The sequence below is a fragment of the Achroia grisella genome, unplaced genomic scaffold (assembly GCF_030625045.1).
Source record: "Achroia grisella isolate CSIRO2021 unplaced genomic scaffold, CSIRO_AGI_Agris_v1 utg848, whole genome shotgun sequence".
In the NCBI taxonomy this organism is placed as follows: domain Eukaryota; kingdom Metazoa; phylum Arthropoda; class Insecta; order Lepidoptera; family Pyralidae; genus Achroia; species Achroia grisella.
In genome coordinates this window covers 214,990-325,622 of record NW_026713041.1, presented here as the reverse complement: position 1 = coordinate 325,622, position 110,633 = coordinate 214,990, and the positions used below count along the sequence as shown (strand labels likewise).

The following is a 110,633-nucleotide window of genomic DNA, read 5'->3' as shown; positions in this document are numbered from 1 at the left end:
TTTGTTTCATTTATTTTCACATGGGAACTCCATTGCAGTCTTTTGTATGGGTATGTCAACTAGCATACAATCTAACTGATCACAATAAGTTGGCCTAGGCTTAAGGCATACAGGGAATGTAGATTCTATTGTAAGCATTATTCTCTAATAGCAGAAATTCCTCTATCTACTGTTATATATTTTCAAAGGTCTATGATTTATTTGAGCATTTGACCATGTAACTTTTTGTCTTCAGCCACAGATTAGTCAGACAGACGTCCTACTTTTGGCGGGATAATACTACTTTTAAGCTGTCTGTACTGTTATCTCCAGGTAGATCAAAAATGTATAATTTTAGCAACTGGGTTCAGGTGGCAATCTGTGGTATGTTTACAGACATTTACGAAAGTCGTAGACGTTGTTATAAGTTATAAAAACTACTATTTTTACATATATCTATTACAATCACTGGCTACGTACGTACGTAGTTTTATCTCAGGGTCTTAGACGCGTGTTAGAACTTTTCATTTAACAAAGTGGTCGAATATTTAAAAAGATTGAACCATTATAAAGTACTGCTTTCATGTTTCCATTTAAAAAAGCCCACTTTGACAAGAAAAATAATGATTTCGTGAGTCATATGTCTATGAATAAATGATTTAAGACGACTAATGAATTAAACTATTTATGTTACAATTATAATTAAATATCTCGGCCAGACACCCTATTCAGGGTCACTAGTTTCGTTGGCAACATATAGAGTTCGTGGTAAATATAGACGTTCACAAAACCAGAGAATTAACGGCTAATGGCTGGTGGAAAGAGATTATTAGTAATGGACGCTAGTGACCCAATTGATTGCAATATACGTCATGAAGTCAATCTCCAAGAGGTTTTTCTGGAAACCTTGTATATTTTTCGGCGAATTCGCCGCGATGGACTAGCTGACTTAAGTTCATGCTCCAATGATATGAACTCGTGTCAGCTAGCCCATACGCAGCGTACCGTTAGTGTAGGCGGCTACACTATTCCACTATCACCCATTCGACTCTATTTTACTATTCCCAAAATTGATTTCTACCCCGAATTTTCAATGTGCTTAAATTAATTTAGTAGCAGAAATAACATAATTTTGTGCTAAATTTTACAGGTGTTATAGCTAGATAAATTGTGTCAATTTTAAATGTAACGATATGGTTGTGTTGCGTGTGATGCGCCTGCGCACGTGGGAGCAGGCCGCTGGCTGGAGGACCCCCCGCGCGGATGTTGGCACGGAAATCTTTATTTAGTGGTATCGCGATCAATCCGCGACTCCCCTCTGTCGCTCACACGCACTCACTGATGGCCTAGTGCCTACCTACACATACAATCATACCTGTCTTATGATGATTTCAAAGTAACCTTGTTGGATAGTGTATGTGTTGGAAACAATTTTAAATATCTTATACTTTAAATCATATTTATTGAGGAAAGCTTGTTACTAAAAGATTACTTAAATTACAAACGTGCATGGCAATAGCTGTTTATACACGGGATTTTCATTTAATGTTAGACATAATAGAAATAAACTGGCTATAGAAAAAATCTGTTGAGTTTCATGCCAGTTCTTCTCAATTGAAAAATATTTATTACAAAAAACTTGACGTTCATAAGCGGCTAAACTATCTCACATGAATAAATGATTTATGATTTAATTTAATTTGATATATTTTGATGTTATTTATAATAATTATTTTGTTTACATTGACATTCAGTAACTAAAATATTTGCGACTATATTAGTGCCGTTTTTGCTTTTTGCTCTCGTCTCTCGTTTCAGTGCCGGTAAGACATCCACTAAGTTTTAATTATTATCACTTGCACTTATTACTTTATCCTTATTTTTTATGTCATTTTTTAAGTAACAATATATTTACAATATAGATTATTTATTAATTTAATATTCCTATAATATAATAAATATTACATATATTTTGTAACACAAATAATTTGTACGTACTGAAAGCAAGAATAACGATGTTGTTTTAGTCTTTCAGTTGAGAATTTAAATGTAGAACAAATTAGACTCTGTAGTTTAGTAGGCAAAATACGAGGACTATTATACTGAGCTGAGATAAAACGAAATTAGAATATGTCCTAAAATACTAATGAGTATAAAAATTAAGACATCCGATTAACATCCATAAAAAAGCTACCTTTTTTTTTTCGGTCTACTCTAATGCTGTTGGCCGTAGCTGGCCTTTACAGCTTCACCGGACGTTAGGGGCGAGTGCAGATGGCACTCCAAACCCGCGGAAGGACTTATGGAGCGGCTGAAGGCTAACTCTTGCCTGACGGATACGACTTTAGTCTGAGGGCACCACTAGGGGTTCGAACCTCGGCTTAGGCCGTCGTAATTTCGATCCCCGTTTGAATTGGACGGGGGATCGATCGGAGGGGGAAAAAGCTACTGAGAGAAACTGGCATATAGGCAATACCACTGTATTGCCTATACTTCTATACATTAAAATACCTTTAGACTGTATAATTAAAACTTAAAAAATCTATGACCTTGATTATCCCCGAAAATTGGTAAATCTAAATAGATTTACATGTTTTCCCTGAATACATAAATATCACTGTGAAACTACCGCATACTTTCGTAATGTAGGTACTTTAGAAAATACCCATTAATTTATGTACCTAGTTATTTATAATCCTTTATTGCACTAACATTAAAAGCAATTCCATTGAAAAATATAACAATTGATTAAAAAAAGAAGAAGGTACGGAAGGCGGTCTTACTGCTAACGCAATATCTTGTAGACAACATTAGAAAAAAGAGTATTACTAAAAATAAAGTACGTAATCTAGTCTAATCAATGTTGTTGAATGGTTATCAAATTACTTAAAAAAAGGTTCTCAATGTGCTGTATATTCTATGTGTGTTAACTTAAAATTTGTTTATGTTCCCATATGGAGATATGGGAATGTCACAACTGCCCAATAGTTTTTGTGTTATTCTTAATAATTATTCAATATAAATAAAGTAATTGGCATCGCTTATTATAATCAGCAAATCTTATATTAGTAACTAAATGATTACTTAAAGGACAAACGTGCATGGTAATAGTTATTCATGCACGCGATTTTAATTTATAATATAGGTTATTGGCACAAACTGGCTTTTAAAAAGAGAAATTCAGTTGGATTTCCTGGCAGTTCTCAATTGAATCTACTCGTATTTATTAAAATAAATTGACGTTCATAAAGTGTCCTAAATTAAATTAAATATTTTTTATTTTGAATTCATTTAAAGTCTGGTTTTTCGTGGGTTAAACGGTATATTAATTTCAGTTGCTTACCATTAAAATAAAAAGATACAAATTCATTACATATTCACTAAATTAAAGACTGACTGAGCATTACTCATTCACTACAAAATATTAGTTTAATGACATAAATACAACTGATACACCTTTCCTTTTGCGACCAATTTAATCCACAACGATGAAAAAAGAAATAATCTACTTCGAGGAAGGAAGAAAGAGAAAGTAGATTGTAATGAAAAAAATATTGATTGAAAATTTCAACGACAAAGCGTCTGTTTCCCCTTTACTTACACCAAAACTTTTACTAAATATCATAGGTTTATCAAATTCAATAACTTGCCGTAACTGACCATCGGTTGATCAATTATGACTACCCACATGTGCAAACCAAAATTACTAATACAAAATTATTGGTTCCCATTACAATATTATTTCCATATTAGGCAATATTTAGTAATTTGTGTCATAAATATATGGTTATGAATAAGGATAAGGATTCCAAAAAAATCTGTATTGAAAAAAAAATATAAGTGTTGATCTTCACTTCGTGGAGACATAATAAAATCTGTTTATTATTAATAATAATAATGACAATAACCATTATTAATAATAATAAATTTATTTATTTCACACAATAATTATACTAAATTAATTATGAATAAGTATTTGCATTAACTATTTAGGGTATGTATGTATTATATTGCGTTGTAACATATACAGTATATAATTACAGTTAATTGTTACTTTTATGTAACGTAATAGCATATTATACTAGCAGGGAATTGGCATGATGTATAATAAGTAATGATTGTTGGTCACTCAATTGGTTGTAATTTGAATGGACTGATTTAAAGGAGTGACAATCGAGTTCTTGTCAGTTCTTATTGGCAAAAACGGCATTTTAATGGTAGGTAGAGAAAGGATTCTGATCAATGTTCACAAAACTAGTCTACAACTTTTTTCCAAATAGAAAAAGACCAGCGATTAAAAAGTGCAGAATGCAAAATAGCCAAGGTTAGTTTTGCCCATAATAGATCCAGACAGACAGGCATTCAATTTATTTCGCAGCTCTGTTGCGTACTAGGTTGTTTTTTTTAGTTCTTTCGCTCCTGATTCAAAGAGCAATGGCTTCAAGTATACGCGTAGTATGTTTTGTTTTTTAGGACACCCACTTCTATGTTCTAAGTTAAGTCTGTTTTTCAGAAAAAAGCCAATATATAATAATATTATTGTAAATCAAACGAAATAAAAAAGGTAAGATTCTGCGAACTAGTTCTTGTAGGAAGTCTTTGGGAGCGCTCTTCCAAACTCAATTGAGAATCGACTTTGCTACTTACGTCCATGGACAATAAATATTACTTTCTTTTTTTATTAAACTTGAATACACAGATATACATAGAAGTAAAGGTGGAAAAGCACATGTTGGATTAGCACCTTGCCTTTTTTTGCCTCCCCGTCCTCACGTAAAATTGCATAAGACTGCGTCTACCCTGTCTCCCACTCCAAATATCTCACGTAATTAATAAATGCACACATTTTTTGTTACTATTGTTTGAATTTCAGCTCCTGTTGATCATGCACTGTAAGCTTGGTCTCCAATTATTTATTTATTAACGACATTCACACTACTTCCCTTATTGAGGCCTTATTTGCCTGAATAATGCTATACTAGAATGATTTTGTAGTAATTGCACAATCTTGTAATGTTACATAGCTTCAAATATATGCCGCCTTAAGCTCTACAGTTCATGAATATTACATGGTAGCTGCTTATCCCTACTTACCCTGGTTCCAGTCTTTCATGAAAGCGCACAAAGGGCGGAGTTGGTAATCGACCTATATACTGAGAGATTATACACCTAATAACGCGTGAAGCGAGCTTTTATGTTATGCAATTCAACTCATGTATAAGTAGTATTACATTGAATGTAAAATTAAAATAATTAATTGGTTATTGAACCTCTCTTATGATGAAACGGAAAATCTAATACTTTAATTGCTGTATTTATAGTATATATTCACATAAAACTGACACAAAGTTATGCACGCGAATACAAAATACATACACAAAAACAAACTCGCATACACACATACACACACACAATTACACACTCACATACACATACACACACACACACATGATCTAATGCTCATAAATTATAAGTATCATTTGTTTTATTTTAATATACATTGTCTTTCTCTAAATGTTCTTAAGGAGTAATATTCATAAATTTTCATTTGTTTTTATTTAAATTGTAAACAATGCTCTGGAGATGGGCGCAAATAACTGTGCAACACAGTTTTTGTAAACTAATGTAGTTGTTTACGTTTAACATTAATATGTAAAACGTAAACAACTATATATACAACAACAACAACTATATAACTTATAACAAAAATTTGTTATAACTTTGTTTTTGTTTTAAATAAATTCTTTAATTACATTTTTTGTTACAAAATATCGATTAATTTTAAAATTTGCACAATATAATTCTGCACTTCTCTTATTTCAAAGTTTGTTTTTAATGATGTTGTTGTGTGGCTTATTATATAAAGTTAACATCTAATAGTTTATGATAACAAGTCCCACGAGAAACAATACTACATCATTCGGTGACTACGGATTATCTTTGACTAGTTAATAATATTATTTTAATAATGATACAACTATTACAAAATGTAAAAAAAGAAACTTTGTTAGTTTTTGCTTCGCTAAAACCACAGATAACATAATGTACATACTAATATCTTTTCAGACTTGCATATCTAAATGAAATTATTCAAATTGTTATTATAGTAAATATTGAATTAGTAAATTTTAAATACAGATTTAGTATTTAATACTTTAAAAAAATAGAGTCTTAAGTCAATGCTTTTTATTTACTGAATCTCACCCCGCACTCCTATGTAGTTACACTACTATCTACGGCCCGCCCGCCCACTCCACTACGAATTACTATAAGGCGGGCGCGGGATAAATATTACTGTACTTTGGCATAACTGCTGTACTTTATATTAATGCTGTACTTTATATTAATATATCTGTCTCTTCAATGGAAATTTAAATAAATATGACAATTTGTTCTATAATCACTAATAAAACTTTAAATGTTAAGAGATAGTAGCTGCATCAATTAACTGAAATTGTATTCACATTAGTACAAATAGTAGATTTAAATGTTAAGTTTGTTTTTGTTTATATGAATACTAGCTGTGCCCGCGTGAGCCTGCATGAAATTTATAGCTTATGTGTTATGCTATGTTACTGTAAAAATTTAATTAAATCAGTTCAGTAGTTTTTGCGTGAAATAGTAATAAATCTCCATCCGTCCATCTATCATGTCTAAATACTTAAATGAAGTTATAATAATGTCGTCAATGTAAATTAAATAGCTTTTTCTTTTACCTTCATTATTATTGTACATAAATAATAACTCGAAAATAGGTAATGTGTAGTAATGTGTATTGAAACCGTATGTTTATGTCTAAAATTAAATTACTACCAGCAACCCTTTTTAGTAGTATAGTCTATTTGTTTATTATGAAATAATTTTAATTTAGAATATGCTTAAAAAAAGTGTCTCAACATGTTTGAAACACAGATAACGAAGCATTATCTGAATAGTGAGTTACATTGCTCAACTACCATTAAGTTCACTTTAGTATGACATCAGGTCCATGTATACCTATATAACAATAGCTGTATTTGTGTATGAATTACCCTCGATGATTTCCAAGGAGACATCCCAAGTAGGGCTACAAGGAGGAGGTCTTGATAGGATATGGAATTTAAATGAAATGGGTACTGGGACCATTTTTAGTAATGCCCTTCTCTAAAACAATCTATTTAAATCTGTTAATGATATTATCAGGGCTAATAAACGGTGTATACGTAGTAAGTCACATTTAAAACCTCTTACTTACATGTATCTACTTTACACCTATACAGGTGCAGTGCAGGTCCAGTTACTAAAGGAAAACGATGTAAAAAGAACTCATTTATTTGTTTTCGATTATATTGTTTTTTTTTCAAAATAGCATAAATAAAGAAGATTGGCTAGATAACATTAATGTGGAGGCTTATCTTTACTTATCTTTGCCACGTTATGTCAAATAATGTGGGAAAGGTAAGCTCCCGTATCATAACGTGGCAGAGGTAATCCTCCGTCGTAATATAAACAAAAGAAAATCTTTCGCGCACCTGTTATTGCTCTATGGTGTACCTATACAGAAAAGTGAATTAGCAATCGTAATGAATTACTGTGTCCAATGCAATTGTGCCAACGAGCGTATCCGGCCACTGTCAAGGCGAAGCAAGCGACAGAATAACATAGATATGCCTACACGTTAATAGTAATACGAAGATTTAAAAATATTTATTTAAAAATATCTTTACATTAAATGCATTGGACAATCTTAGATTTGTTTGGATAGGAAGAGCAAAACGAGTAGTGACAATGAATAATGACCACTTAAACGTACGGTTTAAAGGCTCGAGAGTTGATGTGCATAAGAAATGGGCTCCCACATCAACCATTACGTGTGAACCCAAGACTTGTAATTTGGGTGTAGACTGTAGACTCATATTACAAATCTTGGCTTCTGCACGATGTTGGCTTAGCACTAACACGACGAATGTATGAATGCTAATAAGTACGTCGCCCAATACTTCATAACAGTTTTAGAAATAATCATTAGAGACCAACTTACTACTGATCAAGTAAGGATTATGGTTAATCATCTTGTATCACTTCACATCGTGATGCAAAACTAACGTTACTTAACATTGTTATTTGTCATATTTAAAAGGTCTACTCATACATCTTAAAATACTCTTGAAACTCGGATACCATGCTGATAAGGTCGTTTATCATTCAAATGTGAGATGTTCCAGGAATAGTTTGTAACGGATACTGCTGCCCCCTTGCTAGCAACATACGATGTCAAAGTGGCTTTCAGGCAGTCCCCTCTAGAAATCATCGCAGATAATTGGTGAATTCGTCAGGATAAGTTAACAGGCTTGACTGGGTCACTAAAAATTAACTTTTAATTGACTTATAGATTGAAGATATTAGAATGTGAATATACCACCACGTTTTGAATACCAAAATCCATGTAATCTCTATACGATTGTTGGTAAGTAAGTGGATTCATTGATCTGATTTCATGTCTATCTTTTCATTTTTCAATTCCCCGATTTTCATGAACTAGAAAACCAATATCTTGAAGCAAACCGGAGTTGTTTCCAAGCTTTATCCTATCTTCAATGCCTGATGATGCCTCGAGACAAAACACGTGTCGTAACTTGGGTGTACATTCAGTAGCAGTCGGAAAGTAATTGGGTTCATTGATCTGATTTCATGTCTATCTTTTCATTTTTCACTGGACCATAACGGTTTAACCATTAGCACAGGCGGTAGCTTATTATCATCATGATCAAAAACAAAACCTATGAATAGAGGAAGGTTGTTTTCAGTAATAAGTCCTTTGCGTTCCACTTTCTATCAGGTGTCTCAATTACTAAATCAGAAATTAGACAGAAAGGTTTCCATTATTACAATTTTAATCTTTATGATTACCTAAATCCAAATATCTGAATACGTAATAATAATATGCCATCACTACTTTTATACCAGATGAGGTGATGTAACGTTGCGTCGAACGGTCGAAAGTCGAACTCTTGACATGCCCATATTTCGCCGGATATATGTAATCCAACATATCAGTTAACCGGTAGGTGATTCTCGAAACTTTGGGGTCTATTTTTTTATTGCGTGGTTTGGGTTATTTTCAGGTACATGTGACCTGTGGCATTGTGACTTACATAGCTCTATCGTGCTAGCCCTTTTTCAAAGTTCGCTACCTAGAGTCGTGAGGGAGAAGAATTGAAGGATATTCTTAGGAGCGATGGTTTTTATCTCCTCAGGATAGAGAATAATAGAGATACTTTCCAAAGGAGATATTTCGTTTATGAATTAATGGGTTACAATCTAATAGGATGTGTAGTGACGCTTTCTCTACAGCTTCGAATGTTCCAAAATGATGATAGAAGTGTCAGTAATAGAGCTAAAAAAATATTTGCTTTGATGAATTTACTAAAATGGACGAATAACATCTTTTTCTAGATAAATACCTTGGTTAGTACCAAATAAGTGCTTATCAATGCCCCGATTTTCATTAATCAGAAAACCAATATCTTGAAGCAAAAGCGGATAAAAAACACCGGAGTGTTTTCCAAGCTATATCCGATCGCCAATGCTTGATGATGCCTCGAGACAAAACACGTGTCGCAACATGGGTATAGATTCAGTAACAGTCGGAATTTGATCACCAATAGAGAAGGTATCGTTTGTAGCGATGGTCAGGTTTCTTCACTGAAAATTTATGCTCCCACAAATGCTTATAGCAGAATTACAGAAAACTAATCCTAGTAAGTAATAAATATAAAATTAAAACAGTTGAATTGGACAACAAAATTATCTCGCTTTTACGAACCATCACTGCTTACTCCGCAAACCACTGGCCGAGTCCAAAAGCAATCCGAAAACCTACAATTTAAAATAAATTAAAAAAAACCACCACTACATGGAAAAATAGCCAACATGGTCTCCAATCCAAACAAAAATCATATAGCTTAATAATCAAAACCGCCCAAATATTGTAGAACCAGATAGCAGTTAATAGTACACACATGTTTGTAGTTCATTATTAAAGAATAAATACATTTATTAGAGAAATGAGGAAATAAATAAAACGCGGTAAGCTTTCCCATAATTTTCTTTTGTCGACATTTTCTAATTTCTCTTCTGTTAATAGCATTTCAAGCACTGGTTTAGCGGACGCTTGTTAAGTGCGCCATCACAATTAATCTGACATTTCGTAATAATAACATAGAAATGCTTTTCTACCGTATATTTAAAAATAAATAAAGCTCAACAAGTGGACTGCGCAGTATAAATCTAATTAATTTTAATAATTAACAAATAGTTCGATTAAATAACAATAAATCATGATTAGACTTACCGTATTTACTAACAGATGTATTTGTCACCAATGAACACAAGTACTATTTACTTCTCAAGTGATAAACACTGCATAACTGAAATCGTGAATACGATGGCACGCCGGCGTGGGCGGGGCGTCCGTTACGATGTGCTCGCCGAAGCTAACTGATCAAAAGCCACTCTGTCTGGACTTCCTCTGGTCCTGCGGCTGTGAGGAGGGCCTGAGAGGGTCGGGAGAGGGGGAGCCGATTGATCTGCGACACGACTTCCGCCGTTTCATGTCCTGAATGAAAGCCGCCCGAGTCTCATGCGCCCTACGCGCGTAGTAGATATCTCGTGAAACCGATGCGTAAACTACGTACGTAGGCGTTCGTTTTTGTTTTCCTTACATATATTATATGTATGTTAGTCTATAAGGTATTTATAATATGGGCCTAATTGCCTGAAATAAATGAATAAATAAAGAAATAAAATATAATAGCTGCGACTTCGTCAGCACAAAATTTCATACCTTATATCGTTTTTCTAGATTGTTAAATCGTCTGGTATATGTCCGTCCTTGTGATACAATTTATCTTTATATTAAATTTCATAAATATTCGTTCAGTCGCTTAATCGTGACAAAGTAACAAATAAACATATTTTCGCAAAAAAAAATATTGGTATGTATTTCTATTTCAATTGCTAATATCAGTAGATATTACATTTCTCAGCATTCAATGAGATTAAACCACTTTAACATGGATAGCTCTATTTACTTTGTCTTAAAAAACTGAACTGACTTGTCTGAAACATGGGATAAAGGGAATAAGATATAAAGATTATTAGAGTATTTTTTATAGCTGTAAAGTCACGCGAATGACAACAAGGGCAAAAATTAGTATGATTCCTTTTTGCTTTGAGGTAACAATAAAAGTAAAAGTAGAAGTAGCTTAATAATCAAAAATCCTATTTAAAAAAAGCGAAACTAATTTAGTTTCATTTATATGAAAATATAAAGCATTCATTGAAATGATCCAGTACTTACCTCATTATCAGTTTAACAACAAAAGTATTGCTATGAAAGTGGCAACTCATTTTTTGATAACTTTTTTAATGATTATCTATTTTATATTACAACTAGCTGTACCCGCGACTTCGTCCGCGTGGAATTTTATTTTATTTTTCTAAAATAATAAAAAAATCTAAAATAAAAGTAGCCTAAGTTACTCCTTATTACATCAGCTATCTGGCAATAAAAGTCCCATCAAAATCGGTCCAGCCATTTCAGTGATTAGCCGGAACAAATAGACAGACAAAAAATGTAAAAAATGTTATTTTGGTGTTGTACCGAATTTATATTCGTATGTATGTAGTACTACAATATTACAAAACGGACACTCCAATGTTATTTATATATATATATAGATGTATAGTTTAACTTCAACTAAGTGGTAACACATAAATCTGACTGACATTTTTCGCCACCACCACCACCTTACATTACTCACAATAAAATTACACAAATACTCCGCCGTCAGCTTGTTACTACTAGTTGTTGTTCGTATTAGTTACATACTGGTAAAAACGATAATATGTTATTAATACTGTAGTTCGCTACAGGTGCACTGTTATGTATAGTGACTCAGAAATACAAGAATACTCAATTTTGTAATTTGCCTGATTGAGTCATAACTCAATCAGTCAAATTACGGCTGAACTACACTATTACAAATTAAATAAGAACATTGTATCACTTGTCATAATTTGCAAAAAATAATAGTTACAATAATAATCATTTATTCAGTATCATAGTACAGAATAAAAAAACAAAACTTAATAACTAATATTTCGCTATAACCTGAAAGGGCCTCCACTCAGATGGTGCCGCAGTGTATCACTACAGCGCTGATTTTCAGTGGAGCCACTTGAAAAAAAGAAATAGCATTCTTGATGAATTTAAATATATAAAATGAAGACTGAGTTAAATGGATAAATTATAAGTATGTGTAATAAATACCTAATTCCAATACTGAAGTAGGTAATGAAAACTCATAAGACGGACTACGAACTGTACAATAGACGTAGCATCATATAATCTAAGAAACTCTACAATGCCTACGAAGTATCCGCAGATAGCTACGAAATGAAAGGGTTTATGATTGGCGTCATCTGTAACAACTTGAATTGGGAGCTTAATTAATACAGAATTATGACGACTGATGGGACGAGATCCATTCGAGAATAGGTCTCTATGAGGATGGTATGCCTGGACTCTTACTACAAAACCTGATAGGTTTTTTTAAATTAATTTTGTTTGTTTTCCTATTGTGTTTATTATAACATTTTATTTTTAGATGATGATTGAATTAACTAGTACTTCAGCCGCGATTTGATAATGTGTTCCTCTGGAGGGGATGCTAAATTACGAAATAAATACATATATTTTATATTATATTTTATATACATTAGTTAGCAGTTAAAACCTGGTGGGTTGGTTAGGTATATATATATATATACCTTTCAACTCAAGACGGACGAGATCACGGGAACAACTATTCTTCTCCCCCCCCCCCCTCTCTCCCCCTAGAGCACGGTACAAAGAAAAGTGCAAACTACTAACAACTAACTATAGTTTAAAATAGTGTTTATTTCGATATTATATACCAGACCTCGACATAAATATACTATTAACGGAATAGATGCCTAGCGATTAATAAACATTAACACTAATTTGCGCGACCTTAACCACACCACAGGCTATAATTGTTTGCATCCTTAGTAATATTCTGTGTCGTGTAATTCATACGCAAATATTTGCACCAATTTCCAGTATTTGCACAATATTGATAGTAGTAATTAACATACTATATGTTAAAATAAAAGAAATGGATAATGCGTTTTTTTATGTAATTGGAAACATGCTGGTTGGGATTTTTTTTATGAATGATAATGGAATGGTGCACCCGCATGGGCTAATGGTTTACGCTTGCGGGGCACCAGGGGAGGATGATAAGATGAGTATGAGGTCAGGTCAGTTAGCCCTTCGTGCCAAATTCACCAAGAATGTATCACGATGGTTTCCAGGGGAAACCGCATGGAGGCCAAGCTGACAACCGCATGGAGGTACATTGTTAGTAATGAGATTTTCAGTCCACATTACAAACAATCCCCTTTCCCCCCACATGATGGGATTTGGTAACCATCGTTAACATACATGATTCGGATACGTACGGATATCGCGTTATCTTGTGACCGTGGGCATAGCCAGCCATAGGCTCAAGGTGGGGCAGCAGTCTAAAATATTTTGTAACTAGCAAACTATACCTGCGCTATATAATATATAGCTAAAATTTTGTAATGCAAAGAAAAAACCAAAGGTGGAAAAAACATATGGATTACGGTTTTCGAAAACAAAAACATGAGTATGAGTATTAGTAACTAACCAAAGAGGAGATATTTGAGATCAAAGGGGCCAGTACAACAAAACACCAATTTCATTTGTAAGGACCTAATAAGTTAATATGAAATATATAGAAGCAAAGAGACAGCGGCCGCAACTTCATTTTATACTACGAGTATGTAAAGTATGGGTTTATTTTCATCACGAACATTCATTTTGGTACCTTTGAACATGATATACGTGTATATACGTATCTGTATACATATACTATATGCATGTACTTCTATCGAAATGCAACACCGAGCTGCATTGGAATGTTCCATATGTGCCTGTTAGCAGTAATGTGTGCAAAATGATGACTAATATCACTCATAGTATATTGAAAACTGAGTATATTGAAAAATTAATAATAAATAAACTTCCTTCGGATCACTGTGGTCAAGTTGTTAAGTTTAGTAATCAGACTAAAAAAAATACCAATAATAAAAGATCAAAAAGACAAATAAATGCTTACAATATTAATAAATACAAAAGCACGGTTAAATATAAATTAGACTTAGAGTTACAATCTGTCAGTCTTAATAATCCTGATATTCTTTACACCAAGTTAATTAGTCTTTTGTCAAAAGAATACCAGAATATTTTCAAGAAAAGAGAATATTGTGTTAAATCTAAATTTACAGAATGGGCAACAGTAGGAATACTTAAAAGTAGAAACATTTTATTTGATTTATATGATCAAAAAAAATAATTTGATGACAAATTTACGACTTATGTGAGAAATTACTCTAAAATTTTCAAACAAGTTTGTATTGCAGCTAAATCTAATTTTATAAATAAACAAATTAATCAGTCCTCTGACAAAATTAAGACCATCTGGGGAATTATAAACAAAGAAACTGGACGGTCTGAAAAAGCCTGCAATCAATTCTCATTAAATTATGACAATAAGTTAATAACAGCAACAAAAGATATAGTTCATATTTTTCAAGATTTTTTTGCTAATATTCCGATTGATATTACATCTTCTCTAGACTCATCTCCAATTCGAGCAAAAACATTACTGGAGGCTAATGTCAGCCCTTGCTCTTTAACATTTAAATTTTCACATGTCAGCCCTTTTCATGTCATAAAAATATTCAAACAGTTAAATTTAAAAAATACGGAAGATCTCTGGGACATGTCAGTTAAAGTAGTTAGTTCATTCATAGATATTGTTGCTCCTTATCTGGCTACTATTTTCAATAAATGTGTTGATAATGGCGTGTTTCCTCAATTAATGAAATTTAGCAAATTAATTCCACTTTTAAATCTGGAGATAGATTTGAGCTAGGCAACTATAGACCAATTTCTATTTTGCCAGTTCTAAGTAAAGTATTTGAAAAGATTATGTTTAACCAAATGTTAAAATACTTCAGGGATAACGGACTGCTTCACAGTCAGCAATATGGTTTCACTGCCGGCAAGTCTACTACTGATGCAGGTGTAGCGCTTATTACACATATATTCGAATCATGGGAAAACTCACAGGATGCTCTCGGCGTTTTTTGTGACTTGTCGAAGGCGTTTGATTGCGTAGATCATGAAACACTTTTGTACAAGCTCAAATATTATGGTATTAGAGATAATGACCTAAGTCTAATGAAAACTTATCTAGAGGATAGGGTGCAAACTGTAGATATTGATGGTGTAAAGTCTAAGGGAACTAATATAAAAATGGGCGTTCCTCAAGGTTCAATATTAGGCCCATTTCTCTTTTTAATTTATATAAATGACCTTCCCTACATGGTAGAGAAAGTTGCAGATATAGTGTTATTTGCGGATGATACTTCGTTAGTGTTTAAAATTGGTCGCCAATGTAATCAATTAGACGATGTAAATTATGCTATCTCTGCTATACTAAATTGGTTCACATGTATAATCTATTATTGAACTCCAACAAAACTAAGTGCATTAAATTCACGCTGCCTAATGTAAAACAAGTAAATACGCAGCTATTGCTTAATGATGAAATAGTAGATTTTGTTAATGATACAGTTTTTTTAGGAATAACAGTGGACTCGAAGTTACAATGGGGGCCCCATATTTCAAAATTAGCCAGTAGACTTAGTTCTGCTGCTTATGCAATTAAAGGATAAGGCAATTAACAGACGTGGCGACGGCAAAACTTGTATATTTTAGTTATTTCCATAGCATTATGTCATATGGCATACTGCTATGGGGTAAAGCTGCCGATATAAATACTATATTTATTTTACAAAAGAGAGCCATACGTTCTATTTATGGTATGGGTTCTAGAGAGTCATTACGTCAATGCTTTAAACAATCAAATATCCTCACCGTTGCCTCTCAGTACATTTATGAAAATATTATGTATACAAGGAAAAACTTAGATAGTTTCAAGAAACTTAAAGACTGTACAAGTAGAAACTTACGCAATAAAAATAAGCTAATACCTAAATGCCGTCTACACAAAGTTAGTAATTCATTTTATGGTAATTGCGTAAGATTCTATAATAAACTGCCAGAGTCTACGCTAAATCTTACAGAGAGGCAATTCAAATCTTATATTAAACAAATGCTATGTAAAAAAGCCTATTATAAGATAGATGAATTTATAGATGATAGCAATATATAGCAAGAATAAGTTTATTTGCGGACAACGTTATAATTTTAATTTTCATACTGCTTTCGATATATGATAGCGTAGCGGCTTCATTGATTGCCGCATGCATCCTTATGTAAAGTGCGAATACTGTAACTACCATATAGTAATTTTTGTATACGTGGTCGTGTGATAGTCATGCTAATAAAATGTCCAGACATGTGGCGGCGTGGTGGGCCGGGTCAATGGGCTCCCTAAAATATGGTCGAGCGCAGTGATGGCTGGCTCATCCGTCATACTCGTGAACGAGTGCTGCTTGTAGGGACTGGTCTGCTCTTATCACTACGACTGATTTAATCTTATTGTATGATTATATTAGACCCAAAAAATTTGTGCTTGTTGGTAGTTTGTATTCACACGTTTCGACTTGTAAATGTAAACTTACAAGGATTATTTAAAAGAGCAACACACAAGTTTCTTGCTCGTTCTTCTTGTGATGAGACAGCTTTCCGAACGAGTGGTAGATAAAAAACAAATTGTTATGACTATTCAAAAGTGCTTAAATTAAGTTTATTTGAATAAATGATTTTCTATTCTATTCTATTCATAGGACAAGTAATATAAACTATCAAAGCGTCTGAACGGCACGATCAGTACAGAACAAAATAAGCTGACGAGTTTAATTAAGATTATTCTTTGGTCCCCGAAATAATTAAAACATTAATGGAGGCCATTACATGTTTTATTTAATAAATATATAATAGTTTCCAGTGTGACCGCGTGGAAGTCGGCGTAATAAAGTCTGTACATTGCTGTCAACTGTGTATACTGGCAATTCAAAATTATGACGAAACTTGAATAAAATAATAGAGAGCAGGACGGTGGCGTGGATGTAATATATAAACTATTAGTGATCATACCATAAACTATATAAAGACGTTACGTATATTGAAGATACCGATTTATGTCGAATTTAATAAATTAACGATAATTAATTTATAATCTATTAATAAGTTACACATATTAGAAGATAGACACACGACGTACATACACACCTGAATATAGCACTTACTTGCATTCGCTCATCTCAAATCCAAATGATATATTGTCATTCTTTCTTGCACTATATATTACATAAAATTACTAGTAACAAAAATCATAGTCACACTATGATAGATATTATTTACTTGTTTCAATAAATGTTAATAACTAATCATTTCTCCATAAAATTTACTCAGTGTTATTAAAGCACTGGCTAACATAGTAATTTTATTTATAATACTGGCAAACTGTGTGAAGGTGATAGAATATTTAAACTAAAGATCTCAAGCAAGAGTTTGATCTCTTAATATGTAAAAAAAATGTAGTTATTCAAAATAAATTTTATATCACTTTTACTTGCATTTAAATTGTAACTACTTTTCGTTTACAAATGCATTTTCGAAGTTCCATATGACATTAACGTTCTTCTGGTCTCCACAAACTAGAGTCCAGAGCCATAAATTTTCTACCAGTAAAAAAATACATTCAAATTTTCATTTTTCAATGAAATGTAACGTACAGTCCATATTGTCCGTGATTTTTTAAATATTTAATTTTATATACTTTATTAATATTGCGTTGCAGTTAAATCATTACCAATTTTGTTTTATAGTTTGTATTCAAAAAAAGCTACGACAATAAGTAATCAACATCATGTCTGGAAGAGATATTTATTATTCCGATAAATATTATGATGAGGAACATGAATACAGGTTACCTATCTAAACTAATATTATTACATACTACCTAATATTAATTAATTAGCCTAACATTAAAAGTTTATAACCTAATACTTTATCAACTTTTTCAAAATATGTGTGTTGTGGTGAGGTTCCTTTTGTGTTGAGATGATATGTTAACCAGTATATAATATGTACGTTTGCAGATTTGCAAAGAAAAGCCTTTTAATATTTTTTTACTATAGTGTCAATCTATATTTGACAACTAAACTATTTATTTAACTTAATCGATGAGGAGGTCGTATAGACACCTAACAATGTGTATTATTTATTTATAAAATTTATGTTTTCAGGCATGTAGTGTTATCGAAGGATATGCTTAAACTAGTACCCAAGAACCATTTGATGTCTGAAAAAGAATGGCGCAGTATCGGGGTCCAACAAAGTCATGGATGGGTGCACTATATGACCCATCAACCTGGTATGTATAATCAATAATTTATCACACATATTATTGCCTTTGCATTATATCTGAGGCACCAGTATTTGCCCTCAGATATAATGTCTATTTGAAGCTTAAAACAATAGATGTGTACAAAGTATTACACACAGAATACAAAGATAGGTATTATAGATAGTTTCATATTTAGGTACTTAAAAAAATTAAAAGTTTCTCTTCTCTGTTTGTCTGCTATGTTTCTGACTTTTTTCACACAATATCAGGTTACTATACACATACATTCTCACATTTATTTGTACCAGTTTCAATGTATAAATTTATTTGTATTAAATTTTATGAGATGCTAATTATAAGCTGTATGCTAATAATATATTACAAAATATATAAAACTCTTTTCAGAACCTCACATTCTTCTATTTCGACGAAAGAAGACATCGGAACCAGAAAAGAAATGAGAGTGTAATTTACAAATATTTTATAACATTAGTTGTGAAGTAGTTAATTTCTACATGACAAATATGTATTACCACAAACAATGTAATGAATCAGTTAATTTTACCGCCATTGTACAAACAGTTACAAGTATGTGATCCGATGACATTTCAAACTGGTGATATTAGTTTCTTTTTTAGTTATGGGGTGTCATGTACAATAAACTTCTATAACCATGGGAGTCGGAAATAGTGTTTAAGAAAATATAGAAAAGGTTGTCTCTTTCTTAAACATCTGTAACATTATATAACTACAGGAATCAATTTGTTTTATAGATGTTTAATTTTTTTTGTAATAATTTCATACATTTATTTAATATTATAGAAAAAAATTGTTACAATTTACAGACTGCCAAAAACTTGAAACTTTTCATAAAGTGTTTTATTATAATTTGACAAAAGATTTCATTTAATGTTAAATCACTTGCAATGTTAGTGTAGATTTTCATTCAACTCTTAATTATTCAGGATTTGAGAGGTGTACTGTTAATAAACAATTATGAAATCCATTTTTTTAATACACCATAAAATGTTTAATGTTACTGTGCACTAAATCTTAATATTATTACAATGTCATACATGTAAAAATATCAAAATATTAATACCCACTTACATATTATATAACAAACCATTTTACTAATTGCTACTTATATTTTAAATAAATCTCTAAGTATATAATAATAATAATATGAAAAGTATATTTTTAAGTTTTGTAAATATTAATTATAATCACATATCAATTAAGAATATTGTACAAGAATTATTGGCTGGACCGTACAATAAAGAAATGCGCACGAAAAATATTTTGCTGTTTAACAACAGCAAAATATTTTTTAATAATGTTAACATATTACTTGCAATTATTGATCAATATTAATTCAGTTTTGTAATAATCCATATATCTCTTCTGAAGCTGTACTTTTATTATTGTTGGTTTAGCTAAATTAATAACTTTTTTAACCAGAGAAAGAAGCTGAACTTATTGCTGGTATACAGACTATTAATTGTTATACTTAAATTAAGAAATTCAAGGATTTTTCTTACTGTTTAAGATTAAGTTTAAAACACCCATTTAGGTTAACATTACTATATACTTAATAAATTATGTCATTATTTTATATTTAATTTTATTAGAATTTTTATTAATGTCAAATTATTACATGTCATTTTATAATTATGCTTATTTAATGATTTCTCTTATTTACTTATATATTTTATTGTAGTAGGTAGTCATGATTACATTCCATAAGTGAGAAAAATAAAACATGCAATATGTTTTGTTTTTACTAATACAGAAGTTACCTACATTTGTTTATAAAATCAAATCTGCACCTTGAAGGATACCTAATTTGTTATATCTTTGAGCATTAAGAATATATTTAAACCAAATCTGATATACTATAATAGAAAGTTAATAAATTGTCTACAAAACAACTCTTCTGTTACATGATGAAATTTGTTGTTATTTATAAGGTTGTTAATTATGTACATATAAATCACTAGCATTGGCCTTTAAAAATAAATTGAACCATTGTAAACAGGTTGGAATTGTAAACCACTAGACTACAGAGATTGTTTAAATTATTACAAACTTTTTAAAGTATGCTGCTATTCAGGTTCTGTAACATAAAATAACTATATTGTATGCTATGTTGAATGAGACGCCGATAGTACCTTTTTATGCAAGATGCCTTATTTTATAATTGTTAATTTTCCTTCATAATCATTATTTTTAATATTGTAAATAATCTAAGCATCAATTTCATTAATTGGATTTAATTAATTATTAAAAATTTGGTGCTAAATATGTTTTTTTTATTTCTTAAATGAATAACAAATTCTAATGTACTGTTTTGCAATCGCCTCTAAAATGTATTGTTTTCCAATGTCTTATTATTTTATTCAAGATCTTTGGATGAAGTAGCATTAATTTGTACTACAATGAATCATAGTAGCAATGTTGCTTGGTGAGAGAACAAAAAAAACAATGTTTTATATTTTGTTTTCGAATTTTATTTTCTTTTTTTCTTAGCACTAGGTGACAAAGTGGGCAATTTGGCTGTAGGCTCTGAATGTGAGAATTCCATTGGCTCTAGTTTTATATCATCTGTTACAACTGCATCCAAGAGCTCCAATCCTTGTAACTGTTCTTGTTCTAAACTATGTAACATCTGGAAACCTGGTTCCAGTGATGGTGTGAATGCTCCATCTAAAGCAGCAGGAAAGTGCAATTCTGGTACTTCTTCAAGTTTCAATTGAGGTGCTATATCACCTATAGCCAATGCTTCACACTGACAGTGCAAATCTTCACATTTCTTCTTTATTTTTGCATGATACCTGACTACTCTATTATTATAAAATTCATGTAAATCTCCAACATTGAGGTCTGCAAATACTTTTGAAATAACATCAGGGAATCCAGATTTGAGACCACTCGCTTCTTTGTCTACAGCAATGCGTAGCAGTTTACACATGTTAGTCATATAAATATCTAGTGCATCAGATACAGCACTGAGGGCCGTGTTTGTGCAAGTCGAAATACCAACATGACCTATAGCTATGGCAGCACACTGCCGCAGAGCTCTTTTATGACTTTCTGGTGTAAATGGCAAAATAATAGGACCTTTACCAAGTGAAAAGTCACAGTACTTTTTAGGTAGGAAGTTTATGGGTGGCGTTGTCTCGTGTTCCAAATGTATATGAGGTTCCGATGGCATAGATGGCAAACTCATTGGATCTAATCTTGCACCTTCAAAAACTGCATTTTCGGTTTGTTCCAAAATAGCGGTGAGCTGTCTAGAATAAGCATGCAACTGTATCGTGTGCGTAATTAAATTCGGCTTCGGTAATTCAATCGGTGAACTTTTCACAGTGATCGGTATCTCAGGAATATTCTGCATGCCCAGTTCGATTATTGGGTTGAAGTTCACATTTTGTGCTATACTTTCGTCTCTATCATCATTATCAAATTCACCCCATAAATTCCTTGTTGTCATATTTATAATTTGCACTTAAGATTTATTAGATACATAACATTAATTAAAATCTAATTGATTCGTAAAAAAATGCTCAAAAATAGTAAATACAACAAAAAATCTAACAGCACAGACTTTAGAACATGAGTAAAATTATAATCTGTGCAAACCGTAAGATAAGATGAACTGACTTTGGCAGTTCTAGAATTGCCATCTTAAAAAATCTGTTTAAATCAAATTTAAAACGTTTGCAATTAACCAACTAGATACTTTACACAATCAAGTGTCGAATACGTATACATAATCTACAATATGCAATATTTTAGTCGATCAATACTGCTAATTAAATGAGAGGGAAAAGGCGATTCACATGTTAATTGACAATGTACCATTTTAGAACGACCCCCAAGAGGTCTCTCTATCGCCAGCTTTAATCCCATCATCAACTGAATATCGGTAGCGTACGTCCACCCAAGTCCCAAATTGTACGATATATTACAAATAAATGGGTACTATGTTTTGCTTTAGATAGCTCATTTTTTACAGTTGATGTTCATTAATGTGCATATAACTAGGAACACTATAATTAATTATATAAGATACTAGCTATTGCCTGCGATTTCGTCTGCGTTTCCATAGTTTTTCTTAAAATAAGTAGCCTATGTCCTTCCTCACGGTTCAGTGGTTTGGATGTGTTTTCCTAACATTTCCCTTCACTGCTTGCTCCTATTGATCTTAGCGTGATGAAAAGTATACTATACCCTGCCCAGAAATATGAAGAATAATTGTACCAAATTTCGTTAAAATTCCTCTAGTAGTTTTTGTTTCTATAATGAACATACAGAGAAAACATTTTATTGATTGAATTTTTGGCATCAGTATCGATTACTAATCACCCCCCGATAGTTATTTTAAAAATATATTTCATGTACAGAATTGACCTCTCTACAGATTTATTATAAGTATAGAAGATAGATGAATTTATAATGCAGCGGAAAAAGTTTAATTAAAATAATATGATTACGTTTAAAATAATATGATTTACTGTTGCTATTCCGAGGTAGTCAGAGGAAGACCGTCGACCGCTAGACTACTGGCTAACATTTCGCTTCACGGGATATATTGACATTTCAATTCCATCATATAACTATATGTACTATGTTTATTTCATTTATTATTGACTATAAATGAAACAGACATATTACGCCGGCCCCACATAAATGGGATAAGGAAGAAGCAGATGATGAGGATGACATAAATGAAACAAACATATATGCAGCACCAAACATTCATAAACCAAATAATTTATTTCAATACCTACCTACTTAAAAATACAATTGTCAAAATTATTCTACGTTTATCTTGATACTTATAGGTACCTAACACCTATTCAAATACTACTATAGGAATACAGATCTATATATGTAGACAAAAAGCTTATTACATTAAAAGTTTAAAACAATGATTTAACTATTAACTGGTATCCCAGCATAGCTGCCTAATTATCTATTTAAAAATAGATAACTTCAATTCTGCAGTAGAGACCAGACTAATAAAAAATTCAAGAACAACACATGCAAATTATATATAATAGCTATTACATTAAAAATATGCTTAATATGACAACAGTTGTCCAAACATTTTAATATTTTTTTGGAATTCCAAATAAAAATGGTGTGCCCATGTGCCATATTTACGTGAAAAGAAAAAAACAAAGATTTTTTATATCCTTTGTTTTCTGATTCATGTGCCTTTTTTAATCAAAGTTAGATCAACACATTAAAAACACGTCCACATTTTTATCTGAAGTTCAGAATAAGTTGATTCAAAATGATCAGTTTTCATACATCCATTGTATCCATGTGCAGATTTGTACTTCATCACATTATGCATTAACCTGGGTTTTATCACATATCAAATTACAGCCATTTCATTTAAAATCTAGAAATAACAGATTTTTTCTCAAAGGCACTTGCAAATTTTAACGTATAATTAGAAAAGTACTCATTTCTAATAAACTACTATCTGATGTGATTATAAAACATCAAGATCATTATATAATAGAAAGCAATATATATAAACAACATTATCTAATAAGAATTTGGTTCACCACCAGTGATGAAATGGCACCATTTGAATAACATGTCTGTAACATGCTGTCACAACCTTAATAGTAATTGTGGTATTAAGTACACCTTTGTCATTTTAATTAACCCTTTTGCACTCGTAATTTTGCTTTAAAAAGTTAGCAAATAATTCGGAATTGTAATGGTTGAGATGCGATGTCCCTTGTATGGGGACATATGATTGCAATGATAAATCGAATGATGTCCTGCCTACGGAGATATACGAGAGCAATTATAAATCGAATGATGTCCCGCCTACGGAGATATATGAGAGCAACGATAAAACGAGTGATGTCCCCCGTACAGGGACATACGTGGGTAACGATAAAACGAGTGATTTCCCCAGTACGGGGACATACGAGCGCAACGATGAAATGAGTAATGTCCCCCACATGGGGACATACGAGTGAAAAGGGTTAATGAGTAATAAAATAAAAAAACTTAAGTTTAGAATGAAGATCAATTGAGTAAAAAATACATCAATATTTTTTAGTTTAAACATTTTCACCCAACTGTTATAAATCAATACAATTATTATTTTGAGTTCCATATACGATGTTAACTTCGGCTAAAAGTTGGTAGGTTAGTTGACCTATACATCATCAAGGGTGTGGGCAAGTCAATGATTATTTATATTATCAGTAAAAAATATATTATAGTTTATTATTTATGCAATATAAGCACGTATCTAATAACAGTGTACGATATAAATTTGATTAACACCTTCACGCCGGGGCCGGCTTTAATGCTTTTTGTTGCGGGCAGCGCTCTAATTGATGCTACGCTTCATCTGGCGGCGCGGAGCCACCGATGGTACGCGCCGCCAGATAAGACAATCTAGTACGTACCGCCGGTGCTACGTGCCGTCCAATGAGACAGTCTAGCGCGGGCCACCGATGGTACGCGCCGCCAGATAAGACAATCTAGTACGTACCGCCGGTGCTACGTGCCGTCCAATGAGACAGTCTAGCGCGGGCCACCGATGGTACGCGCCGCCAGATAAGACAATCTAGTACGTACCGCCGGTGCTAGGTGCCGTCCAATGAGACAGTCTAGCGCGGGCCACCGATGTTACACGCCGCCAGATAAGACAATCTAGTACGTACCGCCGGTGCTACGTGCCGTCCAATGAGACAGTCTAGCGCGGGCCACCGATGGTACGCGTCGCCAGATAAGACAATCTAGTACGTATCTACCGGTGCTACGTGTCGTCCAATGAGACAGTCTAGCGCGGGCCACCGATGATACGCGTCGCCAGATAAGACAATCTAGTACGTATCGCCGGTGCTACGTGCCGTCCAATGAGACCGTCTAGCGTGGGCCACCGATGGTACGGGCCGCCAGATAAGACAATCTAGTACGTACCGCCGGTGCTACGTGCCGTTCAATGAGACAGTCTAGCGCGGGCCACCGATGGTACGCGCCGCCAGATAAGAGACCTCCGGTGCTAGTGCCGTCCAATGATACAGGGGCCACCGATGGTACGGGCCGCCAGATAAGACAATCTAGTACGTACCGCCGGTGCTACGTGCCGTTCAATGAGACAGTCTAGCGCGGGCCACCGATGGTACGCGCCGCCAGATAAGACAATCTAGTACGTACCGCCGGTGCTACGTGCCGTCCAAGGAGACAGTCTAGCGCGGGCCACCGATGGTACACGTCGCCAGATAAGACAATCTAGTACGTATCGTCGGTGCTACGTGCCGTCCAATGAGACAGTCTAGCGCGGGCCCCCGGTGGCCCGCGCCGGCGTGAACGTGTTTGAATAGAAGTTATTATAAAAATAATGGCGTTTTTGTATCGACAGCGAAGTGGCAGTTAATTTCTTATGAATATGTATATATTCTCTACAGTTATAAACTTATCACACTCTAATTATACAGAAACTAAACTGACCTGATCCTAATATTACAGTTTTCATATTATAACATGTTATAAATTTTATTTATTTATTTTATGATTTTATTATATGAATTTTTTTTTTTATATGAAGATTCTGAATTTATTTACTGCTTTTACTAGATAATTAGAAAAATTAATAACTTCAAAGCAAGAATTTACGAGTCTGTTTCAGAAAATATTTAATTTTAGTGTGAATGCAGTTTATTACTTCATTTAATTAACAATTGGACATAACAAGAGTAAAAATTAAAATCGCAATTTTATTATATAAACATGGATGCCTAAGAGACAGACAAATAATTGAGTATAATAAATTCAATGTCAAATAAAAATAATAATATGGATTTATAACTCTGGGCTGCCATTAGTCAAATTAAAAATAAAACTAAAACTAAGTCACTATGAATATAATGTAAGATCTAGTTTTCATATAATACCCCAGCACAATCATAAACCACCAGCTTACTTTTTTTCTGGTTCTGTAGTCTTTTTACGTCGAAACAGTAGAATATGTGGCTCTGAAAATAGAGGGGTTAACGTTTATAATAGTAAGTATATAAAAATACTACCTGTTAACCATGACAATCACTGCAATTAAAAAAAAAACGAAGATAGTCTATGTTCATTATCACATTTTAATTATCTTTAAATAATAATAATAGCCTGGACAATTCACAAAGCACATCTATACATATAAATAAAATTGGGAGTGTCTGTTTGTAATATTGAAATAACCATTTTTACTGCATGTTATATTAATATGTCTGTTTCTTCTGGCTAATGTCTGAAATGGCTGGACCGATTTCGACGGGACTTTTTTTGGCAGATAGCTGATGTAATAAGGAGTAACTTAAGCTACTTTTATTGTAGAAAAATTAAAGTAAATGTGGATGAAGTGACGTGAACAGTTAGTTTTTAATAAAAACATCTAATATACAAAGGAAATACCCAGGCTAATATAAACAATTATACACATAAGTATAAATATTTATGTTGTGCAAGGAATTAAACTCAAAACCACCAGTAGTAAAGTGGTGTGTCACACCACTTTACCTGTATGTTTTTTTTTATAGCATAGGGGATAATCTATGTTGCAGCGAACCTGATGGTAAGTGATTACTACCACCAATAAGCACCCACAACACCAGGACTTTTGAAAATGTGTTACCAACCTTTTAAGTGAGAATAAGCTTCTCTTGAAGGTTTTAATATTGTATTGGTTCGGAAATACCAATTTTTATTATTTATATAAATAAATAAATAAAATCAATAAATACCATTGCTGTAACAATATTCCACAATGTGGTTGCACATGGCAAGAAGTTTACATGACATCATATCATGTGTCTGATTGTTTCTGATGTATTCACAACCAAACATATCAATGGTTTACTATGAAATTTAATTTGAAGATAGATTCCATCACAAAGATTTTTGTTTAATTTCAATAAAGCACAGGAATTCAGTGCTCAGCTTTCCTTTAAGTAATTATTGAAAACCATTACAATAATAAGTACATACCAGGTTGATGGGTCATATAGTGCACCCAACCCTGACTTTGTTGAACCCCGATACTGCGCCATTCTTTCTCAGACATCAGATGGTTCTTGGGCACCAGTTTAACCATATCCTTTGATAACACTACATGCCTGAAAGTAGAAATCAGATAATCATCAATTATGAATCTTTGGTGAAATACATGAGTCAAGCACACTGGAATGGTGTAGTAAGTCTGTAAATATAAATAAGTCTGTCTGTATATAAAAATCAATGTCAAATAAATATACTATACCTGTATTCGTGTTCTTCATCGTAATATTTATCAGAATAATAAATATCTCGACCAGACATGATAGGGCACTTGTTCGTAATTTTCAATCGTTCCACACACAAATAAAACACCTAGTCAATTATATAATGTTGTGAACAACAAAAATTAAATAGTGATATATACACAAATGATGTTATTCCTTTCTTTAATTCAGATATTCAAACAAAGTACGTAAAAAATGTAATAAGGATAACGTATTACGAAATTTAAAATTACTCTTCCATTGGTTGAAAATATTTTTTTTAACGGCTCTGGATACAAGTTGGATTAAAAAAAATGAATCTTGTGAAAAATTATACCTAATAGTTTAAATTAATAATTACTTTTTTCTATTTTCTTCACTTTTGCTAATAAAAATATGTGTTAGCATCTATTATAAAGTCTCTTTAGTTGCATAAGTAGTAATAATTACCATTCTTACTCGGTATTTTGATGTGTCTATGGTTTTGTTACCATCAGAAAATCTGACAAACAGCACAGATTACTTTTTATATAATGTAGAATTGTAGAGTAGAAACTTCCACCAATTTTAACAATAATAAATTCGAAAAGGCCACAATAATAGTGGTAAAACAATTGTGATATAATTTATCTGCTAGATGCAATAAGGAAAGTTATAAGTTAAAAGTTTTAGTCATCTATATATTAGGATTTAAGTAAAACTATCTCCAATGGCTAGAGAGAAGTGTAGGATATGTTTACAGGAAAATGTAATATTAAACAATATTTTTCTTTTATCTGGAACATTTACAATTGCCAATAAGATAATGCGCTTGGCTAATATTGAAGTGAGTATTTAATTTGAGTCGTCTGTTACCACCGATTTTGACATTACAATTTGAATGATTATTCTAGCTATTATATTCTACTTATTACTACATATATATGGTACTTCACCAAGAATAATTTTAATTTTTTTTGTTTGTGTTGTTCTTGCTAATCTCTGAAACGACTGCACTGATTTTGACATAACATTCATTCTCTGATAGCTAATGTTATAAGGAGTAAGTTATACTACATTTTTTTATAAATTTTATTTATTTTAATAATAAGGAAAAAAATAGTTAAATCCCATGTGGTAAACGAATTTGCTGGTAAAATCTCGTCTCCTATAAACTTTTAACAAAACAAATTATTGTATACTCATTATAGATATCTTTATCTTTATTACAGATATGTCCTAATGATGGTCTGCCTGACACTATATGTTTAAAATGTATTAAAATATTGGATGAATGTCTCCAGTTTGTAGAGCTTTGTGAAACCTCAGATCTTAAACTTAGATCTTTATTAAATATACAAAACAATGATCAGGAAAAATGTAGCAACAGTTTAGAATCACTGAAATATGAAAGCTTGAATGAAACTAGCCATGCAAATTATACAATAAAATCTGATGACGGTGGAGATGTATTGTTGATGGGAAATAATATAACTCATGGCTCTGATGGTAGCAGAATAATAAAACCTGAAGTATCACCTGAAATAAATATCAATAAGGAAAACTTGAATATTGTTGATGGAAAGAAAGCCCAAAAGCAACAGTGTTTTACTTGTGGTAAAGTGATGTCATCCAGGTAGACTAAGTCAGTAATTAAGAAATACCTTGAGTATAATACAATGTGTTTTATTTTGCAGTAGTATGGTTTATAGTTATCATATTGAACTGTTAGTAAACTACAGTACTTTTGTACTATCTGAGTCCAATGTTTTGATATATCCTCAAAATCTTCAAATTTTAATATTTGACTAAATAATATTATCAAATGCATTATCTATATTGATTATTAAATAAAATAATATATATATAGCTATCAATTTTAATGGCATTAATATTTTAAAACTGATTTCTTTAATTTCCAGATTTCGTCTGAAAACTCATTTAAGAACACATACAGGAGAACGTCCATATTCATGTCTGCATTGCGGCAAAAATTTCTCTCTGGCACAGAACCTCAAAGTACATATACGAATACATACAGTATGTTTCATTTCATTACATAAAATAGCAATTTTTATTGCTAAATTGTGCTAAAATATTATTGTCCAAACTAATGTTTCACAAATTAAGTATCTCCTAAAAATACACTCTTATTTATGTAGGAAAACTCCTAAAATAATTAATATCTCTCACTGCTTATATATTATATAGCAATATTTATAACATAATGAGTGCAGCAGAATTGTAGTGATGTACACATATAGAGAAATAAGAATTTCTGCAAAGATGGCTGCAACATAAACAATAGTCATGTACATTGATAATTGTATGTGTCAATATAGATCTACATAGGTTGCTGTGCCATAAATCTATTTCACTAATAGCAGCTCTTAATAGAATAATAAAAATACGATAATTGATATTTCACTGATACTTCAATGTTTTCAGGGCGAAAAACCACTAAAATGTTCTATCTGTGGTGAATGCTTCGCACAGTCGGCGGGCTTGGCGGCACACAGACGAAAGCATACTGGACAATTACCATATAAATGTTTGTTGTGTCCACGAAGTTTCAGAACAGTTGGTCACCTACAGTATCATGTGAGGTAAGGCAGAGTTATTATGAAAAAAAAAACAATTGAGAGCCATACTTCATCACTAAGCTGCTTAAAATTTATAGAACATTACTAATTTTAATGTATAATTGCAATGGACAAAAAAGTTATTATGTCTCCCCTGCCCTTCTACATGTGTAATTGTAGCTATATTTTTTTTCTTTTATTTTCAGGCGTCACACTGGAGAGAAAAATTATGAATGTGATTTGTGTGGTAGAGCTTTTATAACTCGAAGTGATTTGAAGCAACATCTGCTCACGCATTCCGGCGATAGACCTCACGTTTGCTGCGTCTGTGGACTGCGACTGACACGCGCTTCTCATCTTAAACGGCATATGCAACTTACACACAGTAGTATAAAAGTATTGACTTGTTCTCAATGCTCACAAAAATTTACAGAAGCAACGGCATTTGAGAAACATATAAAGAAACATACAAATGCAAAAGATAACTCTGAAATATCATCATGAAATTGGCTAGAAAGAAATATTTATTGCAATATTTTATACATTAATTTTTATTTTAATATATTTTCTAATAATAGTTGGGTGATATTATTTCTAATTGTTCCCTATTCAATTATAATAGAAAATGGATGAAAATAATAATCGGCATGAATTTATTATAAACTAACTGTGCCCGCAACTTCGTCCGCGTGGAATAGTGAGAGTGACCTTTACCAAATAGGAAAAATATTTAGTAATCTAACACAAAAAAAGCTAAATAAAAAAATCATCGTTGTAGCATGTAATATTATATTATCTGTGGTTGTAGCTTCAAAATGACGAACTTACATACAAACTTTCATCCACTGTTTTATTAAACCTCCTTAAGGGTAACATTTTTACAAACTGAAAATCATATTTATTTATATATAATCAACGTTTTTAGCTTTAAAAATGACAATACTTCCATACATTTCTCTGCTCTTTAACGCCTTACATGTTTTTGCATTAAAGAATAACCTGTCTTTTCTCAGGATCTCGACTATCTGTGTACCAAATTTCATTGAAATCTGTTCAGTAGTTTTGGCGTAAAAGCGAGATAGACAACGAGACTTATTCCAATTGAAACTGTCAAATGATTAATGAACATTCAATTCCACGCTATTATTTCGCCAAAATTGCATTGCAACAAAGTCACGTAATCAACATACGACAAATAATTTTAATCGAAATATAAATTTTCTGTTGCAATCGTAGTTGACAGCGTCAGTGACAGATGACGTCATTTTTACTACGTATCATGTGAAAGTCGTTACGAAGTTATATACCTAAATATAGTGTGGTCTGTGGTTAATTTAAAAACTTTTGAACTTATTAACTAATGAATTAATATTAATTTTTTAGCTTGTATTTATTTTTAATTATTTTCTATAACTATGTCTCCGATAAAACTGTATCATTTTCCTGTTAGTGGTCCATCAAGAGGAGCTTTGTTTGCTGCTAGATTCATCGGAGTCCCAGTAGAAGTGGAATTAATTGATTTATTTAAAAAAGAACAACTTAAAGACAGTTTTGTGCAAATAAATCCACAACACACAGTGCCTACACTTGACGATGATGGTTTTATACTATGGGAAAGTCGTGCCATTGCTTGCTATTTAGCCGATAAATATGGAAAAGATGACCTACTTTACCCTAAGGACTTAAAGCGCCGTGCTTTGATAAATCAGAGATTATACTTCGATAGTTCCTTCTTGTATGTGAAAATAAGAGCCATTTGTGTAAGTAATGCTACATTATTTTCTTAAAATATTGTAATAATACCTATTGCTATTCAAATAAGTTATTTCTTTGATATAGTACTTATCATTATATTATTATTAAAGTTATAAAATACAAATAATAATAATAATAAAATTACCTAATAAAATATACATGTATAATAATTAAAATAAAATAAGCATTTAACAAGTAAATTTGTAAAATTACTTTTATATTATTATAAGTAATTTTCCAAATGTAACAGTTTTATGTATGTTAATATATTTATTTTTCAATTGTGTTTGACACAAATCATAATGTGGATTACTAAACAGAACACTTGACATGTAGTGTAGTGACATATGCAAGGCTGTGAGATATGTTTGTAATTAATAGTAATAAAATTATATTATTTATCACATGTGCATTGTTCCAGCATCCCATATTATATCTAGGTGAAACTGAAATAAGGAAACCCTTAAAAGATGATCTCAATGCGACTCTAAAATTCCTTAATGGCTTCTTGAATGACAGTAAATGGGTGGCAGGAGATCACCCAACCATTGCAGATACTTCTATATATGCTTCAGTATCCAGTATTCTTGTAAGTTATTTTTTTTGTTCTAAAACACCAAGAGCAATAATTTAATTAGTCTGTATAAATAAGTAAAATAATTAATAGTTAGTATAATAAATCAATTATACTGTTTCATATAATATATATCATATATATATATATACATATATATGATATATGTGATGATATGATTTTTCAGATATATATATCTGGAATATCCTAAATAAAACCTTGCTTTGTGAATCTTGAAGACAAAAAGGATAAGACAGAAGTAGTTAAGAATGGTAATAAAATATTTTAATGTTTACAGGCTGTAGGATGGGAAATCTCCGAATTCCCTAATATACAGCGATGGATAAAAGACTGTGCTACATTGCCTGGTGCTGCAGAAAATGATGAAGGTGCCAGAATATATGGAGAAGCTGTGAAGCAGAAACTTAAGCAGTAAAACTTTTTTACAAAATATAATATTTGTATATAATGTTAAACCTTACAATATACTCTTTAATAAAAGTTAGTTCAAATTAACAATCTTTCATTTATAAAATTTCAACACTAACTGGTGCTCATTTCTAACTATTCTCCTTATAACCAATTCCGATTTAAACCCATGCATTCTCATAATTTCAATAACTTCATTTGGAATGTTATCTTGAATCAGCAAGAGGTAGAAGGTCCCATCCTCAGCTAACTTCTTTGGTATCATGTGTAGTAGTCTGTCGGTAATTTCTCGTCCCTTTATGCCACCTGCCCAACTTGCTGTAATATCTTTCCCCCCACATTCCTGTGACTCAGTTACCACATATGGTGGATTAAATATTATAACATCAAACTTGTTATCAACAAAGAAATTTACAAGATCCATATTCACAGGTTCCAACAATACTTTGTTGTACTTAGCTGTACTTATTGACATTTCACAGGCTTTCCAATTAATATCTGTGCTTACACAAAAAGTATTTGGAAATACCATGCCAAAAGCTGTAATGACAACTCCACTGCCCGAACCAACTTCTAAGCAGAATGTGGGGTTCTTAGCTTTTAAATATTGTAGGTCCTTTTCTAAAGCATCAATCAGCAAGAAGCTGTCTTCAGCTGGTTCATATACATGGTCAAAATCAGCCTTATCTATGTGGTTCTGGTATGGAGTTTCTAACTTAGTTGATGCTGTCATCTTGTGGCACCAGACCACTGGTACTTTGTTCTGGTTCTTGGGGTTCTTGGGTTTCTGGTAAAACAGCTGTGCGAACGCCTTTGTCTTTATTGATTGAGCGTCTTATTTCATTTAGTCTATCCTAAAATTGAAATAAAAACAGAAATATATTAAGTGAGTTCTGTGATAAAATTGACAATTTACATGATGTCTAACAGTAGTTTAGTTTTTATGATGAATTCAGTGAAGATTTCAGACACCCAGCAAAGTTATTTTTTTATTGAGGGGTATGGGCTATTGTAAGACTTGTAACATTGCAATCTGTGTAGATCTATTATGCTTGCCCTTATTAAAAGTTTGCTACCTAGACCCTTCTCAACATATTCCCTTACCCTGACTACCAATATTAAGTAAATTATAAATCATATATTAACCTGTAATTACAATCATTAAGTGTTACCATTTGTCAATTACTAACCTGTGAGGCTTGTAATACATTAAGGACTACAGTCACTTTGTGCTTGCATGCAATCAATTTCTTCACATAAGGATCTAAATCAGGGTGATTGTTCACTGCCTCACGCACTTTCTGCAACTCCTCATTCAGTGAGTCTATCTGCTGTTTCAATTCTAATTGAGATATTCTAAAAATATAATATAATAAAATTCACTATTAGAAATTGTATTTTCTTTAAGAGGGTAAAAGTTTTAATGAATTATATAATGATAGTTAATTAAATCAAAATATCCTTATTCATGTAAATAAAAATATGATATGTCAAATTTACTGCCATTTCTGAGTACTTTGAAGCTAAGAAAAACTGACAAGAAACTCAACTCATTTTCTTTTCAAATGTACTTGTACCTAATTACAATAATACAGATTAATTTTGAAAGAAAATGACTAAGAATGTATCTTATATATTCAGTCAAGATTTGTGAATCTCATACTTTTGAAACTCTGTCCAGAATTCTATAAAAACTGTAAAGTTACAGCAGTACATGGTATTATAGAGTACATCAATTAAGTTATATACTATATTAACGAACATCTAGTACATATGCAATTCAAGGCTTATATATTTATTAAGACTTTAATGCACATAATTTTAAAGTACACATGGCGGACTTAACACCATGCGGCTTAATATAATTCAACCGACCCCATCCTCGTGGCCTTGCATGATTAATGGATGACCTAATAAGCTGTATTGTTTTTGTGAAATTATTTTTAACTAAGTAACAGAAAGCATGACAGCCCTGCTTTGTTTTTCTAAGATTATACAAATGAAATTTTTCATGAATACTGAAAATGTTAAACTAAAAATATAATAAGTTTCATTCTCAGAGTCTTTGACGAATTATAATGATTAAATTTATTTTTACAACTGAAACGATTAACAATTATTACCTTTTTTTCAAACTACCTGCTAGAGGAACATTTGCAAAATAAAACATAGAAATTATAATACTTTCCCTTACAAAAAAGGAAGTTAATTACCTGGTGGCCCTTACTCTGTCGTCAAGCTGATCAACAGTAGGTTTTAGCAAGCCCAATAAACCTTCAGCAAGGGTGTCTCGAGTTGGATTGTCACATAAATTGCCTGTATTCTCATCGGCAGAAGTTGTGCTCTCAGTATCGTCCATAGTGTTAACTGAGGTTGCATTCATACCAACGAGTGCTTCATTTTTATAATAAGATTTTATAACATATTAATTAATTAATTACAGAATACGAAAATGAAAACAATATGAAATAGAAAATAATCTATTTTTACATTGACAGTGCCTGTCACTTTTGACAGATACTAAGATAGAAATTTTTTGTTACTCTGTGTACTAAAATCGAAGTATAATATAATATATACTAAAATAAAATGTATTAACATTTTTTTACTATGCCAGTGAAAAAATTACTTTTAATTTCCGTAGTCAATATTTCTATAATATTGTACAAAGGTGATAAAACTACACAAAGAGTAAAAACCTTTTTCTCAGACGTATTTTTATATCATAAATAAGAAGGCAAACTTGCTATATCTACACAAAAATCCTAGCAAATTTGGAAGCTCTGCTTCTCAACTAATGGTCTGACCTAATGTTCATCAGGTTATCAATTGCCACGATGGGCTAACTCCACTTATCATCCTCCACTGGTGCCCCGCCAGCGTAAACCGTTAGTGCGGGTGCACCATTCCATTATCATCCGTAAAAAAAAACTCGCCCAATAGATTAATATTCTGCACTTGGCATTAATAAAATGTTATTAATGGTTGTAAAAACTCACGTGTTATTAAGCGGAGTAAACTCCGCTTACTTTTTAAAATATATTAATAACTAATCAAAATAAAAAACGCAACACATTTTAAAAACACTATTTATCAACTACACAATGCGATTTACATAAATCTTATTTCGCTTATAAGTAGGTACCTATTATAAAGTAGACACCTATTCATTTATTATATTATACGCTGTCCTATTGTGTGATTCTTTTCAAAACAACTATGTACCTATGTTGAGCAATATATCTACAGTACTTTAATGTTTATCAGTCCACAGAATTCAATTTTAAACTAATACCTAAAAACATCTGATTTAAATATCATGTAAAATATTCAATATAAAATGGGAACATTAATAATTGTTCACGAAAAGAATACTATAGATTACATTAAATCTGTTTACCAAATTGGGAATGCAATCAGCCCTAGATAGATAGCTATCTGGATTTGTTTACTATCATATCTTAATGTTGGAAGATTAAGTATTTCATAAATTGTCACATTTAGAATATGCGAATGTAGTATTACGTATTTAGAAATACGAAATGTATTTAAAACCTCTCAAGAATGGCATCATAATTATAATCTATGCATCTACTTAAATTAACATCTCAAAACGTAGTAAGTATTATTAAATATAAGTATATAGTTTTGGTGGCATAAATAATTGTGTATATCTATTAGGTAATTAATGTTTTAAATAGCTAAAATACTGTTGGGATTAGTTAGGTACTATTAAATTTATTTTAAGTTGAATCCATGAGCAGTCGCATTTGATCCTTTACATGTGATTCCATGTCAGAGAAATCTCTTAAAATGTCTTCAATCATCTCGACTAAGATTGTCGGCCACTGGAGCTCAAGTGCTCGTAATCTTTGTGCCGCTCCGCAAGCTAAGTCGATAGCATGTGACAATTGACCTCTACCACGCACTCGCCAACTCATGTCCTCCTGTAAAATGCCAAGTACTTATAAGCTTTTATTTTTTTTATGATATATTTATGACTTAGTTCCAAAATAACTTCATGCATTTATATATAAATAATTACGCCTAAAGTATTTTTTTTTAAAGGATGATAATGGAATGGTGCACCCGCCTGCGCTAACGATTTACGCTGGCGGGGCACCAGTGGAGGATGATAAGATGAACATGAAGTCAGGTCAGTTAGCCCAACGCGACAAATTCACTGGGAATGTATCACGATGGTTTTCAGTGGGAACCGCGTGGAGGGCGATCTGACATGGTACATTGCTAGCCCCCCCCGTCTAAAGTATTCCCATGCTCGTAATTACAATAATTATAACACATATATCTTTATGGCTTAACTCTGATGGATCATCCGGTGAAGCTGTAAAGGCCAGCAGCGGCCAACGGTATTAGAGTATTCCGAAAAAAAGTCTCTGATGTAAAGTCGAGAGGCATTGTCGTAGTAGTGTACGTAATACTCACATGCACATCTAACGACGCTAGCCTACGCCGTCTTTAGTAACAGAATAATTGAAACCTACGATCTTTGAATCTAAGTAGAAATAACTGCTACTTACTTGTGAAACGTGTCCCTTTTTGTATTGTAAAGCTTCTTTAGCTATTACATCTCTCAGTGCGGGGTCAGCGGCTCTTAACCAAGCTTTAGCACTAACGGAACTGTTGCCACTTCTGCCGAGCCGTGAGAGTAGAGGTTGCAAAGGAGCATCGGGAAGAGCTCTCAGAACTATATCACTGAGTCCATTGTATGTTTTATTTGCTAATTTTACTTCGTCATCTGTCACCTACACAAAACACAGTATTTGTAGACTTAATCCAAAGTAATATAAAAAATGCGGAGGATTCGCTGACTGTCCCTTTTGTTATTGGATTATACGGTTGGAAATTTGATATAAAATTGATTGTTTTACTACCAAATAATTTGATTAATAATTGTATTAGCAATTTTGTTTCGCTATAAGAAAAATACCTATATATAACTAGCTGACCAAACAACGCTATGATGTGTTCAGTAATTCTAATATTAATAAAAATACTAATACTAATAATATGGTGCATTAAAACTATTATATTTAAGTTGAACCAAATTATACACAGTAAGCAAAATTTCATAAAAATTGGCTCAAGTTTTGTAGCACAATACGGACAAAGGTTGCCGCGAGATATTATAATGAAAATCTCGGGGCATACAGAAGTATTAATTATATTTACCGCTTCGTCGTTTATTTCTTTTAAACCCCAGTGAGCCAATCTATAGACTGCATATTCTCGCCAACATTTTCCATGTATTGGGTTACCTTCTGGTAAAACTGTTAATCCGGTAAGACCACGTAATTCAGCTAGGGCATGTAACTGTCCCAACCACTGAAGGCCAGTCGCCCGAAAAGATATATGCGTAACATTTGGAAACCTAAAAAAATATAATAACTATTTATCGCTATTAATTCATGAATGATTCGTATAAAACTCTATAAATTTTTATTTGTTTTCTTAAAATATTAATTCTGGTATGCACTCACTTTGATTTCAATTCTGGAAGAGATTGTGCCACTGCGTTGAAATGCACATAATGGAAAGCTGCTTTTAATACAGAGCGTGCTTTTTCCCAATCCCAGTCCCTGGCAAGACGTCTAACTGCTCCAGCTCCCCACGCACTCACCACTCCATCACAAACTTCAACAAGGTAATCTACACCTATAATTACAATGTTATTATTATTAAACCATTTCTCGTACACTCACATAATTTTTTTTATTAAATTACTATAATATTTTACCTTGTTCTCGATCTTTCGATGAAGGGACGGCTTTGAGTACTGGTTCTGATGATTTTAAGCTAGCTAAACTCTTTCCGGACTTCACTCTAGCAGTGGATGCTCGACTGGCCGAAGAAGCTCTTTCGTTTCTTCGTGTTATGGTAGCGCTTCTGATATTCCTATTACTGATCCGACTATTAATTGAGCCCTCTCTTTTAAAAACTTTAGTACTGTGATCGCTACCAGATGTAGATGAATTTGCAACAGAGCCAAAGTTTGTGCTAGTAGATATATTACTAGCATTTTCACTGTGATCAGAATTCTTATTACCTTTCATTCTACGACATTCTGGATCACAGACGGATTTAGAACGCATAGTGCTGAAATGTTCTCGTCGCCTTAAAGCTGTAGGCATACGTCTAACTTGTCTCTTATTTGTTTCGTCTTCACTTTCACTAGTTGAAGACGGCAATGAACTAAACGATGAGTCCACGATTGGATCTACACTAGAAATGCTTTCCCATCTCTTTAAAATTGGTTCATTACTATCTGCTAATTTAACATTTTCCAAAGATGAAATAATTGGCAGCAATATAGGTGGTAATCTCAGATCGCTACTAGTGGAAGTTGAATGTGAAGCGTCTGTATCTTGAGAAACGCTTCTATCTGAAAAGTTTACGCGTCTATCGGAACACTTCCGAGTTGTCGCACTCCTTTGTAATTTTCTCATAGGAGATGCTTTCGTACCGTTCATCATGTTTGCTTTGATATTATTATCGCTGCTGTTATTTTTTCCATCGGAATCTTCAGCTTCAATATGCTGTAAAGACACAACTACATCGGGAAGATTTGACGGTTCAATTGTCTGCGTTCCATCGTGCGCGAGTGTTACAGTTGAAGCATCTATTGCAAATTCTTTTTCCGTTTCATGAGTTTTGTTTGAAGCTGTAAGATTCATGAAACATTTGTTTTCCGACCTAAATATAAAAAAAAAAACATTTTAGCATATGAAGTGATACAATATCATAGAAATAACAATCGAGTAACTACTAAAATTTTATTATTGATCTAAAAATAGAGGAAACCTAAGTAATTCCCAATTGGTGCGTGCATTATTGATAATTTGATCACGTCGTGCAGCTTGTTGTGCTGTACCACCTAGTGCACAGTACGCAGCATGAGCTGCTTCTTTATTTTCCCGCCATGCCATGGCAGCTCTTCTAACCTGTAAAATTTAATTGAAATATTGATCCATATTTAAAATATCTTTGATTTGTTTATTATTATGTAAAAAAACCATTACAAATTTTACCTGATCAGTCACATGCATATTTGTTAAAGTAAGTAAACTTGGCAAGTATGATACGAGAAAAGGCGTACAATCTCCTCCTAAAGCCACAGGATTCCCATCTAGGGAAACATCAATTAATGATGTAGCTTCAGCCAGCGAAGATACATCTTCTACACTAAAAGTAAAACAACCAAATCAAATAATAAATAAATTTGAAAATTATTTACTAATGCATTTTCAATACAGATTAAAATATCGTTCTTATTAAAACTTAATTCATATTTTCAAGAATATTAAAATAATTCACTGATACTTTATTACTGTCATCATGCCCTATATAAAAAACAAATCATATATTATGAATTTTTTATTTACCTTTGCAAATCATTATTTCCAAGGTATAGTTTTTGTAATTTTGGCGCATTTTGAAATCCGAGTAATTTTCTCAGACGATTTCTTTTTAAATTTAATTCTCTTAAAGACACCAGTCCCTGTAGATCAGTTGGGCCAATGCATTTTATCTGGTTACCAGCCAAATTAAGTACTTTTAGATCATTTAAGTTGGACAGTCCACCTACTTTACTTATTCTGTTTCCATGTAAATCTAAAACTTCCAATTTTATGAGATTTGTTAATCCTTCTATTCTTTTGATCCTGTAAAGATAATTATGTAATTATTTATATTTTTGTATATTATTATTATTATATAGACAAAAATAAGTAGGTGTGTTTATGAAAAAAATATAAATTAATTATCTACCTGTTTTTCCCAAGTAAAAGTACTCTTAAACTAAATAGTCTTTCTAAAGAATGGATCTTGTCTATTTGATTGTCGTAAACATCCAGAAACACTAGTTTACCCAAATCGAGAGGTGATAATCCAGACAGGCTGTTTATTAAATTATGTTGTAGTGATAATAGTCTCAAGCCTGGTTCTCCAACGATATGAGGAATAGATGACAATCCTCTCCTGAAAGGTTCGAACATATCACAATTAAGAGAACATAATTAATATGTTTCTTCTGTAATTAAAGAAGGTAATCCTCTGAAACCAATAATTTTGATTAATATTTTGTTAGAATAATATAAAAATAATAATATACAATTACTTTGTCATAATAAGTTCCAGCTCATACTAATCATTAATATTTTAAAGAAACGTAACGTAACATCTAGATATCTTATTATCAAATCTTCTACTGAGTAACTACCACCACACTGCGATCGCCAACCAGCAAACCAACCGTGGCGATTATGGTAATATGAATATAATCCCAAGGGCCCGGTCTCCAGTTCCCGGCGGTCCTGCTAGTCTTGACCATAGCAGGGGTTGCGAAGAATCCTCACCCGACCAGGCTACCACAAACAACGACCATTGGCCTTTTTTTAGTGGAAGATTTGGTCAACATCGCTCGAAAGCATTGGTTGCAAGCAGCGCAGAACCGATCGTCGTGGAGATTTTTGGGGGAGGCCTTTATTCAGCTTGTTTTCCTACCTGTCTAAAGTTATTCTATCCGGTAGTCGATCCTTTTCTTGTGGTGTCCGTGATAGTTGCACCTTTCCCTCTCCCACCGCTTGTAAGTTAACCATATCATCTCTGACGTCATCTTTATGAAGAAAGTCATTTCTGAGAGGACATGAAAAAATATACCACATGATTATTATCGAACAATTCTACCTGAATATCGGCTTCGTAACAAGAACATTGAGTAATTGAAGTAATAGTCAAGTGACCTTATTACTCCAGAGAAACAAAAATACCTACAGAATGAGATTCAGAATATAAGTAGAGAGTAACCTAAATACCAAAATACCAAATTTTTAAGAAATAAACTCCGAGTCTCTCATTGAAAAAGAAAATCGATCCAGTAGCTATGTCTTGGAACATATAGGTACTGCAATATTAACGTATATCTGTATTTTATATATCTTTTTCTTTTATTAAGTAGCAAAATCGGACGACTTCAGACAAATTTAAAGCTAAAAATAATTAGGAATCAAACTGCAGTTTCGTTTACTTTCGCCGTATCTAATATTTGAAAGTAGGTAGGTATGTAATATTGGTAGTCGTGCAAATTATGATTACTCAAATACCCTGTTAGTGTTGTATGTGATCGCGTAAGCGCAGTCCTTGGATCGGCAATCGCAGGTTTAATTTGTAGGAAAAGTCGATTATCTCCAGCAGCCCCTTGATCTATAGGAGTATTTGTATCGAGGGATTGAGCAGATCGTCCTCTTGTGCGAAACGATATTTTTCTAATCTGTAGAGATAAAATATTATATCAATGCACTTGCAGGTAACTTACCTAATCTATGTAGTAGTCATGAGAATATAAAACAATTTGCATATTATAATATTGCATAGACAGAAAAAAAAAACCCAAAATCATATTAGAGACTTACATTTCCGCGATTGTATGTATGCATTACAAATATACACTATTATCTACGTGTAGAAACATATATAATTGGCCCCGGTTTATACAATTTTATTTTAGTAAAATAAATTCGTACAAAAGGCAGTTTTGGTCCATTTTATTTGTGACAAGCCGTCGCTTAGTTACAAACAAAATATCATTCAATAAGGTCATCACAGATATTGAACTTCGTTCTTATGTAGTATTATATATTACAATTCTATGCACAAAGCAGTATAATTTTATAGCTCGTTTCAACTACGACATTCCCTGAAATATTTCAGTAACTACTAAAACTTATATAAAATGTAGGTGCATGTATATGTAAGTTACTGTTTTATGATCTTGGCATTTCATTTTAATGAATAAGACCATATAATATCTATCTGGATCCGTTTAACATCGTCTACGTCACATTTTCCCTGATTTTGCAACATTTTTCTTTCCAGCTACGCTCCTATTAAAAAGAGGGTGATGTTATAAAGCGTATAGTATTCCTCGATAAACGGGATATCCCAACACTAAAACAATTTATAAATGCCGGAGACTTGTGCCGTTTAGAAAAATAATCACAAAACTTTACATCTTTATAATGTTAGTAAATGATGTGTAGAAGATCGTATTTTAATGTACTGTTTTTTTTGTGTATGACAATGGAATGGTGCACCCGCCTTCGCTAACGGTTTACGCTGGCAGGGCACCAGTGGAGGATGACAAGATGAGCATGAGGTCAGGTCAGTTAGCCCATCGTGGCAAATTCACCAAGAATTCATCACGATGGTTTCCAGGAGGAACCACGTGGAGGTCGACTTAATATGGTACATTGTTAGCAATGGGAGTTACTAGTTCCCATTGCTAACAATCCCCTTCCCCCCTCTTAATGTATTTACTGGTACAAACACTTACACTGATCCTCTTGGAATTATGGGGAATTCGAATTTCTGATCCTAAGACGGACCTATTGCGAGGGAGTACAAATTACAATCCCTGAATGGTAGGCATCTGGGATGATAATCATAATAATAATAAAAGAGCTTTTATCGTAGCGCTGATGTACATAATTCCGTGGTTGAGAGTATCTAAGAATAACGAGACTGGTAGGATTGGTTTGTTGCATTTGTGTTACTTAAAATTTCACGGAGGTGTCTGGAGGTGCTTTTATGCTTTTTATAAGACATTGCGTGTAGGTTTAGAAATCTGTGACTATTTTACACAGCAAATTTACACAGTGGTCACGGCGCAGTTTGATAGTTGCGATCCTTTGATTTTCTTTTAGAACAGAAGAAACTTGAATGTTTTACTATTATCTGAGAATCATGAGACAGTGTCAAATCGAAATCTTTATGTATACACAGAATTCGATTTGTATTTGGAACAGTCAAATGATTAATAGATAATCACATATTGATATCAAAATAATTAATTATTGCAATTATCTTATTAGTGCAGTCACGAGAGTGGGTTGAGGAGTAGGACATTCACAAATATTTTTTAATGAAAAATAGACCTTATGCTTCTTAACTTTAAAATTCATTTCAGTTCCTACTTAGGAAATATACTTTACATTTTGTACAACGCCATCTAGTTAACAATACATGTTAATAATATTGTATATAATAAGTTTTATATTCAGTCAATCCGTCATTAACTCTGTCTGATTTTCTTCAAAAGCCGTCAATCAATCAGTCAACAAATCAAAACAAAATAACATCGCAAGACAAAAATAAATATTATTGAAAATTCCTGCAAATATATATTTTTTAAAGAGTTTTATGTATAAATGTTCGTATAATATAATAAAAAAATTGTTCTATAGTATAAGTCCTTCCGATTATAAAATGGTTCGACATTTTCCAAATCCATACGAGGATTACAAGCCTGGTGCCGATTTAGCTATCAAAAAAGAAGAGATCATAAACCTTATTAATGAACACGTAAATAATATTCGCAGACGTCTGCAACCTATACGGACAAATGTCGATGGTGGACTGTACGTCGGGATTACCGGAGTATCTTTTATGTTTTATTATCTGTCTAAAAATTCTCTCTTGTCAGAGCTAAAACGTAATTATCTGGAGAAAAGTCTAGAGTATATAAAGCCAGCTTTAGAAGTATCGGCTGGAGACAAAACATCGTTTTTACTGGGTGATGCTGGTACATATGCTTTGGCTACCGTATTGTATAAAGAATTGGGAAATGACCAATATTCAGAGATGTTGGGAGCATATAAGTCTCTTTATAGTTTATATTTGAATCCAAAGTTTCTAAAATGTGGTGGAGACGAATTCTTTGTTGGCCGAGCCGGATACTTGGCTGGGGCTCTGTGGTTAACCCGTGAAATACAAACACAAGTCTTTAGTAATGAAGAACTGTACAAAATTTGTGATATAATAGTGGCATCAGGTAGGGAATATTCAACAAAACACAGGAGTCCTTCCCCTTTGATGTACCATTATTATAAAACTGAATATCTTGGTGCAGCCCATGGTATCAGTTTCATCTTACAGATGCTGTTGACTGTGCCTGGGTACTTGGATTACAATAACTCGGCAGCTAAAGATATTAGAGCTAGTGTTGACTTTATAGCTTCATTGCAGACCGAAGAGGGTAACTGGCCATGCTGTATGGAAGAGATAGGACTAAGTGACTACAAATTAATTCATTGGTGCCATGGTGCGCCTGGCACTGTATATTTGATGGCAAAGGCTTATCTTGTTTATAAAGATGACCGCTTCTATCATGCTTGTGTCAAAGCAGGTGATGTTGTGTGGCGAAAAGGATTACTGCGCAAAGGTCCTGGCATCTGCCATGGAGTGGCTGGCAATGGATATGTATTCTTGTTGCTATATAGAATAACAGGTGATGAAAAATACCTACATAGAGCTAAACTATTTGCTAATTTTATGAATACAGATGAGTTCTTGAGAGATGCAAGGCAACCTGATAATCCTGAGAGCTTGTATGAAGGCACAGCTGGTACTGTCTGTTTCCTGGCAGACCTCTTGATTCCTGAAAAAGCAGAATTTCCATTCCAGGATGTCTTCTCGATCTATTAAACTGTTTAGATTTGTACTTTATACATGTTTTGTTAATTATTTATTACATAATTTTGGTTAAAATAGATTTAATGCTAATAATTGCTGTAATTTTATTGTCAATACCCTCATTTTTTATTCCAATATGTTGTTGACAGTAATGAAGCCCATTTAACCATTACCATGCTTACCTTGATGTGTGTAGGTACTAGTTTATTCTACCTAGAACTTCCAATCATGCATTTCGGTTACTTTATATTACATTTGTTTTCTATTGCAAACAAAAATATTATAATAGATTTTCTCACATACAAACATTTAAATAATATAGTCATTTTGCATTGTAATCGGCCAAGTGATATAATATACATTCAGAAATTGTTTTATAAGAAGAATATTCAAGTAAAAACATTAGAAATTAGGAGCAATAATACATCATACCAAATTAGTAGTAATAAATCTAAAGTTGGAATAGTGCTGGATACATCATGTGATGGCTGGTCACAAATTTTTACTAGTTTTGTGACTGAAAATATATTTAAAACTTTTATTTGGACAATAATGACTGATAATCTATCAGCAACTGCTCATGTACTAAATCAGCAACCAATAGATATTGATTCAGATGTGATAATTGCTTGTAGAAATGGGGAAATATATCGTCTTTATGAAGTGTACAATACGGGATATTATTCTAATGGGACCTATAAATTAAATGAAGTAGGATTTTGGGACAATGAAATTATCATTAATAAATCATTCAGACGTGATTTGAGCGGTGTTATCTTGAAGTGCCCAGTGGTAATAACGGAGAAGGTGGAGAATGAAACTTATGTTGATTACTTAGTGAAGTCAAGGAAACCACACATTGATAGTTTGCACAAGCTGAAGTTTTTTACTATGCTGTTGTATTTGCAAGATATGTATAGTTACAGGTACAATAATGTTTTGTTCACAACACAACACTGTATACTAATAGAGTTTTGTGGTGCTGCTCGCGTGGAATAAAGCTTTTTACTGTTGATAATCTAGCATCTTAAAGAATTTTAAATCTTTTAAGTATTTACTTGGTGTATACATTAGGTACAAACAAGCAATGACATATGTGTAGAAAAAGTACTAATTTTTTCTTGTAAATAAATCGTTATCAATGTTTTAGATTTATTTCCAAGGTAGACTATAAAGTCACATGCAGTCCCGCATATTATATTGCTATATGTATGTATACTAACCAGCTTACTTTGTAAAATATTTCATTTCGGGTGTCAGCTTGTTTCATAAATAAAATCTAAAATTGTATGTGTAAGGTTGTCTTGAAATTGTTTCCAGCAAAAGGCCGCCTTGTCCTGTATTCTAAATAATTGTACCTATATTATGTCATTGTATAAGGTAAATAAAGCATATTCTATATATTTATTAATTTATTTTTAGTTACGATTTCAAACGCGTTCTTTCCTGGGGTTACAACCGTAACGGTAGTTTTGACGGTCTGGTTGGAGCGCTACAGCGTCAGGAAGCAGATCTGAGCGGTAGTAGTCTGTTCTTCAGATCTGACCGAGCTGCTTTCATAGATTACATCATAGAGACGTGGACATCCAGGTATAGTAGGGATTTTTGTATGAATGATTACCGTCAGCGCAGGAGGGCGCAGTGAAGGATGATAGGTTGAGAAAGAAGTGTAGTCGGCTATTCGTCCGTCGTATTTTTTTTATTCCCCAGGAATTAACCACAGCTGTGGAAATGAGAACAATCATCATCGTATCACAACTTAGATTCCGGGGTGCGGAGGTAGTAATTTGGTACATTGCTAAAAACGAGTGCCACTAATTCCTGTTATTACTCTTCTTACTCCCTTAAAACTGTTTTTGACCATTTTGAAAGCTGCTCTCTGTTTGTTATATAGGTTATGTCGTGATGTATACCAATGTACCATGTCAAGTTGACTTCCACGCGGTTTCCCCTGGAAACCATCAAGATAAATTCCTGGTGAATTTGCCTAACTGACCTGACCTCATGCTCATCTTATCATACTCTACTGGTGCCCCGCCAGCTTATACCGTTAGTGTTATCATTCCTAAAAAAAGTCATGATGTTTAAATATTGTATAATTGGGTTAAAATAAAATAGTCATTATTTTTTATTATATGCATTGAATTATTATTTATTTGTTATTTAAATGATAACCAGAAAAAATACTCTGGACTGCAATGGTAATAAAAACCATCAAGAATAAAATAAACAGACACGTGGGGAGGTTGGTACTTTCGTATTTTCTTACGAAAGGCTACAATCGAATAATAGCTCTAACTATCCCATCAGTCATTATCGTCGTGACGAGTCAAGAGATGAAAAGTTCTATTAACCTTTCCTCACTTTCTATGCAGAGTCGATAGAGTTCTTCTATGTAGAGTTGTATTGATAGAAAATGCTTCAGTTTTACTCGGTAGAAATCTGTCGTTCATTGTTTTTTTTTTAAATTTAGGAGTACAAATAATAATAATAGTAATAATCTCAGGACAATTCACACAGAGCCATCTAGACCCAAGTTAAGCTAGCTAAAGCTTATGGTATGTGTACTAGATAACTGATACATATACATAGATATTTTTTTTTGTAAATACATACATATTATACATAGAAAACACCCAGACCGATACAAACAATCATACTCATGAATACAAATGTTTGTGCCATGCGAGGAATCGAACTCGCGACCATCGGTCGTAAAGCGGTGTGCTTGACCGCTAGACCACCGAGGTCGTCAATGTGTACTTGTTACTGTTTCACGAAATAAATTCTTGACAGGTTTGAATGAAATTTGCTACACTAATAAATCATACCCTTTATTACCGAATATATTTATTTATGAGTTCAGGATCACAATAGTGAGCATGTGTGTAGCTCCGTGTTGGCTTCTTAATTAATTTCACACTTCCATATTTACATTACATCTAAAATTAAATTTACTGTAAAGATAAATATTACCAATTTAAACTTTTATCTACAAATTTATAAATTGGTACCGAATTTTACCAGATATGAAGTGAATACAGTCAGGAATATAGTAGCGTAAACACAACATTCGTTATACAAATAAATTAAATTAAACACTTATAGATATAGGTATCAGGGTATATAGCTAGCAATAAATTTAACATTACTTCCTGCAGGCAATGTTTTATATTTCGTCATCCAAAACATCCAGGAGCCTTTTATACAATTTACACGAGACCGTTGACTCCTGAAGTATGGTATTGTATACTAGGCATGCTGGTTGTATCGGCTACCATTTTGGGCCTGATGTTTAAGTTAAAAACGCAAAGAACAAACGATGCAGAATCCTCATTCAGTCTCGCCATCTTGTTTTCGTGGAGTGCTATATGTCAACAAGGTAAATAATAAATAAAATTAATGTTAAAAAAGAATAAATTTTCTTAAACTTACACAGAGACCTTTAGTTCCAAAATAAGCAAAGCTTGCAGTTGCAACTTTATAGTGCTTGTATCTACTTAGGTGCGTTAACAAATGTGGACTAATGACCCCATTACTAGCAATGCACCATGTCAGGTTGACCTCCCCTGGAAACCATCGTGATAAATTCTTGGTGAATTTGTCACGACTGGGCTAACTGACCTGACTTCATGTTCATCTTATCATCCTCCACTGGTGCCCCGCTAGTGTAAACCGTTAGCGCAGGCGGGTGCACCATTTCATTATTATCCATAAAAAAAAACAAGGTCAGTGGTCTAAGGATTTAGCACATTACATTTCGATAGTTGCGGGTTTGACTCCTCGAACAATACAAACATTTACATTCACGAGTATGATTGTTTGAATTGGTCTGGGTGTTTCCTATGTACTGGCCAGTAAGGTATCATAAGTTCACGTATTTATTCTAGGTACAAACTAAAATAAAATATTTCACAGGCATGGGCATACAAAGCCGTACCATGATGGTGTCGATGAAGATAACGATACTGGTTATATTCGTGTATGCTTTGACTTTATACCAATATTACAATGCGATCGTCGTCTCGACGCTGCTACACGAGTCTCCCAAGAACATTAGAACGCTGGAGGATCTTTTGAAGAGTAACATTAAGGCCGGCGTTGAAGATGTTCTATACACTAAGGATTATTTTACGGTTGATTTATTTATATATTTTTTATTATGATATTTATTTTTTTTTGCTCCAAATACAGAAAACATTTTTATAGTATAGGCGACAAACAAACCTGCGGTTTACCTGAAGTATCATTATCATCATCACCAGATAAATTGCACGTTAATGAATTTTCTTAAGAAGGTATAAGCTCTCTTTTTGATGTTTATCAAAAAGCAAACGAAGTCGGGGATTACACCTAAAGTAAATACCTGATAAACTGTTAGTACTATGGACCCCATTGTACCTTGTGAGGTTGATCTTCACGTGGTATTCCCCCTGGAAACCGTCGTCATGAATACCTTGTGAATTTACCACGATGTAGGTCATCGTGGAGGAGGATGGTAAGGTCAGGTCAATGACCTGACCTCATGCTCATCTTATCATCCTCCACTGGTGCCCCGCCGGCGCAAACCGTTAGCATAGCCGGCTGCACCATTCCATTAATATACATAAGTAAAAATACCTAATAAACTTATCCACAGCGTACAACAGACCCCATAGCATTAGAAATGTATAGCAAGAAAATTGCTACCAAGAATCACTACAACTTTTTCGAGCCATCGTACGGCATGGCACTCGTTAAACAGGGTGGCTTCGCTTTGCACGTGGACAGCGTGGTGGCTTACAGGATAATGAGAGAAACATTCACAGAAAGAGAGAACTGCGAGCTTCAGGAGATAGAAATGTACCCGCCGCAGAAAATGGGCGTGGCCGTTAAGAAATGGTCCCCATATAAAGAACAGATCACTTATGGGTATGTACATATTTGTGGCTAATATAATTATTTTGGAATTGTAATGTCATATCATTATTAAATAAAATCATCACAATTATGACTAAATTTCTCTGCACGTAAATAGGTTGTTATTTAGGTATTCAAATTAATGATTTCTTAGGGGATCGGCATGGAGGTCGGCCAATATGATAAATCAAATAAAAGATATTTCTTCTCTTGGAGGACATTATAGCCGCTTATGAACGTCAATCTTTGAGAAGACCTGGCAAGAAAATCAATTTATTTATTTTTAAAACCAGTTTATTTACATTGTGACCTTATATAGGTGTATATGTCTAATATTCACAGAAAATCCCTTGCATGAACTACTATTGCCATGCCCATCTATCATTCGTTATCAGTTCACAATTCTAAAAATCCCCTTCTTCACAATTCAGATAATTTGGTAATACCCTATTTATAATCTAATTATAGATAGGGTATCTATAATTGCTATTCTAATTATGCAGTATTCGCAAGATGTTTGAATCTGGTATCCTCCGCCGTCTGAAGTCCGTGTGGGACGTACCGAAGCCCCCATGCGTGAGTACCCCAGACAGCAGCGTGTTCTCCGTGTCCTTGCGAGAAGTCTCCATAGCCTTCATCTGTCTCATCGTGGGAGTTATATTATCTGTGTTTGTACTTATGTGCGAAATACTTGTACATAGAGTTAATGGGAAACGCGTGGAATTCAGAAATTGATTATTTTTCATATAAATTGTAGTGGCATATTGGCAGTAGTATGTAATATTATATTATCTGTGGCAGTAGCATAACAAGCCTCAGTAATGAGCAGCTTCGGATCTTAATTTTTTTCGAGGGCCGAAAACTAAAGCTCCCCAGCCCTACTCCTTCGTCCACGTTTGTACAATATACATATATATATTAACATACAATTTGTCCAATTTGTATTGCTGTTAATTATTGAGCAATTTTCAAATATATTCAACACAAATAATTTACTTGGCGTCTCAGTGGTCAAGTTCTCAAAGATGCATTAACGATGATTTGTGTATTCACCTGCCAAGTTCGAATTTACCGCCCCCAGAACATGCCACCCAGGGCATGGGCCCCGTGTTGCCCCCCCCCCCCCCCTTGGTTCCGAGGCTGTTAATTACAAAAAGATTGTTAGTTTAAAAATAAAATCCATCAACCCATCTCTCGGTTTATTTATTGTATTGTTTATCTGGATACATATTTTGTAGCAAGGAACTGTTACAAACTTATTCGGTCGTGTGCAAAATTACAAAAGATCACAAAATCAATCTTTTCTCTATTTCAATTAATAATTGTGGGTAGTGACAACACTACACTTTTGCGGAGTAATTAAAGAAATCTGTATATATAAAGTATGTTCTGACTTGCAGTATAAATTACATTTTACATTGTGTAAAAAAATTCAAAAGTAGTTTTTTTTACACAATGTAATTGTTCTGTTTTTTTTTCAAATTGCAATGAAATTTGTACCTAATTTTAGAAAAAAAATAGGTACGGGTTTAATAAAGATAACAGATTTTCAGATGGCATGCAAAAGAAGGTCGTAATTCTTAATAATTTAGCTATTACAAAAGACAAATGCTCCACTGTAATAGCTACTCGGTAACTCTATGGCATTTTCTCGGCTTAATACAAGCTGTTGTAATTTATTTTCTTAATAACATAAGTGTATCATTACATGATGTTTTGTATAAACCGTAACTTGCGATAATTGCCTGTGACTGGCAACATTACAACAACAACAAAAAAAAAAGTGGCATAATATATCTATGGGAATTCTGTCAGTCAAGAATGATGAGTTACTATTAAACTATAACTATAGTATCAGTTGTAAAGAGATACCAATCCGAATTGCCGTGATTGTAATAGCAGAAATACGAATGCAACCATAGCAAAAGTATTACAGTAGTAATAATTTTCTGTTTTTAAACTCAGAGACTGATATTAAATGCTGTATGCATATATAGCAATACCCCGCGTATTGCTGTATCGTAAATCTTTCTTTTAGATGATTAGTTTAACGTTTTCTACGAAGTATCATCAACATTTTAAGAATCGCAAAAAGCTGGAAACTTACGGAATACCAAATTTGTCTCTTGAGAACAAAAATAGATTCTGTAAATTTTTACCTACGAAATGGGGAAATTTCAGGCATCTCATTCTGACTTATATGTATATCTATTAAAAATATACATGGATTTTACATATTAAAATAATCACGTGACAGCAATCTGTTACATTCAGAAATAATTGTCAATTTACAATCCATATAGGTATGGGAAATTATTGACAGTTTCGTGAATACTATCTCAGTTTCGGAACCTATAGTTTGGACTATTCGTGTACTGTGCGACCAACTTATTTGAACATAACGTTGTTTTGCGATATAATTAAATTAGTTATCCACGACCGAGCGAAGATCAGAAGTAGGAGATGTTAGAAGACTGAAATTTAGGTTTGCAAAAATTTAAAGTAAATAAAAAAATGTATTAGGGTGGAGCAACCTTATCACATAAGGATTTAAAAAATAGTTTACATCCTATTCTGATACCTACTGAATTTCACAAAACTTCATAAGAATCGGTCATGCTGTTTCGGAGAATTTTGTATATTATACAACTATATATGTACACATAACTACTTCATTACCGAATATACAATATATTGTGTTCTGCGGAATTATTTAACATTATCTCTATAACTACATTCTACCATCGATACGGAATCATCTTTCATTTTAAGACCTAAGTGGTCACGGACAGTGCTTTCAGACGAGTTTCCTCTGACTACTTAATGGACTATTTTTCTCTATAGACTACATTTCAAAATTATATTAAGGTTTGTTAAGGCACCGCGCCTTTTGGTGTCCAGGAAAATAAATAAGTTACGCTAATATTAAAATAAACATCCGCTAATTTAAGGGTTTAATTGAAAGGATAAGTTGGCCGCATTGTATATTTAATATATATATATATATATATATATATGGGATGACACTATAATACAACTCTCATGTAAGGCCAAGCAATCAAACTTGCTCTAGTAGTTTTCTATTGTATATTCTTTATATATTTATAATGCAGCATCTGGAATATTCTGACCGGCGCCGCATACCAAGCGAACCATTAAAACAACCAAGTTGCAGCGAAAGAAACATAAAATACCTAAAATATATTTATAATACAAGTACTAATAACTAGACGTGTGCAATATAATGAATTCTAGTTTTGTTATATTTTATATTGTATGTAATTAGTGTTATATTGAAAATGTCAATAAACTAATTGAGCGTTCTCTAGTGTTACTGATTCAACAAATGTTAATTTTTAACATGCTTGACACTTTAGTTGTCGACTTAATGTACAGTATTTGTTCAAACAGTTACAGCAGTTTCGTACTTGGTTGATTATAGTCCGGCCGCTCATGGTCGGGATCGAATGGCCGATGTTCGGGATCTGGGCGATGTGATTTTGAACTGACGTACAATTTATATCAACTGATACGACCCAATAAACAGCGCAGTTTGATGTGGTTTGACTTTTAAAAACTATTGTTTTATATTTGTTAAGTAGTTAATAGTTTTAGCCCAAAATATATGTTTATTGTTATTGTTGTTGGAATAATTATTAATGTCTCTTGTAAATAAGGCAAATAAAAGTTAATTAGAATTTTGCCGTAAATTGTACGTCAGGTAAAGTTACATCGCACAGTCGACCTGTCTGAAACGCAAACTCTGAGCGGCCGGACTGTAATTTTTATTTCTTCATTGAACACTTGAATAAAATTCTAAAGCTAGCGACAGACCAAATTATTACCGAATCTCTGGCAAGTATCATTTATGTCTAAGTCTACCCTCTAATATTACAATCAATGATAGGTCAGTCGTCAGTATAAAATCCACTAATTGTTGTATGTAGATTACATTATTATGCATATACAATCATGGCAAAATGACTTAATAATAAAATGTCTAAAAGTTTGTAAATAAAGTAATGAATAAATTGCACTTTCAATAAAAACAGTTTCGTATTTATTGTAATAATTAAGTGTTAACTAAATATAGTAAATCATCGAGGCTACGACGGAAATAAATGTAGCAAACAATGAAGTTAGCTGATCTAACTTCACACTGCTGTGTATATTTCTTGCAGCAATAAATAAAAGTATTGGTTTTGTGATGCATAATAAACCTTATATACAATAAAATAGGGACCAATTTATATTACGGTAAGTATTTCAAATTTGAACACAAACCGTCACAATAATAAAGTAAAACTTGCCTTTATTAGACGTTGAACACATACTTAAGGAAGGTTACATAGTATCTGTTTATAGACAGCTTAAATTGAAACACTGCTGAATAAAAATTTAACGCGCAACTAAATTCCGTTTTCGAGATTTCTTACTGTTATTATATTATATTTATTCTGATTATTTTCTGTGTTACCATATTACAAGAACTTCGACATCACTCATACAGAGTCACTATCTCATATAATATTAAATATGTTTGTGGTTGCGATAATTATGTACTAAAAAATGTTACCTTTTACACGTGTGCTATGAGAACGTTTTAAATATATTTTGTATAAGACCATAAAGGTACGTAACTTGGAGATTATAAGATATAGGGTCATAGAATATTGAATGGTATGTTTGTGGAGTAAGGCTTGGTTTCGGTTGGCCGCGACGAGGGCGGTGGGGGCGCGGGGGGCGGGCGGGCGACGGCCAGCGACGCCTTTCACCGCTCTTCCAGCATCACTGTCTCTTGAGGGTATAACTTGAGTGCCTGCAGTGTACTGCTATGAGATTCTGTTGTTAACTGCAAACACATATTACACTTAAAACCAATACTACTGAACAAATATAATGTTACTAATACATATTATAAATAAATATGACATTCAAAGTTAAAATAAAATAGGGAATGAAAGAATGTGTGGAAATATGTAATTTTTTAAGTTCTAGCCTCAAGAATTATGTATGAAAAATTACGATGGAACTGTTTTCTTTGGCTTTTTTGGGTTAGGTTAGATTATGACAGTAAATCAAATAGTTTGAAACTTACGTCTCTTCTAGGCCAGCTAGATATAACTTTATAATTTTCTTGTGGGTATCCTTTTGATGCGAGAAAATCTAACAGCGCCTGTAAAAAGAATAGGACATACTTATATTGAGATTAATACATTAATGACTAAATAGAATAGAATAGAAAATAATTTATTAAAATAAACTTAATTTAAGCACATTTGAACAGTCATAAATTTTTTTTAATCTACCGTTCATTAGGAAAGCTGTCTCATGGCAAGAAGAACGAGCAAGAAACTTGTGTTTGGTTCTTTTAAATAAATTTTATATAAACTTGAAGGTATAGATACTACCTATTCATTTAGTTTAAACGTCCCGCGGGCCGTGTGTGGTGTGTGGTGTGTGGTGTGTCAGTGAGTGCGTGGTACCTGCAGCGTGTCGTGGGGCTGGAACCGCCGCTCGAGCAGGTCGTGGTGCGGGGGCGGCAGGCGCACCCTGATCCGCGCCACGTCCCGCGGGCCGTGTGTGGTGTGTGGTGTGTCAGTGAGTGCGTGGTACCTGCAGCGTGTCGTGGGGCTGGAACCGCCGCTCGAGCAGGTCGTGGTGCGGGGGCGGCAGGCGCACCCTGATCCGCGCCACGTCCCGCGGGCCGTGTGTGGTGTGTGGTGTGTGGTGTGTCAGTGAGTGCGTGGTACCTGCAGCGTGTCGTGGGGCTGGAACCGCCGCTCGAGCAGGTCGTGGTGCGGGGGCGGCAGGCGCACCCTGATCCGCGCCACGTCCCGCGGGCCGTGTGTGGTGTGTGGTGTGTCAGTGAGTGCGTGGTACCTGCAGCGTGTCGTGGGGCTGGAACCGCCGCTCGAGCAGGTCGTGGTGCGGGGGCGGCAGGCGCACCCTGATCCGCGCCACGTCCCGCGGGCCGTGTGTGGTGTGTGGTGTGTCAGTGAGTGCGTGGTACCTGCAGCGTGTCGTGGGGCTGGAACCGCCGCTCGAGCAGGTCGTGGTGCGGGGGCGGCAGGCGCACCGATCCGCGCCACGTCCCGCGGGCCGTGTGTGGTGTGTGGTGTGTCAGTGAGTGCGTGGTGGTACCTGCAGCGTGTCGTGCCGCTCGAGCAGGTCGTGGTGCGGGGGCGGCAGGCGCACCCTGATCCGCGCCACGTCCCGCGGGCCGTGTGTGGTGTGTGGTGTGTCAGTGAGTGCGTGGTACCTGCAGCGTGTCGTGGGGCTGGAACCGCCGCTCGAGCAGGTCGTGGTGCGGGGGCGGCAGGCGCACACCCTGATCGCACGTCCCGCGGGCCGTGTGTGGTGTGTGGTGTGTCAGTGAGTGCGTGGTACCTGCAGCGTGTCGTGGGGCTGGAACCGCCGCTCGAGCAGGTCGTGGTGCGGGGGCGGCAGGCGCACCCTGATCCGCGCGCCCCGCGGGCCGTGTGTGGTGTGTGGTGTGTCAGTGAGTGTGGTACCTGCAGCGTGTCGTGGGGCTGGAACCGCCGCTCGAGTGTGTGCGTGTGTGTGTGTGTGTGTGTCAGTGAGTGCGTGGTACCTGCAGCGTGTCGTGGGGCTGGAACCGCCGCTCGAGCAGGTCGTGGTGCGGGGGCGGCAGGCGCACCCTGATCCGCGCCACGTCCCGCGGGCCGTGTGTGGTGTGTGGTGTGTCAGTGAGTGCGTGGTACCTGCAGCGTGTCGTGGGGCTGGAACCGCCGCTCGAGCAGGTCGTGGTGCGGGGGCGGCAGGCGCACCCTGATCCGCGCCACGTCCCGCGGGCCGTGTGTGGTGTGTGGTGTGTCAGTGAGTGCGTGGTACCTGCAGCGTGTCGTGGGGCTGGAACCGCCGCTCGAGCAGGTCGTGGTGCGGGGGCGGCAGGCGCACCCTGATCCGCGCGCCACGTCCCGCGGGCCGTGTGTGGTGTGTGGTGTGTCAGTGAGTGCGTGGTACCTGCAGCGTGTCGTGGGGCTGGAACCGCCGCTCGAGCAGGTCGTGGTGCGGGGGCGGCAGGCGCACCCTGATCCGCGCCACGTCCCGCGGGCCGTGTGTGGTGTGTGGTGTGTCAGTGAGTGCGTGGTACCTGCAGCGTGTCGTGGGGCTGGAACCGCCGCTCGAGCAGGTCGTGGTGCGGGGGCGGCAGGCGCACCCTGATCCGCGCCACGTCCCGCGGGCCGTGTGTGGTGTGTGGTGTGTCAGTGAGTGCGTGGTACCTGCAGCGTGTCGTGGGGCTGGAACCGCCGCTCGAGCAGGTCGTGGTGCGGGGGCGGCAGGCGCACCCTGTGTGTGTGTGGTGTGTGGTGTGTCAGTGAGTGCGTGGTACCTGCAGCGTGTCGTGGGGCTGGAACCGCCGCTCGAGCAGGTCGTGGTGCGGGGGCGGCAGGCGCACCCTGATCCGCGCCACGTCCCGCGGGCCGTGTGTGGTGTGTGGTGTGTCAGTGAGTGCGTGGTACCTGCAGCGTGTCGTGGGGCTGGAACCGCCGCTCGAGCAGGTCGTGGTGCGGGGGCGGCAGGCGCACCCTGATCCGCGCCACGTCCCGCGGGCCGTGTGTGGTGTGTGGTGTGTCAGTGAGTGCGTGGTACCTGCAGCGTGTCGTGGGGCTGGAACCGCCGCTCGAGCAGGTCGTGGTGCGGGGGCGGCAGGCGCACCCTGATCCGCGCCACGTCCCGCGGGCCGTGTGTGGTGTGTGGTGTGTCAGTGAGTGCGTGGTACCTGCAGCGTGTCGTGGGGCTGGAACCGCCGCTCGAGCAGGTCGTGGTGCGGGGGCGGCAGGCGCACCCTGATCCGCGCCACGTCCCGCGGGCCGTGTGTGGTGTGTGGTGTGTCAGTGAGTGCGTGGTACCTGCAGCGTGTCGTGGGGCTGGAACCGCCGCTCGAGCAGGTCGTGGTGCGGGGGCGGCAGGCGCACCCTGATCCGCGCCACGTCCCGCGCCGCCGCCGCCGGCTCCGCGGGCACTCGGGCTGCAGCTTCGCTCCGCGCCGCCTGACCGACGTGATCACGATAACATTTCGTATCAATTGCACGCATCATATATAAATGAGATAGCTTAACAAACGTACACGATCAATGATCACATCAAACATATTTCGAATCAGTTGCACGCATCATACAAACTAGAACATTTACCATGAGCTCCTAGATTGTCCGAACTCTGGGAGCTCATTAACATCATATTTTATCATTATCAAAAATATTTCATTTAAGTGATGTGAGTAGTTTAAAACAATTGCACGCCATAATATTAATATTAAGTTGTTACACTTAACTGAGTAAGATAATATCCATAATAAACAGAATTAAATGTTTTACCTCTTTCCTCGCCTCTTCTAATTGTCGTTCTGATTCAGCTCTTTCTAATTCTTGATTTCTTTCTAGTTCCTGTTGTTTTTTTATTTCTTCTTTTGCTCTGAAATATTAAAAATTAACTGTCAATACAATAAGAACCTAAAATATTTATAATTGTAATGGAATTTGTTTTTTTTCATTAGAACACTTTTTAAGTAATCATAGCCTGTGATCAAAGTGATAATGGTATGTTACATTCATAATAATAATAACTCTGGATAATGCACACAGCGCCATCTAGTTCCAAATAACCAGAGCTTGTGTTACAGGTACTAGACAAGTGATATAAATACTAGAAATATTTTTATTTTAGAAACCACCTAGACCGATATAAACCACACATTCATGATTTCACAGTGCAAGAAATTCCTGCTTGTCCCTCTGCCGCGCGTCTCGCTCCTTCACGCGTGCACAGGTAATATTACACACATTACTGTGGTAGATACCTGTCGGCCTCTAGACTGCGCTGGTAGGCCTCGTCCTGCTCGCGCTTGACCCGCTGCCGCGCGTCTCGCTCCTTCACGCGTGCACAGGTAATATTACACACATTACTGTGGTAGATACCTGTCGGCCTCTAGACTGCGCTGGTAGGCCTCGTCCTGCTCGCGCTTGTCCCGCTGCCGCGCGTCTCGCTCCTTCACGCGTGCACAGGTAATATTACACACATTACTGTGGTAGATACCTGTCGGCCTCTAGACTGCGCTGGTAGGCCTCGTCCTGCTCGCGCTTGTCCCGCTGCCGCGCGTCTCGCTCCTTCACGCGTGCACAGGTAATATTACACACATTACTGTGGTAGATACCTGTCGGCCTCTAGACTGCGCTGGTAGGCCTCGTCCTGCTCGCGCTTGTCCCGCTGCCGCGCGTCTCGCTCCTTCACGCGTGCACAGGTAATATTACACACATTACTGTGGTAGATACCTGTCTGCCTCTAGACTGCGCTGGTAGGCCTCGTCCTGCTCGCGCTTGTCCCGCTGCCGCGCGTCTCGCTCCTTCACGCGTGCACAGGTAATATTACACACATTACTGTGGTAGATACCTGTCGGCCTCTAGACTGCGCTGGTAGGCCTCGTCCTGCTCGCGCTTGTCCCGCTGCCGCGCGTCTCGCTCCTTCACGCGTGCACAGGTAATATTACACACATTACTGTGGTAGATACCTGTCGGCCTCTAGACTGCGCTGGTAGGCCTCGTCCTGCTCGCGCTTGTCCCGCTGCCGCGCGTCTCGCTCCTTCACGCGTGCACAGGTAATATTACACACATTACTGTGGTAGATACCTGTCGGCCTCTAGACTGCGCTGGTAGGCCTCGTCCTGCTCGCGCTTGTCCCGCTGCCGCGCGTCTCGCTCCTTCACGCGTGCACAGGTAATATTACACACATTACTGTGGTAGATACCTGTCGGCCTCTAGACTGCGCTGGTAGGCCTCGTCCTGCTCGCGCTTGTCCCGCTGCCGCGCGTCTCGCTCCTTCACGCGTGCACAGGTAATATTACACACATTACTGTGGTAGATACCTGTCGGCCTCTAGACTGCGCTGGTAGGCCTCGTCCTGCTCGCGCTTGTCCCTCTGCCGCGCGTCTCGCTCCTTCACGCGTGCACAGGTAATATTACACACATTACTGTGGTAGATACCTGTCGGCCTCTAGACTGCGCTGGTAGGCCTCGTCCTGCTCGCGCTTGACCCGCTGCCGCGCGTCTCGCTCGCGCTCCGCCTTCGCGTCCATGTCTCGTAACGAAGCGAACCGCTCCAGACCCTCCATCAGCCCGCCCAGCAACTCCGACACGCCCACGTTTCCTGACACATTCGTACTCATTATTGACCATACTATTTATTTTGTATGAATAAGTATTAAGTAGTTACTTATATAATCCGTAAATTTAATATCAAAGCATATTAATAATAACTCTGTAAAAATCAGCACCAATCCAATAAAGTAAACAGAATATGTTATTAAAGGTACATAAGTAACTTGTAAGTTTTACGACTCCACGAGACGCAGCATATCTATATTACGTGCCATTGACCGTTGAACTCCATATGGTTTCTCCCTGGAATCCATCGTGATGAATACGTGGTGAATTTGGCACGATGGACTAACTGACCTGATCTCATGTCATCGTACCAAATTGTATCATTCTCCATTAGTGCCCTCCCAGCGTAAACCGTCAGTGCAGGCGGGTGCACTATATACCATTATTACATATTTAAAAAAATGTAACCACTCGTTGCCATTCTAGAGGACTAAGACACTCCGATTATTCTTTAATTTCAATCCCTAATCACACCATACAATCAAAGTAGATATATGCAATATAATATTCATATACTTTATATATGCAAAATAATATGTGAATAACTTACCATTAATAACTGAATATATTTCAGTGTTAGACCGAACTCTCATAATAATGACTAGGGCCGGCAACCGGTCCATCGGGATGCTCCGTATCGTCATACTCGCAACCGGTCCTAATGCATTCGTCATTGAATTTAATAACCTGCAACAAGGGGTAAGGATATCATACGATATAGTATACTAAATAAAAGATAGTAATGGGATCCCAAGTAAGTAAATACAATTAGTTACAAAACATGCTAAAGTGACGTCAATGGTGCTGTTCATATACATAGGCAATGGTTACCACTTACCATCAGGTTGGTAGTTAGAATCCTTGCCAGTTTCTTTACGTAACAAAAAATACTCAATTACATAATAATAATATCTCAGGACAATTTACACAGCGCTATCGAGTTCCAAGCTAAGCAGAGCTTGTGTTATGAGTACTAGAGAACTTATATAAATACTTAAGATACTTTTTTTTGTACATACAGACCACTACTATATCTAGAAACAACTAATGAATAGAAACATTTGCACTATACGAGGAACACGCAACCGTTAAATTAAAATATATTTTTTAAGTTACTAATAAAAAAATCATGTATGTATATACAGTGATATGTACCTTCTATGATCATACATACATGTTATTATTGTCTGGGTGTGTGAGGTCCCAGCCGTAGACAACAAAATTTGTGGCGAGCGTTTGTAGCACAGCTTCGCAGCCTAACAGCTGCGCGCAGAACACATTCGATAGCACCGACTGCTCATGATGCAGGTACAACCCTAGCAGCTTCCTCTGAAGTGTTACAAATCTTATTTTAATGTTATAAACGCGAAAGTTTGTGAGTATGGATGGATGTTTGTTACTCTATCACGCAAAAACTATTGAACGGATTTTGATGAAACTTTACTGTAATATAGCTTATACATCAGAATAACATATAGGCTATAAAGTTTACGCGGGTGAAACCGCGGGCACTGCTAGTACATTATAAAATAAGATAATAAAATTAAGAGTTATATCTGTAAATACCCGTTATACTCGTGAACGGGTACTGCTTGTAGGGACTGGTCTGCTTTGATAACTATGACGGATTTATTGTTATTCAAGTATATTAACTTTGCCATTTGGCAGTTTGTGTTCACACAAAATTCTTCAAAATGTAATTCTAGTCAAAAGTGCAACACATAATATTTTTGCTCAGTCTTCTTGTGACGAGTCTGCGTTCCGAATGAGCGGTAGAATAACAAAAAACATGACTATTTAAAAGTGCTTATATTAAGTTTACTTACATAAAAATTATCTATTTATTTAATTAAAAGCAATTAGTACACGTTGTACTAATGTTACCAATACAAAAAACTAGCTTCCATAATATCTAGAGTTTTGTTTAAATCCAATAGGTCTACAAACAGATAGTTATAAATAATTGTTATTTTGAAATCACGATGATGAAGGCGCAGTTTCATCTATTACACAATAAAAATCTGAGAACAAGTACACTTTCTAGATGCTTCCCGAGCTAGTCCTAAATATGGCTGATTATTCATACCTCTTTGGCAGGCTTAAGGCAAGCCTCTTTGATTGCATCTTGTAGTGTGCCCTCGAAGAAATTTGGTGTGTTCGGTCCATATCGCGTGCGGAAACGTTGCGCAAACTCTATGCAGCCCAGCACTTCGTCCTCCACGTGATCAGACACTGTGAAAACATTATGAATAATAGTTTGTTAATAATACTTACTTACATCCTTCCTTCCTTCCTTCAAATAAGTAAAGGTGTATCCTTCATTACAGCGTATTTCGGGACCTGAGGGGCCCAACAGAATGTAACAGGATGTACTATTAGCGTTGCTACAAATGACTGAAGAAAAAAAAAGAAACGCAATTTTGTTTGTAATTTTGTGATATCAAAGGGGCCATGTCAACCTTTAATGCCGCAATTAAAACTACGCAACGGATTTTGAAGCGGTTTTTTTAATAGGTAGAGTGATTCAAGAGGAAGGTTTATATATATAATACATGTATATCTATGCGAAAGCGGTGCGAGTAGCTAGTAAAGTTATAAAGTGAACAGCTAGCTCAGTGTAGGTCTTCCGCGGTACTTAAAACATTATATGACTTGGCGACACATCCTTACCGCGTCACCACCCAATTTTAATGAAGCGTATACTATAATAATACTTACTGAGCGGCTGTAACCTCTCCGGGTGTACCAGATCTACAAATATATCATCTTCGCCAGTGAACGTATCGGCTGAATCTTCTATTTCTTCTATTGAACTGTTTTCACTATCTGAACTTTCTAGTATTATCTGTGAAATTTATTTTAATTTTACATCTATTCAAACATCATTGGTTCTTCAATAAGTGCGAACGATATTTTTCTGGAGGGATTGAAAATAAATTTAAACATTTAATCACTTAAGTATATATCTTTGAGACGGTTTAGTTAGTTATAAATAAATGATTTACTATAATACTTGCCCTTTCGTATTCTTTCTGTTTACTATTGCTAGGCGCTCGTTTGACTGTAAGCTGATGTTGTGGTTGGTCCAAACCCACCATCGCGAGGATTGTGCCGTCTAGACCCGAGACTGCAGGCCACCCCGTCCACATCTAATTCAATTTTCAGATAATTTACATGTATAATTTATAAATCAGTATGACAATGTGAAGATGGTATGCGAAAAACTATCAAAGTGATGATTGTAAGGTCTTTCTCTCTATTACCTCAAAAGTAAATATTATAATTATGTTAAGTGATGGTAAGCAGTAACTATCACCAATGTACATAAACAATATCACATATATTGCGTCATTAAGTGAGACCCGTAGTACCTCAATACGTGGTCTATGTAAGTTGTATTTCGATTAAAGGGCGAGATAAGGCAGTGAAAATACAGGATACGGACGCATGAAATCATAGTCCTCCAGAATGATAATGCAACAGCGGTTCCGACGTCACACATTGATAGATAGTTGTTAGTAATGCGGCTACCATTCAGTCATACCAATCAGGTAGTTTTCGATGCGGCCCCCTGAATCCATTGTGGTTAATTCCAAAATTAGCCATGATGGGCTAACTGGCCTGACTTTATTATGCTCATCCTATTATAATATAGACAACTATTTAATTATGAGCCTTTAAAAAACCATGCCCGACTGTATATCAGCGGCCTTAAGAATTCGTGTCTTCATAAACATATCATATATCATTGCGTCATACCATATCGTTATACAAAGGCACAGAAACACCGTCATTAGTGCTTTAGCTTACACTGAATAACAGCGCCGCAACAGTTTATTTAGTCATCCGAAAATAAATAAATAGTTAAGGATAACATACATAAAAACTTTAAAAAAGTGATTTTTGTACATCAGCAAGCACTGAATTTTGTTACAGTGCAATGTCAACTGAAATCTTTACGGTCATCGTTGTAATAATCATTATACGTAAAAGTAACTTATCCAATAAAAATGTTCAATCTAATGCAAAATTGTACTTTTTATTTTCTTGTGCTAGTTACCTGATGTCGTGCGGGTATGTCTGTGAGCGAGTAGATATCGTTCTTGACTTCCTGCACTGTCTTGGTGCCTGGATACGTGAGTGTGTAGTCTTTGTCGTCGTGTTTAATGCACAGTATGTACGATCTTGTTAGCCGGTCCGCCGCCCTGATTAAATATAGTACAATTGTAACGTTTTTTTTTTTAAATTATGTTGGCTTGGAAAAATAATGTTGGCCTTCAATATCATGATATAATATACTAATAAAATAAACTAGTTGCATTTTGAGTGATATGTAAATGTTTGATAAAATGTTAGGGTAAAAAATACACATACAATGGTCCAGATGAGAGGCTAAATTCAGAGAATAGAATCCATATTACATAGAATAAAAAAAAACCATCGAGCTCTAACAGTCGCGCGCGGGAGTCAATTAATAATAATATTAGAGTATATTTCACAAAGCGCCATCTACTTCTAAACGAAGCAGAGCTTGTACAATGGGTCCACACAACTAATATCAAATACCGTAATTGCATAAAAACAACAAGCAACACTTACTTATTAAGTGTTATTTGATGTTTTTTTTATGTAATATTATATTTACTTATTAATGCTATCGTAAAATATATCGAGCTCAGGCCGCTTCAAAACCAATAATGTGATAATATTACATACTCATCGTCCGCCATGAGTTGGTCGGCAGCTTTAAGCCTGAGCACTGCATTTGCAGCCAGTCCCAGACTGCCAAGGGTAGCGGAAGACGTGGCTCGAGAGCCGCCCATGCCGGAGATCTGTTGTCGACAGACTGGCACACCGCATACTGATTCTAGCCGTTTCTTTAAATCACCTGTGTAAAACAAGAGTATGACAGGGATCACCTAGCAAGTATACACTGTAGATTGAGTAGGTATGTATACTCATAAATCTAGAAGGAAACTGTTAGATTTATCTAAAAACATTTGCAAAAAAAAATACACACTGTCCTAGCGGAACCGTCGTCTGAGGGCGCGAGGTTGTTGTATGATTTGATTTATGGGCACTATTTTTATTGTCTAGTTTTGATTACTTAATATGTATTTATTGTTTATATTAGAGATAAAGTAGTAGAGTATTAGTGACCACTTACTGACTGTTGCCGCGCCGGACATTTTTATTTCGTGTATTTTATTATTAAAGTGAACTTGTAGCTCTACCATATCAGACGAATTATTTCTAGGAGACGAAGTGGAAGCCTGATTGCTATCTTCCCGATCTGGAATAAATCAATATTTTATTAATATCTCCAGGTTAACAATAACTATTTTTGCTTTAATATAAGTACTTTTAGAGTACACGATATATTTATTAGTGATTATTAGCTTTACACCATAAGTGAACAGCTTATTAACAATAGAGCGTGTGTAGATTGTTAGTAATAAGGAGTATAAACTTTATTTTTTTATACCAGTGTTGGCCTTCACGCATACTGTTCATCTGATGGTAAACGATTACCACCTATGCCTAAGACAAGCACACCGTTTTTCATCAGGGAGATAACTTCGGCCGGTGGATAGATTTTGGAAGAATCAAACGAAATGGTTAATTTGAAAATAGAGACAGCATACGATATGATTCCATAGACTTTGGGGAAGATTTTCATACATTAAAAAAGGAATGCCTGAAACAGCAAGTGTCTCGTGCGCTATGTCCATCAATGCTAGATATGAGATCTATAAGACGAAACTTCACGCGGTTCTACTTTTAATTCTTTACAATATTTAATACGAATTCACTAGAAATTAAGAAACCACAGTGGTACTTTCTAAATTTCTAGTAAATTCGTCAAGTGACCTTAATTCTGTGGTATGGATGGCAGTGACCATCTATTTACTAAGAAAGAAGAACATCGATTAATAACCAGGGGCATGGCCTTTTTCAATACATTCTGTGTACTATATACCAATTAATAAAATATATATTTTATACTCCATTAATTGCTTCAGTAATTAAGTTTTTTTAAAGGATTTCCAATTTTTCAAACGTTTACCAAAAATATATACATTCAAATAGGTGTAATTTTACATTTAAAATCGTGTCACAGTCTTAGTTACCATAATCCTCTGAAACGACTTTTATGATATTTTTTGACCGATTTTTATGATATTTTATATGCATATTCAATAGGCCTAAGAATCTATTTTTAATTTTTAGCCCCTAATGACCTTATCATTAGGGTTCTCCACTCCTAACACTTTTTTTATAATGTGGCATTAAAAATAAATACAACCCTAAATTTCCTTCTATCATCAACCCTTATTTTTCAATAGCGATTTTAATTTATATGGCAATAAATTTCTGTGGTCAGCTAGTAAATTATAAGTTTAAAAACTACAGTCCTTATAGTCTGTAAATTGAAACTGTAATGAACGAAACATATCTTTTTAAAGTCTTTTGCAGATGAGATAATAAATTATCACAATGTAAACTAAGTCTATTTCACTTGATAAACTTGAATGTACAGTACAAACACATCTGTGTCATACATTACACAAACCCATGTGCATTAATGTATGTATTATATGGTATATATTGCATATATTATATGGTACAGACATAAGAACTTATATCCTCATGTTGATGAAGCAATGATTTATTAACATTATTTTTATTATATTTTGTAAGCTCAAGTATATCATATATACTGTGTCACTTTATCATAAAATAAATTGATTAATTATTTTGTGCAACCAACATTATTTATTACCGACATATTTCTTTTTTATTAAGTTGAGAATAAAGGTACTCTTTTTTTGCCTTTAATGCCTTATTGACTAACAAAATATGTTACAAAAAGTGGACTTAATGCTACCGTATTACCTTCTAGTCAACCTTTGAGAAGTGCAGAGATATTTGCTAGATTATGACATAGCAATAAATAATTATAAATTAATTATTATCACAAATTACACATAAATATCTACATACAATCAAATTTGTCATTAATATATCCTTAATATGTGCCTACCTATATTAGTACACTTTATTAATCAACAAGCATATAAAAGTATGACACCCTTCTTTATATTTGACAATGACTAATAAACTTTACAACAAAGTTATGTGCAAATGCAAGGTTCGCTACTGGTGGTTTAGTTAGAACAGTGGTTCCCAAATAGTTTTTGCTGCATACCACTTCTAAAATGACCTCAAACCTTGCGTACCCCTTATTGTAGCAATGACTATAATATTATAAATATGAAAGTTTGTGAGTGTGTGTGTATGTTTGTTTTACTGATAGCCGCACACACTTTATGCAACGTCACATACCCCGAGGGGTATGCATATCACTTATTAGGAAACACCGAGTTAGAAGAATCTAACTTAATGATCTTTAACAATTTTCATTTCTGGTCAAATTCAAACAAAGATTGTTAAAGATCAACCCATTATTAGTATTTAAAATATGATTACCTGGTGGGTGTGTTTTTGGAGTTATCACAGATATATCATCATCTATCATTTCAACATCATGAGTGTCATCAGTCTGCTGGGTTGCTGCTGAGCTGTTTCCATCTTGTGGCATCACTCGGTTTATGGCGGACTGGATTTAAAAAGTTCTTATATTAGTGTGGTTCTTTTATGCATGCAAATTATAGGGTATAGAGACATAACATCTTAGTCCTTTGAAATTTGAATTTGAAAAAGAGCATTTTATTTAAGTAAACACTATTTAAACAAATATCCATGTTCAATATATATTAAACATATTTTAATATACATCTCTCAAGTGTCTTTTTTATTGCATTGTTACATTCAAAATACAGATTCAGCCAAGATAATGGCTAAAAAGATAACAATAATGGTTACCAAAGATACACATACATATTAAGGTATAAGACATACATTTAGAATTAACCATCAAAATAAATTACTAGTCTACTACTACTGGTGATAATATACAATATTATAATTATATTAAGATGATTATTACAACTACACATATGTATATAGTTTTATATAAAACATTTTTATTTTTATTTTACAAATGTAAGAATTTATGTCTTTTTGTGATATTAATAATAAATAATAAAATAATAATAATAAAACTCAAATTATCAATATAAGTTATATTTCATTAATGTTTTATTGTATAGTTATATTCAATGTTTTATCATAAAAAAAATTAATAGGGTTAAGATGTTTATATATAACATAATTCTTGAATATATAACATACAACTTAATTTGATTAACTTCTGCTGAATTCATATAAATTTATATAATTGAGAAAATGTGATATTAACACATGTAGGAATTTTAATATGACATTTTAGATGAATTATTTGCCAGTGTCAATGAGTTGAATTGTAATTGAGAGAATAAATCATATCAAAAGGTTTAAATAACTTTTCAGCTCATATTACTGTTACAAATAACATAGAAAAAATATATTTGTAACATAAGTTCAAGGTTACAATAAAATTAGTCAATAAAAGAAATAATAAATGAAACATTGATACATCACAGTAAATATTTTTTCCCAAGAAGAAATGCTAACTCATTACTTAAACAAAACTAGATTTGTCCTTCATATTGAATAGTATTGATGTTTCTGTAGTTTTTACACACACAAAAGGTTTATTGTTTAGTAGACATTATTATCTAGAAATTCATTAAATAATACAAATATCACATACCAATAAGTCCCAATTTGCTTCCTCTAAGTGGTATATTGCCTCTGCTAAATCTTCAATGGCTGTTATACCCTAAAACATAACATACACAATAGCAATGCTTTAGAATACAAATAAGTTGATTTTAACTTGTCATTTAGCTATTACGCATAAAACCTCATTATAAAGCATAGTTAAATATGTTACTATTGTTCTAGAATAAATTATATGAACGTAAATACGACTCAAGTTTATATTGACTGTGCACAAAGAACGTTCAGAGAACATTTTGACAATCATTGTTTCATCATAATTGGCATCACTTTTGTATATTATACGAATTTAATAGAAAGTACAGTTAAATCTATAATAAAAAAATATAAAAAAAATACTTCATGTGTAAAGTACAAAGAGTTTTATGAGATTTCCTAGTCACTGTTATTGTTAAATACATAACCTTCAAGAAATAGAAACTAGATTTATAGGGTTATAATGAATATTAAATTTTGTCAATATATGTGTAGATACCTGAAAATTTGCTAGAATTTCTTCTCTGTTTTCTGCCATTCTGATATTAATGAACTCAAAAATATTAGTACGACATTTAGTATTGCAGACAAATCACTCAAACATTAACCATAAACATATCTGTGTTGCCAGCCGACATAATACTAAAACTTCTTTGTCTTTTACAATTTTGTTACCGATTATTCGATTAAATATATCGAATGAAATCACCGATCAAAATCTAACGATTGCTATAAGATTATTCTATAATTTTTAGTGTCCGATATTTTATTCGTATTATTTACAATATGATAATATGTGTTAATTCTGGACATTTAAATATATGATTAGTCGTGATCTAAATATTTTGTCTATGCTTCGATATAAATTAATATGAAAATATGTACATAATAATATATACACATTACACACCTTTTGATGATTTTTAGTCAATTACGTTAATGCGATTGAAATTTACTGAATCATTATAAATGAACTTTAGTAAATAAATAAATAATTAATAGTAATACTTAGTGGGACTAGTATTAGATTACTATAATGTCTTTAATGCCGATACTGTCTTGTAGGACATTATTTATATATGTATGGAGGTTAATATACTATTAACGCAAAACAAAAATTAGGATTTAACTAATGTTAGATCCTAATGTTTATTCTGCGTTATACATTTTCAAAATAATGAATATAATCAGCCTAATTTGAGAAACGTAAATATTAATTATGTTTTTCAGACTAAAACAATCGCCTTACATGTAAATATTTTAGACGACGAATCGAATTTTATTCTATATCTGAGATAAACCGAAGTTCTACATAATATAATTCTGAGTGGAATCAAACGGTGTAACATAGGCTTAAAGTGAGTTGGAGCAAAGCCAAATTTGATGTTTGGGAGAGCAACCTCCCTTGGGGGATAAAATCAAAAATATATTACCTATATATATCGATGGACTCAGTAGTAGAGCGATATAACGTCTTACATCCGATGGTCGCGGGTTTGGTCCTCGCACTATAGAAATATTTGTATTTGTGAGTAAGATTCTGAAGAGTCTGGGTGTTCTTTATTTATATTGTGTGTTTTTAGAAGAAAAAATAGGAATTTATGTCAGTTATTTAATACCTATAGCAGGTATAAACATAAGAATTTTAGAACGGCTAAGGTGGAGCAAAAAACGTCGAGAAATACTGCGAACTTGAATAATCCTGGATTATTATCTTTTTATAATATTATATTTTCTTTTTTTTAATATTATATTTTATTTTTTTAATATTAGCTTCTATCTTTTATACTTACTTGATCAATGCTTCTGAAGCCTATGACAGTAAAAATCTTGTCTAGGATCTTTTCATACACTGGGACACTGAGCAAGTAATCACCGTGTTGTTTGAGGTAATATACGAATGTACATACTAAATATTAATTCATTGTTTAAGCCAACGTATAAATGGCAACGTGTAAAATATAAATTATCTCAATTTTTCATAATATTAGGATGAAGAAATTTGTAATATAATATTTTAGGATATAATATATTCTTGTAAACAGATGTTATTATTATAATTTTTTGAGAAAACAATGTCTGTAAGCACTTATTGTAAAAGTTTGCCGCCCACAAAATATCTGACTGCGGCGATGCGCCGCGCCGCGCCGGGCTGCTCCATAATGGTACGCCTCTGAAATCGAACCTGCAAAAAGTAGGTCAGGAGGATTATCTGCTAATTATTATTATATATATTATATAATTAGGAAAATTAATACTCAATTTTTCAACAATGCTTATTGTTTTAAATATTAGATATATACATGGATTTTATGGTCATTATTTTATAACAATGTTGTTAAGATTATAGCCCCAAGTCAGGGCCAAAACACGTCAAACATTTTCTCTCTGCTGAAAACTTGTATGCTTAGGAAAATTATATTATGAGTGTAATGTAAAATCTGGCGATAGAACACCACCATATAGTCAGCTGACAATTTTTATTCTTAAAGGTATAATTTTCATGAAAGTTAATTTACTATAATTTGGTAACAATTTCAACCGAGTAGATTTTTTTTAAACATGTTGGGCAGATTATTGCTTTTCAATCCAGCTACGGAACGACAACTATCGTTCAATAGTCTTCATTTTACAAGATTTCGCCTGAGAAGAAATTAATCATGAACATCTGTTGCTGACTCGCGAATCATTAGGGAATTTTCATTATTATTTATTTTGGAACGTACGAGTACGTATACACATTTTTACGGTAATTTTTAAGTTCACAGTATGATATTGTCAGTTTTGTTAATTACCTGACGAAATTATATAGCAAATGAAAATAGGTGAAACCTTTATATTATACATACTCACCTAAGGCCAAGGAAAGAATATATAATATTTAATGATGAATGAATCAATAATGAGAATTAGAAAATTCCGAGAATTACTTGTAGACACTAAAATGTACATTTACTGAAGTAACATTCAGTAGATTTTATAAGTAAGCGTGTCATAATAATGACTGGCAAGCTGCGTACAACTTGAGTTTTCAGTTTTAGAATCAGTCGAGAAGCGCGTAAGCAGTTCGCGCACGCGCTCTCGAGCTCTATCGTGTATTTATGAGCTTTTGCGGTTTGCGCGCGAAAATAGTTCTTCCGACATCTTTAAATTCGCGGTAAATATTTTTAATTATTATAATAATTAAATTTATAAATTGTATTTATGTAGATATATTTCTCATTTGGTAGTGTGCTATATGTAAGTACTAGCATTGTTAATACGTGGGTACCTAATTTAAATTAGATTTTAAATTAAATTTTGTATTGTATAATCTCATGCCATATTAACAATGTTGTTTTTATTTACTCTAATATAAATATTTAGTCTATTACAATGCTAAATCTACTAGAATAGTTATTTGGTTCTAAATTAGATAACAAATATTTATAAAATTAATCGCTGGAAGCAAATATATAAATTGCGATGGAAAATAAATTAATATTTATTTATAATATAAAGTAGTTCATAAATAATTTTGAAAAATAGTACCTACTTTAAATTTATAACAATAACGATTAATTCAATTATAGTATCTAAAAAAAGTTAGCGACTTTTTGTAATATTGACATATATCAGTTATAGTAATATTTCCTTATAGCAAGGACCATATTAATTATATACATATTATAATTACAAAAATTCAAGCAAATTAATTACGTTAATTAAAAATTCAAAACCTGAGTAGATATAGTAGTTGTAATTCATAACAATGCGATTCTATATGGTTATTCTTTTTTAAATTTATACACTGTTATATGTATACTGAAGATACTAATAAAATTATTAAGTTAATTATTAAGTATTTTGAATTTTTTATTAACGTTGCTTGAATTTTTGTATTTTATAATAGGTATATAATTGGTATGCTCTTTGCTATAAGGAAAATATTGATTACTAAGGATCTAGCAATAATATGTAACTTACATTATCTGAGTTATTACAATTATAGGTTATAAGTTATTACAATTAAATTACATTATAGGTACTAATATTTTTACGAAGTACATAACATTGTTCATATATAAATAGCAGTAGCTCCGGGAAATGTAGTACTGATTTTATTTGAACCATATAATAGATAACAAAAATCGGGTTACGAGCAAAAATTACGATAACAATGGTTTCGGTGGCAACGGTCACTCTAGTCTAGTGGCCTATTTATTTAGGTATTTAGTAATGAATTTCTTATTGTTAATAATTGTTTTAAGTATTACATACTTACTTACAGTCTAACGCTGTGTTTCCCAACCTTTTTAGAGCCATGTTCCACCTTAGCCAGGAAATTCACTAGGAAATTGTCAATTAAACAGGTTTTTTTTTCGGATTGTCCCCCTTAACAATCAAATTGCCCCCCTGTGGGGCTGGGCCCCACGTTGGGAAACATTGGTCTAACAACTTATGATATTAAACATTATGTAGTTATATAATCGCAGTTTATATGAAGGTTATAATTTTTAACAAATAGTGTTCATTTTCAAAAACACTATGACTAATCTTATATTATATGAAAATTTCAGCAGGTAACATGGCTTTACCGGCCATGTGTACGCGCGGCCTGCTGTTGCTGTCTTTTGTACTTACCTCATATGCACTCACTTTGGACGAAGGTAAGCATTAAATATACCACAGTATATATATATTACGTAATAAGTATCGCAAATCATCAATGGGATATGCAATTCATTGATTAATGACGGATTGTTCATTTTTGGTTCTTTAAACCAATACTCTAGAGATCAAAAATTATATTACTTTCCAATAAAAAACATGCAATAGGTACAGCACCTACGATATGACTAAGCGAAGCTAACGGTCCTCGCAGTGGTTATGGTCCCTGACTGATGTGGTGCTGACTATGAATAAGTCATAGTCAGCACCAAAGATTTCATATTGTCATATGATACCATTGTCACCTCTTGATGTGTTGCAGTTTTGAAGCAATAAGAGAACTGCCATAGTATCAATATGTTCGATTAAACGATGAGCATTCAATTAAAACAGATATTATATATAAATCTACCTGTGTACCTGTGTGAGACACGAAAACAAACCGGTAACAGATACAAAATAACTTTTGGAATAACTTTTTAAGCTCATTGTAGCATTAAGCTTAACTTTTTACTATGTAATAGTTTTATTAACTTGCACAAAACATGATTTTATTAAATCTGTATTTATAGAGGATATTGTATGTACTAGACCGGTGATTCCCTATAAGTGGTACGCGTACCCCCAGGGGTATGTGAAGTTGCATCAAGGGGTATATACGGCTATCAGTAAAACAAACGTATACACACTCACAAACTTTCACATTTATAATATTAGTGGGATTGCTAGAATAAGGGGTACGCAAGATTACAGGACTTTTTTGAAGTGGTACGTAGCAAAAATTATTTGGGAATCACTGTACTAGATCGAAGTGGTGGGTATATTTTTTTATAATTTGTAATATCTCAGGACAATTTGTACAACGCCATCTAGTCCCAAGCTAAGCAGAGCTTGTATTATAGGTACTATACAACTGAAATAAATACGTGGATTTTTATTTTATTGTAAATAAATAAACATCTTATACTTAGATAACACCCAGACCGATACAAACAATTATACTTATATGTACGAATGTTTGTACCGTGCGAGGAATCGAACCCGCGACCATCGGATAATAAAGCGGTATACCTCTAGACACTAAGTCTGTCATATGAAACAACTGCATAATATTCAGACATTAATTTACGTTCGTGGAGTGTATACTCTTACATATGTTTGTGAATGTAATCCTTCACAGTTGCTGTAATCCTTGTTTTGATGAAATATGAAATTGTAAGACTTAGTAGGTACTCTACTTATATGTATAAATATGTAATGACCTATATAACTACGATACAATATATAACGAATTAAAAGAGAGTTTCAAATATTAAAATTTATACGTCATTAAATATATTTTATTTAAATTTTGTACTAATATATTTAATCTAAAATAAGCAGATGATATTGCGGATTAGTATTTTATGAAGGAATACTAAATTGGCTCCAAACAAAAAAGATCCAAGTAATCTACCACATGATGAAAATAAATGTATTTAATCTTATATATTGCAGTGTGAAGTGAGTATACGACATGACAAACTAATTAATGAATTGAAATTCACACAGAACCTACAGATTACAGTATCTGTGCCACAAGACAAATGAATATTTTAATGGATGAATCTAAATGAACGTTAGCGAAGTATATTTGTTTGTAATGGATTTAGTAAAAATATATATACTAACATAGAGAGATATAGAGAGCTGTCTTTTATTATAATAGATCACAATTACTGAAGTGATGCAAAAAATAACAATATTGAAAAGAACACTTACATTTTGAATATTTATAAACGAATAAAAATAAATCTATCTAGTGCCAAGCTTTATGATAATGGAATGGTCCTCCCGCCTGCGCTAACAGTGCGCTGGCGGGACACCACTGGAATATGATAAGGAGAACATGTGGTCAGGTCAGATGGCTCATTGTGGAAAAATTGCAGCTAGTTTAATATAAAAGAAAAACGTAAAGAAATCCAAGTTTCAATGAAAATTGTCCAGCTGTGTATTAACGCAGTAGTAGGTGGGTATACTAAATGCGGTCCCTCATTCGCTACTATTTCCGTACTCATTAGTTAGACGCGAGAAATAGAATACCTCCAGGAAAATACAGGCGGATGATTAATTGTAGCAAGGGAACTGCGGCCGGCGACTGAACCACTGAACTTGCTAAATAAGTCATTCCAAGTTGTTCGGGCAATTTGGTAATATAAACTATGCTGCATATTCAAACGAATAACTAATTTAGCGGATAAATATACGTATGTAAATATTTACCTATATTTAACCGCAAAATTAGTGAGCAATATTTACATTATTTACACTCATTCAGTGTAAATAGTTGGTATTTAGTGGTATTACTATTTAAAGTCGTTACAAAATTGTATATATCCCTGGTATAATTTACAGACTGATTTCCATATGCAACCTTTGGTGTGGATATAAACTAAATAACTAACTTTAGAAAAATAAGTATTTGTTCGAAATCTCTGCATATTATGTAAATATTTAATTTGTATAAGAAATAAAAAAATCATATCAGCAATAAAAAAACACTAATAGTGTTAGAACTGTTTTATTAACAATTATTTCTAACAATTTTCTTAATTTAAAAAAAAGTTCACGTAATACTATATTAATTAAGTGGTAATGGGAGGTTTTAGTTTTTATGAATAAAAGTATTGATGAATAAAAGACACAATTAGTGTTAACTTTTGTATGCTATAGACAACAAACTTATATAATATATTGAATATCGTGTAACAAATTAATACATTACTTGCGCTATAGGTAGTAGAGATACCCGACTCTATTATTGGAATTCTAAGACACAAATTCATACAATACAACTACTTGCTTAGAAATTCTATAATATTAATATCTAATGCCAATCCCTCATTATAATTTACTAAATGTGTAGGTAGACAGTGACTGAAATAAACAGGACACCCAATTATTTATTACTTCGACAATGTTGAATATTGTACTTATCGAATGTTGAAAGGAAAGGTGACACGGCAACTTATATATACGCTACTACTCATACATATATAGGTTACTATTTTTTTAATGACGATTATGAAATGGTGCGCTAACAGTTTATGTTAGAAGGACACCATTGGAGGATGATAAAATGAGTGTGAAGTCAGGTCAGTCAGCCCATCTTGGCAAATGGCAATTTACAATGATGGTCAACCTGACATGGTACATTGCAAGAAATGGGGTTAATATTCCATAGTCCTGGCAATCCCTTACTAACTTATAGTGAATGTGGACTAAACATTAAAAACTATATTTGTTACCGACCGATCGAAATGCGGTTTCAATGTTAGTGTTAAATATTAAGTAGGCTTTTTTTTAATATCTGTTATATTAAACTGTTTATCATACTTAGGTAGGTATCATTGTGTCATACTTAGACTAAACCGCAAGTTAGTCGTAGTCTCATACATTACGACATTTTCTAATCTCAATTTAACTTCATTATTCTTGATAATTTTCATGACTGTCTTATGTTTAATAAATAAATTAGTTCACACATAATTTCTCTCTATACTGAATTATATACGAAAGTGTCTGTCTGTCTTTTTGCTATATTTTCTCGAAATAACGGCTAAATGTAACTGAATCAAATTTGTCATGAAGATTGATTGCATCACGTGGACAGAAATGGGGAAGAGATACCCCATTTCTTAAAAAAGGCATAATAGCAAGTATATATAATATATATATATCTATCTACTAGTTGCCTGTCCCGGCGTCACCGTATTTAACAAAATTTCAAAAATTATAGATTTTAACACATGTAGGTACATATATACCATCGCTATTGATGTCATCTATAAAACTGTAGTACATCGTTTTGCTTTATCATCAATAATTTCCGCAGTTTACGCGATTTAAAGAATATGTTTGGTAATTATTTCGTACAATGGGATACATTATCGACGTTTTTATACTGATTGCTAACGTTTCTGAAATTATTTTAATGCCTATATTCATTAGGTATAATATAAGAATTCAATGGTAATAAACAATCAATATTTCCTCTTTATAATATTATATAGTATAGATAGACATATGCATACATCTGTGTGGTATCTATGTATTACCTTTGTTTACGTAATTAAAGTCCTAAAGGATTGATTTATTAATAATACTGTGTGTGTTTAACTTTATGAATGAATATGAATATTTATTTATAGTTCACTACAATGAGGAGGTTAAAAATATTTTTCGAAGGAATAACAAGTACCAGGCAGACAAAACCGTGGGCATCAGGTAGTAAAATGCATAACTCCAGCTACAAATTTGTAAGAGACTGGATCCTACACTAGATTGGAGAGAATTTAACTTAGAAATCCAATCTCCAACTCAGACGCATTGCGATGTGTACAATATGCAATATACAATATATGAAATTAAAAAGAGAAAGTATAAATATTCTGTTAATAATATAATATTACTGGATAATTTAGATTCAAAATTAGAGCTGAACTTCATTGTTTTTTTAATTACGTCCAAACAAAAAACCAATGTTTGGGCAATGAAATGTGAACGCAAGCATTAGATATCAAATCGGTTTGTGTATGTGATGTTTTAATAAAATCAGTCTCATGCTTCTAATTTCATCCTAATTAACATGACGTAAAACTAGTTACGTAAGCTTTGATGCCATGATTCCAATGATGTTATTTTCTTCATTAAATACAACCGTAACACTAAGTTTTAGAACTCTTTCATAAGTGCTAGTGGGTAGTTTGTATTTACACACTGAAACTAAAAAATAAGGTTATTATAATTATTTAAAAGAGCAACATGTAAGTTTCTTGCTCTTTCTTCTTATGATAAAACAGCTTACCAAATGAACGGTAGATTAAATGGTATGACTATTCAAAAGTGCGTAAATGTAAGTTTGGTTGATGAATTTTCTATTTTAATGTATTAGTTTCATTAAAGTGTTTGCATTACGTTTAAATAGTAGGTATTAATGCATTTTACGCGCTTTTGACTCAAACAAAATATGGTAGAATTTGACTTAAGATTATAAATTAATAAAAAAACATGTTAACACGTTCCATTTAGACAATTTTGAACTCATAAATTCTGTTTCTCAGATGTTTTCATATTTATACTACGACTGTAGTATAAAAAATATAATAAATTAACACCTCATGAACATTTTAGATTTTAATGTAACTAAGGAGAGTCATGGCGTATAGTGTATAACAGTATATACGTAGGTACCAAGATACTGTTACATAGGGGTATCTAAAGCAAACAGTGCAATCAACTGTTAGTTATTGTTAGCCCTTGACGTCGCTGTAATCCAATTAGGTAGTTAGCTTTACGGCTGAAAGTTCCATATATTCACATACATAATTCATATACTTGATACAGAATTTGTCCCCGTCCTAAACAAACCGTCACTTAATCTATTTGTCACACTTTGTTGGGAGACGTAGACATGACAAGTGGGCTAACAGTGAATTACTGGAGAGTGATTGTAGTATTATACGTATGAAAAAGGTGTGACACCGCAGTTCGTCCGTACCTACTACCGTCCTTCTATTTTCTTGCAATATTTTTAAAAGCGTTTAGTAGTATCTAACATTACACAATAATATACAGAATACAGATGTTAAATTTCTAATTATAGATGTACGTATTCTATATTTCTCCAAAATCCCTTAATCGGATTAAATACGGAGAATAGAATGCATAGATTGTTGTAAGATTTCTATACAGAAATAGCGTACACACACGATGTTTGTAACAACCAAATTTATAACTATTAAATATGTAACGCTGCTATTAACAATTCGCTATTTTCATAAATTAGAATCGATAGGTTTCTGACTTTCTATGAATAATCTGAGTTGAGTTGCAGTTACAAAATACGTTGTGTATTGCAAAGGTAACAGTAAAATATAGTTCATCATTATGTACTAACTATTTTTCAGCAAAATTGACAATTTTAATCTCTTTCAAAGATGATGAGTTTTAGTAATAGCATTATGTAAGTAAGCATCTAGTTTCATATACGTTAATAAGACTTAGTCGTCTCTTAGTAGGTATACGCGATCTGTCGGATCATAATTATTTTTTCCAAATAATATCCAATTTTTAAAAAACTTTTACAGGGATGACATTATACAAAATAGATAATAATAATAACTTTATATTGTGCACACATAAATAAAGAACAATAAATATTGTATAATAAAAAAAAATCTTACAAAAGGCGGTCTTATCGTTACTAGCAATCTTTCACAGACGACCTGGGGTTGACAGACCTACATATAATGTATTCAGGCATATACATTCAATATATACAATAAAGGAAACAAAATCTCTAAAACGGACCTAACAAGAAAAGTATATTATATACATGTTTCTAGAGACGCATGTTCCCTTGTAAAAGTTAAATTAATAATACTAATAATAATCTCCGGACAATTCACACAGCGCCATCTAGTCCCAAGTTAAGCTAGCTAAAACTTGTTTTACGGTATGTAATATTATGTTATCTGTGGTTAGGGGAACTAGATAATTGATACAAGTACATAGATTTTTTTTTCGTAAATATATACATATTATACATAGAAAACACCCAGATCGATACAAACAAGCATATTCATGAATACAAATGTTTGTGCCGTGCGAGGAATCGAACTCGCGACCATCAGACGTAAAGTGGTGTGCTAGACCGCTAGATCACCGAGGTCATCAGAATATATTTTATTGTTAGGTTTCCGTACCTACAGATATTGTCTACTAGTATAAAATAGTTATTCTTATTGTTATTAAGTACTATGTTACTGTAAACGATTATTAATTATCACATTATTAGTATTTGTAAATTTAAATATCTTACAATAAGTCATCGTTTTCAACATTAACCTACCGTCCTAAAGTCAGTGGGTCATTGGACATATGGTGGCACCTTATTGGGTGAGAATGATTGTTTACGTAATATGTATTCAACATTCATACCCAGTCTGTTTTGTAAAAAGAAACTGACATACTCATAAGTATAAAAGACACACAAACATATTTATATTATATCTATGTTTGTGTGTATATTTCGTTGCTTCATTTCTCAGATATTATTATTCAAATTCAAATTAATAAACTCATAATACCGATCGAACTTCACTTTAAAAAGTTCGTTTGATCTTATATAATATCATGTCGTATATAATTTTTATAACTTATTAAATATTTAACCAGGTTTTAAAATAAACAATTTGGGACGAATTACTATATTAAAAATATATAATAAAAGCCCTTCTGTTATTGTTCTTATTCTCTCCACTGGAGCGTACAGCGGAGCTGTTAAGGCCAGCTGCGGCCAGCAGCATTAGAAAGTTCGAAAAACCTGGTACGTTACTTACGTGACAAAGGATTTTTGAGGAGGAAAATTCTTCCTCTCATCTTATTAATATTATAAACGCGAAAGTTTGTGAGTGTGGATGAATGTTTGTTTTTGAACGGATTTCGATGAAACGTTACAAGAATGTAGCTTATACATCAGAATAACATATAGGCTATAAATTTCACGCGGGTTTATTAATTAATTTCTAATAGATCCCTAATCTCTTCAATATGGGTTTGTCTTGCAGGGGTAGGTTAAGATTCTAGTTAGCAATATGTATCGTACATACTCATATATAACTGTCTGGTACATCAATTTTACATATAATAATATATAGTCTTTTATATATAGGCAAAATAGTAGTTTAAACATATATACTTGGTTTATGAATTTCAAAATAAATATTAAGATAATGGCGATGATTAGATGTCCTTGGTGTCTCGATGGTCGCGGGTTCAATTCCTTGCACGATACAAATTTTCTATATATATTACAAAAAAAATCTAAGTGTACATATGTATAACATGTGTGTATAACATAGACACTTAGATTTTTTATATATATAGATAAAACACAAACTCTACCTTATTTGCTACTAGATGGTGAATTTCGTTATGTGAATGGTCCAGGGGTGTTATTATTATTATGATGAAGTTTAGATAGTACAAAGACATCTGGAATTGATAGTAATATTTTTGATTACAATACCAGACTGAAATAAATCATGTAACTCTGGGAATTTAATGACAACGTATGTACCTACACAGATGTTTAACTGCGTACTACAATAAAATACAACTAAAATAATGATTATTATACCGGTTGTTTAATTTAGATACTGTGAAAAAAATAACATACGTATATTTATTTTAAAGTACGATATGAAAAATTGCTAATGTAGATAAGCAATTTTTCAGTTCGGTTATAACTTGTAGATTTATACAAGTAGTAAGTAGTTACTGTAATAAGTAAGTACTAAGTTGTACACAGTAGGTCCCTAAGTATCTGAGTCCAAGACAATAATTATCTGTTCTTATTTTGTACTTGTTTTATTTTGTAAAATAAAATATAAAATTCTTATAGGAAAATCAGATTGTTTTGTAATTACATGCTACACTAACACTTTAACAATAATAACAATAACCCAGATAGCGACAATACAGACAGCGCTACCTAGTCACAAGCGAAGCAGAGTTTGTGCACTAGATAATTGATATAAATACTTTTTTTTTTTATAAATGTGTATGTAACTCAATATATATAAAACACCCAGACTATATACAAATAGTCAGAATCTATATATATACATGTATATTAATATTAATAAAATAAAAAAATTGCACCGTGCGAGTAATAGATCATCGCGTACAGCGGTGTGCTAAAGCGATACTCCACCGAGGCTCTCAATATATCGTTTAGTATAAAAACACCTTTTTGTATTCTCTTGTAGAAAATAAATTTGAATTAAATGCATGTGGTTGCGACTGACATCATCGTTTCGTGTTAGCACTGCCTGTGGTATTGCGTTTACCACCCACGCATGTGCATTGTAATAAACGGGCAAAGGATTAATATTATTCACCTAATTTGTACAACTGGGACATGGTAAGTCGTCAATCAAGTTTTACAACTAAAGTTTGTATCGGCAACAGGATAATAAAATTCTTGGAAGTAGGTAGATATACAATTTATAAAACGTGTTGTACCTATAGACAAGAAGAATGATGAAGTTTTGGTCTAATCTTACAGTGCTTGAGAGACTTTTATGTAATTATAATGACAAATCAGAAGGCTATCTGATGGTAGGTGAATGGCAGGTAATTGGCAACCATTGTCTATATAAGTCGATAGTTGAATAGTACTATTGAGTTCGCTGATAATGCGATAATGTGATGCTCGTGATACTCTCAAGCTTGGCCATTCCGAAGGACACGGATGACGATTGTCAACCAAACACCTTACAAAGTAAACTGCTTGGCAGCTGAAATAGGTGTATACCACTTTTTATAAAGTCTACTTCGTTAGTTTAAACAACGTATTTAATAATTTTAACCTTATGAAAGTTGTATTGACATCTCGGCCTCGGTGGTCTAGCGGTCTAGCATACCCTCTTATTTTCAATTGTCGCGAGTTTGATTCCTTGCATGGCACAAACATTTGTATTCATAAATATGATTGTTTGTATCGGTCTGGGTGTTATCTATGTATTATGTGTATGTAGTTATTAAAAGAAAATGTTTCTATATGTTTACATCAGTCGTCTAGTACCCATAACACACGCTCTGCTTAGTTCGGGATTAGATTGCGCTGTGTGAATTGTCTCGAGATTTTATTATTACATCTCACTTAATACCTTCCCCTACCGGCTTGTTTAAGCTGCTGAAAGGGCGAGGTAAGATATGTATATAATTACATGGTACGGAGGCGTAACAAATTAATCCTTAGACATTCCTGGGCATTAAGATGTTAGGGATTATATTTGTAACGCATGAGAGGTACTACGGGTGTTATATATTTTGTAACATATGTCAGGTTACACATATGTATGTACGGTGGTTTTACGGTTAACACATATATCCACAAGGATGCATGCACTCAACTCGTTTGCTTTTTTTTATTTATTCATTAAATTACATATTGTACAATTTTTTTTATTAAATATGCCACTTGTACCTAACAGCTCCTCTGTGCTAACGGTTTAAGCTGGCGGTGTACCAGTGGAGGATGATATGTGTGATATGAGATGAGTTTGCCCGTTGTTTATCATGATAGTTTCTAGGGGGAACATCGTGAAGGTTAATCTGCCATACGTATAACGTAGACAGCTAACCCCATTGCTAGCAATGGGGTTAGCTGTCCACGTTACTAACACTCATATTCTCCCATTCTCAACTAAGCAATAAGACAATAACACAAGTAGCTGTAATCAATTTAAAAAATAAATAAGCGGAAAGCTTATATAGGAGATAACATTTTATTTTGTATAGTGTGTTATTAACAATGATAGTACATATTATATTTCGTAAATTAATAAGCAAGGAGTTTATTATGCGCGGTATAAGGCCTGCCTTTACGGGCACTCTCATAGCAGTTGTTTTCGAACCGAGATCAGTATGTTGGTATCCGTTAAAAAATGTTTTGTACAACACACAGTACTTAGTTCTATTTCCCAAAAAGATTGTAGTGCCCGTAAAACATTCCTTGATCTGAGTCTCAAAATATAATTGTAATGGTACACCGCATCTGTGGAAGCCTTTACGCTGTGAATTTGTTTGCATTAATTTTGGCACTTTGTTCTTATTTAAATATTATAAATGTGAAAGCGAGTTTGTTTGTTTGTTACTCCTTGACGTTTTAATGGTTTAATCAATCTTCCTAAACTTTGGGGTGGGTAATTACGATCATTTTATATGACCTGAAAATAGATATTCGCTATTTTGTGTTTGGGTCAATAAAAGTGTTAATTTTTGAAGAATAAATTATTTTATGATGTCCATAAAGATTTTTCAGGTTTAGATTTATTTTAAGACAACATTACGATGCCTTATATAACTACTGTAGTAATTAAATTAAGATATGTTTGTATACAAGGTTTTCAGTCAAGCTTTAAAGCTTTAAATTAAATATTATAATTAGGCAAATAAAATAAATTTAACTATGACATGAACGTAAAATATATTTGAAGAGAATGGACGCGTTTTGTTTATGTTTAATCGACTAAATATATTTAATTTAATTGTTTAATGATGCGGAAATTTAGAAGCAGTACCGCCATCTATCATCTTAGCGTATACAAAATATATAAATAATAAACAATAACAATCTGCAAAATACATAGACCTAAGTATTATTTATATCTTTGATTAAATACAAATATACATAGTACATAAACGTATAGTAATAATGTAGTCCTTCCGTACAAATTCAGATTACATCAGCTGGAATGAACAGATTTTATCGCCCTATTAACGCCTTAGTACCTACAATGAATTCGGTTATTTTTACACAATGTAGTAATATAGTTAGATTCAATTATCAAATATTCAGTGCGTAAAATAAAACGTACATTTTATAAAGAATTTAATGCGTTATTCGGGATCTTGATTGTTGTCATTGATTAATTTATAATTCTATTATTCTACATTGTTTATGCTCTTATTGAAAACAAATGCATCTATCTATGTATTGCAAAGAATCGAAGCCTAGAAGAAAGCTAGTATCGTAATTGGTAAATTTTTAATTAATATTATATTACATTTTTTATTTTATTTATGACTGCAAATATTTGTATTGTGAGAGGAATCGAAGATGCGACCATTGGAAGCAAGACGTTGTGCTAGACTACCGCGGCCGTGATATTTTTCATGATGACCTAAACTCTACTGATTTGATTTTCATTTTCATTTTTAATTAATGCTCTGTCCGATGGGTATGATCAGTATACGGCATTTTAATGGTAAATGCACAGAACATTAGAATTCATGTTGGCAATATTTGGTCTGTACCGTCGCGCGTCGCATCATCCCACACGATTGTCTCTGATAGCCTCATTAGGAATGGTCAAACGCCGGGGTATGACTGTCCGTGTGTAGGTAGTAATACATTTTTTATCAATTGCATGGCTTCAAAGTAGATTGATATAAATTTAAATTTTGTTTACGATTCTATGTACCTTCTAAGTTATTTTATGGACACGTCACATTTCCTAATTACCTATTATATATCCGGGGATTGTTACGGTGATCACATTGACTAGCAATAAGTAATAAATGAAGTCGACCTCCGCGGAGTAACGTCTTAAACTATCAAGATCCTAGTGAATTTACGATTATAGACTAAGTTGACTAACTTTATATGCTACCATCTTCTACTGGTGTCCCGTTAATATATAGTATAGTTAGCATAAAAGAACACCCTTTATGAATCATCGATTAAAAAAAACTACATGCTTATTAATATTATTATTATAAACTAAGTAAAAAGGTGTTGGTGGTGGACTAATAATCGAATTGCTAACAATGTACCATGTCAGATTGACTTCTATGCGAATCCCCCTGTAAACCATCAACTAGGATGTTAGGTATCTCTAACTAGGTAATGAACGCTCTTAACGATTAAGACAGCTGACAGCAGACCGCAGACATCACATAATAACATGAGATAAGGCAGTAGAATGACAGGTTATGGAGGCAAGAGTGGTACCATGGGCGTCAAATGATAACGTGATAGCTTTTTTTAAATTCTTACATTTATTTAGGGACTTTTATCATAATATGATAATGCCAGACCTATGGTATCTTATTACTATTACTCTACTCTTATCTTCTACTGTACAATGAAATTAAAAATTTAGTTGACGATGATACAGGATCAGATAGTATACTGTGGTATATACCAACATCAAGCCGATTCAGTCCAAATAGATAGCTAAACGTGATAGCTTTGGTGCTGTTCATGTACTTATATGTGTGAAGGTATTACCATCAAGGACGAGAGGATTTGCCATTTCTGTTACTTAAAATGTAGGATCATTAAATTCAATTTCGCTCAATATATCAATATACTTTCAATTTTAATTCCTGCATTTTCAATTTTATTTTACAAGATAAATTATCCCTTACGTTTGCAAATTTTTCGCGTGACTTATCACATGGGGTCATCTACTGTTGAAGAGAGGGCTGGGTTATATCTTATTTCGTTGATCTGATTTATTTTGATCGAGGGCAATGACAGTGCGCCAATAGTATTATAGCTTAGTGAAAATCACGGGGGAGTTGTAATGCTTGTCAGCTTAAAACTATTTACGTCAAGATTTGTACTGAATAGTTATATGCATTTTAATCAGAAACTCTCTTGATATTGTATAAATTAAAGAATAGAAATATTAAACCAGGATAAATCCCAGCGGCAATCAGTCCGGACTAAGTAAAGATAGACTTATAAATATATTTATACGTCTATACCATACTCATACCCATACCGTATGAATAAATTTTTTCTACATAGTTATCAAATGTATATTGAAGATACATATACATAAATGCAAATAGACATGCTCTTGAATACAAATATTATTCTAATTTGATCTGTCAATGTAATAAACCTCTTTACTACTAAGATTATTCTATTACAATTTGTGTAAAAAACAGTGTGACTAGTATTTATGAGATGAGTTATAAAAATGGGTTTCGAGTAAAGTGTGTAAAGATATATACAAAATACGCCAGTCGGGTCGGATTTGACACATAAATCATGTTGAATTTAATTTAATACTATCCAGTGAGCTACAATAAAACGCATGTTTTCAAAGAGACGTAAATAAAACGGTCTCCGTATGAAGCCATGATGAGTGTGCAGGAAGGCCATACATGGGTCGGTCAGTTTTTGTGTACAGCGGCCACCACCGTTATACTGTGCCGTGATATCACACGGCCAATTACGTTACTGCTATTCCGTAATCACGGGAACCTACAGGGTTCGTAAAAGGGGAAAACTATTGAACCAGTTCTTATATATTCCAATAAAGTTATATTTAACAATTCTGTATTCATATTACTTTTTGTTCTATGCTTAGAAGACTTTTATTTATTATAGGTATACAATTTTTTAATAAGGCCAACTCGGGTGTTTTTTCGTGAAAATTTAACAAATTCACAGACACAGACACAGATGAACTTTTGCATTTATTAGTAATTAATGTATGAATTTTGAAGATTGTAGCCTCATAAGTATAATAATAATTTGCAAAACAAGTATTTCAACACTACCATTGATTACATATTTTTAGATTTAGTTCTAATAAGAGCAGTACCAACTCTAAAATATTACGTTTATTTGGTTCCATTCGTTATTGTTATAATGAATGTAATAAATTCATTACATAATATACTAAGAACATATCTGAAGAAAAAAACTAAATATTACACGCATCTACAAAAGGAGGAGGCTGAGCTAAAAATGTACTCCTGAGTCAATCTTCCGACCCCGCCTTACCGCGTAAGACAACTTATTTTAAACCACATGATAGATTCCGTTCCAAGTTAAAGGTGTAAGTCACCTTCAAAATATGTTACGAATATTATTAGATCCTTATATATTTACATAGCTTTTGTAATAAAATTCAGAAATTAAATTTGAAAAGTCGTTTATATTAAATTGACGTTGAGATGTTGGAATGCCGGGGGCAACAGCTATTAGTATACAATATAACATTTAATATTGAATCTGTCTAAGATTTAACTAAGTATATTGCGTATAAAATATTAATAAAATATTCGCGTATATTTATACTAATTCGGGTTAAAGAACTCATATCAGTTACGATGGACCAATTCAGCTCTATTATACTTATCTTTGAACTCCTGATCTTTGGTCATTTTTATATTACTTTAGAATTTAAAAGTGATTACGCTAGTAAGTTGTTATTGTAATTACAACTAGATCAATGTTTATCAATGTTTTTTTTTTGCCTAGCCCTTTTGTATTTATATTTTCGGGTGAATGAAAGGTTCTTTATTTTATAGAAATCTATGACTGTAGTACTTGACCTGCTCATATTTAATGAGTAAATCGACTGACTTTTGTTCCCTCGAGTATTTAGTAAAATACTAATATTTACCTAAGTTCTAACTACAGACTTTGAAATTATAGACTTGAGTATGTTTATTTTAAGTGAATTCATGTAAGTGCAGGAAGATTTATGTGATGTTTGCATATTTTATGTTAGCACTTTCTGTACTGTAACTCGCCGTCTAACGCAACATACTGTTGAATATTAGATATTTTCAATCCCTTTTTATAACACCATTTTGGTAGAACGTACAATTGTAGATGCTTGATTATTTATGTACAGTTTTTAGGGATTCATATCCAAACAGTTGATTCATCATATTTAGCAATGTGTCAAAAAAAATACAATGTGCTAAAATTTATACACCTTACGTTCGATATGCAATATCTTTTAGAAGATTGTAGAAACATTTCGACACTAGTGAAATCTTTCTACAATCTCCTAAAACATCTTGCTCTGTCTAGAATTACGGTAATATAAAGCTGCACTAGCAGGCTCCTACCAAATTTGGCTGGGCAGGGAGACAAACATGAGCGGTGAATATGAGTGATGACGTAGGTTGGTAGGGAGTCTCATAAACCTACACGCGAGTTACAAGTCCCGAGAACTACTCGGAGTTTCCTTCTCTATTATAACTTTTGCAACTTATGTTCGATATGCACGAAACTTTAATTGTATATTAATGACTTATTTTGCCTATATGATGGATAGTTTTTTAATATTATATTTTATTCTCTACAGTTTGAATTTTCATTAATAACTAATTGGGAATATGTATATATTAAATGCCACTCTGGAAAAAAATCCTTTCCTCATAACAAAATGCACTTTCTTCCTATTATTAGTACAGATTAAAAATGTTTCAGTTAATGTATAAAGCTCTAGTATAAGTGACTGTTTCATGTATTTGGAAAGGCAAACAATGTAATGCCCCCCACCTGATAAGTGGTAACCGTCGCCTGTATACATGAATAGTACCACAGACATAACGTTATCATTTGACACCCGTGATAATTATGTGTAATCATTCTTAAGCACTAAGATGTCATTCCTCTTTTCCAGTAACTTCCTAGTGACATATTACAACCGAAAAGTAAGCTGCTTGGTTGAGATGTGGGATGATGTAGCCATACAAAAGACTAGTTGTCTAAAACACTTTGCATACGACGACTTATTGTTTATTATTTCAGAGGCAACAAACAACTTGGTAGCTGTTGCTGGTTCCATACCTGAGTATGGCGAGGTTGCGATTCTAGTCAGAGGACCACACGGTCTTAGTGCCAGACGAGAACAACTGTTGCATGCAAAAGGCGCGGAAGATGACGCCATATCACTCTATTATAATAAAAAGACTAATAAAGGTAAGACTTGACATTATTGTATCTGTAAATACCATATTATATCACAAATGCAAAGACTACATATTTTCATTAAAGTATTTAATAGACAAACATGATAAACGCAGCTTACTTTTGGCTAGATCGACCCTTTTTCTCATTAATACGGGAATCGAATTTACGGAGGCCTGATCTGAGATTCAAACCCGTAGCAGTGCCGATGACTATAGTCCTATTCCTAAGATAGGTGTTGGCCTTCAGCCACTCTAAAGATCCTTTACGGAGGTTTAGTTTACCCTCTGCACCCTAGTCATTCCATTTTTGTCCAGTGAATTAAAGAAAAGCTCCGGCCAACAGTATTAGAATATGGTTGGAAAAAAATCGTTTGTGGACAAAGTGGATGGTAACAAAAGTAGTTGCAAATGTTAAATAGTGTAACTGTACTGGCTAACATTAATACCATAAATTATTTGTATAGTCATAGTTAGCTCAATTTATTCCTCAAAATGTTATGAACATTTTCTTACACACATTTTAGTGTCCTTGGAGAGCCTTAATGGTGGCCACCTTAAGTCGGTATCATGGGGTCTCGGCTCCCATCCTCGAGGCACACTGATTTTGGTAGCAGCTGAAAACAGAGTCAAGCTATATGTCGGCTGCCAACCCTTGCACTGGCACGCTATCCCCAGCAAACACGATTTGATGACGTTATTCCGTAATCTAAAATTAAAATTAGTAAGTATGTTTAGATTTAATTTCTGATATAATAATAATAATAATATTAATTTGTCTCAAACAAAAACTAATACTATGGTTACTCATACAATAATAAAATTTAAAAAGAGACAAAACGGTCTATAACTCAGTGGGGGCAGTGAGTCTACCCTCTCTGCTGTTCAGTTATAGCCTTTACCAGCAAATTATTATAATAAGAGATCGACGACGACGATAGCACATTAAGTTAAGTTCTAAATTACTACTAACAATGTGAACATAAATAATCGACTTATTAGCTGCCATCACTATTCTGATCCTATCTAATAGAAATTTTTGTTAATAATAATAGAACCTAAAATCACCAAACACCGCCTAATGGTAAATGGTCAGTACACTCGAAATATCAGAATCTTCACATCGTCGTACAGCATTGTTACCTAAATAGGTATATTATATTTTGTTCTTCACGCTTCATTTAACCTAAACCTAGGAATAATAAGAACATTTATTTAGTTTTGTACACTTTTAGATTTTTATTTATTAGCATCTGTTTATATATTTCAACAACGAAACAGCACTGTATTAAGGATACTGTAGACATTACAAAACAAACCCTGCTTAGGTAAATGTTGTTGGATGTCATATAATCGATTAGTTTTTTACTATTTTGTCATTTCCTTGTTTGACATTTTGAAGAAATGAACTTATAAAAATAATGTATTCTCTTCTACTACAATCTAGTATCACGAAGAAAATGCACCAGTAGAAATCTACAGCAGTGAACGCGCAGCACTAGATTCATTAAGCTGCAGTATGAAGAAAGATTATATAAAACCACCATCATTGCTTACCGTCGATGAATCTGACGTGGAGGAAGTTAAAGACTTCATAGAGAAGACTGCTAGAGGTAAAAGGGAAGAAGAGATGCAGGGAGATGATTATAGAAATAACAATTATATTGATCCTAATGGAGTACTACCGCAGCCTAATGCTCCTAATGATCAGAGAGGAGATATACCTTCCAGTGTGATAGAAACTTGTGATGGTGAGTGTTTTTGTTAAAACAATTAACATTTCAAAAGTGATATTTATTCATCGATGTTCTGAGCCTACAGTAATATATCTTTTAATGCGCAACACAGTATAGTAGAGTAAATATTAAAGGCAAAACTTATTATAGATTTCGTATTACAGAAAATCAGAGAGTATATTTTAAATGTGTTGTCGAATATAAGTATGTCGAATATAAGTATTATATAAAAACGTTTACTTTTTTACGGGAAAATTTTATACAAATATACATATAAATATTTTGTAGTGGTCACAATAGATGACAGTAATGTTAGATTTTCATTAAAGGTTAGCATTTCTTTTTATATTATCATAGTGGGGTTTTCTAATAAATACTCCATTATTATTTACAGATGAGGTTGTAAAGCAACTGCAATTGTTAAGACAGACCATAGATCATCTCAGGCGGGAGGTCCAAGAGCAAAAAGGCGTTATAGACAACTTGAGAGGCCAACTCCGCAGTTGCTGTACCAATGTGCATCCTCAGCCGCAAGTTGAGCGGTGCTCAGACTCCACGTGTTACTCGGGTTATTAATAGCATATTTTTTTTATTATCAGTCTTTTATATTATGTTACCCTAATTAAAAAAATAATGTAATTAGGTTAAAGTATATCGTAATATACTAAACGTCTAATCAATTTGTATAATTTCTTTGTATATGAACAAAATAGACGCATTTTTGATTGTATTATTGTAGATTCTTCGCCTGTAGATATAACTTACCTCGCTAATTTAGTGAATACTTTAATTTGTACTATTGTAAATGTTTACATTATCAGAGTCAATTAGAATATTCTAGACTTTATTTTCTTTAATATAATTAATTTCTTCAGTTTCATCTATATCTTAAGATTTATTAATACATTTATTTTCATGACTCTGTGTAATTGTAGAAACTTAGATTACTTCTGCATGTTTAGTAACATTACATTCTATAAGTTCGGTTACTGATATAAGTATTAAAAAAGTAACTTTTTTAATTTAGCTAACCAATGAAATATTTAAATGCAGCAATTTAGTTCAGAAACCAGATAATAGTATATTTAAGGTAAATCAAGCAACTTTCAATGTGGGTTTGATTAAAATATTGTTTAGATTTCAAAGGACTTTTATTTCATAGATAGCGGTACCAGTATTGAAGAGACAATTGTCACGGTCCCACATATTTGTCTACAGAGTTCTGTGTTGCACCCACTTAACATTATGAATAAGTAAGTTGCTTGATTAGCCTTAAAGTACTCATAAATATTAATGATGCCGAATAATTAATGTTGTTGGGGCACTAATTACTCTGTTGGCAAATAACAAGGATTACTGACACAAACGTAGATTTAAATGAATACCACCATTCCTCTCACATAGCATGACCAATTTTTATCTCAAGTAAGCGAAAAAAGTTAACTCGGTTAATTTGGCTTTCCTGAGACTCATATTTCTTATATGAAAAGATTACTGTAATTAAGTTTTTCTACAAAAACCAAAGACCCCAGGCCTTCATGGGGTTGGATTCATTGTTAAAAATAGTTTAATTAATTACGTGGAAGAATTTATAGGTATTTCGGAACGTATTGCAATATTGAATCTGAAATTACCTGAATATAAGAACCCTGGTCTATTGTACAAATATACTCTCCAACTGAACAATCTGATCAAGAAACTATAAATAAATTCTACTTTAATCTAAACAATGCTATCCAGGAACACGGTCATAAAAACCTTATAATAATGGGAGACTGCAATGGTCAAATAGGAAAGAGACGTCCAGGAGAAGAAAAGGTACTAGGATCATACACATATAGTAGTAAAACAAGAAGTAGAAATGGAGAACAGATCATGAACTTTGCCCTTGAAAATAACCTAACCATCTTAAACACTATATTCATGAAAAATAAGAAAAATATGTGGACTTGGATCTCACCGGACAGTAAAACAAAAAATCAAATCGATTTCATAATGACTAATAAAAATAGTTATTTCTCAAATTTTTCCGTAATCAACAAATTGAACTTTAACACCAATCACAGACTAATTAGAACAGAACTGGTATTAAACGAACCAAAAAAGTCTAGACCAAGATGTGGAATAGCAAAAGTAACGATCGGAAACCATCAGACTGAACAAATAACAATTGCTCTAAGGGACAAATTCAGTGACTTTCAATCTGAAACAAAGGATTTAGGTACGCAAGACAAATACAACTGGTTAGAAAATGTAATGAAAACCCAAATACAAAAAATCGCAAATATAAAAAATGAACCAAGAAAATGGCTATCAACAAATACCATACAATTACTAGAAGAGAGAAACCACTTAATCAGCGCTCGAGGCATAAATGACAGAAGAAAATATCTAACGAAGATTAGTAAAGAAATAAAAAATAGCATAAGAAAGGACAGGAAACAAAGAAAAATGGAAATTCTAGAAAGGTATATATGGAAAACAGGCGGAGCCAAAAAAGCATACAAAGACTTGAAAAACTCAATGGACTGGATAGTTAAAATGAAAAACTATGATGGAAAATGGAACCACCGCAGAGCAGACATTCTGGAAATAGCCACATCTTATTACAAGAAACTGTACAAAGGGGACATCACGGAAGGTGGAATCGATCTGGTCGGTACCACAAGCGTTCCTAGTATTCTTAGAGCAGAAGTCGAAAAGGCTATAGTTACCCAGAGATTAGATAAAACACCGGGTCCCGATGGCATAAGTAACGAATTCCTAAAATATGACAAGGAAATCTTAATACCAGCCCTCACTGATATGTTTAACACTATATTAGAAACTGAAATAATACCTCAACAATGGACAGAATCTAACATTATCCTGTTATATAAGAAAGGAGATAAATTCGAAATAGGAAACTATCGCCCTATCAGCCTTATGTCAAACATTTACAAAATCTTCGCCAAGGTCATTTTAAAACGACTTGAAAGAACGCTAGACGAACATCAACCGATAGAACAGGCTGGATTTCGTAAGGGTTACTCTGTCATTGATCATATCCATGTAGTTCGTCAAATTTTAGAGAAGTACAAAGAATATCAACTTACATACTATATTGCATTTGTCGACTACAGCAAAGCATTTGACTCTCTGCTACACAAAAATATATGGGAAACATTAGCGGAACAAGGGGTTGAGCACAAATACATCAGATTAATAAAGAATGTATATATTCATAGTACAGCTAGGATCCAGCTAGACAAGAAAGGTCATTCATTTAATGTTGGCAAAGGCGTTAGACAAGGAGACCCCCTATCTCCAAAAATATTTTCAGCTGTTTTGGAATCAGTTTTCAGAAAAATCAAATGGAAAAATTTTGGTATCATGGTAAACGGCGAATCTTTAACACATCTGAGATTCGCTGATGACATAGTACTATTCGCTGAAACATCTAAAGAGATTAATGCTATGATCGCAGATCTTGCCATAGAAAGTAAGAAAGTAGGCTTAACACTGAACCCAGAAAAAACTAGAGTGATGACAAATGGAACTAAAGACACGATACTCTTAGGTAACTCTGAAATAAATTATACTGATGAATACATCTATTTAGGACAGCTTATAACTCAAGAACAACCGATGCATGAAGAAGTAAAGAGAAGAATTACTAACAGCTGGAGTAAATATTGGAGCATGAGAGAGGTTATGAAAGATAAAAAACTTCATATTAGTATTAAAACCAAACTATTTAACACCTGCATTTTACCCGTCCTTATGTATGGATGCCAATCATGGACTTTAAGTCATGAAATGACAAGTAAACTCGCAAGTTGTCAACACGCTATGGAAAGGAGTATGCTGAATGTCAAGAGATCAGACAGACTGAAAAACTACATCATCCGGAATAAAACAAAAGTTACAGATATAAATTTGAAAATTAAAAGACTCAAATGGAGATGGGCAGGTCACATAATAAGAGGAGATGATAAATGGAGTAAGAAAGTGACAAGATGGTATCCCAGGGAAGGAAAAAGGAAAAGAGGCAGACCCCACACAAGATGGGATGATGATATTAGGACAGTGGCAGGAGTAATGTGGAACAGGGTGGCACAAGAAAGAGAAGAATGGAAACGATTGGAGGAGGCCTTTGCCGATTGGCAAACAGATCTACAGACATTAAAAAAGATCCAAATAATAGAATAACTATTTTCGTTTTAAGTTTTAAAGCTTTGTTTGTTTGTTTTAAAATAATGTATAAGTTGAATCTGAATAAAGGCTATAATATAATATATAATATATACAAAAACTTCAATTGTAACAAAAATATTTAGAAGACAAGACAACCTGACTAATGTGAAATGTGCTCTGAAACAGAGTATTCAATATCAGAATTATTATTATTTAGGTACACTACATTTTCTTAGCTTTTGCTGGCGTATTATTATTATTACAATTGGAGATTTGTTTTCATAAGTCAACCTTATCCATTTTGTATTGTCAGTTTGATAAAAACAGAATTGATATTACATTAGAAATATGGGTTTCAGCTTCATAGAATACGTATAGAACTACATACGTACTCTATTTTATTAGTATACTATTTTATTTTTACCTATGGTATATACTACTATACTAGTTATCGTGTAAGAACTGTAAGTTCGTATCAAAAGAATTAAGCTTATATGAAATTATGTTCACGGGTGACAAAAATATATTTATTAAGTAAACGTATACTGACGAGTGAAATAGTCAAGTTACTCTAAAGAATATTTCTTAAATTATAGACGAAAAGCCAAACTCTTTCATAAAAAAAAAATCCCAAAATCCATTAACTAAGTCAATAGTTTAATTTATAAACTTCATTTTGGATTCTATCGTGTACTGAAACTTTAAGCATAATTTTTCTCATAACTTGTTGAATGATTTGATCCTTTATCGCCTTCACATATAAAATCTCGTTTGGATTCTGCGAGTGTCTTCCTATATATTCGTGTAAGGCATAGTTGTTGTGCGTAGGCGTAATCGTATAAAATACTTATAGAAAGATTTATGTCATCTCTACCGTGCATTCTGTAAGGTTACGCCTACGCTCCGACCCCTGTATGAAAGCATTAAGTCATACGTCACATGCCCTGATTAAGGACTTTTACCTTCGATTTTAGAGGTATTATGATTGCAAACATATTTTCGAAAGGTTTCTTAATCGATTCTGATATTCTATTGACCTTAACATTCTCCAAAGAAGCAAGTGCAACATTGTATCCTTATCCCAGTATCCAATAATGCAGAAGGTAATTATAATGATCAGGTGCTATCTTTGATAATGGGATAATAAGTATAGACTATAAGTCTTCCCTTACATAGACCGAGGGAGAATATTATTAGAATCGGAACTGTTGGCCTAACTGTTCGCAATAATTGCCAACAATTGGGCCGACAGTTTAAGTTGGTCTGCTCCCAGTCTCCCTGGAAACCATCGTTGTTAACATCTAGCCAATTGGTCACGGTGAGCTAACTGATCTAATTTAATTCTTATGCCATAATACTTATTTAGTGTCCTAGTGGAAGCAATTCCTTCGCTATGCATTAAAGAAAGACTTCGTTAGAACATAGATTATTGGAATGAAGACAAATGTTCCACGAACAGGTGTGCAATGCCGTAACACGGCGTCTGGTCCGGAGTGCGGTTCGTGTCCGAGCGGAATGGAGGGTGACGGTCGTCGCTGCAGGCCGATTCAGTGTGACAGGAGACCATGCTCTAGAGGTTAGTCATACAATTATTTTTTGGACAAACAAACATAGAACTCGCCTGGAAGATTAGTATAAAGCGTTTTTGTCCGAAAAATATCAAAAGTGTACGGGGACCCGAATAGTATGGCATACATTTTTATATTCCTATTATTTTGCACATGTTACTACACGTTCCCTACGTGTAGTAACATGTATGTTTGCAAGTTCCCTAGTTTCTAAACGATAGCTGCCAGTTCCTGATTAACGTATGTAATTATTGGTAATTCACAATAGTGAGGGAAAGATAGATAAGAGAAAAAATATACACTACAAATAAAGCTTTGTCCCAGATCGTCACATTTATTTCTGTATGTTAAGTAAGGCCTGGTTGGCACTTATGTATAATCATCCTTTTATGGGAAGTGATCTGTACCCAATAGTGAACGGTAAAAGCTTCTTGGAACTGAGAAATAATAAATAGCTGTGTTTATTCAACGACGTTTATTCGCAGACAAAAGACAGAACAAAGAAAACATTTTATACAGGAATATTCGAATAATGGAATATAAAAATAACTTCAAAGTTTGCAATGTGCTCCTGACATGCTAGGTCTTATGCTAGACTACTATTTTTACAAGGAGTCTTTTTAACCTTAGCTACTTAGATTAAACTGCAGTAGATTTTAATCACTGTCCTTTACCTGGTAAAGTATCTCTATGTATCTACGTAAGTATATTAATATCTCTCCATTTAAATTGAAAGACAAGTTTACCTTCAAAGTTATCTTTCAATTTAGACGTAGAGATATTGCTGTAAAATTTGGTAGTACACTGTTGGGTATCTGGGGCGTTACATGTATACAATAGGTGACCCTTGTCATTTACCATAAGGTGAGCCGCTTGTTAGCCATCCCATTGCGTAAAGAAAAATTTCTGTTTTTTTCTTTAGCGGAGTATTGTATAGACACTGAGGAAGGATATCGCTGTCAGAGATGCCCTGGAAGGCAAACTAGTGATGGACAGACGTGTCTCTCCGCTTGTAGCTCCAATCCTTGCTTTAGAGGACGTAAGTATAACTACACGTATTAGTGTGAAATTGAAGAATATATAATTATAATTGAGTTTATATATTAAATTGTATCATTTTAAAGTACAGATATATGAGAAATTCTAGAACAGCTAAAGTTGTTACATACAATGATTTAATTAGCTTTTCATAGAATTTTGTTAATATCCTTCTTTACTTGGATGGCCTCTATAGTGTGGAAATTTAGCAAAGCCCTACTTCTCAGGGTTAGGGCAAGTTTTATTCTCGCACAAAAGAAACATTTTTATTCATAAGTATGATTGTTTGTATTGATCTAAGTGTTCATGTATTCGACTATTACGTTCGTACTTACAAATTTAATTTAATTGTGCTTGTTCCTATAATGCTATATGATTTGCTCTGGTTTTTATTGTTGAATTAGATTTTAAAGTATTATAACATTGTTATTACAGATGTGCAATGTCAAGATCTGCCAGACGGTGGTTACCGCTGCGGGCCGTGTCCGAGTGGTTACCACGGCAACGGAGAACAGTGCTACAGGCGCTCCTGCAGTCAGATCTCATGTTTTGAGGGTAAATAAGTGTATAATTGATATGTACTTAGGTATATATGCCAGACGTGGCATGGTTGCAATATACAGATGAATATTGGCAGACCAGTGTACGAGACTATCTATAACTATAATTCATATTCGTACAATAATTTGGATATACTCATATTTTAGAATGCTTTTTTATTATGTATTATATACTATATTTATTATATATTATATATGATTGACATTTTATAAACATTTTTAATTCTTATAAAAATATTAAGAGCATCGTATCCCAGTAGTATTTTACGACTTTGGTCAAAAAGGCCGTGAGTTTAAATCTAGCCAACAAGAACACTACGTGTACAAAGATAGATATTTGAAGGAAAATCAGATCCTAACAATATGTGCTTTTTGCGCGCCTTTATTTGTATTGCCTTAAATTATATCCATATTAATATTTAAAATACTTGTTTAAAAGTTAAAAGGTCTGTCGACCCATATCTGTCTCTCTATTACCGCTTCTGATCTTTTCTTGCTGAGCGGAATTCAATGAAATTTAAAGTGACGATAAATTAGGTTTAGATAGAGCAAATCAAATCAAATCAAATCAAAATATCTTTATTAATGGAGGTCTATTACAGACTCTTATGATGTTAAATCTAAAGATATCTATTTTATTATAAAAAAATGTCATACGGATCTCGTGTAAAATACTTAGTCATTAATTATCCCAATTATAAACCAATACACGGTGGTACCGTTTAGAATTGCGTAAATTAAAACTACGCAACGGATTTTGAAGCGGTTTTTGAAATAGATAGTGATTCAAGAGGAAGGTTTATATGTATAATACATGTACATTCGTGCGAAGACGGGGTCGGTAGCTAGTTAGTTAGTTAGTTATAAGTAAAATACATAACTTCCTCAGGAGTGGAATGTGAGGAGTCACAAGAGGGTCCGCGGTGTGGATCTTGTCCAAGTGGGTACAGCGGCGATGGTCAACGGTGTGACCACGTGTGCGATACACACAGACCATGTGGCGAACGACCCTGTAAGCAGATCTCAAGCAGCCCCTACTACGAGTGTGAAGATTGCCCTGAAGGATACAAATGGCATGGTAATGATTTTTATTAATTCGATTTTATATTTAAATCTTATTTATAAACACGAAAGTTTGTGGGTATAGATGGATATTTGTTACTCTTTCACGCAAAAACTTCTGAACGAATTCTGATGAAACTTTACTGTAATATAGTTTATACATCAAAATAACATATAGGCTATAAATTTTATGTGAGTGAAACCGCGGGAACAGCTGGTAGTGTATAATGTTATGATCTGATATAATTAATTATATGTTATTGCACAAAATAATTAAATTAGTAAATATAAATTGACTGATATAATCTTCCAGAATACCTCGGGAAGGATAAGAAAAGGCTAGGTGGTGCATGTAATGCATGTAAAATAAAGATAGATATTATATTAAAAATATATCTTCTTATATAAATATAAAATTATCCTGTCAAAACGTTAGTTACTATACTCCTCCGAAACGGCTTGACTGGTTTTTATGAAATTTAATATGCATATTCAGTAGGCCTGAGAATCGGCTACTATCTATAATATTTTTCATACCCCTAAGTGATAAGGGTTGTCCACCCCTAACATATTTTTTAAATGTTTTGGATACAATTTTATTTTTTTAAATTAATATTTCACCAACTAATATTAATAGCGATTTTAATTTATATAGCAAAACATCGTTTGCGGGGTCAGCTAGTATATCAAAATATATTCTAGTAATCTTGTAAACAAATTGCTTGCCATTGAATCGTAAGAAGATTACAATATTCATCGTTAATATCGCCGGCAGACTACACGTGCGTGGACGTGGACGAGTGCGACCTGTACAGTCCGTGCGACGAGCTGGTGTCGTGTCGTAACGAGGAGGGTGGGTTCAGCTGCGGGCCGTGCCCGGCCGGGTACCGGGGCGCGGGGTGGCGGGGAGCGGGGTCGGACCGCCTGCGCGAGCGTTGCCGAGATGTTGACGAGTGCGCCTCCAGTCGGGACCTCTGTGACCCGCACCGGCTGTGCGTCAACACGCCAGTATGTACCTCTCAAATTCTCTTACAGTTATGTAGTTATTGGTTTTAGGGTAGGTACAATTGGACTGATATACGCACCGCTGTAATACTTTGTCACAAGTGATGTTATTGGTTTTGATGTGCAATGGAACTAGCACATACTGTACTGCTCTAATAAACTAACAGTGATGTAGTTACTTGTAAAGGGACTTTTAGTTTGTACAATAGTACCTAAATTTCAAAGACAAAAAGTAGTTATTAGTTTTAGGGAACAGCGGGACAGGCATGGGTTTTTAGTTTCTTCAAAATTCCCTAAACTTTAACTAACGAAAAAAGTGGTCCTTACTTCTTAGGTAAAATGCTGGCATGTACTTTTAATTTGTACAAAGTTACAAAGAATTAAAAAATTACTTTAAAACTATATTTTTAAATATGACGCAATGCGTTATTGTGTATCATGTATTTTACTTAGTAACTTAAGGGCCACATTTAAAATATTTCCTGTTCATATCAGGGTTCATACACGTGCGTGCCATGCAGTGGAAACTACTACATGAACACTTCAAGACCCTGCTTCGAGCCACAGCCGCTGCGGTACTGCGACCCTGAGTACTGCCAGCGATACAACGCCGTTTGCGGTTACGGACAGAAATGCGTTTGTGCGGTGAGTTTCTATAGTGTAGAAAATGGGTCTATATTGTATTGTATGCTGCAACACCGACCACGGCAATATAACTGTTCCGCTTACACAACGCCAAGGTGCAGCTCAATGTCGACTACATACGAAGCAGGAGTAACCTGCCATTAAGTTGAGTCACAATGCGAGTTTCAAGGCGTTCGTGGCCCGGGTGTTGCCCACCTTTATGAAGGAGGATCACTGGCCGAAATGGTGGTGTTTCGACGTTATCGTGGTAGATTACCGTCATCAGTGCCGTGACCACAGAGACACTATATATTAATGTTATTATATTAATTAATATGTATGTTATTAGTATAAGGTATTTGTAATATTAGTAGATTATTATTGCGCCATTAGTAGACTGAAATAGTCATATAGCAATAGCCATAGACATTAGGCTATCTATGATACTTGTATCATAAAGTGTGGAGTTGAATCGAGTTTATTAACATATGAATTTAAATAGGCACCAATTGCCACTTTGCCGGAAAGACAAGTATCAGGATTTGGCGCGAAAGACGATGTCCTAACTAAAACAATATAACATGGCACGAATAATTTAGATAAATGTGTTGTTTTTCTAGACTGGTTGGGCGGGCAATGGAACAGTCTGCGGCCCGGACCGAGACTTGGACGGTTATCCGGATCAACAGTTGCGGTGCTACGAGACTCACTGCAAGGCGGATAATTGTCCGGAAGTGTCCAATTCCGGACAAGAGGACGCAGATGGTGATGGCTTGGGCGACTCCTGTGATCCGGATGCTGATGGCGACGAGATTCCTAATCACCCGGTAATTTTTCAAAACATATTTTCTATATATGTTTGTCAATGTACGTAAGTTGTTTTTAGTACTGTATTTTAAAAGTAATACGTCATGATCATATAGACTGACTTTGTTGCGCTGTCTATCTGTCATAATGTCTATTTTTTATATTTTCATTAACATAGATTCCTGATGATTTTTGAATATTAATATTTTTTAGTTTAATTTTCCATATTAATCAAATAGTTTCTATATTAATCTAAAATATGCTTTTAATAGGTTTACCGCCAGACAAAGTCCAATTTATAATTTGCAAATCTAATTCATTTTTGTTGAACTAAATTTTACACTTTAATTTTTACACTGCATTCAGGATAATTGTCCCCTGGTGGCAAACCCTGACCAATTGGACCGCGATGACGACAAAAGTGATAGACGCGGCGACGTGTGTGACAACTGTCCAAGGAAGTACAACCCCGACCAGCTGGACACGGACGGGGATGGGCTGGGCGATGTATGCGATCCTGATATGGACAATGATGGTAAGTTTTTTTTGTAATTGGAATGATAAACAAGCTGACGGCCTACCTGATGATAAGCTAAACACTATGGTAGCTCACTCGGCTCAGTCATTATCATCATCTATCACCACCTGCTCCTTCCTTATACCATTAGTTTGGAGTCGGCGTAATATATATTTCTCTTCCATTCATCCCTATTTCATAGTCATCTCGTTGTACTCCTTTGCTTACGCCATAATTTCTTTAAAATATTCCTATGAGAGATAATTGGTACTACATCATAAATGTATTATAGTACAAGGCGTTTGTACTGTACGCAGGATTGCACGAGCAGGAAGTACGCGCTCGCTCGAACTAGTTCTCCTTTTCTATCTCTACACACGCTCTTTCCAGCATGAAAGCCAGATCGCACATATAAAGGCAACTACTTACATGTATGTTTGTTTCAGGAATATCGAATGAGCGAGACAACTGTCCTCGTGCGTACAACCCGCGACAGGAGGACACGGACGGCGACAGCGCCGGCGACGCGTGCGACAACTGCCCGCGCGTGCCCAACGTGCAGCAGACCGACACCGACAACGACGGCGTCGGGGACGCCTGCGACAGCGACCTCGACCGCGACCTGTCAGTACCACGACCATGTGTAGCGTATCATACTAGTGGCGTAAAGTAAACTGGGGGCTTCATCAAACTAATCTATGATACATCACACCATACCATGTATAGCGTGTATTATAGTAATGACGTAAAGTAAACTAGGGACATCATCGACCTAATAGAATCCAAAATAATGATGGTTCAAAATTTTGTCCATGTGTTAGAGGGTGCTAGTATCAAAAACAGCTTAATTGATTTGGTCATAGCGACTCTAGGACAGCACACCATAAATCACCATACCATGTTTAGCGTATTATAGTAATGACGTAAAGTAAACTAGGGGCTTCATCAACCTAATAAAATCCTAAAAAAACTATCCCGATAAAGTTCTAATGAATATGCCACAACGGGCTAACTGACCTGACCATGTTATCATCTTCCACTGAGGCCCCCCAGCGTAAACCGGTTAGCGCAGGTGGATGCACCACCATTTCATTATCTTCGATAAGAAGGCAACTCATAGTATCCCTGGCATCACATGATAAAGTGATGTCGTAGTGCTGCATGTACTTAGGTGACGGGTACCTATCACTTACCATCAAGTGGGCATCTATACATTTGCATAAAAAAATTTGAATAAAATAAACTCGGTTGCTGTTCCCCTGCCCGTCTAGACAGATGGGTCATCTACTACGGTTAGAATAATTAGATATGCATAATTGTGAATGCAAATCGAACTTGAATGATAATTCCAATAGATAGCTTTCTAACTGAAGTATCAATTATACATTCAATTTGGATTTGTAATATTCTATAAGTAAACTCAATTAAGTCAGATCCTAAGTCTTTGAGAGACTGGCAACCTTCAAATTTCAATTTACCCCTACTTATTTCTTATGTCTAGTTCACTAATAGTAAGTATACAGATATATTTATGTATATTTTTTCTCTTATGGATGACAATGGAATGGTGTGGCCTGCGCTAACGATTTACGCCAGTGAGGTCAGGTCAATATGAGCCCATCGTGGTAAGTTCACCTTGAATTTATCACGATGGTTTCCAGGGGGAATCACGTAGTGGTCAATCTGACATAGTACATTGCTAGCAATAGAGTTATTAGTCCACAAAACTAACAATTCCCATCCCCTTATATTTATATATCTTATTGCACCAAGATACAGAAAAAATACTAAAATAACCAAATTGCTTTTATAAGCAATTTCTTATAGACAGCCTTCAGTTAGAATAAATCCTCTTATTAATTGTCTAGTGACGGCATCCAAGACGGCATGGACAACTGTCCGACGGTGCCGAACAGTGACCAGCATAACGTGGATGGTGATGAATTGGGCGACGCGTGTGATGATGACGATGATGGTGATGGTATCCCGGACTCGCAGGACAACTGCCCGCTCGTCCCCAATACTGACCAGACGGATTCCAACAGTATGTAGTTATTGAATCTATATGCAGTTTCGATAACACTGTGAGGTTAATAATAATAACAATGATGAAGAATGAATGATGAAAAAATAATGCTGATGATCACACATAGTTATTTAGACAGAGATATTTAAATATATTTTTTAATACTTACATAAAGTATAGAAAATACCCAGTCAAATAATATAAAGAAAACTACAATCAATCATACTTATGAATAATACTTATAATAACAAGTGTTTATACCCTGTAAGGATGCGAATCCGTCACAACCGTAAATAAGTCGGTATGCTCAACAGCTAGATCGATCGAATTCGAAAATCAGTAATTGCCATTCTGATGACAATACCAATACATTAATATACTAACTGTTTTATGCATAGGATTTTTTTATAAAAGTTAGGCTGAACCGTGATGTAACTTTTAAAGAAATATTAATAATGAGAATGATGTTAGCCTAGTATTACAATAATGATGATATCAGTCTACGACCTGCTGCGTATTATTTTGATTTATTTCGAGATTCCTTCTGTATGTAATAGAGTTAATCTTTGTTTCCCTAGACCGCTTATTCTTAAGAAGAAAATAAATGGTAGAGTAGACAAATTGCATTATACCAGTGAAAATTGTATACTTACTATTTGTATGCATGACCGTAATCTGTGTTGGGATGATCTCAGAGGTAAAGGCAACGTTTGTTATAGCCATATTTCACAGAGAATAATTTAAAACCAATTTGACAGGGGGCGAACTTTCTACTATTTTTCAGAGTTCGTTCATTGAATATTTTCATCATCTTAGTATAATAACTATTATATTACTCATAAATTATTGTATGTTTCTAGATGATTTCATCGGCGACGCTTGCGCGGATGACTATGATGGTGATAAAGTTATAAACGAACTGGACAACTGCCCCAACAATTCCCTTATACACCGCACCGATTTCAGGTAAATAAGTGTATTATGATGAATGTCTACACACTGGTAGGCTGTCAAGAATGAGGTACTGGTAAATTCGCCACGATGGCCTGACTGATGTAATTTCTCCCTATCGTTTTACATTCGTATTACACCAACCATTGGCGTGGGCGGTTGAAGAGGATAGAAGACAGAAGATAGGCAGAAGAAGATAGTAATAATAATGTAGAAATTGTATAGTTTGGAGTAGTTAACGAAATTATAAAAGTCGATTGATGTAATATTACAATTGTGAGAGATATGTTTGAGAAACGCTAAATTAAAACAAAGGATTCTAGAGATTGACGAGTTATAAGTATAGGTTAATACTTAGTATGAACCAAAGAACAATGAATAATGTACCTACAAGTGATTGAATATAAAGATCATTATCATTTAATAAATTATAATATAATATAACTTTAACGAAGTCTCAATCATATGAAAATCTTTATGCAAATTAGATACTGTGATAGACAAACAGATTTACGTAACGATACTCTTATAAAGGTCTTTAGAATATTTTAGGATCAATCCGAAGTAACTGTTTAGAGAGGATTTTGAGGATAATAATTTCAGGCAACAGTTTCTTTTATTATACGAGATTTACATAGTAACAATGTCTACTCAAGCTTCAACTAATGTATGAAAATCAATATTTGTTATTATGTTCTAACACTAATATGGTTATTGCTCTTAAATATCTTCGTATTTTAGTGCTACCGTCAGCTTTATTGTATGAAATCTTTGTAAACTTACTGTTTGGATACATTTTCTTTGGTTTTAAATACTTTTGTAGGGTCCTTTCCGATATTTTTTTACGGCCCTAAGATAGTATAATTATGGCATTGATTGAAGTGTTTATGTTCGTTAAATTTTAGAAAATACATGACTGTACGCCTGGATCCTGAGGGTGAATCTCAACAGGACCCAAATTGGGGAGTTGGAAACGAAGGCGCTGAGATCCTTCAGACCTTGAACTCTGATCCTGGATTAGCGGTTGGATTCGAATACTTCGGTGGTATAGACTTCGAGGGAACACTGTTCGTTGATACTCAGATCGACGATGATTACGTTGGATTCATTTTCGGGTAAGTTGTTATTTGAATTCAAATTATTTAGACTTTATATATACTTTCGTTTAATTTAATTTATAATTCTATTGTTAAGGGTTTATTTTGTATTTTCATTTTGTAACATTTGTTTATAGCTACCAGAACAATAAGCGGTTCTACGTCGTGATGTGGAAGAAGAACTCGCAGACGTACTGGCAGACAACGCCGTTCCGGGCCGTCGCCGAGCCTGGCATACAACTCAAGCTAGTCAACTCCAAGACAGGCCCCGGGAAAACATTGAGAAATGCTCTTTGGAACACTGAATCTACACCGGACCAGGTAGCTACCGTTATTGTGATCTCGTAATGTCCTACTGTTAGTTATGCCTTGGTGTGTTCCATATTAAAGAATCAATCTTCAATCAATCAACCAAAGATGCTATCACGTCTAGCTAGTCTGGTTTGTAACTAAATAAATTAAACAGTTCAAAAACTTTGTCGTCAATCTACTACACAAGTACAAATCTATTTCTACTAATGCCTTTAAATATTTTATCTAGGTGACTCTTCTATGGAAGGACCCACGCAATGTAGGTTGGAAGGAGAAGACAGCGTACCGCTGGCGGTTGCTCCACCGTCCCAAGATCGGTCTCATCCGGCTGAAGGTGTACGAAAACAACCGGCTGGTTGCCGATTCCCGTAACGTGTACGACTTCACTCTGCGAGGTGGCAGACTGGGGGTGTTCTGTTTCTCACAGGAAATGATTATCTGGTCCAACTTGGTCTACAGGTGTAATGGTAAGTGATTTGATATTATACTCTACCCTCATAACCATAAAAATGTTATAGTCGAATTAACATATTTAAATAAATCTATGCAAATGAAGAATTTAGTTCAACTGAATGAAACATGAAACGACGTGCCACCTTCGTAGTCGATGGTTTTAATGTTTAAGCGTAAAAAGATTAATAATAATTATAACTTTTTATTCAGCTTACATATCATAGCGTGATATAATGTGAAAAGTATTAAATAACTTAAAACCTGATATTGTGCTATAAGCTGAAAGGGCCTCCACTCGGCAGTGCAGCAGCTTAGCTTTTAGGTTGTGTTTTTTATGTAACACTTCCTGCATGCTTCGCGTTTGTCTTCCTGATAAAATGTCCTGTAGTAAAATGTTCTAAGGAGATGGACTGAAGAAAGTAATTTGTTTGGGTAATTCAGTTTCGCCTATTTCAGCCATCAAACAGCTTTGTTGGCTGTATTTATGTTGTAAAATACAGATTAGGCAGTAAAGTTACAGGATGACATTTTAGTACTCCGGAATTGCTAGTTCATGAAATCACGTGTGTCATGATAATGTATGTCCATAGTGCTGTTCATGTACATATATAAATATATATATCATATGCCATGTAGGTGAAAACGTGAAATATAAAGGAGAAAAAAAAATGAGAATAATATATCTCACTAAATAACATCTTATTTAGTGAGAAATCTTATTCTTTTTTTACTATAGAACGTGGACATAAACTGTTTTTAATATATATATGTAGATGATGATAAAGTTTACCAGCAGGTGGACTTTTGTTACATTATTTTTATATATAAGAATACAGATATTACTATTTTCTCAAATACAGTGAGTATGTACTTTGTATAGGAGAGCTGTCTCTCCTATATAAAGCAACGCTTTCCAGAGTACACTCTGGACCACTGTAAAATAGCTTGTACATAGTCTTCAATTAGCAATCTCTACCTATTTTTCTAAAAAAAAATATAATGTCTCTATCTAATTGCTAAGATTTTTTTATTTACAGATAAAATCCCATCAAACATTGTGTCCGAGATACCAGATCAGCTTCTCAAGAAATTAGAAGTGGATCACGATTTTTATTACGCTTAAATATAGTTAATATAGTTTTATATATCATTATTAAAGTTGTAAATTAATAATAAAATAAGGAATAAACGTATTTGAATGACCAGTGCATTTTGTTACATATAGTTTATATTTGAAAGATAGAGATGAAATATTTTAATAGTAAAGCTGTATTAGTTAGGTGCGATTGAATAAGATGGATAAACAGTAGATTACTAATAGTATATAGAATATATTATTATTGTTTAAAATTAAAAAATGTTCATTGTGATTATTTATAATGTATCACTTTTATTGTACACTGCGTGCACTTCAGCATGCTGTGTATAACAATTGACATTTTATCACTTTCAAACTACGTAATGTAACTACCATTTGACATTGTCTCACACGCACTTCGTATTCAACAATCAATTCTTTCTTTTTAATTTAAAATACTTTTTCATTGATGTTATAGTGATTTGTATGCTCGTCACCCAATATTATGTTTGACACTTGGCGTATGGTAATATAATATTAGTTGAATAATAATTGTGTGAAAGGCCTGAATTTTGTTGTAATATACTTTATTTGTATTTGAATATATGATTTTTAAATTCAATTTCAGCATATGTACAATAAAAAGTATTTGTATGTGTGTTATATATGCTACAGTTTGTTAAAATAAATTTGTAAGTGTGAGAGCAGTCAGGAAACGAATTTATTATAAATTTTAGTGTAATAGCTATAACCCGAGCGTGGTATAATAGTGCGGATGACAGTTGACATTTTGACACTTCTAGTGCGAATATACCGCAAGTGTTGATTGAAATATTAATAACATAATCAAGTTATGCCTGAAATTGATAATAATCTCTGAGCTACGTGCTATGTTATATTGACAATGATTGTACAGAAGACAGTGAAGTTGTTTGAATATTAGGAACAACATATTAAATTATAATGCTTGCTATTATAATTTAATATGTTGTTATAGAATAGACTATTACACATTCAGTTGATATTTTGCAATTTGAAACTTTATTCATTCTTACAACGTACGGGAAGTTCAAGAAATTACTGTTTTTCTCTTCTTTTATTTCGATATGAACAAACATACAATGTTTTTAATACATAGGTACCTAATGTATTTTCAGATATTAATTATATGATATGTTAAGTTATACCTGCATTGTAATGTAACATAAAAATATTACTACTTATTTCTTTAATTGTGTTGTTTTATTGTATTATTAATAAAAAACAAAATATATAATATTAAACACGAAAATAATAAAACTCGCTAAATAAGATTTATTATTCTCGTGT

At 34.0% G+C, this 110,633-nt stretch overlaps 12 protein-coding genes across 12 annotated transcripts; 6 read left to right on the top strand and 6 right to left on the bottom strand.

The window, feature by feature from the left end:
- Positions 1–17,831: 17,831 nt before the first annotated feature.
- Positions 17,832–19,128, top strand: LOC131852402 (cyclin-dependent kinases regulatory subunit-like). The gene is made up of 3 exons (XM_059203077.1): positions 17,832–18,034; positions 18,355–18,482; positions 18,861–19,128. Exons 1-3 carry the CDS (start codon positions 17,976–17,978, stop codon positions 18,914–18,916), a joined length of 243 nt encoding a protein of 80 aa, XP_059059060.1. The 5' UTR covers positions 17,832–17,975; the 3' UTR covers positions 18,917–19,128.
- A 1,834-nt stretch (positions 19,129–20,962) lies between these two features.
- Positions 20,963–21,968, bottom strand: LOC131852404 (STAGA complex 65 subunit gamma-like). Its single transcript, XM_059203080.1, has one exon. It carries the CDS (start codon positions 21,946–21,948, stop codon positions 20,965–20,967), a length of 984 nt encoding a protein of 327 aa, XP_059059063.1. The 5' UTR covers positions 21,949–21,968; the 3' UTR covers positions 20,963–20,964.
- A 4,079-nt stretch (positions 21,969–26,047) lies between these two features.
- LOC131852390 (cyclin-dependent kinases regulatory subunit) lies at positions 26,048–27,996 on the bottom strand. The gene is made up of 3 exons (XM_059203066.1): positions 27,748–27,996; positions 27,477–27,604; positions 26,048–26,473 (listed from the first exon to the last, which is right to left on the bottom strand). Exons 1-3 carry the CDS (start codon positions 27,804–27,806, stop codon positions 26,418–26,420), a joined length of 243 nt encoding a protein of 80 aa, XP_059059049.1. The 5' UTR covers positions 27,807–27,996; the 3' UTR covers positions 26,048–26,417.
- A 343-nt stretch (positions 27,997–28,339) lies between these two features.
- LOC131852399 (zinc finger protein 329-like) lies at positions 28,340–30,842 on the top strand. Its single transcript, XM_059203074.1, has 5 exons — positions 28,340–28,574; positions 28,960–29,363; positions 29,650–29,767; positions 30,176–30,333; positions 30,516–30,842. The coding sequence occupies exons 1-5, from the start codon at positions 28,458–28,460 to the stop codon at positions 30,811–30,813; spliced, it is 1,095 nt and encodes a 364-aa protein (XP_059059057.1). The 5' UTR covers positions 28,340–28,457; the 3' UTR covers positions 30,814–30,842.
- An 870-nt stretch (positions 30,843–31,712) lies between these two features.
- Positions 31,713–33,143, top strand: LOC131852419 (glutathione S-transferase 4-like). Its single transcript, XM_059203099.1, has 3 exons — positions 31,713–32,069; positions 32,486–32,653; positions 32,937–33,143. The coding sequence occupies exons 1-3, from the start codon at positions 31,725–31,727 to the stop codon at positions 33,072–33,074; spliced, it is 651 nt and encodes a 216-aa protein (XP_059059082.1). The 5' UTR covers positions 31,713–31,724; the 3' UTR covers positions 33,075–33,143.
- LOC131852417 (methyltransferase N6AMT1) lies at positions 33,092–33,800 on the bottom strand. The gene has a single exon (XM_059203097.1). It carries the CDS (start codon positions 33,798–33,800, stop codon positions 33,162–33,164), a length of 639 nt encoding a protein of 212 aa, XP_059059080.1. The 3' UTR covers positions 33,092–33,161.
- Positions 33,784–35,562, bottom strand: LOC131852418 (SNAPIN protein homolog). Its single transcript, XM_059203098.1, has 3 exons — positions 35,281–35,562; positions 34,258–34,423; positions 33,784–33,921 (listed from the first exon to the last, which is right to left on the bottom strand). The coding sequence occupies exons 1-3, from the start codon at positions 35,448–35,450 to the stop codon at positions 33,784–33,786; spliced, it is 474 nt and encodes a 157-aa protein (XP_059059081.1). The 5' UTR covers positions 35,451–35,562.
- Positions 35,563–36,465: 903 nt separating this feature from the next.
- Positions 36,466–42,618, bottom strand: LOC131852385 (leucine-rich repeat-containing protein 49). The gene is made up of 12 exons (XM_059203061.1): positions 42,499–42,618; positions 42,190–42,356; positions 41,591–41,722; positions 40,856–41,065; positions 40,471–40,749; positions 40,117–40,270; positions 39,890–40,029; positions 38,826–39,781; positions 38,569–38,743; positions 38,261–38,459; positions 37,609–37,833; positions 36,466–37,014 (listed from the first exon to the last, which is right to left on the bottom strand). Exons 1-12 carry the CDS (start codon positions 42,520–42,522, stop codon positions 36,811–36,813), a joined length of 2,865 nt encoding a protein of 954 aa, XP_059059044.1. The 5' UTR covers positions 42,523–42,618; the 3' UTR covers positions 36,466–36,810.
- Positions 42,619–44,191: 1,573 nt separating this feature from the next.
- Positions 44,192–45,670, top strand: LOC131852422 (lanC-like protein 3). Its single transcript, XM_059203101.1, has one exon. It carries the CDS (start codon positions 44,285–44,287, stop codon positions 45,566–45,568), a length of 1,284 nt encoding a protein of 427 aa, XP_059059084.1. The 5' UTR covers positions 44,192–44,284; the 3' UTR covers positions 45,569–45,670.
- A 60-nt stretch (positions 45,671–45,730) lies between these two features.
- Positions 45,731–51,266, top strand: LOC131852420 (ionotropic receptor 75a-like). Its single transcript, XM_059203100.1, has 6 exons — positions 45,731–46,482; positions 46,979–47,146; positions 48,718–48,938; positions 49,475–49,692; positions 50,196–50,467; positions 50,959–51,266. The coding sequence occupies exons 1-6, from the start codon at positions 45,731–45,733 to the stop codon at positions 51,188–51,190; spliced, it is 1,863 nt and encodes a 620-aa protein (XP_059059083.1). The 3' UTR covers positions 51,191–51,266.
- Positions 51,267–54,202: 2,936 nt separating this feature from the next.
- LOC131852423 (FAS-associated factor 1) lies at positions 54,203–69,987 on the bottom strand. The gene is made up of 16 exons (XM_059203102.1): positions 69,863–69,987; positions 69,359–69,427; positions 68,134–68,263; positions 65,810–65,935; positions 65,359–65,530; positions 64,703–64,847; positions 63,660–63,791; positions 63,361–63,487; positions 62,729–62,874; positions 61,817–61,971; positions 61,193–61,329; positions 60,463–60,625; positions 58,801–58,897; positions 58,333–58,473; positions 55,554–55,631; positions 54,203–55,307 (listed from the first exon to the last, which is right to left on the bottom strand). The coding sequence occupies exons 1-16, from the start codon at positions 69,899–69,901 to the stop codon at positions 55,227–55,229; spliced, it is 1,938 nt and encodes a 645-aa protein (XP_059059085.1). The 5' UTR covers positions 69,902–69,987; the 3' UTR covers positions 54,203–55,226.
- Positions 69,988–72,403: 2,416 nt separating this feature from the next.
- LOC131852386 (cartilage oligomeric matrix protein) lies at positions 72,404–109,895 on the top strand. The gene is made up of 21 exons (XM_059203062.1): positions 72,404–72,520; positions 73,923–74,012; positions 90,137–90,307; positions 90,822–91,018; positions 91,742–92,045; positions 92,425–92,598; positions 97,666–97,782; positions 98,697–98,813; positions 99,248–99,367; positions 100,262–100,450; positions 101,210–101,442; positions 101,935–102,084; positions 102,684–102,890; positions 103,237–103,405; positions 103,834–104,011; positions 105,256–105,431; positions 106,274–106,379; positions 107,270–107,479; positions 107,599–107,782; positions 108,003–108,240; positions 109,264–109,895. The coding sequence occupies exons 2-21, from the start codon at positions 73,931–73,933 to the stop codon at positions 109,347–109,349; spliced, it is 3,408 nt and encodes a 1,135-aa protein (XP_059059045.1). The 5' UTR covers positions 72,404–72,520; positions 73,923–73,930; the 3' UTR covers positions 109,350–109,895.
- Positions 109,896–110,633: the final 738 nt, after the last annotated feature.

Excerpts from the sequence above, each read along its gene's own strand:
- LOC131852402 (XM_059203077.1), top strand. The coding sequence starts at position 17,976 with ATGTCTGGAAGAGATATTTATTATTCCGATAAATATTATGATGAGGAA. Across the intron at positions 18,035-18,354 it reads GATGAGGAACATGAATACAG|GCATGTAGTGTTATCGAAGG; the intron begins GTTACCTATCTA and ends TTATGTTTTCAG. Across the intron at positions 18,483-18,860 it reads CTATATGACCCATCAACCTG|AACCTCACATTCTTCTATTT; the intron begins GTATGTATAATC and ends AACTCTTTTCAG.
- LOC131852404 (XM_059203080.1), bottom strand. The coding sequence starts at position 21,948 with ATGACAACAAGGAATTTATGGGGTGAATTTGATAATGATGATAGAGAC.
- LOC131852390 (XM_059203066.1), bottom strand. The coding sequence starts at position 27,806 with ATGTCTGGTCGAGATATTTATTATTCTGATAAATATTACGATGAAGAA. Across the intron at positions 27,605-27,747 it reads GATGAAGAACACGAATACAG|GCATGTAGTGTTATCAAAGG; the intron begins GTATAGTATATT and ends TTCTACTTTCAG. Across the intron at positions 26,474-27,476 it reads CTATATGACCCATCAACCTG|AGCCACATATTCTACTGTTT; the intron begins GTATGTACTTAT and ends CTCTATTTTCAG.
- LOC131852399 (XM_059203074.1), top strand. The coding sequence starts at position 28,458 with ATGGCTAGAGAGAAGTGTAGGATATGTTTACAGGAAAATGTAATATTA. Across the intron at positions 28,575-28,959 it reads TGCGCTTGGCTAATATTGAA|ATATGTCCTAATGATGGTCT; the intron begins GTGAGTATTTAA and ends TCTTTATTACAG. Across the intron at positions 29,364-29,649 it reads GGTAAAGTGATGTCATCCAG|ATTTCGTCTGAAAACTCATT; the intron begins GTAGACTAAGTC and ends TTTAATTTCCAG.
- LOC131852419 (XM_059203099.1), top strand. The coding sequence starts at position 31,725 with ATGTCTCCGATAAAACTGTATCATTTTCCTGTTAGTGGTCCATCAAGA. Across the intron at positions 32,070-32,485 it reads TGAAAATAAGAGCCATTTGT|CATCCCATATTATATCTAGG; the intron begins GTAAGTAATGCT and ends GCATTGTTCCAG. Across the intron at positions 32,654-32,936 it reads CTTCAGTATCCAGTATTCTT|GCTGTAGGATGGGAAATCTC; the intron begins GTAAGTTATTTT and ends TAATGTTTACAG.
- LOC131852417 (XM_059203097.1), bottom strand. The coding sequence starts at position 33,800 with ATGACAGCATCAACTAAGTTAGAAACTCCATACCAGAACCACATAGAT.
- LOC131852418 (XM_059203098.1), bottom strand. The coding sequence starts at position 35,450 with ATGAATGCAACCTCAGTTAACACTATGGACGATACTGAGAGCACAACT. Across the intron at positions 34,424-35,280 it reads GACAGAGTAAGGGCCACCAG|AATATCTCAATTAGAATTGA; the intron begins GTAATTAACTTC and ends TTATATTTTTAG. Across the intron at positions 33,922-34,257 it reads ATGTATTACAAGCCTCACAG|GATAGACTAAATGAAATAAG; the intron begins GTTAGTAATTGA and ends TTTCAATTTTAG.
- LOC131852385 (XM_059203061.1), bottom strand. The coding sequence starts at position 42,522 with ATGCATACATACAATCGCGGAAAT. Across the intron at positions 40,271-40,470 it reads GGAAATAATGATTTGCAAAG|TGTAGAAGATGTATCTTCGC; the intron begins GTAAATAAAAAA and ends TTTTACTTTTAG. Across the intron at positions 40,030-40,116 it reads ATATGCATGTGACTGATCAG|GTTAGAAGAGCTGCCATGGC; the intron begins GTAAAATTTGTA and ends TAAATTTTACAG.
- LOC131852422 (XM_059203101.1), top strand. The coding sequence starts at position 44,285 with ATGTATAAATGTTCGTATAATATAATAAAAAAATTGTTCTATAGTATA.
- LOC131852420 (XM_059203100.1), top strand. The coding sequence starts at position 45,731 with ATGCTTACCTTGATGTGTGTAGGTACTAGTTTATTCTACCTAGAACTT. Across the intron at positions 46,483-46,978 it reads CAAGATATGTATAGTTACAG|TTACGATTTCAAACGCGTTC; the intron begins GTACAATAATGT and ends ATTTATTTTTAG. Across the intron at positions 50,468-50,958 it reads AAAGAACAGATCACTTATGG|TATTCGCAAGATGTTTGAAT; the intron begins GTATGTACATAT and ends CTAATTATGCAG.
- LOC131852423 (XM_059203102.1), bottom strand. The coding sequence starts at position 69,901 with ATGGCAGAAAACAGAGAAGAAATTCTAGCAAATTTTCAG. Across the intron at positions 58,898-60,462 it reads CGCAGTCTAGAGGCCGACAG|AGCAAAAGAAGAAATAAAAA; the intron begins GTATCTACCACA and ends TTAATATTTCAG. Across the intron at positions 55,308-55,553 it reads CTAGCTGGCCTAGAAGAGAC|TTAACAACAGAATCTCATAG; the intron begins GTAAGTTTCAAA and ends ATGTGTTTGCAG.
- LOC131852386 (XM_059203062.1), top strand. The coding sequence starts at position 73,931 with ATGGCTTTACCGGCCATGTGTACGCGCGGCCTGCTGTTGCTGTCTTTT. Across the intron at positions 90,308-90,821 it reads TAATAAAAAGACTAATAAAG|TGTCCTTGGAGAGCCTTAAT; the intron begins GTAAGACTTGAC and ends CACACATTTTAG. Across the intron at positions 104,012-105,255 it reads AGCGACCTCGACCGCGACCT|TGACGGCATCCAAGACGGCA; the intron begins GTCAGTACCACG and ends TTAATTGTCTAG.